This window comes from Mauremys mutica, chromosome 1, assembly GCF_020497125.1.
Source record: "Mauremys mutica isolate MM-2020 ecotype Southern chromosome 1, ASM2049712v1, whole genome shotgun sequence".
Classification (NCBI taxonomy): Eukaryota; Metazoa; Chordata; order Testudines; family Geoemydidae; genus Mauremys; species Mauremys mutica.
In genome coordinates this window covers 223,071,195-223,181,386 of record NC_059072.1, presented here as the reverse complement: position 1 = coordinate 223,181,386, position 110,192 = coordinate 223,071,195, and the positions used below count along the sequence as shown (strand labels likewise).

The following is a 110,192-nucleotide window of genomic DNA, read 5'->3' as shown; positions in this document are numbered from 1 at the left end:
CCAGTGCTGTATGCATGCCCTGATAACTGTGGTATCCTGTATTTGACCATTGATATGTTACTCTATTTTCTCAGTGTAGAAATGTGGAACACAAATGGTTTGCTATGAAAAATAAATTCTCCTTAGATAATGTGAGCAATAATGCACAGGTTGAAAGAACATGTTCATTTACTTGGCTTTTTGTTAGTTTGCTTGACATGTCGTAGGTACGTATATTTTGAATTTACCTCTTGCATTTTTCTCTGGTCTGTCTTCAGACGCACGTTGATTGGTACTGACCCAAACTCAGTAGAACTGATCAAATTTCTTATTTAATGGAACTATCTTCAGTAGTTTAAAATCAGATGATCACTTTGTATGTATTCGAGTTGCAGTACCGTTTTCTTCTCACATATAATCATTAATGCCATTATGGCAGTTTCAAAAATATTCTTTGGGTAAAGTTTTAAATATAATATTTTGTACATTAATATTTATCCTCACTGCAGATATTTGTGTGACAATCTGTGCAGGCACAGTACTCGTCTGAGTATGTGGAAAAAGGAGAGAGAGAAAAAAGGTGCTCTCCAGTAACCAGCTACAAGTCTACTATAACTGTTCTGCTAATATGCTGATGAATTGAGTCCCACTGCTCTAAAATTAATTGGTCACTTAATGTGTCACCTTTACATTTACTTTAAAAGAAAATAAATTGAATTAATTTTGTTGTGGTTAGTGTTTATGAAAGGATTAATTCTGGCACCCTTTAGGCTTGTCTGTACAGTGTGGCAAAGGGTGTGATTTGTGAAGTGCTCTAATATGTTGCAATCTTTTTGTCCCGGATAGACCCCACTGGTGCTCTCCAAAAGGTACCTAGTTCACGTTAACTTAGTCTTCTTGAGATCTTTTAGAGTGCGCCAGCAGGGTTTACATGGGGCAGGGAGAGTGCAGCCTGTTAGTGCGCTTTACAAATCACAGCCCTCTGGTGTGCTTTGCTGTGCCAAGTGGACAAGTCCTAACTCATATGGAGTCATACGTTATTCTGTAAAAAGCCCCATTAATTTCAGTGAGCCAGATTGAGCCATCACCTTTTAAATCCCCAGTTCAACAAAGCACTTAAGTACATGCTCATGCCCATCTCTGTTTAGGAAAGGACTTTTAAACATGAACTTAACTTTGCACATACTTAATTTCACTGAAGTCTAAGTTTTGCTGAATAGGGATAGATTTAAGTATGAGTTTACGTGCTTTGAAGTAGGGCCTACAGCCATTGATACTGAACTCAATGGGGAATTTTGCTTAAAAGCTAAGATAGAGCGGGACTATTTGTGCACTATGGTAGTACCCAGCTTGAACTGGCCCCTAAACAAATAGCTACTCAGACGGGTTCAGCCTCATTGTCATGGAATTCTCTCCTGGCAAGTAAATTACTATAAAGGAAAAGTGCTATTTTGACTGTACATGTTGCTCTCATTATTGGATTTTTGTTTTTTGTGTTTTGTTTGTTTCCTGGGAAAGAATGCAGTTCAAAGAAAATGGACTGGGATAACTGACGGTTGTGTGGGTTTTTTTTAAAACTTTTAGGTAATTTGTCTTGCATAAAGGAATTTAACATTGATTTTTCCTTTAATGTTTCACTGACATGAAAAGCTAAAATGAAAATGGAATCTTCTTTTTGTGTTGTCTCTATATTTCAGTGGACTGATTAGAAGGCAGTTGCTCCTCTAAAATAGATTGCAGCAATATATTTACAGGATATATTGAACTGAGGAGTGTAAAAGAAAAAATAAGTTGGATTTGGCTGGGTACCACTATTAACTTATATTTTTCTGTTTAAAAATCTGTATCAGATGGAAGAAGTACTGTCTAATGTTCAGAAACGTTGTAGGTACCTCTTAATTGAAAACTGGCATAACTGTATACTTGTACGCTGGCACGGAATTTAAAAACAGTTTTGTAACTAACACTTCAGAGAATGCTCCTGTTTTCCGTCCTTTGTCAAATCACACAGCATTTGAAGTTCAGACACTTTTTAAACGTTGTTTCCTTGATATATTGTCATAGATCAAATACTAAAAAATGATTTGGGAAGTCACAATTTATTTGGTGGGATTCATTTGGATATTGCCTAGTTCTAGATGTTCACTATTTTTTTCCCCTAGCAATATACTATGACTAACTTTCACAAGCACTTGGAGAAATTTTAGGCAGCAGTTTGAGGGTATAGAAGAGATTTCCAAATAATCACATCAGAAATCCAATGGTTTTTTTACAAAGCTGTTGTTTTATTCCCCTCTGATTTTTGCATGGTTTCTGTTAAGCTTTCAAGGTGCACAAAATGTCCTTACCTGAAACCCATAAGTGGAATTTGTACTGTTTTAAAAAATGTTAGTTTTCTCTATATATAGTCTGGTTTTTTTTTATACCGACTGACAGTAGTGGAATATCAGATTTCTAGATCAGTTGTTCCCACCATCATCGTGTTTAGGAAAATGATACACTCTGAAGATGTTCAAATCAAGCAGATTAATAAATGTATGGTGTATTTTTGTATTTGAATTATGTATCGTGTATGTTTTTCCCCACTACTTCATCAACCAAACAATAAATATTGTTTTCTGCTTGTGATAAATGAATGTTAATTGCAAATAAATGTATTGTTTAATGGTTAACACATTTTATATTTGAAATCAGACTGAAAGTGTGTAATGCCTTATTTGTCACAAATGTGTTGTTGGTATATGTTTTCTAAAGTTAGAAATTTTAAGTTTATTAACTGTTCAAATCAGATTAAAAGTAGTTTTCCATATTCTTAAAGTGATTTGGCATTAGCTACCTAGGCATTTGCATGGCTCCCACCATCAATATAGTATTCGAGCATCTACTAATAGTTGTCACAGTTCCAGGGTAAACTACCTTTTGCCTCCTCTATGGTTGCCCCTTTAGGTCTCAGGTCTTCATCCCGCATAGATTCATAGATTCTAGGACTGGAAGGGACCTCGAGAGGTCATCGAGTCCAGTCCCCTGCCCTCATGGCGGACCAAATACTGTCTAGACCATCCCTGATAGACGTTTATCTAACGTACTCTTAAATATCTCCAGAGATAGAGATTCCACAACCTCCCTAGGCAATTTATTCCAGTGTTTAACCACCCTGACAGGAAGTTTTTCCTAATGTCCAACCTAAACCTCCCTTGCTGCAGTTTAAGCCCATTGCTTCTTGTTCTATCCTTAGAGGCTAAAGTGAACAAGTTTTCTCCCTCCTCCTTATGACACCCTTTTAGATACCTGAAAACTGCTATCATGTCCCCTCTCAGTCTTCTCTTTTACAAACTAAACAAACCCAGTTCTTTCAGCCTTCCTTCATAGGTCATGTTCTCTAGACCTTTAATCATTCTTGCTGCTCTTCTCTGGACCCTCTCCAATTTCTCCACATCTTTCTTGAAATGCGGTGCCCAGAACTGGACACGATACTCCAGTTGAGGCCTAACCAGTGCAGAGTAGAGCGGAAGAATGACTTCTCGTGTCTTGTTCACAACACACCTGTTAATGCATCCCAGAATCAGGTTTGCTTTTTTTGCAACAGCATCACACTGTTGACTCGTATTTAGCTTGTGGTCCACTATAACCCCTAGATCCCTTTCTGCCATACTCCTTCCTAGACAGTCTCTTCCCATTCTGTATGTGTGAAACTGATTGTTCCTTCCTAAGTGGAGCACTTTGCATTTGTCTTTGTTAAAGTTCATCCTCTTTACCTCAGACCATTTCTCCAATTTGTCCAGATCATTTTGAATTATGACCCTGTCCTCCAAAGCAATTGCAATCCCTCTCAGTTTGGTATAATCTGCAAACTTAATAAGCGAACTTTCTATGCCAATATCTAAGTCATTGATGAAGATATTGAACAGAGCCGGTCCCAAAACAGACCCTACAGAACCCCACTTATTATACCTTTCCAGCAGGATTGGGAACCATTAATAACTACTCTCTGAGTACGGTTATCCAGCCAATTGTGCACCCATCTTATAGTAGCCCCATCTAAATTGTATTTGCCTAGTTTATTGATAAGAATATCATGCGAGACCATATCAAATGCCTTACTAAAGTCTAGGTATATCATCACATCCACCGCTTCTCCCTTATCCACAAGACTCGTTATCCTATCAAAGAAAGCTATCAGATTGGTTTGACACGATTTGTTCTTTACAAATCCATGCTGGCTATTCCCTATCACCGTACCACCTTCCAAGTGTTTGCAGATGATTTCCTTAATTACTTGCTCCATTATCTTCCCTGGCACAGAAGTTAAACTAACTGGTCTGTGGTTTCCTGGGTTGTTTTTATTTCCCTTTTTATAGATGGGCACTATGTTTGCCCTTTTCCAGTCTTCTGGAATCTCTTCTGTCTCCCATGATTTTCCAAAGATAGTAGCTAGCGGCTCAGATACCTCCTCTATTAGCTCCTTGAGTATTTTAGGATGCATTTCATCAGGCCCTGGTGACTTGCAGGCATCTAACTTTTCTAAGTGATTTTTAACTTGTTCTTTTTTTATTTTATTTTCTAAACCTACTCCCTTCCCATTAGCATTCACTATGTTAGGTATTCGTTCAGACTTCTCGGAGAAGACCGAAACAAAGAAGTCATTAAGCATCTCTGCCATTTCCAAGTTTCCTGTTACTGTTTCTCCCTCCTCACTGAGCAGTGGGCCTACCCTGTCCTTGGTCTTCCTCTTGCTTCTAATGTATTGATAAAAAGTCTTCTTGTTTCCCTTTATTCCTGTAGCTAGTTTGAGCTCCTTTTGTGCCTTTGCCTTTCTAATCTTGCCCCTACATTCCTATGTTGTTTGCCTATATTCATCCTTTGTAATCTGTCCTAGTTTCCATTTTTTATATGATTCCTTTTTAATTTTTAGATCATGCAAGATCTTGTGGTTAAGCCAAGGTGGTCTTTTGCCACATTTTCTATCTTTCCTACCCAGCAGAATAGCTTGTTTTTGGGCTCTTAATAGTGTCCCTTTGAAAAACTGCCAACTCTCCTCAGTTGTTTTTCCCCCTCAGTCTTGATTCCCATGGGACCTTAACTATCCGCTCTCTGAGCTTACCAAAATCTGCCTTCCTGAAATCCATTGTCTCTATTTTGCTATACTCCCGTCTACCTTTCCTTAGAATTGTGAACTCTGTGATTTTCATGATCACTTTCACCCAAGCTGCCTTCCACTTTCAAATTCTCAACGAGTTCCTCCCTATTTGTTAAAATCAAGTCTAGAATGGCTTCCCCCCAGTAGCTTTTTCAAACTTCTGAAATAAAAAGTTGTCTGCAATGCAGTCCAAGAACTTATTGGATAGTCTGTGCCCCGCTATGTTATTTTCCCAACATATATCTGGATAGTTGAAGTCCCCCATCACCACCAAATCTTGGGCTTTGGATCATTTTGTTAGTTGTTTAAAAAAAGTCTCATCCACCTTTTCCACCTGGTTAGATGGCCTGTAGTAGACTCCTAGCATGTCATCACCCTTGGTTTTTACCCCTTTTAGCCTAACCCAGAGACTCTCAACACTTCTGTCTCATATGTCCATCTCCACCTCAGTCCAAGTGTGTACATTTTTAATATATAAGGCAACGCCTCCTCCCTTTTTCCCCTGTCTGTCCTTCCTGAGCAAGTTGTACCCATCCACACCAACATTCCAATTGTGTATTATCCCACCAAGTTTCGGTGATGCCAACAATGTCATAGTTGTATTTACTAGCACTTCCAGTTCTTCCTGCTTATTAGTCATACTTCTTGCATTTGTATATAGGCATCTAAGATACTGATCTTTTTATGGATGTGTACCTCTCTCTTTAGACCAGGAATTTAGGCTTGCAGTCTCCCTGAAGTTCACTGTGTTTATCCCATCAGATGTGACCTTAGTCCAGTGTTTGCTCTTCTGTCTCCCAGGGGCTCTGACAGAGTTACCAGTAACTAGCCAGCTTTTACAAAACACATTACATTTATTTAGGACAAAAGTATTACACATGCATGCTAAAATTATTGGATGCCACACATCTTCCACACAGAGACCCTGGCAGATTTCCACTCCTTCAAACCTTTCCAGCAAGGTTTGCCCTCTTGGTCACAATCTCATGTCAATTTGAGGATCCAGTAAGGGTCCCAGAGACGGTTCAGCCTCCCCATTTTATAAAAAAGGTGATTCTTTATCTGCTGTGATTCTTGACCCCAGAGTGAACCAGTGTATGCAGTTTCCCCAGGGGATAGTACTTTTCCAGAGCTGTTTGCTAATCCTGGGATTTGCAGTAATTACCCCCTACTGATTTTAGTTCCTGCAGGAAGGCCTGTAACTCTCATCCAGGGAGGCAGAATACAATCCCTAACTCACAAAGATACATATAACATATATACCTGGCACATCTCAGTATAATAGTCTTTTGGAGTTTCCATACTTCCAAGGACTCGCATCTATCATAACAATCCCCCTCTCTCTCATCTTTAGCAGAAGTACCTTGATTCAGAGTGAAGGCAGGATGTTGTATGTCTGCACATAAGAGAGCGTGTGTGTGTGAGACAGAGAGAGAGAGAGAGAAAAAAAATTTACTTGGGGAAAGCTAAATTGCAAATGAGTTTTGCATTTATTTCTGAATGTGATGAGTCCTGTGATTATTCTCATCTCTTGCAGAAGTCCGTTCCATAGTCGGGGTTCAGTTCCTGTCTCCTGGACTCATGAGCTTCTCTAAATTGGTTGACCATTCTCTTCCTCTAATGGAGTGAACCTGACATGGGATATATATAGTCATGGAGGAAGAGGTGAACTTGCTTAGGTTGAGCCAATTGTGTGTAGGACGTTGAACTGTACTCTGAGGACTGGGTGATGTGCTGACCACAACCTTTGTTGCTAAGCAGACAGGCTGCTCCTTTTTATTCCAGTCAGATTTTTCAGGGGGTGTGACTTCATTCCCATCCAGCCTAGAGCCCATGAATGTATAGATCACCATCAGGGCCGGTGCAACCTTTTAGGCGACCTAGGCGGTCGCCTAGGGCACTGGCATTTGGGGGGCACCATTTTCTTCAGCAGCGACCGCGGCGGCCAGATCTTCAGCCACCCCGGTCGCCGCCGGCATTTAGGCGGAGGGAGCTGGGGCAGGGGAGCACGGGGAGAGCTGCCTGCAGCAAGTAAGGGGGGGGAGCCAGCACGCAGGGGAACTCCCCGCCCCGCCTCCTCCCCAAGCACGCCGTGGCTGCTTCACTTCTCCTGCCTCCCAAGCTTGCGGCACCAATCAGCTTAGGCACCGCAAGCCTGGGAGGCGGGAGAAGTGAAGCGGCGACAGCATGCTTGGGGTGCTCGTGCACGGAGCAGGGGTGAGCTGAGGCTGGGGGAGGGGTGCCTCAGAGCGGAGGGTGGAGAGCTGCCGCAAGGGGGGGCGCCTCAGGGCGGAGGGGGGGAGCTGCCGCGGGGGGTGGGGCGCCTCAGGGTGAGGGGTGCGGGGGGGGGAGGGCGCAAGGTGGAAGTTTCGCCTAGGGCGCGAAACATCCTTGCACCGGCCCTGATCACCCTGATTGTGCGTGATAGGATGGGGGTACAATCTTCTGGCCAGTAGTATATGGAGATGACATCTGTGATATTCCTGTGTTACACTCGAGATCATAGATAAGCACCTAAAAGACTTAGGCTTTGAATGCCATTTTCAAAAGTGACTTAGGTGCTTACAAGCCTAAATATCATCAGCAGTCAGTGGGATTTAAGGCATTTCTTCACTGCAGTCATAATCCCGTGGCCCCTAGTCTCAGAGCCTGGGTCAATTAACTCAGGCTTACGGGACTTGGGACTGTGGAGCTAAAAATTGCAGAGTAGACCTTCCAGCTAGGTCTGGAGCCTGAGCTCTGAGACCTCCCCCCTCACAGGGTCTCAGAGCCCAGACCCGAATATCTACATCACAATTTTTAGCCTTGCAGCTCAAGCCCTACAAGCCTGAGTCGGCTGACCCCGGCTCTGAGACTTCGTGCCTGCACTGTAGACTTATCCTATTCCTAAGGCTCCTAAGTCTCAAGTGCTTTTGATGATTTTTACCCTGGATTGTCACTGCCATATAGAGTTCTATATTCTGTGTGTTCTGTAATCTAATGTGAAACTAATGCTATAAAACCCACATGTCCTGAAGATTGGTGCCTTTTTTCCAAACGTTATAGTTACAAATAAATACATGTTCTTTCTGAATGTAATCAGTCCTGAAACGAGTGGTGTGTCAATGCAGCCATGTTAGCCATTAGTTTATGTAATAGGGGTTACGTTAATTCTATCCTGACCATGCAACCGTGTCTGCACCACCAAAAATAAGTGTTCCCCAGCATCTGTATTAGATTTTTGTGTCTGTTTGTACTCACATTCCTATTTAACCCATTAGTTATACATAAATATCCATTGATAATCTGCACATTTTAATGTTTAATTCTCACACATCTTTATTTGAGCTGAGATTTCCAAAGGGTTCCGCAGAGTTAGATTCCTGATTCTAACTGAAACTCAGTGCGGCTTGGATGCCCAGCTGCTTTAGGCTTCTTGGAACACCTTGTCTTATTTTATATGAGAACTGCTCTATTCAGCATAGCATGCTAGTTTCCAAAAAGTGATTTAAAATACAATAGTGTGCGAAGGTCAAAGTTCTGCATAAAAATGCCCCAGGAGAATGTTGTGTGGTTTTGTTACCCCCACAGGAAAAGGAGCTCTTAAAGTCTGCTGCTGATCTTGCCATGGTATAAATCCGGAGTAACTCCACTGCATTCAGTTGAGAGAAACTAATACAGTTAAACCCTGTTATCTCGACGGCCTAGGGGTTTGCCAAAAGCCATCGAGATAACCAATGATCGAGATAAACCCCTATCCACCCCCCCCACCCCCTCCCTGCCCCCTTACCGCGCTGCCTGCACGTGGCTGGATCCGGCAAAGCGGAGCCGGGCGGACGGGCGGACGGGCAAGCGGAGCCGGCGGGCGGGCGGCAGGCGAAGCCGGGACCAGGTATGTGGGGCGGGGACGGGCAGGGACCAGGTATGCGGGCCGGGCGGGTGGGCGGGGACAGGCAGGGACCGGGTATGCGGGGCGGGGAAGCGGGGACCGGCGGGCGGGGAAGCGGAGCCGGCGGGCGGGCGGCAGGAGAAGCCGGGACCAGGTATGTGGGGCGGGGACGGGCGGGGACGGGCAGGGACCAGGTATGCGGGCCGGGCGGGCGGGCGGGGACAGGCAGGGACCGGGTATGCGGGGCGGGGAAGCGGGGACCGGCGGGCGGGGAAGCGGAGCCGGCGGGCGGGCGGCAGGAGAAGCCGGGACCAGGTATGTGGGGCGGGGACGGGCGGGGACGGGCAGGGACCAGGTATGCGGGCCGGGCGGGCGGGCGGGGACAGGCAGGGACCGGGTATGCGGGGGCGGGCAGGCGGGGAAGCGGAGCTGGGCGGGCGGGTACGCGGGGAACCGCCGGGCTGGGGAGCCGGGCGGCCGGGGAACCGCGTGGCTGGGCGGCTGGTAGGGGACAGGCAGGGACCGGGCGGGAGGCGAGGCGGAGCCGGGCGGGCGGGCGGCAGGCGAGCCGGGACCAGGTATGCGGGTCCGGGCGGGCAGGCGGAGACAGGCAGGGACCGGGTATGCGGGGGCGGGCAGGCGGGGAAGCGGAGCTGGGCGGGCGGGTACGCGGGGAACCGCCGGGCTGGGGAGCCGGGCGGCCGGGGAACCGCGTGGCTGGGCGGCTGGTAGGGGACAGGCAGGGACCGGGCGGGAGGCGAGGCGGAGCCGGGCGGGCGGGCGGCAGGCGAGCCGGGACCAGGTATGCGGGTCCGGGCGGGCAGGCGGAGACAGGCAGGGACCGGGTATGCGGGGGCGGGCAGGCGGGGAAGCGGAGCTGGGCGGGCGGGTACGCGGGGAACCGCCGGGCTGGGGAGCCGGGCGGCCGGGGAACCGCGTGGCTGGGCGGCTGGTAGGGGACAGGCAGGGACCGGGCGGGAGGCGAGGCGGAGCCGGGCGGGCGGGCGGCAGGCGAGCCGGGACCAGGTATGCGGGTCCGGGCGGGCAGGCGGAGACAGGCAGGGACCGGGTATGCGGGGGCGGGCAGGCGGGGAAGCGGAGCTGGGCGGGCGGGTACGCGGGGAACCGCCGGGCTGGGGAGCCGGGCGGCCGGGGAACAGCGTGGCTGGGCGGCTGGGGACACGGTGGGTCGGGGACGGGCTCGAGATATTAGGGTTCTGCAAATCGACATAACAGATGAGAAACCCATAAGGCAAACAGGGCGTTTGGCGGTTCCTCTTGTAAACCGTCCACTTAATAGGGTTGGCAAGTTAACCGAGGTCGACATAAATGGGTTCCACTGTATAAGCAACAACACAATCAGCCAGGCCCAGGAAGGGTGGTGGGAGAGGTGGTGGTTGTTGTCATCTCCAATCAGTTATATATTGTGGTGCTTTGCTTTGAGGGGCTGTTTTTTGTTGTTGTTTTATTTTGGGCGGGGGGAGGGGGGGGAATGACGGATGGTCGGGGGAACTACAGCATTCCTAAAATGATAATACATGACCTTAACAATTAGGCATTCATTTGCCTAGCATTCTGACTAAATGTTTCTGGTGTCTTGCTTTGTGAAATTTGATCCTCTGCAATTGCTTTTTCCAAAATTTAATGCTGGTTCAGTAATCAATGTTTCTGTGTCATTTGGACAGTGCTGAGACCAGATGGCTACAATATCCTTTCCATTTGTCCTTAATCTTTTCCTTTGGGTTTGCTGATATCTTTATCATCTGAAATTGTTTGCATTGGTTTTGATGTGACTTAGTCCCTCTCACCTTCTTTTGTATTTATATATGTTGCTTGATTGTATACTTTCATAACTCACAGACCTCTGCTGGAAGGTTCCATATTAGAAACATGAACTGCAGTACCAGGTATGTAAAGTGCTAGTTCATCTAGGCACCCGCTGTCTTGTTTTCTTTCCTTGATGACTTTTTCTGATGACGACTTGAAAAGGTGGACTGGGAGGATTTTGGCCTCATTTCTTTGCAATTTTTTTTTTTTTAAAGCTAAGCGTTGACTTTCTTTTAGCACATGATGGAAGTATTGCAGGTCGGTCTATTCAAGATGCACCAGCAGGAGACTTGCACTATCGACCTCCCAACTATCTGCACCCATGTCTGTAAGTAGCAGAGAATGACCTCCCAGGCCCTGCCGAAATTAGGAAAATGGGGGGGTATTTTATAATGGTGTCACCGTGCCTCAGTGGGTCACAACTGAGAATAACAAATTAAAGACAAACTGCTGAGAAATAGGGCAGACACACCCCAAAACTGGTGGTTATTCTTCCATAAGATATACCAAACCAGCAACAAAAGTAAACGTCTGTCTCACCACACTGGCTAACAAGAAGTCAGAAATGCAGCCTCAGGCATTCCAGTCCTGTATTCAACACCCAGACACTAGACTTTATGATGAGTGGTTACTGAAAACCAATTTCATCAAACAAAGGGTTCTTCTGATCCCAAAAATATAATAGGTTATTAGAAAAATGTTCTCATTTAAGTTTACTCCATCATGAAAGTTCCCATTCTAGATCTAAAACATATTTAGAAGTCCAAATAAAACACAGGAAGTATATATCACACTTGAATCCACTGTGCATTTGATTAACTACCATCAAATATGACCTGTGTTATGCAGTTGGTTATAATGATCCCTTGTAGACTTAAAAAAACCCTTCTGTGTCTGCAATAAGAGATGTTGAAATGGCACCATAGGGTTATACTGGTACAGCTTTGAGTTATCAGAGGAAGGATGGTCCGGGGGGAACTAACCTAGAACTTGGGAGAACTAGGTTAATTCACTGCTCTGCCATAAACTTCCTGGGTGACCTTTGGCAAGTCCCTTAGCCTCACTGGACCTCATTCCTCATCTGTAAAAAGAGGAATAACAGCTCTTCCCCTACCTCACAGGGATTTTGTGAGGATCAGTCCATTTAATATTTTGAGGCATACTCAGTTACTGAAGGGGTCACATAGGTACCTGGGTGGATAAATCAGTATATTTTTTGCATTTCCACTACCAGTTTACCCTAAATACTGTTACTGCAATAGTAGTGGTGGGGAAATGCCTTTTGGAAACAAGCCAGGGGCATGGGTGTCCAGATTGCTTAGACAATATGCTAAGTGAAATTGAAGTCTTAGAATGTGCAATAGTCTCCAGGTCAGATTAGAGGCATACTGTTAGGGACCCTTAAACTTGTGTTCTCATCTCTGCTGTGTCTGTTTTGGAATATAGAGAGCTTCAGTCTCCAGGACTCTCAATCCAATAATATTCACAAACGTGTGTGCATGCACGCGTGCTCGCGCTCTCTCTCTCTCTCTCTTATAAAATAAGAATATGGTATTTCTTGTTTGTGAAATGTGTTTTAAAAGACATAAGTTTGAAATCTAATCAGTTTTTTTAAGAGCTAAAATCTTAATTTAAAAATAGTACTTTAATTTTTAATGAGTGTTTTCTTCATCTGTAACAATTGATGGAAATCACCACCTTCTTCCCACAAAACAATTAACTTAACTTCATGGTTTGCACATGGCTCTTTTTGGAGATAAGAGCTTACAAACAAAGGAACTTGGAAATTCTCTCTCCAACTCCTGCAGTACTCCAGATGTTTGATCTTGTTGTATCTCACAAAAGAAACTTTGCCTAGCCGGCTGCTAAGATAGCTATTCTCCTGCCCTATAGCAGTCAACTATTTCTACCAAGAACTTCAATAATTAACCAGTTGAATTAGGCATTTGAATAATAGGTTTTGATTTTTGCACATTAGTAACCTATATTTCAGGCATTAAAACACAGTATTCTTAAATCTACCATTAAACATGGTATTTTTGTGTTAAGACTGAGATAACTATACCAGCTATCAGAAAATCATAGGTCAACCATAAATTAAGCTGATGAAATAAACAGGAAAATGTCCAAACTGAAGACATACCATTCCTAATATTCATGCATTTTTGGGCTATCAATCTGTGAACACAGGGGGCCCGAATCTTCTACCCTTATTCACTACAGGCTTGAATCCTGCACCATTAAAGACAATGAGTGTTATGCCATTGATGCCAATGAGTATGGGATCAAGCCTTTAGTTAGTTCCTTAGCCCACAAGTAGTCAACTGAACTCATTGAGACTGCTCTTGGAGTGAAGTAACAGCAGAAGTAAAAGTGGCAGAACTGTGCCTGCAGTGTAGATCTGAACCAGTGTGTGTGTGTTTCATCCTTTTCAAATTGACAACATACCTCTCAAAGTTAACTATTTTTACAATTTACTGTGTGTTTCAAGACGTTGACAGAGAATACTTGACCTGAAAAAGTAAAGATATGTGGGGAGTTGGGAAGCAAGTTTTTCTTTTCTTTTGATTGTAATAATTTTTTCAAGACCTTGCCATCCCTCTGATTATCTTTTGTGACACATCCACCTCCAGAAGTCATGAGCAACAGTTTGAAAATACTCATCTAGTGGTTAGGACAGCAGGAGACCAGCATTTCATTCCCAGTATGATCTTGGGTAAGTCACCTAATCTACCATGTGCTATCTGTAAAATGGGAATAATACTTTCCTACTTCCAAGGGATGTTGTGAGGATAAAATCCATAGCACCTCAATAAATAGCTATTTTATAGCTGATAAATGAAACCAATGGAAGGAATTAAAAGCACATCATATAAATATGAAATTGAACAGTTTGTGACTGAGATTTAATATATAATAATTTAAAATTTTAGACTCCCTTATTCCTTCTTTCTGTACATATCACATGAATAAATACATAGTTTGGCTTACCTTAGGGCTATTTCAATGTTGGATTCTAACTGATTGCCTTACTCAAAAGGCACACTTACTCATCTGATGGAGGGTTCACATTGATTGCATTTCTATAAGGAGTACTGTCTCTAGTTATAAAGATTGTTGAGTGAACCTGAACCATTCTTGTATTGAAAATATTTTAGTCTAATGACGTCAAAACAGAAGATCACTTTTTTATGCGATAATGTTCATTGAAACATTAGCAAGGAATGGTATAATAAATGGAGTCTATGCCAATGAGTTGGCATGGTGATGGCTGGCACTATTAACCTATACATGTTTTTAATCAATTTCACTCAAAAGTTACATTTTTATTACTAATATAATGTTTAAAAATGCTCATGAATAAATTGGTCTTCAATTAGCTGCAGAATGCAAATCTCTCTGTAAATCAGTCTCATGAATGAAAACCATAAAAAGCAAGGAAATAAGCAGGTAAGTCATTCAACATCCCAATTACCTCCCTTCTGCCTCCCTTAAAACTGTCTTATCTTAACTGTCAGTTAACAAAGCTTTTTAGGAAGAATTTCCCAATTTTGGGGGTGGAAGGGAGACAGTAAATGGTGGCTGTGTGGATGGAGAGGTGAGAGAAGTCAGGGGCATCTGTGACCAAATGCACCCCAGGCATTTGCACCCTACATGCTACTGTAATAATCGTTGTATAAGATGTGTGTTGTGAGGTATCACTTGAAAACTAATAACTCACTGGTCAATAATACCATGATGAAATGTGTATAGTAACATAATATGTTAAGTTATAAGCTGAAATTAGGTTTGAAATGTGTTTACCAGACTGGTCTGGGTAAGCCAGTTTCTCAAAGAGAAAGGACAAGCTGACACCTCTACCCAGGTGTCATCAAAGTTGATGGGCAATCTCTGTCAAGTGGTCATTCTTGGGCAAGGAAGGGCGGCAGGGACAAACAGTTCTGCATCTTAGCAAACAACAGCATGGAACTGTTTCACCACCAGACTCCTTGTCTCTCTCCTCACAGTGAGAATGAATTTTATCAAGGGATAACCTTCCGGAAAATGCATTTCAAAGAGTGACTGAACTGTGAAAGTGAAGGGCAAAAGCACACCAACTTCTCTTTCCCTATCCATCTCTCTTTCACCTAAGAAGACAATAGAAACCGCCTTTGGGAGAAAATCTTGGCCTGAGAAATTGGTCAGCAGTGTTACCGGGAACATGTGGTAGGGGATTTCATCTTGAACCAAGTCTAGCCTGTTAAATTTTGTATTAGGAAGTGTTTCTATCTTTATTTCTCTTGTAACCATTTCTGACTATAATGCCTTATACTTGTTCTCACTAAAAATTTCTTCTGGTAGTTAAATAAATTTGTTTTATTATTTAATCAGAACTAATCCAGTGTTGTGTTTAAACTGAATTGTGTGGGTAACTCCAATTAAAGTAGCAAACTCTTGGACATTGATTCCCTTAAAGGACAACAAACCTAAAATATCTGAATGTCCAGGAGAGGGCTGGACAGTGCAGAACACATGTTTTGGGGGAAAATTTGGGACTAGGGGTGTGTTGGGTCACCCTGCAAGTGATAACAAGACTAGTGGAAACCAGTGTGAGACTAAAGTGTGCTGGCGGGCTGAAGCTATACACAGAAACTCAGGGTGTGTGGCCAGCGTGCTGTTTGTGAGGGGCCCAGGTTGGGAGCTACATCAACAAAGCATTGTTGCAGAGCAGGGCAAAGCATTGTTACACAGCACCTCACTGGTTAGGAGAACCCAGAAAGTCACAGCATCAAAGACAGAGGTCTTGAGTTGGAGGAGATGGAAAATGAAGGTCCTGTGGTGGAAGAGAGGAAAGATGAACTGCAATGTGTGGAGCTCAGAGAAGTGGGAGGGAAGAGGGATGATAAGGGCTACATGCTGCAGAAGGGAGATAAATAAGAACCATGTTGCTAGTAAACATATACTAAAGGAGTTATAACTAACCACTACTTTCCTTTCATTTTCGTGCGTCTTTTGTTTTTTTCTCGCAGTTCTATGAGGTAAACGTAGCATTTTTGAATTTACACCAATGTTGTACAATCTGCTTTTAACGTGCCATGTTACTTCTGCAACCTCAAACGTAGCCCATGGAAAGGACTGGTTTTACAGCAACCTTTCACCGTTCCCGCCACAAAATTCCACCTCTGCTTGGATGCCTCCCTAACACAGGCTTTCCAACTCATTTCTCTCATGACTGAAATGCTGAGTGATACCATCTTTATACGTCCTACAGGAGCAGGCCAGGGCACATACCAAATATGTACGTTTTTAGCTTCTTCTCGTCACATTTTAAAAAGTCAGTTTAAGCCTACAATGTTAGTTTTGTGAAACAGAGGTTTTGCATAATTAAATATCAATGGGAATTTCCCCATGATATTTGTAAAGTGCCCATGGCAACAGATTTTTGTTTGTAGTTAAACATTTCCTGCAGTGTTTGCAAACAAACACTCCGCCCCTGTGTTCCTGCCTGAGAGTCAAAAGGAAAGGGAGGATGGGCCTGATCCAAAGCCCACTGAAGCTGATGGAAGTCTTTCTTTCATTGATTGAATTGTGCTTTAGAAAAGGTCATATTAGAGCTGGTAAAATGGTATAGAAAGTGATTTCTGAATAAATGTGGAGATTTCACTTTATGGTTACTTTTGAGAGGCTCGTGAGCATTCTGCTGGCAGGAGACATGTCTGAGGATATTTGTGACTCTTGTACGTTATGAAATTTTAGCCTGATGATTTTTCTGGAAATTTGTTATTTGCTAATCACCATTTTAAACAGATTGGCAATCAGAAAACAGAAGAAAATACCATATGACTCAGGTGACCCAGTGCATATAAATACCAACAAGCAAAAGTGAAGGTCAAAGAGAATAGTTTTCAACTAACCTACAAATTGACACTTATTGCCACAAACTATTCAGTGGATACCCTGGAAACCAGAATATGCAGATTATTAAAGTATCAGAAATCTGATTCCGTTCATGAATGATTTGTAAACTAAAAAGGGCTAAAATTACAACTACTATTAGTTGCAACAGATAATTTGATTAGCTTTACTGTCTACAAGCAATGAAATTAAACTGGCTAATCTATTTTCACTGTCAGTAAATAAATGTATATTTTAAAAGTTCTTTGTTTTAACAATCTATATAAGGACATATAGAAAGGTTAAAATCATACTTAAAAAATCTAACATTTTTCCTTGAATTACAAAAACACACCAACATAAACAAACCACACTCTCATTGGCAAATTCCCTTAGCTTTCAGAATTGCCACCAGTCTTCTGAATGCTTAATCACTCGATTGTTAAGAAAAATTGAGAGTGAGGGGGAAAAAGTCTCTCTGGAAAAATTATATTCATGTGGTCTCACTACATGAAGTAAAGACCCAAGTGTAGGAATACTGCCAGAATGACATTTTTAGAGACGCAGAATTACAAAAGAGTAATGTTGTCTTCTAACGTTCCCTTTACTGCCCTCTTGGCTCACACCCTTCTGAGAGTGGTTTTATGCAGCTTGTTGCTATGAAATTACAAATTGTTCCTGTAAATAATGTTTCTATACATCTGATACATACTGGCCGGGCATAAAAGCTCAGCACAAGATTGTAGGTGGGGAGGCAAAGTGTTAGGAGATTTGCCAGTCCCGTCCCTTGTGCAAGTTAGGCTACTCCAGGCTGTCCACCACTCAAGGGCAATTTGGGCCTTTTCCCCTGGGAGCACTCTGCCCTGGAGTTAGGAATATCAGTGGCAAAGAAGCTGCTACAGTGGCTTTGTGCCACCCAAAGCTTCCACAGAGAAGGGAGAATCCCCAGGGGTCTGAATCCACGGGCTGGTTTGTGCCACTGGAAAGAAGCAACCATTGCTGGGTTGAAACTCTAGACACTAATATTTTTGCACTTTTTAGACACTGTTTGAAGTAGGAGCCACAACTAATTAATTTGAACTCGCACTTTAACATTTATTTTTATTTTTGAGTGCTATGAAAGTTTAGTTTGAGGCATCAGGAATAATTTAGTCTGGACTTAGAAGTATGTGAAAATGTTTGCTGCCATTTGATGCTTGTGCCTGTCACTCAAATAGATCCAAGCAGAAATACTGGGTTAGATCCTCAGCTGGTGTAAATCAGCATCGTTCCCCTGGCTATGATACAGCTACACTGCTTTATATCAGCTGAAAGTCTGGCCCCTCAGGTAAAAATTCTGCATTTCTGCAACAAACAGCATTGTGATTTATGTTGCTGGTCTTTTTGAAGGGGCAGCAGGTGAGGGATGCATCTGGGAGCCATTTGCCTTCGCCCATCCTTCCAGAAGGGCTGCATGCAATTCCCTTTGGCCCCAGTGAGCGCCATTCCTGCAGTTGGCTAGAATGGGCCACTTGAAAGCAATAGGAAGCACTTCCTCGGTACGCAGACGCTGTTGAAAGCTTTGCTTTTGCAATACTCCCTTCCCTTACCAGCTTTGGGAGCTTGTGGCCTGAACTTGTTTTCCCCACATGTTAACACTTTATGATTCCTCGTCCCCTACAGCACCAGGGTGGTTGATCTACAGTGCTTTCGGTATGTCCTGTGTTCAGATTAACTAGTTTACCAGACAGAAGGCTACATGTACAGGATTCCTAGCCCCAGAGGCTTAACATACTTTCTTAGGCTCAGAACCCCTTATTTACATGAGCAGTCTTTATGCTCACATTGACAAAATTATCTCCTTTAAAAATATGTAAATAGATAATAATCCTAAATTTTGGAGAGGAGTGATTTATTTGGCCTGTAAAGAAGCTAACAATAAACAAAACAAAAATACAGTGAAGTCAGTTAGGGCTATGTGAAAAGATTATTAGTGAAAGGTGACTATTAAAGACATAGCCTATGCACAGTGCTTATTATGGATGCCATTGAACATATGATTACAACTGTGCTTAGACTTTCACAGATGATGCTCAGTGTGCTTAAAAATACTGCGTAAAACCCAGTTATCACTTCTTTTTATTTCACTTATGTAGTAGAGAGAGCTTGGGGCCTGGTGCAAGACCTGAGGCCTGAACCACAGTCACCAAAATCAGGGCCTGTCATAAAGTAGACACTTGCTTACAAGTTCACTGTCCGGTACACAAACTTGGCAAAAACACAGCTAGTGTTGCAAAAACACAAGCACTCCTAAGAAGTACTAGGTATTCACATAAACACATTCCAGAAGGCTAGTACAGGTACAGGCCACCACAGAGTTATGGCATAAACACAATTGTGAGAGATGGTACAGGAACACACCAACCCCAAGCAAGACAAGGACAGGACAGAAGGGAGGACGGGACAGGACAATGGATAGAGATGTTTTGTTTGAACCAACAGGTACAAGGGCTAGGGTTGGTAACTGTCAGGAATGTTATACATAACTTGTTTGTAACAATGTATAAAAGTGAAATGAGAGGAGGGGCACCTTTGTCCAGCCAAGGGGCCAACAGTTAGTACCATTGTTATGGCCATACATGTGTTAATGTATCTGAAGATGAGCCAGGGAGCTAGTACCATGTTTTGTCAACAATAAACCTGGCCAAGTGCCACCATCACTGAACCAAGTCTGTGGGTGGAGGTCTGCTGAGCCAGTTATCCGTGCAGAGCTGGGACAGCACACAGAACACACACACACACACACACACACACACACACACACACACACGCCAACTGACAACTTTATATCTTCATCATTCAAAAATAAAATTTTACATATTCAGGAAAATTGTAGAGGTTAGACGCACATAATTAGTGTTGCTAACAGTTAAACACCAGTCACGTGAATAGCATTGTGCTTATGTGTAAACGGTGTCTTAATTAATTACTTTACTTTTGTTAGTGCATCCAATATGAACACTGGATGAGGTGTGTAAGGTTGATGTATCTTTCTTTTTAGTTTATCAGTACATACATTAGCTTGTTTAGATGGCATCACACAACTATATATTTCAGGCAACTTTAAAAAGGATTCACATGTTTACATATTTTTAAGGAAGACAGTTTTCTAAAATCATTGAAGAACATAATTGTTGGTACAGTTTATTGTAAATGATGAAGAAATAAATCTAAAGTGGCAGGACTTCTAATACTTGTAATATTTGTCCAGAAAAATCAACAAGCAAAGACCCAATGTTTTATTGCAGAGCAGAGAAAGATTGTTTACTCTCTGAAGCCCCCTTATTACAGTAGAACCTCAGAGTTACAAACACCTCAGAAATGGAGGTTGTTCATAACTCTGAAATGTTGGTAACTCTGGTGGTAACATTGTGGTTGTTCTTTTCTAAATTTACAACTGAACATGGACTTAATACAGCTTTGAAACTTTACTATGAAGAAGAAAAATTCTGCTTTCCCTTTATTTTTTTTAGTAGTTTACGTTAACACAGTACAGTACTGTATTTGCTTTTTTTTTTTTTTGGTCTCTGCTGCTGCCTGATTGTGTACTTTCAGTTCCAAATTAAGTATGTGGTTGACTGATAAGTTCCTAACTCTGGTGTTCGTAACTCTGAAATTCTCCTGTAACAGATTTAGAGCATATGCATACAGCATAATAAAAGGATTGGCCACAGGCTGGTTGGGTCCTAGAATAAAAAAATCTAGGAAAAAGGTAGTTTAGAATATATGAAGTCATGCTAGTGCATAATCTTGCTACACAAAATCTATAACATGACATTGATTGGGTCCAGGTAATGGCACTATTTTGCACAATCAATCTTGTTCAATACATAATTTACCATACCTTCCTCTGCCCTCATCCCATTTTTCAGCCCCCAAATCTGTAATTCTCCATACACGTGATTTAAAAAAATACATATTGCTTTTTCAATTCACAAGCAAAAAGAGTAAAAGTTGAAGGCCAATGGTCCAGTACTTATGTTTATTATTGTAGGGTTGCTTTTATGTATGCCTATGACAGGAAAATACAATAACATGTGCGGAGAAATCTGACTTCAGTTTTAATCTCTCAATGGTTTATTCTGCATAGTGAATTCTTAAAAATAAGGATAGAAAAAACAGACTGTCACTTTAATGCTTTCAGGAGTCTATTCTAATCCATGTCACTTGGTGCTTCATGGATTCAGTGAGCTGTTCCACTCTTGGTCTTTTGGCACACTGTGCATCACAACAGTGTGGTCTGTGATAGAGACGGGCCTACAACAAGCAAAACAGAATATAAAATAATTAAACATTCTGCACTTACAGCCTTAGATTAATGTCCATAGGCATGCCACTGCATGCCTTGCTGAGTTATAAGGTGTATCCCTGGCCTTCTCTCAATGGATCAATTGTATAACTCATGTCCCTTGATGGGCCGTCAAGCAGGCTAGCTAGTGCTGATGCCAAATTGTCTGGGGATGTCACCCGGATGCACAGCACAAGTTTGGAACTACAGACATACCATACATATAATTTATAATACAAAGGTGATACAAACACACAAACGAGATTATCACACCTGGAAAATTATAAGATTTTTGCAGATACCTTACACAGCATATCTGGCATTACTCATTGCACTTTTACAATATTCATAATATCCTAAAGTGTCCCCCCAGATTCCATACAGTGTCACACATGCAGACATCTGAAAAGCAGATAGCAGTACAGAGTTACTTGTCCAAAACCCAGCCATCCAACACTGTTTTGTTTTTTATTGCAGTTGTCCATGCTAGAGTAATAATCTTCCTTACTCAAAAGAAAAATGTTTCCATCATTAATTTCATGCTACAGAAACCCCACATAGCATGCAGTTGTTTTAATAAATCTATGCAGTTGCGCTAGTAAATAAATATTTGTTTATAAAGTGCACTGTAACTGAAGACCATTGTTAGCTTAACACTATATGATGCAGAATTTTTTTTTTCCTTTTAAAATTTGGTAATTCTGCATGGCAACATTGTGAGTATATTTCATGGATATTTTCCTTCCAATGAGAAAATAAGTTCATGGGTTTCCCTCATTACCAAAATGAAACCAAAGGTTACAAATATCCGTACATGGAAAATTCTCTTGGGAGTTAATTGTGTACACAAATCTTAACTTTTCAAGTATATTTCATATGGCAGTTTTTTGTAATCTAAAGTAAATGGTAGATACTAGAAAGAAATTATCTTTAGCGGTCTGTAATCTTTTTTCACCATACTTTGCTGGGATACTATGCAGTTTTAGAAATCTAAGAAGCACTGGCAAAGCATGCTATCAGATGAAACATATGTAGTAGAAGTCAAGATGAGATTAGATAGTCAGTTTATGGTCTAAGCACTGCTGCAGTGGTTTGTTCTTTGCTTCTTGATAACCAGCATGGGGGGATCAGAAGCACAGTTTGGGACTGGTTGGAGAGTTTAACCTCAGTGTTACCCACCAGTCTTGGGAGTATCTGCTCTCCCTTTTGCAGCCTGCCCTGACCTTGGCATTTCCAGTGAGGGCTGCTCTAGGCACACAGGGTCACACAGCATGTTTCTCAGTATTTTGAGCCTACTTGTTTGTCTAATTGTCTGCTTCCCGAACCTCCATTGAACTGCTGTTAATGCAGTATTCTTGCAATTTCTATCAGGAATCCTGTATACTACTTGAAAAATCTTGCTAGCTTCTCACTTCTTTTGAGGAAAACCTTCCAGATCCTGGGTGCTATCAGAAAGTAAAGCATGTTGCACACTGGGTTTTGTATATCTTAAACATTTCTCTTTGGTGTGGCTCTTGATATTATCCTAGAATCCATAAAACAACAATAACCTCTGATAGATTTTTTGAATGTTTTGGCAACCTCCTATTCAGTAGATATTCCATACATTTTGCATCTATAGCCTTGAAGAAACCTTGTCTTTGTCAGTGGGTAAAGACAGCGTTTGAAGCACTGCTTAATCATTAAGGATAGCTATGTACACAAAAATGTCACTTTGCATTTAGCAGCAGTACCTCTAGTTTGCACTTGCCTGTCGGAGTTAGGAGGAAAGACTAAAAATATGAAATATTTGTCTATTGGCTAAGTGACAATTCAGAAGGTATAACAGTTTACAAGTATTTGAAAGATGGAGGAGGAGGGAGAAGAATTATTTGGGATAGACAAGGGATGGAATTCAGAATAAGGAGATGTCAATAAGGAAAATTTGGGCTGAATAGATGGAAAATCACCTAGTAGAGAGAGGCACTGAACTGTTGAATTCCCTTCAGAAGGAAGTGGAAGACTTGCTATTGTCATTATTTATACTACAGTACTGCCTAGAGGCCCCAACAAGCTTTGAGACCCATTGTACTAGGCACTGTAAGTACACAACGTGGTACCTGTCCTGAAGAACTTATAATCAGAGTAGACAAGACAGCAGTGAGAAAAAGGAGGTGGGGTTTCCATCGTTTTCACACTGAGACACAGACTGTGGTTTGCCCAAGGAGAGAGAGAAAATCTGTGGCAGAGCCAGGAATTAAACACAGATCTCCTAACTCCCAGGCAAGCACTCTAACCGCATGACCACCCGTGTCTTTAAGGGACACTGACCCATGTTAAACAAAGCACTAGCGCGTTGGCTGGGGAATGGACTGGATGACCAAACAGGTGTTTTTGCCCTGGCTCCTGTGATGCTATCACTGATGTGGCTTCTGAATTTTGAAATAACTGAAATTTTACTTTGTTGACTGCTAAAGGCTCATGCCAAAATCATTCCACCTTTGATAAAGACGATCATTAGAAGAAAGCCACTGCTTTCTCAATGACTGGCACAGTTTTGATACCTGACTATAAAAGCTTTTTTGCTCATTTATTGCCCCTCAGATTGCAAAAGAGTTTCTTATAAAAGCTCAGTGGCCATTTCTTTGCTCCAATCTATTTCTGAAAATTTGCTCTAGTTACTGTTGCACTAACGGTGAAGTTGAGGAATTGAGAAGGTGAGTCACTCAGGTTGAATGTATTTCTGTATAGCCCATTAAACACTCTGCTCAGCTACTCTTTATCCCATCACTTAATCACTTTGGTTTTAGCTGTGCTGCACTACTGTTTTTACATAATCCATTTCTGTTTCGGAAATGTCAAGTGTTATTTTACTGTACCACATGTTGTATGATAGCATACACAAAATAGCTGTGATATGAATATTCAGACTATGTACCAGAACGGGTTTCCATATGAATGGGTCATGTAATGGTGATATTTCTGATAGCAGGATCACAGGACTGAAAAGCTGGGAAATTCTATCATAATCTGTATTATGCAGTGGATTTTGTACCCCTTTGGTGAAAATACTGACCCATTGAAGTCTATGGCAAAACTCCTATAGACTTCAGTGGAATCAGGATTTTACCCTTATTTGCAGTGCTAGTGGTGATGGTGTATAATTAGAATTTTATTCCATCTGTCCATTATACATTCACCTGGTTTGCTGGGCAGATGTGCATAAGCTTACATACAAGTTCACTAAAATTATACCAGCTAGAATTAAACCATGTGCAAATAATAATAGGAGATATACCAATCTCCTAGAACTAGAAAGGACCTTGAAAGGTCATTGAGTCCAGCCCCCTGCCTTCACTAGCAGGACCAAGTACTGATTTTGCCCCAGATCCCTAAGTGGCCCCCTCAAGGATTGAACTAACAACCCTGGGTTTAGCAGGCCAATGCTCAAACCAGTGAGCTATCCCTCCCCCAATATAATAACCTTACACGAGGGTGTGATTTCCAGGTCACGCAGGTTAGTTTTAAATATAGTCATGTTACTTAGTATTTGTATCATCATAGCACCTAGGATCCCTAGTCATGGACCTGGACCCCATTGTGCTAGGTGCTGTCAAAATACAGGATGAGAGAGTCCTTGCCCCAAAGAATTTACAATCTAAGTGCAAGACAAGAGACAACAGATGGATACAGACAAATAGATGGGAGAGTACAAGGAAACAATAGGAAAATATTGATCAACTAAGCACCTGGAACCAGAATTTGTTGAAGGGCTAAGTCAGTTTTTGACAGCAGTAGCCCTTTCTGCAGGCATGAAGAGACTATTTTCTTCATTTGGACTAATTCATTCAATGTTGAAAAATCAATTGGGAGTTGAAAAAGTAGGAGAACTTGTCTTTTTCTTCTAGTATATGATTAAAAACAAGAAGGGAGTAAAAGAGATCTACTAGCTGTAAAAGTTTGAAGGACAGCCTAAGTAACTGAGGAAACTCTTGTCTTATTTTCAAGACACTTAGGTGAGTAGAAACTTAAGGGATAGAAACTTTGTTTGGCATATTTGAAAATCCCAGGCTGACCTGAAATAATCAGTTTAATTCACTGACTACAATGAATCCCTCTGTTCCTTTAATAAATCATTTAGTTGTAAATGTGAAACATAAGAGAAATTTATGTATCCAGATTTAAGATTGTTTTATTCAATAAAAATAAATTGTATATAATATTTTGTTTGTTGAAATTCCAGTTATCATTCTAATGCAGCTTGATACAAACCATGAGCAAACAGTGAATTATCTAGTAAACAAGAAATATATCACTCACCATTTTCTAACATACTAAAAATGTAAAATTAATAGGATTGAAAATATAAAATGATATATAATTGCTTAAATAAATGTATACAGGAATAGCGTACCCTCCAAGGTAGCAAAAAGATGTATCAATTCCATCAAGGCTCTATTTAGTTGTAAATCCACATATTTTAATGGTTATATCAACCTATGAGAATGGACCTTTCTTTAGAAAATAAGTGAAGTACAAAAGTCAATTAAAACTCATGATTTAAATCAAGGTTTTCTATTTGGTGATTTAAATCACTTTGATTTAAATTAATCCATCCTGACTTCTGGGAGACAGGGATCAAGTTCCCAGCATGCAACTTTCTCTGTTCCATAATACCGCCACATCCTATAATTTTCACACTGTTTGGGTCTCTACCATCTCTGAGAGAAGCATGGAGCCCACAGAGTTCAGCACTAGTCTCATTAATGTTTCAAATACAGGACACACAATTCCCCAGCATTTGCAAGCCTTCAGGGAATACTACAACAACTGGGATCACAACGAGGAGAGTTTGTTGATGGACATAGTGAAAAAAATTCCAGATTATTTGTGGCATTGATGGAGCAGATGGCAGAGGGGCCACTTCTGGGTCTGAGAAGCATTGACTGGTGGGATTGCAGATTTGGGATGAAGAGAAGTGGCTACAGAACTTTTGGATGTGAAAGGCCACATTCCTGCATCTATACTGGGTTCACTCCAGCCTTCCAATTCAGGGACACTAGAATGAGAGCTGCATTGACAGCGGAGGAGTGGTGATCATGCTCTGGAAGCTTGTAACACTAGATTGCTACTAGTCAGTGGGAAATCATTTTGGATGTGGAGAATCTACAGTGGAAGCCATTGTCTTGTAAGTGTGTAGGGCCATTAATTATCTCCTGCTAAGAAGGACTCTTGGCAGTGTGCAAGAAACAGTGGATGGGTTTCCAAACAGTGTTGGGACATTAGACGGCGTACACATCCCTATTTTAGCACCAGCCCACCGTGCTACTGACTACATCAATAGAAAGGGGTATTTTCCCATGGTTATGTAAGCACTAGTGGATCACCAGAGGTGCTTTGCTAAAAGTTGCATGACACTTGCACCTTTAAGAACACAGGACTCTGCCGAAAGTTGCATGCAGGAATATTCTTTCCTGATTGACAGATTTACCACTGGTGATGTGAAAATGTCAACCGTAATTCTGACGCCTTGCTCCCCTGGCTCACGAAGCCATACACTGGCCACCTGGACAGCCCCAAGGAAAGAGTCAACTAATGGCTCAGTAGGTGCAGAATGACAGTGGAATGTGCTTTTAGTAGACTGATGGGTCACTAGCATTATTTACTCATTAGATTAGATCTCAGTGAGTAAAACATCCCAATGGTTATAGCTGTATGTTGTGTACTGCATAATATATGGGAAGCAAAGGGGGAAGAGCTGCTGCCAGGGTAGAGGGGAATGGTGGAGCAGATGGCTGCTGAATTTGAGACGCCAGATGGCAGTATTATTAGAAGATCCCCACGTGGAGCTATGTGTTTGAGGGAGGCTTTTTCACAGTCAGCCACCATAGTGTACTCTTGTGCTATCTTGAGATACTGTTTGTCTTGTGTACTTTAAATTATGTATATTTTGCTTTGTGCCTGCTGCAGATTATTAATACTGCTGGGCTGGGGGCTTTGCCTGCCGCTATGAACAGTGTGGTGCTTGTTGTATAAATATGGCTGGGTGTTCTCCTGATGCTACAAATTCTGTGGTGCCTTTTAAACATCCTCCATATAAGGGGGAGTAGAAAAATAAAGTAATTAAGAAGAAAAGAGCCATCTTACTGAGCAACAGTATTGCATAATTAATAACTTAGCAGTATTGGTTTCTGAACTGTGTCCTTTCCCTATCTTCTCTATTACGTTCCTTTCCCTCTGTGGACTCTGTATAGTCACTCTGCTTCCCTTGCTGTCTGAATGATTTTTATTTTTATTTCCTTTCTATTTCCCACCAGCCCCTCCCCACATGGTGCCTCCTTCTGCATGAACATTTTGATCAGTAGTACTATTATTTTACTATTATTTTCTTCACATAATTCTAAGTGAGATTCACTGATTAAGTAGATATTCTTTTTTCTGGTTTATAAAATTTTTAAAAGGCTGAGCCGGCATGCAACCCAGCTAGAACTAGAGGGAAACCAAGAAAATAAATGGGGCAAGACCCACTGCTTGGGAACCACTTTTTTAATAACAGCATAGGCTTCATTCCACTTTCACACCACTACAATCCCAGTATGAACCTTAATTGAGTCACTCTTGATTTAAACAAGTGCACCATGTGTACAGAACTAGGGTACCAGATAATTGGTTGTAATTTACAATATTATTTATTTAAGCAATTAAATTTTTTCTCAGTTTGCCAAAATTTTCCAGAATTGTCGTGTTGTTTAAGAACCCTTAGAAATTAAGATATAATTTGACTTTCTAGGTCTCTTGTTACAGAATTGAAATAAGTAAAGACAGGTCAAACTTCGTTGTACTTTCCTAGAATCGTAAGGATGTATTTAATTATTCAACCCAACACCCAGATTTGTAAAGGTATTTAGGTGTTTCCCAAAATGAGAATTGGAGTCCTAAGTGCCTAAATCACTTTTGAAGATGGGACTTGGATGGTGAAGTCACTTGGGCCCAGATCCTCACTTCCTATGAAATCACTTAGGTTAGATGCCTAAGCACCTTTGAGGATCTGGATCTAAGGCTTTTCTAATTGAGTGGAACAATGCCTAAATACTGTTCAAAATCTGTGTCTAAGTCCCTAAATGAGGGGAGGGCAAGGGAGAGATCTTGTGTTTGCTTTAACAAATTGTAATATATTCAGATATACCAGGGGGGGTGGTATCAGAACCTAGACAGATAATTAATACATTAAAGCCCCAGTTTTGTCAGAGTAGTGAATTCCATTCTTCTTTGACAAGTTTGATCTAAACAGATGACACATTTAGAAAATACATTCTACTTAAATTCTCTCTCGCATTACAAGACATAATATATGTAAATACTTATAAATTCTCTGTAAGCTTTACCTTCAATTCCCCACAAAATACTGTCTGAGATCCTGCCTTTTCCACATCCTTCTATTCCAAAACAGGACCTGAAAAATTTAGTGGACTTCTATGAACCAGAAGCAAATACTAAAGACTTGGAAAGCCAGAGGCATATCACTGGTGAAAAGCCAAGCCAATGTCTACATCTGAAGGGAAGTGTAAAGCGGATGGGATTTCTATCAGGGCACTGCACCACAATTTTGTCATATATGTTTTCCAAGCCCAGGTAATGACCACTAACCAGTACTCATTTTAGTGTGATCTTAAAGGGACGAACCGTGGCCAGTGGGACCCATAATTGGCCGAACCAGCAGGTAAAACAAATCGGCCTGGCCCATCAGGGTGCTTATCCTGGTGGGCCGCATGCCAAAGGTTGGCATGATCCCTGGTCTAAAGTCAGGCACCAGAAAATGAGGAATACACTACATGTGAAAATGTCATGTCTTGACTAGCATCACATCAGAATTCTGTGGCACAGGCAGGAATAGAATCGAGTTCTCTAGGGCAGCACTGAACTACTTCAACCATAGACCATCTCTTCTCTTTCTGCAGTCCCCTACCTCATTCACTACACCAGAGATCGGCAACCTTTTGCCTGGAACGGCGAACCACGGCCAGTGGGAGTTGTGATCAGCTGAACCTGCGGACGCTGCAGGTAAACAAACCGTCTCGGCCCACCAGCAGATTTCCCTGATGGACTGCGTGCCAAAGGTTGCCGATCCCTGCACTACACACTTAATTTCTGCAACAAATGGAGCAGGGGTCCCATAGACAGTAGTCTCCTTAACTTACATACCCCTGATTCATCCCCAAAGCAGGTCCAGTCTGTGCACTGAAAGAGGCAGGCAACCTTAATTCTGGCATTTGCTAGCTTTCAAGTGCTTGACTTTACAACCTTAATAATGTCTTTTAATGTGAGTAGTATTGTGTGTGTGTAATATAACGAAAGAAATTGAGAAGCTTGCAGCATTCTGAATGCATACACAGCCTTCCAACTTCAGAGTGGAATATAGTTTATGTATATTGCATAACCCTCCCTCCCCCTCTAAAAATATAAAACCAAACCCACAACACTGTTAAAACACCTGTCATGGAAAATTTCAGCCCACACAGTTAAAGTCTGGCTAAATTACAATGAACAGCAGGATTTATAATGGGAAGTGTCAAATAGCCTTCATAGTAGGCAGTGCTACGAGCCCCACCTATAATTAAATTCAAAATGTTTTTAATTGTACCATATACAAATCTTCCTAGGAAGACAATGAATGTATATTTATAAATGCCAAATGGGAAAGAGTTGTTCTGGAAAGTCCTAATCAGCTCTTATTCTTGGGCAAACTCTAGCCAGAGATAACTTTATACTTTGGATCCCAGTGCTGGGGTAAGGCCTCTCTTACCTTGTGCCCAATTACCTTCTGGAATCTGGAAAGAGTTACGGTGTTCCAGTCACACCCTCATTCCCTAGCCAGCCACTCCTACTCCTAGGGCTCTTTGGGATGGTGGTTATGCCAGCTCCATGCCACAGGCACTCTTGTGCCACAGCAGTTCCATGGGGGCCGTCACCTAAAAAGAATGTCTCAGGTGTGGGAATCTCCTTCACATTCTCTGCACTGAAGACTGATACAAAGACTTCATTTAGCTTTTTTGGAATGACCTTATCTTCCTTGAGTGTTCATCTAGCACCTTGATTGTCACTGTTTGGCAGGCTTCCTGCTTCTGATTTACTTATTTAATTTTGCTGTTCGTTTGTGTCTTTTGCTAGTTGCTCTTCAAATTATTTTTTAGCCTGCCTAATTATACTTTTACTCTTAACTTGTCAGAGTTTATTCTCCTTTCTATTTTCCTCAGTAAGATTTGACTTCCAGTTTTAAAAGGTCGCCTCCAACCGCCTCTTTGACACTATTGTTAAGCCATGGTGGAGTTTTTTTTTGGTTTTATTTATTTATTTGGGGTATACATTTAGTTTGAGTTTCTGTTATGGTTTTTTAAAATAGTTTCCAAGCAGCTTAAAGGCATTTCACTCTTGTGACTGTTCTTTTTGATTTCTGTTTAACTAGCTTCCTTGTTTTTGTGTAGTTCCCCTTTTGGAAGTTAAATACTACTGTGGTGGGTTTCTCTGGTATTTTCCCCCCTACAAGAATGTTAAATTTAGTCTCTTTATGGTCACTAGTATCAAGCAGTTCAGCTACATTTTCTTGGGCCGGGTCCTGTGTTCCACTTAAGCCTAAATCAGGAATTGCCTCTCCCCTTGTGGGTTGCAGGACCAACTGCTCCAAGCAGTCATTAATAGTGTCCAGAAATTTTCTCTGCATCCCATCCTGAGGTGACATGAACCCAATCAATATGGAGATAGTTGAAATCCCCCAATATTACTGGGCTTTCTGGTTTTGTAGCCTCTCCAACCTCCCTGAGCATATCACAATCACCATCACCATCCTGATCAGTAGTATATTCCTACTGCTATATTCTTATTGTTCAAGCATGGAATTTCTATTCAGAGATTTCATGGTACTGTTTGATTAATTTCAGTTTTTTACTATATTTGACTCTGTGCTTTGTCACATATCATGCCACTCCCCCACTAGCACAACCTACTTTGTCATTCCTATATATTTTTATACTCTAGTATTACTGTGTCCCATTGATTAACATCATTCCACCAAGTTTCTGTGATGCCTATTATATCAAGATCCTCATTTAATACCAAGTATCAGAGGGGTAGCCGTGTTAGTCTGGTTCTGTAGAAGCAGCAAAGAATCCTGTGGCACCTTATAGACTAACAGACGTTTTGCAGCATGAGCTTTCGTGGGTGAATACCCACTTCTTCGGATGCAAGCAGTGGGTATTCACCCACGAAAGCTCATGCTGCAAAACATCTGTTAGTCTATAAGGTGCCACAGGATTCTTTGCTGCTTCATTTAATACCAGGCACTCAAGTTCATCAATCGTAACATTTAGACTTCTAGTATTTGTATATAAATAAGCACTTACAAAATTTGTCAACATTTAATTGTCTGCTTTCACGAGATATAATTGAATGGGACTCTTATTTGACTTTCTCTCCAGTTCCTATGTGTACTTTATCTACTTCTATCTTCTCCTTTTTTACTAGAATAGAGTATCCCTTTTAATAAATCCTCACCTAAAGAATGTCTGTGTCTGACCTGTGTGCTCCTCTGCACTTTTTGGCTTTCCCACAGCCATTAGTTTAAGAACTCTTCTACAACCTTTTTAATTTTACATGCCAGCAATCTGGTTCCATTTCGGTTTAGGTGGAGCCCATCTCTGCTGCAAAGGATCCTTCTTTCCTAAAAGATTCCCAGTAAGCCTTAATCCCTCCTCCTAACACCATTATCTCATCCAGTGAGACCGTGCAGAGCCAGTTAGACAGGCAGAACTGCATGTGGAATTGAAAGCATTTCAGAGAATGCTATCATAGACTTTAATCTCTTACCTAGTAACCTACATTTGACCTCCAGGACCTCTCTTCTACCTTTCCCTATGTCACTGGTACCTACATGTAGTACAATCACCACTCTTCTGCGGCTCAGCCCTCCGGCCAAGTCATGTAATAATTCACTCTCCTTCTAGGGTAACTAAAGGTCCGGTTTAAAGTTCAAAATGTCCAAACTTCTGCTCATCTCAAATGCTCATGAAATCCTTTGCTTATTGGCCCCTGTAGAGACACTCTTGAACAGCTTCTTCCCCAGCAGGGTTACCCCCATTTCCCTTTGCTAGGGACTCTTAGCAGTTTACCTCTGAGGAACTCCCTGCTACTTTTAGGCCCTAACTCATTGCTCTTCCTCGCCTCTCTGGGTGATTCAGCTTGACTGCCTCAGGGCTTGGCTACACTTACAAGTTGCAGCGCTGGGAGTTACAGCGCTGGTCATGCAGCTGTGTAGGGCCAGCGCTGGAGTGTGGCCACACTTGCAGCACTTTCCAGCGCTGTATTGAGAGGTGCATTGTGGGCAGCTATCCCACAGAGCACCTCGTCCCATTTTGGCGCTGAGTATTGTGGGAAGGGGAAGGAAGTGTGCGGGTCATTCCGCTTCCTGTGCCAACGCCCCGTGATGCATCGCTTCACATCCCAGCATTCACTCTTTCCAGCAACGTTTGGCGCCATTGTGAGTGTCTTTCTGTTTTACTCTCTGTGTGTGAATCGCGATTTCTGTGGCAAATGGAGCCCGAGCTGCTGAGGACTGTGCTGATGAGTGTCGCCAGCACAACACGTTTGGCAGTCGAGCTATTCCTTCAGCTCCAAAGTGATAGTGAGGAGTCTGACGATGATATCGATATCGATTCTCCTGCCGCGTGTGACACTAAAGTGCTTGTGGCATTCACGGAAATGCTCAGCACCGTTGAACGCCGCTTTTGGGCTCGGGAAACAAGCACTGACTGGTGGGATCACATCGTCATGGAAGTCTGGGATGACGAGCAGTGGCTGCAGAACTTTCGTATGAGAAAAGCCACTTTCATGGGACTGTGTGCTGAGCTCGCCCCCACTCTGCGGCGCAAGGACACAAGATTGAGAGCTGCCCTGACGGTGGAAAAGCGGGTGGCTATTGCAATCTGGAAGCTGGCAACTCCAGACAGCTACCGGTCGGTCGGGAACCAGTTTGGAGTGGGAAAGTCGACCGTTGGAATCGTTTTGATGCAAGTTTGCAAGGCAATTAATCGCATCCTGCTAAGAAAGACCGTGACTCTGGGGAGCGTGCAGGACATTGTGGATGGCTTTGCACAAATGGGTTTCCCTAACTGTGGAGGGGCGATAGATGGGACGCATATTCCTATTCTGGCCCCCCCCCACCTGGCATCAGAGTACGTTAATCGTAAGGGGTATTTCTCTATGGTTCTCCAGGCGCTTGTGGATCACCGCGGGCGTTTCATTGACATTTACACAGGCTGGCCTGGAAAGGTGCATGATGCACGCATCTTTCGGAACAGTGGCCTGTTCAGGAAGATGCAGGCAGGGACTTTTTTCCCAGACAGGAAGATCACAGTAGGGGACGTCGAAATGCCCATTGTGATCCTTGGAGACCCCGCTTACCCGTTACTGCCTTGGCTCATGAAACCCTATACAGGGAAGCTTGACAGGAGCAAGGACCGGTTCAACTACAGGCTGAGCCGGTGCCGAATGACTGTGGAGTGTGCTTTTGGCCGTTTAAAAGCTCGCTGGAGATCTCTGTATGGGAAGCTAGACTTGGGGGAAAGCAGCATCCCCGCGGTTATATCCACTTGCTGTACCCTCCATAATATTTGTGAAGGGAAGGGTGAAACATTCAGTCAGGCATGGACCACCGAGGTTCAAGTCCTGGAGGCTGAATATGCACAGCCAGAGAGCAAGGCTAATAGAGAGGCCCAGCACAGGGCTACAAGGATTAGGGATGCCTTGAGGGAAGAATTTGAGGCTGAAACCCAACAGTAATGTTTGCTGCCTTGCATGGGAGTGAATTGCACTGTTTACACTGTTATTCTATTACCCCTAAAATGATTTGCAGTGCCTCTTTCTTTACTGGGCTAAGGTATCTTTCACTATCTGCTATAATAAAGACTGTTTTCAAAGCCAAGAATTGTTTTATTGAAAAGAAAAAACCTTCCTTGACAGACAGACACACAACATTTCATGAACACAAGAGGGCAGGGGTGTGGGTTGGTGAACTGTACAGTCACAAGTTTGCATATGTCCTGTCTGGAGTGCTGTTTAATGAATCCTGCACTTCAGGGTGCATATACTGCATGGTGATGGGGGTTGAGTGCAGAGGGTAAGGGTGGTGGTAGGTATCAGGGCTGGTTGGGGAACGTACAGGTGTTGGAGGCAGCTGGTGGTGGTAAGAACCTGAATGCTGGGGAAAGGTGGTTTGAGCTGACATTGGGGCACAAGGCAAAAAGCTTTGGGACGGGGCGGGTGGGGGAGTAGCACGGTAGTGCTCTGCTTGCATGGCAACGAGTGACTCGATAGAGTCCGCTTGGCGCGACAGGATGCTTAGCAGCCGCTCTGTGCTTTTCCTCTTGGCCACTGCATTTCTCTTGCGGATCCTGCTTTCCTTCTCTCTCCACTCCTTCAATTCTTTACTCTCTCTAGCAGAGTGATGAAGAACAGTTTTCAGCATGTCCTCTTTGCTCTTTCGGGGATTTTTTCTCAAATTTTGAAGCCTCTGTGATGTGGAACATCTGCTCAGTCCAGTAGTCAAGGTCACTGTAGAAACCCAGAAATGACAACATTTAACAGGGGCAGCATTGTATCCACTATCTCCAGACATGAATTGTTACACTGAGGGAGTTCTCACTTTAGCATTCTTTTCCCACACACATAACACAACAGAAGCCACGAAATGGTGAGTGAGGGGTGCTTATAGAGGGAGAAGTGGGGCTTGATTGATAGAGGGGAGCTGGTTGCTTCGGGTAATCTGGAGTGATAGAGGGGTTGAGTGAAGATGCAGCTGCAGGGGTGATCTTCACTATCTCCCTATCTCTTCACTAAAGAGTCTCCCAACATTTTTCACAGGAGTTAATCCTGGAAGATGTCTCCCTGCTGCGAGTCACTAGGGAACAGCGGGAGGCTCTTTTACAGCAATGTGGATTCCGCCCAGGACCCTATGCGGCTTGCCTGTGTTCAGAAATGGTCCCCCCCGCACTCGCAGCACAGTGGCGCGGACGCGTCAGCGTGACTGGGACAAGGAACACAGTGGCTCTGCCTATAAACCTGCGCAGGCATATTGCCCACGCTGTGGCTGAAACTTTTGCTGAGATAACTGAAGCAGATTACCGCGACGTGATAGACCACATCAACGGGCTATTCTAGTCTGGCATGCATGCAGCCATAACCCCCCTTCCTCTCCAGAAACATTTCCACCCAGAAAATAAAAGCCGCTTACCGGTAACCCGCTCCTCTGCTTGTCCTTCTGCAACTGCTGGCTGCTGCGATTGGGTACTTTCCTCCTGGCTTGAGAAGAGCTCCTGGCTGCATGCCCACTCTGGGGTGTCTTCCCCCATCCCAGGAGCTTCACTCGCGGTTTCCTCCCCCCCCCCCCGCCGCCTCCGCCTCCTCCTCCTCCTGTCCCCCAGCCTGCTCAGAAGTGTCCATCGTTGTCCTGGGATTGGCAGTGGGGTCACCCCCAAGTATCGCGTCCATCTCCCTGTAAAAACAGCAGGTCGTGGGGGCAGCTCCGGATCGGCGATTGCCCTCGCGGGCTTTGTAATAGGCACTCCGCAGCTCTTTAACTTTCACCCTGCATTGCAGCGCGTCCCGATCATGGCCCCTATCCAGCAAGGACCTTGATACCTGCTCAAAGATATCGTAATTCCTACGGCTGGAGCGCAGCTGTGCCTGCACAGATTCCTCCCCCCAAACACTGATGAGGTCCATCAGCTCGCCATTGCTCCATGCTGGGGCTCGTTTGCCGCGTGGAGGCATGGTCACCTGGAAAGATTAACTGATTGCACTCCACACACACCTGGCTGCAGCAAACAGGAAGGAGATTTTTAAAATTCCCAGGGCATTTAAAGGGCGGGTCACCTGAGGCAAGAGCAGTAGAGTGCAAACTGATGAGCAGAGTGGCTGAACAGGAATTCTGGGATAACTCCTTATTCCCTGGAGGACACTTAAAGCGCTGGTGAGTGTCCACACCTGCTGAGCAGCGCTGGATCACCAGCGCTGCACTCCTTATACCCCTGCCGGGATGGGTTTTCAGCCAGCGCTGCAGCCAGGGAGTTGCAGCGCTGGTTGTGCCCTGCAAGTGTGGACGGGGTGTAATTGCAGCGCTGGAAAGCCTCCACCAGCGCTGCAACTTGTAAGTGTAGCCAAGCCCTCAGACTCTTCCTTGAGGGGAACTCCCCTTATTTCTTTCTCTAGGGTCCACCTTTCTTCTGAGTTCCCAGCTCTATTTGAATAGTACACACCCTGCTCCACCACAGCTGGGGTCAGTCTTTCTAATTACACCCAGTGGGATCAGTAATGAACTAATGGCAGCTTCTCAGTAAAGCTAGGGATAGCTGCTAAATGATAGGCAGAGCTTGCCTCAAAGGACTAGCTAGTCTATGACACACGTCTTATTGGCCGCTATGGTCTGGTTGCATGTTCCAGTGGAGTTTTTGGTAACCATGATGCCACAAAATGATACATTTCTGGATGTCACACCAGCCTCAGCTGCTTGAACTAAAATTTTTACTACCACCCATTGTTTACATGTTGCCTCTTTCATCTGCTGTTTGTGGTATGCAGCATCTCATCTTGCCATTCTCCTTTTATTCAAAGATTTTAAGTTTCCTTACAGCAGCCTTTCTTAAATGTTTTGAAGGAGAGTGACAGCAGCCTTTCTGCTAGGCAACAAAGTTAGTACTGGGAGAACACAGGGCACTCTGTGGTACTTCTGTGAAACAAGGCCCTGGGAGAACTCTAGGGGTGGGGGGTGTATTTCTGTTGTGGCAGCACAGGGAGCATCTATCTGCTCCAAAGGGCCCAATTCTAGAATCCACTGAGTTCCAAAGAGAGGCTCAGGGTGGCAACAGAGGCACCTATAACTATTACAAGTATTTGTTTTGCAGTGCTGTTGCACATAGGAGCCCGTCATGGGCTGGGCACTGAACAAGCACAACAAAAAGATGGTTATAGGTTCTTACGGTGTCCCTAAACCTCTGACTGCCTGATGCTAGGGCAGGGACTGGCTCCCCTGCTGATTACCTGTTCTGGTCATTGCCTCTGAGGCGCCTGGCATTGGAAGACAGGCCACTGGGCTAGCTGGACCTTTGCTCTGACCCAATATGGCCGTTCTTTCGTTCCCTGCTGGGCTCACAACCCAAGGAACCAAAGTGTTGCGCTGGCTGGTCCCCTCTCCTGGTGCTGGCACAGTGTGGGCGCTCCAGGGGCCAGGAACTGCCGGCTGAGGGGCTATTGCCTGGGCCCCAAGGTTTGTTTGCTGTTTAATTACTGCCCAGCGTCCCCTGACCTGTGGGCGGCAGCGAAGGGAGGCGGGGACCCCCCCCCGCCCAGGTTTGGCCTCTGCGGCCCGCCTGCAGCACTGCCTCGCCGCCCCCGGAGGCCGCCGCGGTTGCTCCCCCCAGGGTGGGGTGGGCTGGGCTGGGCGGCGCTGGCGGGTCCCTCCCCCTGCGCTCCCACAGCCCGCCGCACACGCGGCAACGCAGCAGCCTCACACCGCGCACACAGGCTCGGGCAGCAGCAGCAGCCGCCGCCACCAGGCATGGCACAGGGCTCCGCCTCGCCATGGCAGCAGCAGCAGCGCGGCACAGCACCCTGGACTTCCTACTCAGCGCCCCAGGTCAGCGCCCCGGCCCGCCGCGCTCCCCCCTGCTAGCGCCCCGAGCGGCGGCTGGTGCTCCGCCTCTGGCCGGTCAGACAGCCGGCCCCGGCCCGCTCCTGGCTGCAGGCCCTCCGGCAGCTCCCGCCGCCCATGCGAGCGCTTCCCTGCCCAAATCCTTGCGCAGCTTCCCTCCAGAGCTCCCCCACCCCTGCGCCCCCCTCCTTCCCGGCGCGCAGCTGATTCCCCCCGTGCAGGCATCCGGCTGCTACCCCCCCCCCCGGCAAGTCTCCCGTGGGCTCCCCTCCCCCATGTTGTAGGGCCCCCTGCGGTAACCCCCCTCAGGCATGCAGCTCTCCCGGCCCTTGCTGGATGCAGTTGCCCTCTCCCTTCAGGCGTGCGGGTTCCCCCTGCCCTGCGTCTCCCCGGACGTGCGGAGCTCCCCCGCCTCCCCCGCCAGGCATGCAGATGCGTCCGCCACTCCGGGCGCGCGGCTCCCCTCGTGCCTCGCCATGCAGCCCCTTTCCTGCCCGTCTCCGCACAATTCACCTCTCCGACCCGTAGGGGAAAAAAAATACAAAGTCCGCTCGGCATCGGCGGCCAGCCTAGCAACGCACCTAGTGCATCAACCCTCTAGCCTGGTGAAGCAGAGCTGCAAGTGTTAGTGCAAATAAGTGGATTGTCGCTTAAAATTGTGTGCGTCTGGGGGAAGGACGTTGCTGCTATTAAGCATTTCTTTGCCGCGTGCATGACCTTTTTCGGTCCCTCGGCTGGGTGACTGTCTCTTGGCGAGGTTATTTTAATTTTTCTGCATTTATCCTGGAGGGAAATGGGATCTGGCCAAGGTAATGCTTGGCCTAGTGTGGAAATAGAGCGAGGCAAAATGAAGTATTTGTGTTTGGGAGGGTTGGAGGGAAATACAACAATATGATATGGAGAGAGGAAACAAGGAAATGCCCGGATTTCGGAGACCTGGTTTGGAAATGTGCATTGTCGGCCTCTTGCAAATGACACGGGTAGCTAAGCTAGAAAAGATTCAAGTTTTGTTTTTAATTGTTTATCCCTTTGTTACGGTGCTACAGGAAGGGAGTTGGTAGGGGTGTGCATTCATGGCTTACATGCTGTGATTTATCATGAAGACTTCAGTCTGTGGGGTTGATTTATGCATGTACTTGTCTGTTGGACCATATGAACTGGAGCCGTAAACTCACTGAACATTAAATCAATCCATCCTCATTGTATCTACTCACGATACTCCACACCTGAATGTAGCCATTATATAAACAACATACTCTCATATATCAATATCTGTACTTTGACCCATTAACCTTTTACACCTCCAATTGGGGATATTGCAGATTATGCATTCCTTATGCCATCAGATCTTAACCCAAATTTTGCACCCCTTGATAATCTGTACGTTATTCCCAGATAACCAGAAACTTCTACACTTAAACTCTGTACCGTTCACTTTTTTTAAACATCTTAATAAAATTTTTAAATCTGTTCATATTAAAAACTAGATATTTTTGTTAAAAACCTCCTATCCATATTAGGCTTTCTGAGGTTGCCTTGGGGAGGAGACATTACTGTAAAATGGGATGTCCTGAAAATCTGACCTGTGGCATTTCATTATGTAGTCTATTATGACTTGTCAGCGAAATGCTAAAAGTAGCATTTTTCTCTTATTTAAAATGGGGCAACAGGAATTTTTGAGGTAACATGCTGATTTTTTTCTGGGTCAACACAAAGTAGAGGGACACATATCCAACATAATTTATTATAATTTTGTAAGCTATCCCGGAATTTCTTGTCAGATGATGGTGTGCAGAATTTCTGGCAGTAAGAAGTGATAAAAGTGAGTTGGGATCAGATTTTAACTACTGACTACAGCCACAGACTGGTCAGTTGCGTGATGGGGAGGCAGGTTTGAGCCAAAACTCAATAAAAGTATTAATTTTATTTGGTAAGTTAGGTGGGTGATACATTTCACTTTTGGAGAGCATTGTAGTAAACTTTGAGTGCCAATCAAAGTCTGTAGATTGAAATTGATAGCTTCGTAAGGAGGCAAGTAAACACTTGATTACTTTGCTAGTTATTAATTACTCTGACAATATTTATTTTAAATAATTTTTTTTAGTTGTTGTTGAATGCACCCATTTTTTACTCCTGGGGGAATTCTGCGCCACTGCACATGCACATAATTTATGTCCCTTGCAGTTTTCTTTGCTTCCCCGCAGAAAAATGACTTTCTGACGGGAAAGCAAAGGGAAGCCACAAGAGCGGTCATGCGACCCTCCCCAGAAGTATGTTGCAGGGCAGCCGTCAGAGAGGTAGGAGTAGGGGATGGGGATGGGGATGGGGAAGACCTGGCTGGTGGCTCCTATCCTGCGCCGGGCTCAGCTGCTAATCCTAGCTGGGCTGGGGAGGATGGGACTCCCTCTTCCCCTGCACTGCGTCCAGGGCTGGGTAAGACCCACCCCCAGATGCAGGAAGCTCTGCACACTTCCTGCTTCCCACCCCCTACTTCCTGCATCCATCGCTAGGGGAGGAGGGATCCATGTACAGGGAGCTGCTCCCCCATCCACCCAACCCCTGTGCATCCAGATCCCGATCCCCTCGTATCCTCAGACCCTCCCGCTGAGCCTCATTCCCTGACTTGAAACCCTACCGATGAGCCCCACTCCCTCTGCACCTGGACCACCCCAACGAGCCACCCACATCCAGATCCCCACCTCACTGATCCCCAGCCAGTTGCACCTGAATCCCCACTCCAATGAGCCCCACTCCCCCCAGCATCTGGAGCCCTCACTGAACCCCCCACGTCCAGATGCCCCTGCCGAGCTCTATACCCCCCACACACCCAGACCCCCAACCACATTCAGCTGGACCTCCCCACAGAGTCCCATTACCATTGCTCCCACAACCCCCTCCACCCACCAACAAGCCCCTGTGCATCCAGCTCCCCCCCACACCTGGATCCCTGAGCTGCCCGCACCCAGATTGCACCACACAGAACCCTCTCAACCCACACCTGGATCCCCCCCCCCCCCACTAAGCCTCTCCATGCTTGGATCCTGCCTGCCCCACACGTCATGGTGCACCTGGCGCACCTGGCTTGGAGGGGCAGGGCCCTGGGGTGTTTCTGCTGGCCCAGTCCTTGAGCTGTGTGTGGATTGGATGCAGCCTCACTGCTGAGTCTGTGTCTGAGGGGGTGCTGCACAGTGATTTCCCACCTCTGTGCAGTTAGTGGCCTGTGCTCCCCAGTGCCATGCTGGAGTCTCCACATTTATTTAACAAATATAATTTGCAGAATTTTGCATGGAGTTTTTATTTTTTTGGTGCAGAATGCCCCCAGGAGTACTTTTTCCAGGCTGTTTGGGTTGGGGACAGGCATTCCCCTGTGTTAAACAAATCCTTTTTAGGAATTCTGTTTCAGTGACGATAACATCGATTCTAGAAGCTTCAGTGCAGGATGATACATTTTTTAGTGAACCATCAAGGACCAAAAGGATATCACAGAAGGGAAAATAATTGTAAAAGTTTGTGTACTTAACAACATATTCTGTCCTTAATACTTTTCTATGCCCCCCCCCTTTAGTTAATGGGGGCAATGTTTTCAGGTGTTACATCTGCCTTATTGTGTCTTTAAAATCCTACCTTCCTATTGTTTTTACAACACTTTTCTCTTTCTAGTTAGTGTGTGTGAAGTACTCACCTTAACAACAAAAGGGGAAGTTGACTAAACAGGGAAGAGTTATCCAATAAATAAGTGAATGAGGAAAACTACTTTTACTCTTGTGTGTTTCTGTAACAACAGGAGGTAAACAGTCTTTGGAGAGGAGTGAGTCTCTTTTCCCCAGATGACTGTGTCCTCAACTCAAGTTGTGGGGTTTTTTATATTGAATTTCACCTCTAATATAGTAGTGGCCCAAAACAAAATATTGGTATGATTTCTGTAATGAAACCAGTATATATAATCTATAGAAATAAGTTTTGGATATAAAGGCTGAATCAAAGGTTATTAACTAGCTTGTTTGTTTTATCTCCTATATGGGCAAAACAATTTTTTAACAGAAAAATAACAGCTGCAGCTAGCAGTGTTGCAGGGTGATGGTAAAGTGCTCTGGAATGTTATGAAACTACTAACAAATTGTTGATGTATCTTTGAACTGTTCTTGTTTGTTAGAGTAATGTGTGTTATCTGTATGCCTTCCATTTCTCTGCCATGGGACAGCAACTGAAGAGTCTTGTTTTTAGTATATATCTTTTCAAGTGTCTCCTACTCCCAAATACCAACTATATCATTCCAGGCTATTGAATGATATTGTGGTTTAGGAAACGTTAATGTATGGTAATATATTTAGTCTTTAAAATCATGACTCTCTGTGAATGGACAGTTTATATAAAAGTAAGAAGACCGTGTGATACCTAATTATATCTAGTACTTGTAGTAGGTGAAATATAGACAATATAAAGCAGATGATAAAAAGTATACTTAGGCCTGGTCTACACTACACGTTTAAACCAAATTTAGCAGCGTTAAACCGATTTAACCCTGCACCCGTCCACACAGTGAGGCCCTTTATAGATATATAAAGGGCTCTTTAAACTGGTTTCTGTACTCCTCCCCGACGAGAGGAGTAGCGCTGAAATCAGTATTGCCATGTCGGATTAGGGTTAGTGTGGCCGCAAATCGACGGTATTGGCCTCCGGGAGCTATCCCACAGTGCACCATTGTGACCGCTCTGGAAAGCCATCTGAACTCAGATGCACTGGCCAGGTAGATAGGAAAAGCTCCGCGAACTTTTGAATTTCATTTCCTGTTTGGCCAGCGTGGAGAGCTCATCAGCACAGGTGGCCACGCAGAGCTCATCAGCACAGGTAACAATGCAGTCTCCTGAGAATTGAAAAAGAGCTCCAGCATGGACTGCACGGGAGGTACTGGATCTGATCGCTGTATGGGGAGAGGATTCCGTGCTAACAGAACTCCGTTCCAAAAGATTAAATGAAAAAACATTTGAAAAAATTTCCAAGGCCATGATGCAGAGAGGCCACACCAGGGACTCAGTACAGTGCTGTGTGAAAGTTAAAGAGCTCAGACAAGCCTACCAGAAAACCAAAGAAGCAAATGGAAGGTCCAGGGCAGAGCCGAAAACATGCCGCTTCTACGCTGAGCTGCATGCAATTCTAGGGGGGTCCGCCACCACTACCCCACCCCTGTCCGTGGATTCCGAGGTGGGGGTGGTAATCGCAGCCATGGCTGAGGATTCTGCGGACGGGCAAGATGAGGAGGAGGAAGAGGAGGACGAGCTTGTAGAGAGCACACAGCACCCCGTTCTTCCCAACAGCCAGGAGCTTTTTCTCACCCTGACGGAATTACCCTCCCAGCCCTCCCAAGCAACTATCCCAGACAATGAAGCCATGGAAGGGACCTCTGGTGAGTGTACCTTGTAAATATAAGACATGGTTTAAAAGCAAGCGTTTTTTAATGATTAATTTGGCCTGAGGACTTGGGATGCATTTGCGGCCAGTACAGTTACTGGACAAGTCTGTTAACATGTCTGGGGATGGAGCGGAAATCCTCCAGGGACATCTCCATGAAGCTCTTCTGGAGGTACTCCAAAAGCCTTTGCAGAAGGTTTCTGGGCAGCGCTGCTTTATTCCGTCCTCCATGGTAGGACACTTGACCACGCAAGTAATCTGGTATCATTGCATGACAAAGCCTAACTGTGTATGGTCCCGGTGATTGCTGGCATTCAAGCAACATCCGTTCTTTATCTCGCTGTGTTATCCTCAGGAGAGTGATATTGTTCATGGTAACCTGGTTGAAATTCAGGAATTTAAGTAAGGGGACAGAGATGGCCATTCCTACTGGGCTGTTTGCCTGTTGCTTAAAAGAAATCCTTCCCTGCAGGTAGCCAAGCTGGGGGGGGGGTGCAATTGGTGCTGCGCTTTTCCGCGTTTGGCTAGCAGGGATCTTTCCTGCTACCAGCCACGCGGTTGTGGGGGGTGATGGAAAGGGGGGTGTTTAGCAGTGATCTTCCATGATACCAGCCACGGGGTGGTTTCTGCTGCTGCACGTTAACAGGAAAGAAGCAGTACTCAACAGGCTTTGCTTGCTATTTGGGAAAGGAGGGCGCTGGATAGATGAAGGGTGCAGAAGACGAAAGACAATGGCTTACCATGGCCGCATGCAAGCAGAATTCTGATGCCCGGACCTGCGTCTGTGATCTGTAACACCAAAGCCGCAGACACTCAATATTAAGAAGTAAAATGCGACCTTGTAGTGAAAACACACGTGCTATGTAAGGTGAATAGTGTTGTTCACCGTGAAAGAGTATGACCATTGTTCTCTAAAATGTATCTTTTTAAATACTTCTCTCCCTTTTTTCCTTCCCTCATGCAGCTGCAAATTTTTCAAGCATCCCTACTCCGTCCTGAAGGCTATCAGGGATAAGGCGGCGGAAAAAAAGACGTGAGAAGAAATGTTTTCGGAAATCATGGAAGTGACCCGCAATGAAAGAGCTCATCTGAATGAGTGGAAGGACGTGGTAGCAAAGTACAGGAAAGATGCCAGTGACCGTGAGGATAGGAGGGACCAACGTGAGGACAGGAGGGACGCTCGAGATGAGAGGAGAGATGCTCGAGATGAGAGGTGGCGGCAGGAAGATCATCGGTGGCGGGATGCAACTCTGGGGCTGTTGCGTGATGAAACTGACATGCTCCGACGTATGGTGGAGCTTCAGGAACGGCAGCAGGATCACAGAGTGCCGCTGCAGCCCCTGTATAACCACCCTCCCCCCTCACTATGTTCCTTAGCCTCCTCACCCGCTAGATGAGTAAGAACTCGGTGGGGGCGGGGGGTAGGTTCCGTGCACCCGCCCACTCCACCCCAGTGGACAGCCCAACCAAAAGGCTCTCATTATTATGAAATTATGAAATTTTTATAGTGGCCTTTTACTTCCCTTCTATTCTCCTCTGAAACCCCACCCAGACTACCTTGTCAGTTCTCTCCCTCTTTTTATAGTTAAGTAATAAAGAATACATGATTTTTAAACGAGAGTAACTTTATTTCCTTAGAAAGCAAGCTGTGATCGAAGGGGGGGTGGGTGTCTTACAGTGAATGAGTCAATCAAGAGGGGGAGGGTTTCATCAAGGAGAAACAAACACAACAGTCAGACTGTACCCTGGCCAGTGATGAAACTGGTTTTCAAAGCTTCTCTAATGCGCACCGCTTCCTGGTGTGCTCTTCTAATCTCCCTGGTGTCTGGCTGTGCGTAATCAGCGGCCAGGTGATTTGCCTCAGCCTCCCACCCTGCCATAAAGGTCTCCCCCTTACTCTCACAGAGATTGTGGAGCACACAGTAAGCAGCAATAACAATGGGGACATTGGTTTGGCTGAGGTCTGAGCGAGTCAGGAATGTGCGCCAGCGCACCTTTAAACGGCCAAATGCATATTCTACCACCATTCTGCACTTGCTCAGCCTGTAGTTGAACAGCTCCTGACCACTGTCCAGGCTGCCTGTGTATGGCTTCATGAGCCATGGCATCAAGGGGTAGGCTGGGTCCCCCAGGATAACGACATCCCCAACTGTTATTTTCTGGTCTGGGAAGTAATTCCCTTGCTGCAGCTGTTTAAACAGAGTAGTGTTCCTGAAGACGCGAGCGTCATGAACCCTTCCCGGCCATCCCACGTGGATGTTGGCGAAACGTCCCTTGTGATCCACCAGTGCTTGCAGCACCATGGAAAAGTACCCCTTGCGGTTTATGTAGTGGGTGCCCTGGTGCTCCGGTGCCAAGATAGGGATATGGGTTCCATCTATCGCCCCACCACAGTTAGGGAATCCCATTTCAGCAAAGCCATCCACTATGACCTGCACATTTCCCAGAGTCACTACCTTTCGTAGCAGCAGCTTAGTGATTGCTTTGGCTACTTGCATCACAGCAGCCCCTACAGTAGATTTGCCCACTCCAAATTGATTCCCGACTGACCGGTAGCTGTCTGGCGTTGCAAGCTTCCAGAGGGCTATCGCCACTCGCTTCTCAACTGTGAGGGCTGCTCTCATCTTGGTATTCTGGTGCTTCAGGGCAGGGGAAAGCAAGTCACAAAGTTCCATGAAAGTGCCCTTCCGCATGCGAAAGTTTCGCAGCCACTGCGAATCGTCCCACACCTGCAACACTATGCGGTCCCACCAGTCTGTGCTTGTTTCCCGGGCCCAAAATCGTCATTCAATGGCTAGAACCTGCCCCATTACCAGCAGGATCTCCAAAGCGCAGGTTTCCGCAGTTTGACAGAATTCTGTGTCCATGTCCTCATCGCTCTCGTCGCCGCGCTGCCGTAGCCGCCGCCTCCTCGCCTGGCTTTGCAGGTCCCGGTTCAGCATTGACTGCACGAGAATGCGCGAGGTTTTTGAAACGTCCATGACTGCTGTCTTGAGCTCAGCAGGGTCCGTGCTTGCTGTGCTATGGCGTCTGCACAGTTCACCCAGGAAAAAAGGCGCGAAACGGTTGGCTGCTGCTGCTTTCACGGAGGGAGGGGTGAGGCTGTACCCAGAAGCACCCGCGACAATGTTTTTTGCCCCATCAGGCACTGGGATCTCAACCCAGCATTCCAATGGGCAGGGGAGACTGCGGGAACTATGGGATAGCTATGGGATAGCTACCCACAGTGCAACGCTCCGGAAATTGACGCTAGCCTCGGTACATGGATGCACACTGCCGAATTAATGTGCTTAGTGTGGCTGCGTGCACTCGACTTTATACAATCTGTTTTAAAAAAACAGTTTCTGTAAAATCGGAATAATCCTGTAGTGTAGACGTACCCTTAGGCTTCTTTCCTCTGGATACAAGCTAGACTGGGCTTTTTTATAGCAGCCTATGGGGGATTTAGGCATTGCAGCACCTACTGGAAGTCCTAATCCTGAGTTAGGCACCCAGGCCCGCTATGCAATGTATGGGGAGAGAGGGCCTAAGAAAGGGATTAATAAAAGCCAACATGCTCAGTGGGGAGCTACCTAAACTCACCATTTCCTATTGGCTAGGAGAGGAGGAGTATTGTGTAAGCTCTTCCCCCTCAAAGAGAGTTAGGCAACTAACTCCAGGCCAGAGGGAGACATCTCCCTCCACTCAAGGTTCACAGCTGTGAATCCTCTCATAGAGTTAGGTGCCTGAACGGGGTTAGCCCTCTCTGCTTAGTGATCTCAGGACTTGGGCGACTGTGCATGTGCCTAGCTGCTGAAATGTAGGTGCCTCAGGGACTCTTGGCTATGGAAACTTTGGTGCCTAAAGTGCCTGTGTGCCTACAGGATTAAGCAGTAGCCAAGAGGATTTTTATGAATTCCAATGGTATCTAAATGTTGGTATGTAAAAGGTGGCATTTACAAAATTCCTGTCAGCTACTGTAGGCACCAAAGTTTCCCCCCTGTGAATCCCACCCTTAATATTTGGGAACCTAACTCCCTTAGGCATTTGTGAAAATCTGATTGTGTAAGCGTATGCATAACTTTACACACTATGTAAAGCTCATGTATAGCTCTTCATAGGATTGGGGTCATAGAGATTTAAACAATAAAGTACTAGCTACCTGTTGAACCAGCAGTTCATAAACTCTCTGTTGAATGAACACTTGCATTTATTTGGCAGACCAGTGCTTCCTCCATCTAGCTTCTCCTGTAGCTCACACATTGCAAAAGACAAACCTAATCTCCATCTTTCCCAGCCTTAATTTGAAATGGGAGGGATATGATTTTGTGTTTAAAACTCTTGAGTGAGAGGGGAGAGGAGGGGAGGGATGGATCGTTCAGTTGAAATACCTGTCAAGCCCTGTCAACAAGAACATGCAAAGTCTCCATCCTTCTCCCACCAGCCTGTGGGATCATGACATAACAATTAGCTAGTCCTCCAGAGCCTCATCTAGGAAAAACAAGGAATTCAAGACTTTATGGTTATCTAGGCTGACTTCCTGTATAATATAAGTCTGGTAAGTCCTGGATCACAAAAATATCCAGGCTCCCAAGTGGCAGAAAACATACCACATCCCTTGGTAAAGGGTTGGCAAGAGCCATACTGTACTTTAGAGCTTTGGTAGAGAACCTGGCTGTAGACTAGGTTAACTAATACAAGAACTGTGAAGTTAAATATGGTGGTGTTTGAAGCTTGTTAGGTTGAGGGCCAGGTGAAGTATTTTCATTTTCTTCTCGTCCCTCTATTTGGCACATCGTGGATTCTTTTCTGTACACAAATCTGTGTTTATTGGGTGCTTTTTATGGACTTGTTCTCTGCCACACTGACCTGTATTAGTTACTTTAAACAATTTTGGGTGGGGGGAAGGTACTGTATTAGCATCTTCATTGCCTTTGAGGTTTTATAATTTCCTCTTCCTGTTCTTTTAATGGGTTTTTTTTTCCTTCTTGCTGGGTGAAAGACCCACAGAAACAGGACTGAGTGTCTGTGGGGGAGGAAGAGTGAAACTAACTCCACATAGTCAAATTATCACAGTAAACAAAAGGGACTTTGCCCTCTACTCTTTTGGTTATTATAATAATGGTAGTGGTTTTTAGTGTTGTGTGGATTTTTAAGTTGATATCCCTTTAATGCTTCCTCCTGTGAGATATTTCTATTACATATTGTAGAAATAGATAACATTTCTTGTCTCTAAAGAAACCATGATAAACTGCTCAGGGTGGTTGTGACAGGGTGCTGCGTGAGAAGCACTTGATCATCCCCTGCCACTCCAGCCTCAATCAAGGGGAATGGCTTGTTGCCAGTGTCTGCCTGCTAAAGAGCAGCACCTGCCAGCCTCATTAGCCAGGGCTATAAAGGCAGGGAGGGAGGCCAGCCAGGCACACAGGGAGGTGGGAGCCAGGAGCCTTCTGGTCTGTTGCTGCTCAGGCCTGCACTTGGCAAAGCTGGCTGTGAAACTTCTATGTAGGTGGAAAGTGGTGGTGGGAAAACAACTGTAAATAAAGAACACGGGTGTTGCATCAAGCTGAGGCATTCCTGACTGATTGAAGAGGGCAACAGGGGCCAAAACCAGAGGGGCCCAGCATGCGCCCTGCTACAGTGGTAAACTGCTTCATCAGTCCAGATTTTCTGCAATTAGCAGCGGAGCTGAGCCCCAACTGCTGTGAAGAACTATGGTCCTACCTAGTGCATCTTCCCGCCCCCAATTGCTCTCATTCAGGAAATCTAGTCAGGTGTCATTGGTCCATTCCTCTTCTGCAGTCCAACAAACAGCCTGCCTGATTTGTAAGTAACATTCCAGGCATGTGTACATCAGTACGTTCTCCAATGTTGGTATTGGAGAACTTGAAATACTAAGTGGACTCGAAATGTTCAGTTTGTAGGCTTTCCTTACCATCTGCTGTTTGGTCCTTTTGCAGTAGGAGTTCATTAAATATCTCCTTTCTTCCCACAGCAAGATGTTAATTGAACCAAACACAAACACCATCCATATGGTCCTAAATGGGGAAATGCCCATTATAAGGCTAGATGTGTAAAGCATATAAGGATAATGTCACTCACTGGGTTAGCCCAAAATGTGACCTATCTTTTCCTTAACTGTTTGCAAAGTCTATACAAAGTTCTCTCTGTAGTTAAAAAGGCAGCCAGGTAAGAATTGAGAACCCTATAATAATGAGTGTGTGTGTGCACATGACTTTTGGGGTGGGGGAGAAATGATAAAAACATTCATACTTCAGTTTTAAAGTGTTAGTGAGCCTGTTAATGCTAAACAAGCAGAGAAGGGGAAATGATACCTACTGTTATGATTGGAAGCCCATAAGCAGTACTTGCTACTCCGTTGGTTCTGCAACATCCATTAGCCGCTATTCCCAGAGCATTGCTGGCATTATGAAGCTGTTGTACAAACAATAATGGCTAGCTGTAATAGGGTGCTATGTAAATTGAAGTCCATTTTTTAAATGGTATACTTCAGCTGCACTCAAATTGTAGGAGAAACAATTTTTCTTTCTTTTACAAGCCATCCTCTTTTTTATACTTTTTAGACTGTAAGTCTAAGACTAATTTAAATAAAATAAAAAATTAAATAAAATAAAAACCAAACTTGCCCAATAGTCTACTGTATTGTCTACTGTAAAAATAATTGACGACAATAATAATCTCTTGTGTTTGTATGTAAAGAGCCTATTTCCACTACAGGCAAGTCTTATCTTAGGCGGGGGTTCCGTTCCCGCCGCCCTTTAAATGCGCCCCCCCCCCCCGCCCGGCCGCTGGAGCTGTGGGCGGGATTTAAAGGGCTCTGCTGGGCTTCCCACCGCGGCGGGGAGCCCGGAGGAGCCCTTTAAATCCCGCCCGCAGCTTTGGCAGCCAGGCTGGGGCTGGCATTTAAAGGGCCCGGAGCTCCACGGTGGCTGGAGCCTCGGGTCCTTTAGTTTGCCACAGCGGTTACCAGCCACCTCTGCAGCTGGGAGCCCCCTGCGTGATTTAAAGGCCCTGGGACTCCCAGCCACAGCTGGTGCCCCAGGATCTTTAAATCTTGAGGCCACGCCCCCCACTCTGGCCGTACTTGTAAAGTTGAAATCACGCATGTTAAATGCGCGTAAGTTGCGAGAGACCTGTATTATGATAATGATGTACTACTTGGTGATTACTCCCTCTATAGCCAAGCTAATGATTCGAAAGTATCTGATGGCAGCAAAACAGACTTCTTTGAGGAAAAAACTTGATCTCAAAAGTTCTGAGACTGGTTATTTCCTTAAAGTACTACCACTAATTAGAACAGTAATTGAAAGAAATTAAAATATAATCTCCAGTCTCAAAACTCAGGATGACTTGTGTTTATTCCCCCCACCAGGGTTTGTTCGTCTCTCCTCTTCCCCACCCCAAGACTACATTTGCAGAGCACCAGTTGTGTGGGACTGCTAGTGTAGACAGAACAGGAGTAGAAGGTGATTGCATCCGAAGAATTGCACTATGGAGCTAAAAATAACAGTGTAGACATTCCTGTCCTATAGTGATCACCTCCCTCCATGAATCCGAAGAAGGTGATGCATCCGAAGAAGTGAGCTGCAGCTCGCGAAAGCTCATGCTAAAATAAATTTGTTAGTCTTTAAGGTGCCACAAGTACTCCTGTTCTTTTTGCGGATACAGACTAACACGGCTGCTACTCTGAAACCTAGTGTAGACAGTTGGTCATTGGCATTTTAACCACCATGTTGCGTATTCCTGCTCTGAGGAGTTTTGGATGACGCAGTGGACAAAGGGCTAGTGGGTGCCTAGGTCTAAGTATGCTAGTGCTAGGAGTCGCAGAGCTGAACCACTGGAAGAACTTTGCCAAAACAGCCTAGCGTAGATACTGCTGAAGTGACTTTGGAACTGCTGATGTTTTTCCATGGCATCTGCAGTCTGTGTCAGGACTGTGGAGAAGATGTTACAATCTACAGTCACTTGGATGGAGTGCTGCCTGTTGACTCATAAGTACTGCTTGCTTACAACAGGTTGGCTAATGGTAGTAGGGTGGGGGGGAAGGGAGGATGGGAAGGATGCACTGTTGCAGCTTGCCTAGGTTCAGTCATCCCAGTGTAAACTACAGTAGTGGCAATTCTCTGGTGTAGATGCAGCTAGAGAGAAACTGAGTTGTAGTCAGTTTCACTGATTGCAGGGATAACTTCCTGTGGTGCAATAGAGCACGAGTGAATTCTCCTACAGCCTTGGGATCCAGTGTTTTAGTCTGCTGTTTCCATACTCTCCTCCAAGATTTGCCTTCCAAGGAGTTGCTGAAAGTATGTGTGAAACTTGATTTCAGATTACAGGCACTCTGTTTTTGTCTTGACTTGTTTTTGTTTTCTAACTATGAGTATATGTTTACACTGCAACTTCCCTCTGCCCCTCAAGTAGCAAGTCTCAGAGACTGAATCAACTGCTTCTGGCTTGCACTATGGAGCTAAAAACAACAGTGTAGACATTCCTGTCCTATAGTGAATCACCTCCCTCCATGAAGGTTTCAGATAACAAGATGTCTTTCTCCTCATATTTCCCAAGTTTATTGTCTTAGTTTCCAGAATCAGGATGACATCCTGGGGTTCAGATTCCTCCCTGTTGGTTTCACATCCCTCTGTCAACCTGTTTTTCCTGTTGACTTCATATGCAAATAAAACTTCCTTTGTGTTGTTCCACAATGCTTACTTTGCATTAGAGGCAACTATCCTCCTTCCAGTCTGGAATAAAACCTCTCTCTCTTTTAAGCATAATATTAGTAAGTATCCATAATTCCCCATAGAGTTCACAACGATATTAATGACCAGTTTGTCACTGGCTTTCATTTGATCTCACACAACATTTTTTATAGATAGAAACTGTGACAGCAATATGTTAAGTATAATGAGTTTGTCAGGCCTGATAGGAGTAGCTGATACAGAGTAGTGAACCACCAATGGTGCTCTGTATGTTGTACCTCTTCCCTGCCATTGACGCAGTAGGATTAGTCATCGGTTCTAAGTCCCCATAACCTGTAGACTAAGGGGCACCTGTGCCCCTCCTTAATATCCATACTTCCCCAGGCGTTGCTTCACACCTGTCTGGGTCACCCTGAACAGCAAAGAGTTCTGTCACCCCTGAAGGCATGAAACCATACCCTTTATCTCCCAGAGTCTTCCGCGCTCCTAGTGGAGTTCTGGGTCCCAGCTATTTCCTAGTTGTACTAGTGACTCACTGCTCCTAGCAGATCTTGGGCTACAGCACTTTCTAGCTGTGCCTCAGTTTCCTGTTCTCAGTGGAGCTCTGGACTACAGCATCTCCTAGCTATACCAGAGTCTTGCCCCTCCCTCCGGTCTTCCTGCTCTCAGTGGAATACTGGCCAACAGCATTTCCTTTCTTTTTTTTTTTAAGCACATGTCTTCGCTCAGCCTGCCTCTTCTGCTGCTTTCTTCTTTATACTTTCTTTTATTTCCTTTACCCTAAATAAACAGGAACAAATGAAAACTCTAACCTTGTGCTTTGCTCCCTCACTTCTGAATCTGTTATAGTCTGCTTAGCAAGTGTTTGGCATGTGAACCTCAGCTCGCTGATATAGGCATGCAACTCCTGACTAGGCCATGATGTTTTCTCGAGGCATCCAAAACTGTAGGTTGCAGCGTAACCCCTCTGCCTCAGTGTGAAAGAGAGATGCTGGTGCTAAACTCAGCAGGCCATGTTATGCTCCTTATTTATACCTGTGCAACCCTCTTGTGTACAGTGGGGTTGTACCAGGGTAGCTGGGTGGCAAACAGAATGACAATCTTTCTGTTCAAAGTACAAAAAGGATTAGAATCCAGCTCCCCTTTTTGCTGTGTTGGCATTGCAATACAAAGAATACTAGAAATGAATAAAAACTTATTTTATTTTAAATCAAGTGTAGACACGTAGTAGATATGCTGAATGAGGTGCCTTTTCACATGTTACATTCTGAAAAGTGACGACTGCTTTAAGCAGAGTGGATACAAATCAGTTAACAGATTTTGTATTTAAATACATTTTTCTTTTTAAAAATAAACCTGTCAAATTAAACTTGAAATTATGACTACTTACATTAATGCCTACAACATTTAGTATAATCTTTTAACCCTTTAAATAAATATGCATTGGATATTGAAGAGGGGAAAAGTACTTTCAATTTCTGTTGGACAGAAGATCTTTTGCCTCTGGTCGCACAAGCACCACTTTCTAGGCTTCCGCAGTCCTCGTTCTCTCTGTACAGGTAGTGATAGGCACCACCAATGCCGGAATCCTTGGCGCGATCTCTGCCATGTCCAGTCCCATATCCACTGGACACTCTACACAGTTACCAGATCTGCCAATCACAAAGGAACAGCACTTGCCAGGTTGTTAGTTTCAGCTCAGGATTGGCATTTTGCTTAACATCACAATTAGATAGATGTATATTCTTGAAAACAAGAATAAGTTTATTATCGAAGATTCAAGTAATAGTGAGTAAGAATGGTGGAAAGAAATGCCTTCATCTTAAACAAAATCATTAGATGCTTTCTAGAATCTAAATTCAACTAAAAGGTTAACCTCCTGTCAAAGATGCTTATCTCTCCCAAAATCTTCTGCAGCCAAGCTTGGCTGAGACCCCTACTTTTATGAACACAAACATGCTGACTAAGAAAAAAGAACAGGAGTACTCGTGGCACCTTAGAGACTAACAAATTTATTTGAGCATAAGCTTTCATGGGCTACAGCCCACTTCATGCTGACTGTTTATTTCATAGGTGCTGGATACCAGGTTATCTTCTTTGCCTTCTAGAAATACCCTCCCCAAGATTTCATTGTCTTTACTCCTAGACAGGATACTCTCCATGGCTTGCTTTTTTCCTGCAGGCTCCTTTCCTGTTGAAATCACATCTCTTTGTTAACATTTGACTTTGTATGTAAATTGGCAACCATTGTGTTAGCTAGCAATGCTTAATTTATATTCCCACAGAGAGATGCACATTTCTTACCTCCTGTCTGGAGGAACTCGTGTCTGAGGCATGTCACCTTTTGATGACCTACTTTTTACCTTATGTGCTTAAGAACATAATTTTCTGGTACAGATACATAACTCCTTGCATAGTACATGTACATACATTTCACAATGACATTTATGACCAGTGTGATACTGGCTTTTGTTTGAAACCTCACATGACATGCTTTGATCAGCTAGAATGTGCACACCAGATTTGAGATTGTGTAACCCTCCTCTACACCCATTTCAACCCATTTCAGTTGGCTTTAAGAGGTTGTTAGGTCACATGCATATTCCAACAGTAATAAAAAAAATCTGAATAAATGTATACTTAAACTATATAACTACTTAAATAAATGTGTATAGATAGTGCATCCTCTTAGTAAAAAAAAAAAAAAAAAAGTACCGAATTTTGGTACTTGCTTGCATATCAATGAGTTTTAATTGTTATATCAGCCAATGAGAATGAACCAGTACTTATTTCCCTAAACAAAATACGATTGCAGAGTGAGATTAAAATCGAAGTGCCTTAAATCATTATTAAAATCAGCAAGCAGGAAACCTTGCTTTCATCACTGATTTTAATCAATTTATCCTGGCTTTAAGTAATTATGTAATAAGTCCTTGGTCTTGCCCTTAGGTACACTGTATCTTGGAAAAGGAATTAAGTAGTTAATATCTTGCAGTATTTTATTTTCCAAGACACAGAGGATGACAGCACAGTGGCATGACTTGAATACTCAACTACCAGTGCTTGAAAAAGTTATTGGATGCCTACTAGCAGAAGGCCTGAATCTGATAGTCAAAGGTAGATATGAAAGATGAGGGAAGCCTAACGGCCATATATGGAGGATCAATAACATTCGAACAAGGCCAGAACCCCTGCTACCTTGGATTCTGGGAAGGGGGAGGTGCTTGAGGCTTCATCTCTCAGCATCTGGGTAATAGGTGTTTGAAACTCAATCCTTCCCTAGCTGCTGGAGGAAAGCAGCTTTCTGTTTCTGTTTTGCATTGCCTCATAGCTGCTGAAAGAATGAATGGAGGGTTTCTGTTATTGAATCCCTCCCTCAGACCTGTTAGTTGCAAGTGAGAGATTGTGGGTCTCTGCTAGTGTATTATTTTCTCCTCCCTCCCTTGTGAAGGGATAAGTCTGCACCAAGCTATTCTTTCTTCCCCTGCTTCTCTTTTATTGGGGCATATCCAGTGTCTGCCTATGATGCTGCTGGATTGCTTTCCCAAAGATCAGTAGCTTGAAACTGATGTGATTCTTGATAATGTCACAGGTGTCAGTAGGGTGCTGAATAGCAGCAGGGAAACTGGTCAGTCTCATTTAATTTCACTCTGCTGCTACTTGGCAAACTTAAGGATGGCAAAAGGGACTGGAGCCATCTGCGAACCCAGAAAACACATTGCTTTGTCTTACATTTGAATGACAAATGGACTGAAAGCCAGAAGGACTAATAAACTTTTTTTTAATGAAATATTAGATTCTGTAGAAATGGCTGGCCTAAGAACTCATGCTTGCTGGGAAAAGCTTTCCATTTACCATTGCTGAGTAGTTTTTGCATAGTGGTGTGGTGTGTTCAACCCAGGCCGTACTTGAAGAACTGGTCTACATGCAAACTGTTGCTGAAAAAGCAATCAGCTGTTCTAATTACAGCTGGTTGGGTGGCAAAACAGCCCTTTCTTTATTTCTGTCAACATTAAACTTTTGGAAAATCTCTATTTTTATTTGCACCCTTTTGTTTTGGTGCAAGTCTCTATGAGCATTGTCTGTGAAAGAAGTGGTATGTCACTGTGCCACTGCGCGCTCTCTCTGTCTTTCAGCTATCTTGCAAGGAGTATGCCTTTTATGGAATTAGCATGCCAAATTCTGACAGGCATGATTAGTGTCTTTAAGCCTCTTTTCCCTCCTGGGGAAGGTTGTTTTGGGACTCATCTTGGCTTAATTGAAAAATATTCTTTGATTATTTGGAAGTGGTTCCTAAAATGGTCCCAGCTCCCCAGCAGTGCTGAAGGGATCTAAAAGTTGCTTGGCTAAACTAAGCAAAACCATAAAATACTTAACACAATAAGAAACAACTTGTATGTGTGTGTGTTAATTGCATTAGGGCAACTATTAAGTAGGAGTCGTCAAAAATAGAAAAGGGATGGAGCGGGGTCATTGAATTCCAATGAGCAAGGAATATTATTTGTGCTGTACACAAGCCAGGAAAAGTGCTTCTCATATTGAGGAAATGTAGTTAGGCTCTGTGAGTCAAGCAACTGTTTTGGAGATTGATTTATCATCTCTGACAAGTGAGGCTAATGCATGTTTATGCAACTAAAAATCAAAGCAGATACTGAAGTGTGACCTTTGTTTGTGTTTCAAACTTTGAAACAAATGGCCCGCCCTTCCCAAATAGCTTAAATCTCAACCACCCTGAAAGTATTTTAAATCTGGCTTTGTTAGATCCTTAACTGGCTGTAGGACAGATAGACTTTATATTGGAATGAAGATTTTTCTAGTGATGACCAGTTACAAAAAACATCCTGTGGGCTGGTGACTCTTGGGTCTGATTTGATTTGTCTGTCTGCGCTGGCCCTGATCCTTCAAGGAGCACTGTGATGGTGAACTCTAATGCCCACTCAGAGCACCCTTGCGGGATCATGGCTTTAGATGGTTAAACTCCTCAAGCCAGGGAGTATGTCTTCCTTGTGTCCTCCTGAGCTCCCAGTGCCTAGCAAATAAAAACATGGGTGTGACTTCAGATGAGCAGGAGTCCAGAGGCCAATAAATACACCTCATACAAAAGGAAGAGGTTTTTTTAGTATTTAATGCCAAATTTGAGACATTTTGTAGCCAAATAGACCAACTCAAAGCAAGGTTTAGGCAGTTCATGTCCAAGCAACATGGTAGTAAAAACACCAGCACCTTGTCTAAGCGAGTGTTCCCACTGTTAGAGGTGCACCCGTGGTCTCAACAATAGGTCCCTACCCCCACCTCCCGTAGACAAAATGCCTAGATTTAGGTACATTATTTGGGCACTGCACTACTATTTCCCATGTTTTAAATAATACCAATAGTACACTAGATTCTTTGACTTGGTATTCCGTCGACCTAGCACTGTCTACGTGGGGACTTAGGTTAGCATAGCTACACCGCTCATGGGCATGCATTTTTCACACCCCAGAGTGATTTAGGCTATGCAGACCTAACTTTCTAGTGTAGATCAGGCCTAAGTCTCCTCACCTTTATTTGCAACCCTGGCTTTCTCTGTCCTACGTTATCCATTTTAGCTTCTAAACTTGTTGGGGGAGTGACCATATTTCTCATCTGTAAAGAGCCATGCAAACTATGGTACTATATAACAGGGGTTCTCAAACTAGGGGTCGGGACCCTTCAGGGGGTCGCAAGGTTATTACGTGGGGGGTCGTGAGCTGTCAACTGTTGTAGGAGCAGCAGTGATATGTATGCTCTGTATAACCTGTATGCTCAAAAGGTCTGGTTCACTCTTCTCCCCCCCCCCCCCCTTGTCTCCTCTCCCTCTTTAAATACCTGTGAAGTGGCTTTCCCCCCACCCCTCCCTCCTGGAATGCTTGTGGGATGAATGGGCAGGTTGAACAGCTGGAAGATCAGAAGCGCTCCTAGATAGACAAGATGTCTGGGACTCTAATTAGGCAACACTCACACACCCAATGCATGGACACTGGCTGAGGTGGAGTGTGACCAACCAGATGCAGCCAAGTCATCTCTAGTCGCAGGCCATGAGGAGCAGGTCTTTAAAAGGGGAAGGGGCCATGTGCTCAGGAGTGCACTCACAAGCTTGTACCTCCCGTGGAGGTCCTTCGCGGGACCCACTGTTGCATTCCATCCTGCCTCGGGAAGACTTACCTTCGTTGCACCATCCATCACTGTGCTGTGGGACACTTACCTTGAAGGATCCTGACATCTCCAGTGCCATGCCTGTCCTGGGAGCGTGAGTATGCGAGTGTGAGTGTGATATCCTCCCCCCGCCTTCTTTTGAGCTTAGCTATCAATTTAATAAACATGCTGCTTTCTGCCAAACTCTGGTGGGTCATTAGTCCTCCCTAAGCTTACTAGCTGACCCAATTTCAGGTAACATCAACCTCCACCCCAAATCCCGCTTTGCCTCCAGCATTTATAATGGTGTTAAATATATAAAAAAGTGTTTTTAATTTATAAGGGGGGTTGCAGTCAGAGGCTTGCCATGTGAAAGGGGTCACCAGTAAAAAAGTTTGAGATCCACTGCTGTATAACCAATGCTTATACAGCTATGCAGTTGTTAAGAATGGGAAGTAAAAAATGGGCTATCCAATTGAAACTTCATGGGGGATTTAGATAGAATGGAATTTCCTCAGGATACTGGGATTATGGTTTCTAACAGACTTCACATTCTGCTTTTACTGTGTTTAATTATAGGCTATGGTGTGGGGGGCTGGCTACCAGTTTCTCAGTACACAGTCATACTCATATAGGTTTGAAACATTTTAATCCACGATAACTGTTCTTATGGCAGAAGTTTGCCATTCATTTTGTTTAAAATGAAGTTTTTGTCTTTGAAGCCAAACAGAAATGTGTCCTTTTTAAAGACTGAGTAAATACATCCTGCCATGTCAATTTATCAATTTTCTCACAGCTGAAGTTGTCAGGCACAGTTGGTGCAGAACTTCAAGCGATTAGTTGTCTCACAAAACTAATGCCACTGTGAACATACACATTTTTAGTTATTATCAAGACTTTCACTCATGTTTTAGAGCAATGTCCTCTATCTTTTGTGTCTAGCACGATGGGACTCTGGATGCTACTCTGATACCAGTAATTATTAACAGTTTTTTAATTCTGTAACCTGAGAATTGAGACTATAAATGTGCTTTAAAGGGACATCAATTTATACATCACATTGGATTTTTTAACTGACCTTTTACAGTTCATTTCATGCATCTGACAACCCCTTAAGGTATTTGCAATGTGAGCACAGGCAGAGTGTAGCAACTAGACAGTCGTGCTTTGTTTTGTTTTACATGTATTGATGTCTGAATTTTCACAACTGTCCACTCATTTGTATATTTTGAAGGGAAGGGAGGGGAGGGAGAGACTTTTTTTTTTTAATGTTATTTCAGTTGACAAAAATTATCAGGGAATTCAGGCGCACAGTTGCTTCAGATCTCCTGACAATTTGCGTGACTTGCAATCACATTTTTAAAAAGAGACAAGGTTTCTCTTATACTCCCCTTCCTGTGTGAATACAAAGAGAAAAGTGAACATCTTCCTTACTAGGATTCAAGAAAAAAAGACAACTACTTGAGTATCTGTAATATAATGGAATGCAAATAGACTAGATCCGTGACTATGGTGAATCTTGTCCATGTGCATTGTGTTGAATTGATGGCAATGGTCCCAGTCCTGTAGCTCCTACTCATTTGTATCATATTGGCCTTGTAGCTGGAACTCAAAGCATTTTTGTTTCAATACACATGAAAGAATAGAATCATGCTTGCGTCTCATAACTATATTCAGTTTGCACTGCTTGTCCAGAATTAAACGTAGCAAAAACTTTAGTCACTAAGGCCTTGTCTACAATGCCACTTTACAGCTCTGCAACTTTCTTGCGCAGGGGTGAAGCATCCCCATGAGCGCAGCAAGTTTCAGCGCTGTAAAGTGGCAGTGTAGACGGTGCACTAACGCTGGGAGCTACTCCCCTCGTGGGGGGTGGGTTTTTTACAGCACTGGGAGAGCTCTCTCCCAGCGCTGGTGCCGCGACTACACAGCCAAGTTAAAGCACTTCCGTGGCAGCGCGTTAATGTTGCTAATGAAGACATACCCTTAGGAAAGCTGATGTTGCTCTGAATTCCCACAGGTAGCAAAAGTTTCAGAACTAAGGTATAGTTTTTACACAGGCCTGGTCTGCACTAAAAAGTTAGGTTGACCCAGCTACATCACTCGTGCGGGGAAAAAAAAAATCCATGTCCCTGAGCCGTTTAGTTAAGCCAACCTAACCCCTGGTATAGGCAGTGCTAGGTTGATGAAAGAATTATTTCATTGACCCAGCTACTGTGCCTCAGGGAGGTGGATTACCTATGCTCACAGGGGAATCCCTCTTGTTGGGGTAGGTAGTGTCTGCAATGAAGCACTCTCTAGTAGCGCAGCTGTGCCGCTGTAGCATTTCAAGTTCACACAAGCCTTTAGTCCAGTGTTTCCCAAACTTGGGACGCCGCTTGTGCAGGGAAAGACCCTGGCGGGCCAGGCCGGTTTGTTTACCTGCCGTGTCCGCAGGTCCGGCTGAGCGCAGCTCCCACTGGTGGATGTGGCATCCTAAGTTTGGGAAACACTGCTTTAGTCACTTTTCAAAATAGAATAGCAGTTCAAAGTTAACCTGCAAAAAGTAAAAGTTCTCTCTTCTTGGCTTATGATATGTAAATAAAATCTGACCCAAATTATAATCCTCCCCATGCCCCAAAATAATTAATTTATTTTTCAGTGACTTGGTTGGCGATATGGATAGGTAGGACTGGAGTAGAAAATTTCTCAGTTTGAAAAGTAATCTTCTGAAAGCAGTTCTCCCAACTGCAATGGCTTTATCAATTTTTTTTTTTAAAACTCAATTTCAAACAGCCTAGATAAAAATTCCTTCCTTTCTGGGTTGCTCTTGTTTTCACTGTCTTATCACATCACTCCCTAGTGGGGTGTGGTATTTTGTTTTGTTTTTTACTCCCCCCCCCCCATTCCACCAAGGAGTACGTCAGCAAAAACAGTGAAGTCAAGACATGCAAACATAAAAAGCAAATAACTCCTTTTACATCTTCTCCATGCAAAATTTCCCTTTTTCTAGCAGTCACCTTACTTTTATTACACTATCTCCTAGAAGCTCCAAGTGGGCTAAGCATTATGAGTATTAAAGAAATTCATTTTTACTCTTGGTCTGTGTACATTGTGTAGTTTCTACATTCCTATTTTGATAGCGTAATTTTAGAACTTCACTACTACTGTGACCATCTATTAAGGAAAAGTAGCCCTCTGAACCCATCTCCCATATTATAGACATGAGGAACCTAATAAAACAGAGCAGGTGCACAGGAAAATCCAGTGTTGATCCACTTTCCCATGTACAATTGAATAATAGGTGGGTCATTTCCACCCAGCTTCATGAATATTCTGCTTATTCAGAGATATAAATCAACTTGAAATATTGGTGGCTGCTCACATGTGGAAAGTTATTAAAAATTCAGTTCCCAAATGCCCTGATAGTCTTGGTACAGAGCTGTGCTTCCTGCATTCTGTGTCTGCATGGATCTAGTGTGCCTAAAACAAAGGATTTTCCTATGGTGTTTTTCTTACAGAGAACAGAATGCTTCTAAACTTAGTACTGGGGGAGGTGTTTGTTGCCATGGCCAATTGTTTTTAGTGCACATATTTTCACCAACTTGAAGCAAAAAGTAGCTCAGTTGTTTGAAAGCTCATGTTAGAATGGGGTTTGCTATGCTCTTCAGTTTCTTCTTAAAAACATCCCTTCAACAAAAGCTACAATTAAAAGCTATTAATACAAGAACAAACAGCCTCCCTAAACTTTAGAAAACCTGGAAGCCTAAGACTCTGCTCAAAATAAGTAAATGTGAGAAACATAGTTATAAATTGTTTTGCTGCTCTGAGAACCATCACATTTAGCAATGAAGTCTCTTCGGAGGTCGCTGAGCTCCCAAATTTCCACCTCTTCCTAAGAGTATATACATTCTTAGTTTTATAAGCTCCACTCCTGTAAGCTGCTCAAGTGGGTGAATTTGCCCTTCCCTCCCCCCACAACAGCACTAAATTACCTTTGGGATGGGGCCAGAAATATTGCATGCTATCAGTTAAATGAAAATGTATTTCTTAATTATATGACTAATGCACTTGATTTCTGCCATTTCTACAGCCGTACATAATCCACAGATTTATTTGCCACTTCCTAAATCAAAAGAGTGCAGTGGGGGGGCCTCTGCCCTTCCCCCTCAACCCCAATACCAGTTCATGTGCTGACAAATTCACATGTTGATAATACACATAGCTAGTGTCTCTATAGATATAAATTTCATAGGGCCATACTGTTATATCATGGGATATATACACAGTCAGAGCAAATGATAGTGTGTGGTAAAGGATCAGACTTGCTGCTATTGAAGCCATGTAACTATGGACTACAGAGCCCTGGTTTTATATATTTGCAAGTTCAAACTCATGCATCCAGTGCCTTGAACTGCCACAAGTTGTCACACACTCAGATTGCTCTTTTCCCAGGCCACTTATATATTTTCACATTGTGTGGAGGGTGAATACATACTAACACCCATTGGCATAAATATGTGAGCTATACAGAAGTATTTGCATAGGTACGCTGTTTCAAACTATGCATATTCAGTGTCATATCTTACATTAGGTTTATGAGTTTTGCTTTGTGACTTAGTCCATGGATTTATTTAGGAAAAAAGCAGTCTTCAAAACTGGAGAGGTATTCAACAGTGGGGTCTTTGTGATACTCTGTACCTCAGGGATGGGGGAGGCGCCTTGTAAGCCCCATATTCATAATTTTTATATAATTGTGATATTTCATATAAAGCATGCCAGGTAAGGACTCGTGGGAAGGGCTGTGATCTGCTGAAAGCCATTGTTCTATCTAAATGTGTATATAATTAGTGCATATGAAGTTATGAGATTGTGTTGTATTGTGGTTACTAAAATACGCTGTGAGTTGGAGGAACGCCCAGATATTAGATCCCCAGGAACAATAACAAGGGAGCTAACCAATGCCCGGGCAGGTGTCGAACAACCATCAGGAGCCGTTGTCCAGCAAGGGAGTTACAATTCAGTGATTCACCTGCACAGGGCCACACCAAGGGAATTTCTCAATTTTGCCTGGTGACTTTGCCCATCAGACATACCTGGACTTGTGTTCTCCAGGCACATGGAATGAGGATGTAAAATAGAGGACAGAGGCCTCAGGGTTTGTCCTGTATCTTCCCCCAACTACGCTGAAGGCAACAAGAACGCTGGAGCTGAGGAGACTAGTCCCCAGACTAACAGGAAGAGCCTGCATGTGAAAGATTGTAACCAACCTGCAGTATCCAGTGGGGTGAGAAAAACTGCTTAGTCCAGAGTGCCTAGTCTAACAAGGTTGAGAATTTAGACTGCGTGTTTATCTTTTATTTTCCTTTGGTAACTACACTGAGTTTTGCCTATCACTTAACACTTAAAATCCATCTTTTGTAATCAGTTATCTTATTCTAATGTTTGTCCTTATCAGTGAATTTGACTGAACTGCTTGGTAAATCTGCTCAGGTTATAAAGGCTTGTGTGTGTCTACTTCCCTTTGATGAAGTAGTGAACCAATTAATAAACTTGCATTGCTCAAGAAAGGATCTTGAGCAGTTCAAGATGGTATATTCCCTAGGTTTCAAGGCTAGGAGCCGGGGCGGGGTGGGCAAGAGATTTGGCTGGTGCCTTTCTCTGTGTGATTCATGAGTGGCTCTGGGAGCATTCATGCAACCTAGCTGGGTGTGGGGCTCCACATGCAATTGTACTGAGTGGTAACAGCACATGGAGGGGTTTGCTGCTTGTCACCAGTAAGTAGGGTGACCAGACAGCAAATGTGAAAAATCGGGACAGGGGTAGGGGGTAATAGGAGCCTATATTAGAAAAAATAGGGACTGTCCCTATAAAATCAGGACATCTGGTCACCCCTACCAGGAAGACATTGTGAGAGACAACCCAAATTAATGAGTTAAGGGGGCACAGCGGTCGCACTGTCCCTGGTTGCACCCCATCACAGTCTTATTTAATTTGTTTTATCTGACTAGCAAGAACTAAACAGATAGAAGTTCATGTTGTATTTTTGGAACCATCACATTAATTGTGTTCATACTTGCCATGAGTTTTAAGGAGCTCAGTCTGTTTATCTTACAGAGAAGTTTAAGAAGCAACTTAATTGTGGTGTAGGAGTACCTACAGGGAGAGAACAAACCAGAAATGTAGAGGGTTTTTTTAATCCAGGGGATAAAGACATAAGATCAAATGGCTCAAAATTAAAACTGGAACAACTCAAACTGGAAAAAAGATGTGTAATAAACAAGAGGGTAATAAACTATTGGAACAGATTGCCAAGGGATGTTGTTGGAAACTCTCTCTTACATGGAGACTTTAAATCAAAGTTGGATGTCTTACTAAAAGAGATGGTTTGGTTCAGCTGCAAATTATGGGGCTGAATGCTGGAATTACAGAGTGAAATTCTATGGCTTGTATTGTGCAAGGGGTCAGACTAGCAGATCATAATGGCTCTTCCCCCCTTCCCCATTTTGGCCTTAAGACAGCATTTAAATTCATTGATTTTTATCAGTGAGCAGCCTTTTGGCAACTGTAACTTCAGAGGAATGTCTGTAGCTATTCCAAACTGCCTCTTCTAGGAGCACATTGTTATGCACAGACTGGATGCGTAAAACTTATGCAGATGTGACGTCATTGTACATAATATTAATTCTTGTTTTGTATTCTTTGATATCTAATCCCTTGCAGCTCCTTTCCTTTCAATGCATAAATGCCAAATACTTAGATAATTATCAATTCTGTACTTGACATTTTAAATAAATGCAGTCTGTTAAATTTCCATGTGAACTGTAAAGAAATTTCTCTGGCCTGAACTTGCATCAAAATTTGAGCGGAATGGAAAGGCTTTCTTTCACTTGAGTTGTTGTTATGGTCAGAGGATACACTTTGCCTGGCCTGGGGTTGCTCACTATATTGATCCTCCTGCTCTGAACTGGGGTAGGGGGGCAAGTTCACTTATTTTTAAAAGTGGGGAGTGGGGGGGGACGACGAACGGACGGACGAGGTGGTGGGTGTCGGTATTCCAAATACTTCCTGGCTACCCAGTGGTTATGATGATGCAGCTGCTGCAGCAGCATCCAAGTGAAGGTCTGGAATTCATTTAGGGCATGTCTACACTTAGCTTCAATGTAAACACTGCCTACTCTGACAGGAGGAGTTGCTCAGTTGGCATAAGTAATCCACTTCCCTGAGAGTGATAAATAGGTCAGCGGAAGAATTCTACCATCAACCTTGTGCTCTCTACACAGAACTTAGGCTGCCTTAACTATGCTTCTCGGGGTGGGGGTGGGGGGTTGGATTTTTCACATCCCTGAGCGATGTAGTTATGCCGACCTAATTTTCAAATGTCGACCAGGCCTTTGTGGTTTTCACTCTAATCTGCTCGCCTGGAAAGTGTTGTGTGTATAATTAAACTAACTAGGCACCCGTCAGTTTCGTTTTCATGCTTCTGTTTCATTTCCTGATTCTTATGATCTTGTAGGAGAAAGCAAGAAGGAAAGGAAAGAAAGTGGGAGGGAGAATCTGACGGGAGGGGGTAGTAGTGGGGAGGATGTGTTGGGGGTGGGATGGACAACACAAGAGACAGCACCAAGGGCAGAGTCTAAATTAAAAAATGCGGAACCAGTTTTCTTGCCAGGGAGTGGTTGTACCAGTACTAGCAGTGCAGACAACAGGAGCAGGGGAGGGTGTTCGACACCTATTCATGAAAACCTTCCTTCATGACACCGCTATAAACACCTGAGTGTAGTCTGTGCTAGTGCTTACATCAATGGTGTATCTATACTGCTGCTGGACAGGAAGTATAAAAATTGCTAGTGGATATGGAGCCAGGGAGAGGGTCTAAAACTTCCTAGAAAATGAGGAGTATGAAAGAAGGCAAAAAAAAAAAGTTGTGGTTTTTTGAGGCGGGAGGGTAGAGATTGCATTTGATTATGTTTCAGCTATCATTATAATGGGAATAGTTAATTGAGCTAATTTGCCAAAGAAACTTGGAAATAAAATCTCCCCAGTAAAGTGTTTGAATTTACACCAGCGCTTAACACTGCATGCATATTGTGGAGGCTTGGAAGGAGAGTCCAATTACACTTGTGCATGTGTGGACACTACACAGGAGTAAAATTAATAGCCATGTCAGCACACACATTTTTCAGTAGATCTTGTTTTTTCTTAATTCTAATTAAGCATAAATTGGAAGCCGGGGAGTGTAATGAATGAGATGTAGAAACGGTAAATGTGAACTCTTGCTTTGTTAGCTCTAACATTATTTGATCTCTATCTAAAAGGCAGTGCAGTGCCTTCCCAGCTTAATACATTTGGCAAGAGAGATGAATCACATCATTTTTGTGACCTAGTTGACAGAGAAAAATAAGGGAAATACTTTTTTGTTCCTCTCTAGTATTTCAGTTGGTTTGGTAAAATTATATGGATGATAGCCCACATGTCTGAGTCCAGCTTTTACATAATGTCAATCAATAATCAGGTTGGCAGTTTAGTCTAGTAGTCTCTGTACATGGTGGAAGATAGAGGTTCCTAAGTTTTAGGGCTTGTCTGCCTGGGGAAACTGACCATCTAAAGCAGAGTAATTGTTGAATAAAGCCATTTTAACACTGGAATAGTGTCTGCATATAGCTATATTGGCATAGTTATAATTATTCCACTATAGCTAAACAATATGTTTCCCTGTGTACTAGACTAGCTGCTTGTTTTGCTATGCCTGTCTTGCTGGATGGTCTTAGGGCAACAGAGGTTTAATTGGGGCTTAGTGTCTTTTTTTTATTTTTATTTTTTTAAACTTGTCTCAGAGGGTTATGCTTTGAAGCTTAATGCAATGTACATCAAAACCTGAGTTGTATGACACTTTTCTGCCAGTTTTGCACTGAGTCCCGTGTAATTTTACCAGATTCACTATTTTAGCATGGAAAACTAATTCCAAGGTCAACTAACTTAAGTCACAATTTAGTTTTAGCATTTCACTCTGATGCAGCTTCTAAAATACCATAATGAGGAAGCAAAAGATGCAGTCTCTTTATTTTATGCACACCAGACTTTTGTGCTGTAACTTGATTGTTTTATCTATAAAGGGATGATTACTGATTTACAAAAGTAGGTTTATCTCTTTTTTTGGAGATAACAGAGCAAATGAGTCTCAGATGTTACTTGCATTAAACTCAGCGCGATCAAACTAGGGTTGACTTTGGACAAATGTTTATGTATATTGGATATGAACTCTAGCAGAATAACTGGATTATAGTTGGCAGGTTATAATAGCCTCTTAAATAAGAGAATGACAATTCTGCTCCTCCATCTTTTGGGATTGTCTAATTAATGTAAGTAAATAACTGAGGGAACAGGCTCTAAGCAATTCCATTTTAGTTTAGATTTGGCCTGTGAAAGTCTACTAAACTCTGGAACATCTCTAGTTTGATGACTAAGGCCTTGAGCCTTTATTGAGTTCTGTGCAAACAGACTTCTCTGTACCACAGACCGGGATCAGTGCATAAATTAGTATTTTCTTGATTGAAAAGTGATGCCAACAGAGAGTACCTGCAGATTGAAGTCTCTGTTGGAGGGCTTCTTGACAGTCAATTTAAAAATATAACTCACTGTTGGTATTGGTGGTGGTGGTGGTGAGTAACGTGCATTAGCACTTACTATCGCTTTGTATCCCTTAGCTACAAACTCTCACCTTAGAGTTTCCCTCTTCACCTGAGGAAAATCATCTTATTGCTCCAAAAAGGAATCAGGAAAAGCTTGGCTTGTGTCTTGAGTAGAATTGGTTGGCTCATCTTGCCCAGTCAGTCATTGTTATTGGAGAGAATGTTAAAAGTCCTAACCTGGGGAGAATACTAAATTGCGAGGTCATCGAGTACAGTAGCTTCTCTATTATCAGGTCTCATCATAATTAAAATAGTACAAGTCTGGAGTCTTCCTTTCATGGTAGAAGTGGTTGAGTAATGTTAATCCTGTTAAACTACACTTTGTCCTATGATCACCCAAATCATAAAAAAAAGCATGTGTCTGATGGAACTTCCTTGACCAGAAAGATGTCATAAAGGAGGGAGGGGACAAGGCACCCCCATAGGGTACAGTTGCAGACTCAAAAGCCGCTGCCTCAGTGGGGGAACAAGGGCGGTCCAGAATATAGCTGCCAGACTGCAGCCAAGAACTATAGAACCGTTTTAAAATATAAATAAAGCAGCAGGTGTGTGTAGTAAACTTAACCTTTGTCTGAGAATGTCTTAACTGACTGTATTTTCCCTCCCTTCCCTTCATCTTGCAGCTGATTGCAATGCCGTTCTTAAAGGTCTACAGCCTGTTTTTCAAGAGCAGGGAATGACAGAAACAATTCATAACTGGGAGGATCATGGTTACTTAGCAACTTACATCAACAAAAATGGAAGGTGAGTTGGATATTGGAGCCTGGGTTCATATTCTGATCAGATGAGTGAAGGCATCTATGAGCATAGTTATAACTGTGTAAGAAAAGCAACGTTAACACCATCTGAGCTTCTGAAAGCAATCTATAAAAGGAACTGTATATCTGAAAACCTCTGCCCAACCCTTCATCCCCTAACAAAACAACACAACACAAACAAAGCAACCCCAAAGGAACAAAACAGTTGGGTACTGGCTGGGACTTAGTTTAAATACTGTATCTAACTAAAACTCTTTTGTACATATTAAATTTAAAAGGTGTCTTGCTGTGTCCTAGTTGTTTTCATTTTACCTTCTTCCCTATCTTTATTTGTTTTTTTCCTTATTCTAGATCATGGTGTGTCTCGTACTGTTTTTCAGCCTTATTTTTCTCCCCTGTCCACGCAGTACTTGCTTTACTTCCTTCCCTATATATTTTTTCTCTTATTTTATTTCTCCCTTGTGGCTCCCGAAAGGATCATGGAGTCTCCTCAGCTGAGCTGATCCACTGTTCCTTTGTGTGTGTGTGTGTGTGTGCGCGCGTGTAGGTGTAGGTGGGGGGGGGGGGTGTCCTCCTGTTGTAGCAGAATGAAATTAACCCAAACTTTATCCAGTTCCATTGCTGCCCAAAACTCTGAACAGTAGCAGTGAAAACTGACCACTCTAATCAGTTTACCCTCTGTTGCAGCATAGGAAACATCTCAGAAACAGACAGCCAGGAACTGTTTCTCTTCAGACTTAGGACAACCCGCATTAAATCACTTAACATTCCCAATGTGAACTGAATTCCATCTTTGCAGTCAAAATGGCTAGTTTTGTTTTTTTTTAACGAGATGATAAATTCTGCAGAAATCCAAAGTTACACTTCTTCCAACTCCCTTTGAGAGAACTCCCTACTTGTCAGGGATTTCTGTGTTTGAAGCCCTGCCATCATTTATCACTGCTGCTTTAGCCTCAGGATTCTCATATTTCCAACAATAAGATTGTTATATGTAACCACGTTTTAGCTTTAGAAAATTGCAGCATGTGAATGGTACATGTACTAACTGAAGTGCATTCTCTGGAGAGAAGAAAAATGAAGTCCCCAGGGCTTCTGTTTTTCCCAGATCTGAAGAAGAGTTCTGTGTAGTTTGAAAGCTTGTCTCTCTCACCAACAGAAGTTGGTCCAATAAGGTCACCCCCCCCCCCCCCCCCAGTCTCTGTAGATGTATTAACTTGGTATTTTTACCCCTTTATTGCCATTGCTTTTGGCTATTTTACAAACCCACTGTTAAGCTCCAAAAAAATTGATTATGGTGTGCGTGGGACACACTTTCATATAAGCAGATCTAATTGAGACAAACTAATAAAACCAGGCTCAATTTATTCTCCTTAGCTGTTTTACCATGCAGAAATAGATTTTGTTTTGAAGGACTGCATATTTAAGTATAATTGGCCTATTTGACGCTTCACATCACCAATTAGATTAGCTTTACTGCATTCATGCTTGACCATTTTGTAACTTTGGCTCATCCTTGAGGGCAGAAACCAAAAGCAGTGCAGCTTGACATGGGTTTTATGCTTTGTGAGTTTTGTTGACTTTTTCATTTTTGTTTGTTTGCACTGGCATAGCAATGCTAATCTAAATGCAGTGGTGCAAGCTCAGAGTATAGAGATGTTGCAGTTTATCCTAGTTTGCAAAGTGAGAAGTGTCACCATGGCTGTATGGGGTTTTCTTGTGGGACTTCTTTTCTTTCTCTCTTTCTTACCCAATTTTGAGCTGTACCAGTGCAAAATCATGGTTTACACTATGGCTGGGGTTTGTGATAGGAGCTTACACATACACTGTTATATCAGTTTAGCTACGCAGGCACAGAAATACTCAGTGCCTTATATCTTCCACTAAAAAAGATGCTTCTTGAATCTTCTGCTATCTAGAGGCTTGCAAGACTGCAGCACTCTCTCTCTCATGTGCTCTCTTTCTCTCTCTCTTTTTTTGTTTTTGTTTTTAAACGGAACTCTCTTTACTAAAAAGGTTAAAAGGAAACTCCAAATTCTGTAACTTTTGTTACAGCCCATTAAAACATTCGTGGACATAGTTATACATTTAGTCAAACGTTAGCTGGACTTAAGAAAACCCTGAGGCCTTGTATATACTAGAATGTACTGCTGTAATTATATATGTAGAATTTATATGTTAATAAAACAATGTCTTTAGATTTACAGTTAGTAACTTCGTACATTGTTCTGTCATGCAGCTGTAGTTTGGCCTTTGTCAAAAGACCTTCATATTATTCCATAGGCAGTGGCTGGAGTTAGTTACCTAACTATTTTGGCTTTGGCAGGAAATCTTGTAACTCTGATATTAAGGCCTCAGCGGAGGGTGCTGTAATTGGACCCATCTTGCAGCACAATGTCTCTTCTTTGTGGGCCTGAACATGGGGCTCTCATACTGGATTGCTGAGTCTTGTCAGGCACAAACGCTCCACTCTGAGTGGGAGGTGAAGCCCAGGAGGGAGAATAGCCATGTCAAAGTACTTGCTTTGGGTAGTTTCAGTACTTATCTATGCCCTGAACCAGGCAAAGAAAGCTGAGCCAATGCTGCGCCACATGCAAAAGTGCTAAACCTAGAAAAACAAAAATGTTTTGAACAACTCACAAAAATATTGTTAAACGCTGTGTATGTAATACAAACTCTAAAATGAGCATGCTACTCTTTAGTTGTAGATTCAGAGTATTATCGTTGCTGTCGACAAAAATTTGTCTGACAAAGACATTATTTGAACGGCCCTTTGGAAAGCTGCAGCTGTTAAATGAATCAGAGCTGATTTGCGGATTAAGCCGCACTTTTCTGTTGTCATTGCCAAAATAACAGAGCCCTGTCCTTCTTTGTCTGAAGTTAAGCTAGCAAAAGTCACATTTGGCAACTCTACCTGGTCCATTTAATTCATGATTTACTCTGACAAAGAACCTAATTGAAGAAGGCTCACTTGAAAAACATTCACTAATCATTTTGTCAACACAAACGTAGGGGAAATAACCATTCACACCCCACACAGAGGCAAGACACTGCCCACTTTAACCAATCAAATCATTGCCAGTAGTGGTGTGAATGAATATTTTCTTTGCTGTACCAGCCTCATTGACCAAACACTGAGCTGGCAAATACACCAAAGCTCTCACAAGTGCATTGTGGGACCGCAGCACTTTTTGTTTCTGATCAATACCTTTAAAGTCACTTATGTAAATTGCATTAGCTTTTAGAAGGGTGCCTTGTGTTAAGCAGCACATTTCTACCTGAAATAATGTTACTGACTCTCATTACATGTAGTACATGACATCGTAGGGAAAATCATTACTGCACTTTCTGTGTATTTTTACTTTGTGCATATGTGCTGGCACCTTCCATACAGCAAATGAACAAGAAAATAATGATGAAAAGAAAATGTAAAACTTCAAAAATTGGCAACGGAGTTCAGGGTGAAGGGGGCACTAAAGGTAGTATCTGTAACTGTTTGAGTTTTATTTTTTTTAATTGATGGCGCCATATAAACGAATGCTGTATCTTACTGTGTTCTAGTGGCAGCTTTGATAGTGTGTGGGGGTAAACTTGAGAGTTGCATGTGGTGCCTGGGCAGGCAGTGTATGTGGGGAGAGGGGGAGGACCTGCTTCAAATCCACACTCATGGTCTGCCTACACAACTGCTTTAAAAGCAAAATCCCTCTTTCTCATGGGAAAAAAAAATAGATGAGATACTTCTCTGAGTAGCTGTGACCTTCACTGTTTTTTAAACCTCTGTTCAGCCTTGGAACAGAGTAGAGCACTGTGATTTATTGGCATTTTGTCAACCACGCTGGTGGTTTTGTAGATTATGATTCTGTGTTGTCCTACAGCAGGAGGTTGAAGGATTTTTTTATCTCATGTTAACATCTCTTTAAAAAAAGCTAGTCTGGACACTCTCCAACCCTTTGTTTCAGGGCTTCTCTTCACATACAGCGCTATAGCAGCGCAGCTGCAGCACTTTAGTGGAGATGCTCCTACGCTGACGGGAGAGCTTCTCCTGTCTGTGTAGTTAATCCACCTCCGTGAGAGGCGTTAGCTATGTCGTGGGAAGAAGCCCTTCCATTGACAAAGCACTGGCTACACTGGGGGTTAGGTGGGTTTAACTTCGGCGCTCAGGGGTGTGGATTTTTCACATCCCTGAGCAACTTAGTTTATACTGCGGTAGGTCTGTAGCGAAGACCTGGCCTCAGGCTATAAATTGTGTGGTTTACCCTCGGAATCATCCTAAGGTCAGAAGGCATAATCAGATCTGTAGTCACTTGCTAGCCCTGTCACTGTCTCTTGTAACATTGGGTATTTCTTAAATGCCTTAATTTTCCCATCTGTATAACTAAAATAACTACTATGCAGGAGTGATGTAGCGATGGCTTTCATTCATGTCTGTTAAATGCTCTGAGATCCGGTGGGAAATGCTAATAGATGTGCAAAGTTTGATTTATTAAAATAATACCATTGAAATGTCTCAATCAGGATTGGCTTCTATTCCCTCCCCTATTATGAGGAATACCTAAGTGACAGAAGACAACATTTTAAAAGTGACCTGTCTAGGAAAATATTTAGGTTGCTGTATGATATGCAAAGAAGGCCTGAAATGGGAGTGTGATGTGTTGTCTCCCTCCTCTCGCCCCCATAGTCCTCTCTCAACCCTTAATTGAAGGGGGGAGGGTGCTGAATCCTTCACAAGGTGGACTTCTCTTTCATTTTTTTTTTTTAATTTAACAGGAGTTAACTAAATTCTTGACCCCAAATCTCCATCCCACAGCTTCAAGCGGTATAAATAAGTCACTTCCTAGTTCACAAGTGTAAAGGAAATGAAACCTGATGAACTGATGTCCTCTAATTGATCTCCAACCACCCCTAGCAGAAGGCTGGACAAGACAACCAATGTGGGCGAGACCTGAATGTCAAATGTTAGAAACAAATAAAACAAGCAAACCCTGCTCCCATGGCGTATGCTTGCTTTCACCCCATCTCCTATCCCCAACCCCCTCCAAAAAAGGCAGCTCTGTGATTCCTTCAACCTGTGTAGAGAGAAGGGTGGCTGGCAGCATCCAGGCCCACAGCTGGAGCAGCACCAAGCCCCCTACCTCCACTACCCCTTATAGGAGGGAAAGATTTGCTTGACTTGGGCTGCATCTCATCTCTTTTCACTTTCCCTCTACACTGCCACCCCCCACCACCAAAACTGAATGTTAATAACAGAAGTCAGGTGTAGGAAAGGAGAGTAAAGCAGTTTTCTTCATAATCTTGTAGATGAAAAATGTGTTGCCTCTGTTAAAATATGAACAGTATAATTTGGCATTTAAACAGGCTAGACTATTTTATATATGCAGCATTCTGCCAAGTGGACTCTTCTTGCATAGTAAATAGTTGAAGTACCATCTAAACAGGCCAAAAACTGCTTGCATCTGGAATTACTGGAAAACAAAATCTTTGTATATATTTTCCTGTGGGCAGGGAGTGTCACTTCAGGAGCCTCAACCTGATAGACCTCTTAAGTGCTACCATAATAAATGTTTGAATATTTCTATCTTACAGACTACATTGACTATTTTCAACTAGCCTCGTTATTAATGTAAAAATTAGTCTTGTTTTAGAACTTACAACATTTAAACTCCAGTATTAATCTACTTTTCAGTCTTAAAAATTGCTGATTTTAGAAGTGACACCTTAAAAATTCTCTAATAATGTAAGTAACTACAGGTCTGATGCAATACCATTTCAAGTTTCTGAAACGTCTCCCTTTGATTTCAGTGAGCTTTAGATCTGGCTCCAAACAGGAGGACTGAGTTGGTGGGATGTGGTAACAAGATACTTTGTTTGATTCTGCTCTCATTTGCTTCCCGATAATTTTGTGACTTCAGTGGGGTTAAACTAGTGAGTGTGTCTTATTAAAACACACACCCCAAAACCTTTATGTGAGAAGACTCTAGCCCATTGAGTCAATTATCCCCTTCTGGTTGCCTGACCAACTCAAAGTTAGGTCTAACTTAATAGTGACAAAAATTTGTTTCCTTCTCTATAGTCTCTTTTTTTTATATATATAAGAAATACTGAGGCAATGCTAGCAATTCAAGAAAACTGAACAGCTTTTGATGGCAGCCACCCTATGGTTACTTAGGCCTGGTCTACACTAAGAAGGGGGGTCGAACTAGGGTACGCAAATTCAGCTACATGAATAGCGTAGCTGAATTCGAAGTACCCTAGTTCGACCTACTCACCCGTCCAGACGCGGCGGGGTCGAACTCCGCGGCTCCCCCGTCGACTCCGCCACCGCCGTTTGCAGTGGTGGAGTACCGGAGTCGACCGCAGCACTTCCGGAGTTCGAACTATCGCGTCTAGATCAGACGTGATAGTTCGAACTCCGAGAAGTTGAACTCACCGCGTCGACCCGGAAGGTAAGTGTAAACCTACCCTTACAGTGTGATCTCTCACTGGTCAATCCAATATGTCATATGCATTTTCAAATTCCCTGTGCAAGCTGTATGAAGCATTCTCATTGGATGTTTGGTGAGCCTGTGATCATTGGCAACTTGGGGAAACTGACTGGTAGGAAAGAGGATGAACTTTGAACAGAGCGTAGTAACTGTTGGTGATTTTGCTGAGTCTTATTTACTGAGGAAGCTAACAAGTCTCCTGGCCGCACCCTTAGACTGTTGCTGCCCTACTGTTGTTAATGGCTGTTTTTCTAAACCTATGATTGCAGTCATTTGACTATATCTGTTTTTAAACCTGCTTAGTTAGTGGACACACTTAAATCAGTTTTAGCTTAACTAGGTAAACAAGTAAATCAGTAACCAGCAGGGATTTCCATCAGTTTAGCTAAGCAGTTTTAAAAACTGACTTTAGTTAAACTGGTGCAACTTGCCTTTAGAAAAAGGCTAAGAATGTCTTCTGTTTAGAGGCAGGAAGTATGGGCTAGATTTACAATTTGAATTAGGGACCCTATGAACCACTCAGATGCAGTTTGGGGAAGAAAGGAGGCCTGACAGCAATCTTCCACTCATGTAAAGCCTAAAAGATCCTGTGGTAAAAGTTAAAATAAAATATAGATAAAATCCACGTAGGTCTAGAAAACCCTCTGCTTTATATTCTAATACTTGCAATAAAATAGCCTTGCCTTTATATTGTGTCTTTATTTTAAAATGTTTACAAAGTATGTATGTATTGAGGAAGCAGCTCCCACAGCTCTGAAATGAGCCACATTGGAGGTGAAACATGGCAGTTGTTAAACCATAATAGTAATACCTCACTTTAGGACAAGAAATTGAAATTACTGGGGGGAATTTGGGTAGAGGAGATGACTACCCAAATTAATGACTGGCCAATGGGAGGTGAAATACCTCCAATTGTTACAGTATGGGGATAAACTTCTGAATGGCACATTTGATAGTGCAGTATTCTCTGGAACCATGTCAGAGCATGAGTTTAGTACAGAATAGTAAGAGTGCCACCTAGCTATATGCTCTAGTACTGCGGGTGGTGGTTAGGGATTAGTCTGACTCAATTGACTTAAAAAGTCAATAGGAGTACTTCCATTTAAGTATTTGATCAAAAACCATGTAGTCTCCTGGACTGAAGGCATTGTACATACCTATAGGGCTAGTCTATAGCATGCTTGGGCAAGCACACTTCATTAAAATCCCTTTCTGTAGTGGAGGGTGTCCAGCTGTTGGAAAAAGTTGTCATGTAGGCTTCTGCATCCATGCTTGACTACTGCTTTCCAGCAGGATTGTTGCCAGCCAGGGTTTCTTTTATAATGTGCCCAGAGAGCCTTAAGAAACAGACCAAGAGAAAGGGCTAAAAATGCTTTTAGGGATACACATGCATAAAGGCTAGAGGACAGTAATGGCAGCTCTTTATAGAACTGGTTTTTGGGAAAAAAAGAGGAAAAGATCACAAATGTTTTCAGTCTTTTATGTTTCTCCCCTGATATGTGGCCTGAAATCTTGAATGTCAAAAGATTTTGACCATCTCTAGGTTCTTAACTTAATAACTTCTATATATGACTGGGGAGTTATCCTTTTCTGGTAGCTGAAGACTTGCTTATACTATAGCAAATCTTGCTTTGCTGGAGCCAATCTCCTGCTAACTTTTACCAGATCCTAGACATCCCACTCACGAAACAAAAAACACTGGCTTTGATGTTGCTTCTGTAGCATTTGTGTACGAGGCAATGCAATAGTGTGCAGAATCTTGCAAAAACACCAGCTCTTACACCCAAGCATTGATGCTGGTGGAGTGTTCAGGGCTGTCAAAGTAAATTTGGGGAACATTCTGACAGGCTGGCTCTGCCATATAAGAATGGATGGGGGGAAAGATGGTGAATCTGAAGAATAGATGGGGACTGCAGTTGCAGTCCCCATGATTGTTTTAAAAATAAATGGCATAACCTGATTGGTTTTTACTGTTGTATGTATTTCTGAAAAGCTGGAGAAAGTCTCACTGTGCATGTATTGTTATTGCTTATGTCCATCAATGCACTGAACATGCTTATAACTAAGTTGCTCTATTGAAGATTGTCACTATAGTAACATTGTTGATATGGAAGAAAGAACCAAACCATTATTATTAGAACAAAGTACCTGAGAGTGCTTTCTCCGAAGAGTGGTAATATCCCAATGTTTCTAAAGTGATGGAACAGCATCCTAGTGACTAAGCTGATCTTATAATTACAAGACAAACATGAGTCTGTCACAGGAGTGGCCAAACTTACTGACCTTCCGAGCCACATACAATAATCTTCAGAAGTTTGAGAGCTGCAAGATGTGCACAACCTGCCCTGTGGGACGGCTCCTGCCAAGGTGCGGCGCTTCTGGCCCACTGCCCCTTCGTGGGGCTAAAGCCCTTAGATTCCCTCCCTGCAGGGCAGAAGCCCCTAATCTTCCCACCTTGCTGCAGGGCAGATACACCGAGCTCTTCCCTCCCTCCCCTTCCCCTCCCCCCCAGTCTGATAGGCAGAGAATGGAGGGTGCATGGGGGGGTCCGTTAGCCGCACTTTAACTGTCAGAGGGCTGCATGTGGCTCACAAGCCATAGTTTGGCCATGGCTGATCTATCACATCACTGTCCATCTACTTTCCTCCATCAAACTGAACCCGCAGGTTGCTTTTTATGCAGAAGTTATTTACTAGATAGTAGGAAGAATTAGACTGGTCCTGTGGCTTTGGTGAACCATGGTTTTAATGGTGTTAGTTTACAGATGTCTCATAGATAGTCTTAAATATTAGTGGGAAAGGCCTTGGGTGGACTGTTTCTGATACCACCTGGTTCAGAGGGAAAACTATAAATCTGCATATTTTTAAAAGTACTTTATAGATGTTACTGAAGATTTAAAAAAAAAATTACTCCAAAGGGGTTATGCTGCATATCCTTCTCCTAAGTGAGGTCCTGTATAGAGACTTTGGTGAACTGAGACATTGTAGGCTATCTCTTGAAGGGACTGGAGTTCTATCTTAAAGGCCTTCTCTTCTTTGCTTAAAAGACGCCAACAAACCAAACCAAACCTCACTGATATCCAAAGCAAATGGCCGATTGATGGCCTCTAGAATAGAGCAAAGAGTTTTGTTGTTGTTGGTTCAGTTCATGTCATGCATGGCCTCTCCCTTTTTAGTTTTTAGGGTAATCGCTTTAAAGCTAAAATTACTGGAAACTTTTAATCACTTTAAAAATTTCCAGTAATTAAACTTGCAGAAACTAGTTACCCGCTCTTACTTAGTACTCGTTTTTGTCACTTAATTGTGTATGGTCATCATCTCTCCCCGCGGGCCCCCCCCCCCCCCCCCCCCCGTAAAATACGCTTTTTATTTCTTATAAATAGTCATTAATCTATTAACATGAAAGCTGTCTGCAAGAGGTGTCTCCAATACTTTTAAGTTCTCTTGAAGTGAAAGGGAAGGGAATAGCTAATTGTTTTCTGAAACTTGTTTTGTTTTTAAATATCTAACTCTTAACTCTCCCAACAAATTATCATATTCAAAGAATAGAGACTGATGTGCAGTGCATTTTCCCTCTTGTTATGTCTGTGTTGGTTTTTATGCACTGCTGCAGTTTTGTTTGTTTGTTTTAAGATTAGTTGTATGATTAGTTTAAGATTATGGGGTGGCTGGTATGCCCCTGTCAACTCTGTTGTTCAGTTACTTTTTGAAAGAAACAGAGAGAGAAAATCATTTGTTGACTGTGGAGCTGGAAAAATTACCAGACTTCTGAATTGCATTGTATTAAGAAACAGTTTTTCCTCTTGGTAAACCACAATGTTGTTGTTAAATGAAATCCTAATCACTATAATTTTTGCTTTGTAGTTTTTCCAATCTGAGAATTTACCCTCATGGATTAGTATTGGTGGATCTGCAGAGTCACAGCGATGATATGAAAGGAAGAGATGAAATTGATCATGTAAGTATACCATTAGCCCATCTCTAAGCACATCAAAGAAGCTGCTAGGATTTCTTCTAATATGTCAGTGTGGATCCCGCTATAGGTTCATGTGTCCACAAGATGAGTCTTTTGAATAGCAGTGTTTGTTGGGGCTGGCCATGCATCCTGTACCTCCCTTGTGCTCTCATGCAAGAGTAAAAGTGGCTGCCACCCTCCCCTCGCCTCTTACCACCCGTGGCAACAAAATAAAACTGTGGTGTCCAACCCAGTACCTCTTAGTGTTGGCTAAATTTTCTGCCTGACTCTGTCTACCTGATTTAGACTCAAGAACTAACACACACACTCTCTCTCTCTCTGTATATGTGTGTGTATATATGTACATACTTGCTTTAGTATATTAATAGAACTAAATCTTTCAGGATGTCTTTTTGTGGCCATATGAGGCTGCTTAGGACATTTTATCTAGATAGGTCACCAGATGGCTGGTGTACCTCTCCCTCCAGATATGAAGGCCCACTCCACCAGGGCACAAACAGTGTCTTCTGCCAGTTTCAGGAATATCTGCAAGGCAGCAGTGTGGAGTAACCCATTGACTTTTGTCAAGCTTCATGCCCTAAACTTAGAAGCCAGGTCAGATGCCCAGTTTGGGAGAGCTGTACTGCAACTGCTGTTCAACTGAAGCACCTTATTCCCACCATCCGGAGGTGACACTGCTTAGTGGTAGTGCAACCTTCCACACACTGCTGTGTCTTAATGCCATGTTGGAGAGTCAGCTACCTTTTTACTTAGAGAGAGAGCCTCTGTATGCCCATTTGATCCTCGGCCTGCAGACTGATATTGTCAATAAATGTGCCAATTGTGATAGTAATTGCTGTAATGTGGAGACTGTTCACTAGGAATTGGGCTAAGACTGCTAACTTCACATTGGCTTCAGAGCAGTTGACCAGATCTGTATTGGTAACTTGCAAGTGAAAGGCTGAGAGTCATTACTTTCATCTTAAAATACCCAGTGTAACAGGGTGTGTAAACACCGCACTGAAAGGGCCAGGGCCAGTGTGGGCTCTGTGTGCTAAGGTAGCTATGCCAGTTATGCATGGTAAAAAGGAAGCTGCCATCAGCAAGGAGGAGGCCCTGAGAAGGAAGTGGCTGCTGAAGCCAGAGATTCTACACCTCCCTTTCCTCTCCCTCCTCCCCCCCAAGCTCTGCAAGGAGTCAGGTGAACCCTAGGGAAGCCCAGGAGGGAGAGACTGGCTTGGCTACTTGGCCAAGAGTCCATAAAGCTGCTACCCAGGCACCCCCAAAGTAAGGGGGTGCTACTGACCTCTTTCAAACTCAGCCTCAACTCCTTCCTTCCATCTAAACACAAATTATGTTAACCCAGAGCTTGGACCCAGGCTCTCAGGACTCCACGAGTCTGAGTCAAGCCAGGATCCAGGGTTCGAGACCTGTTGCTTTACAGGGTAGACGTAGCCCCACTGGACTTGTGCTTTGGGAGTCCACCAAAGGCATTCCACGCTCCCACGTGCTGACTTTCTTTGTCCTCTTGACAGTCATGTGTGGTGGTCAGTCAAGGTTTCCCACACTACACCATGAACCAAGGGTTAGAGGGGCCATGTGTTCGGAGGGTACTAGGAAAGTTGGGTGGCTGGACTCAAGCCCACATAATGCAGTGTAGATGCAGGTTGGGACCCAGGGTTCAACAGTTCCTAACCTGGGGTTACAAATGAGTGTAGACACTCAAGCCGTAAATTAACAAACTTATGGACTGTTAACAGGAGTTCTGTTGGCTCTGGGCTTTTACCTGTTGGATATGTCTACACAGCAATTAAACATCGGTGGCTGGCTGGGTCAGCTGACTTGGACTTGTGGGGCTGTAAAATTTCTGTGCAGATGTTCAGGCCCAAGCAAGTTTTCAGCTCTTCAAGGCTGACTCAGGCCATCTGACTTGGGCTTGTGTGGCTCGGGTTGCGGAGCTGATAAATTGTGGTGTAGGTGCTCTAGCTCGGGCTGCAGCTCGAGTCCTGGGACCCTCCCACCTCACAGGGTCCTAGAGCCCCACATCCAGCCCGAGCCGGAAGTCTGCACTACTGTCGAACAGCCCCATAGCCTGAGCCTGGCGAGCCCAAGTCATCTGGCACGGGGCAGCCGCGGGTGTCTAACTGAAGTGTAGATGTACCCTAAAAGTCTGGGGGCTGGGCTGACCTCGGGGTGATAACTGGGTGTGGCCCGGGGCCCCAACCCAGCTGTATAAGGTGCCACAGGGAGACTCTCTTTTTACACCTTATTTAATACAATTTCAAATTACTGTATCGTGGGTGGGGAAGTGTATTTCTGACCTTTGTAAACTCAACATCTTTCATGTTTCTTACAGCTACTAAATAAGATAGAAGAAAAAATGAAAGAGTTGTTTCACAGCAGTATCAAAAGGGTAAAGCGGTATGTTATTTTTAATGTATCATCACCTTTTAACTTGATTTACATTAACATTGAAAGTGAGTAAAATCCTGTTTTGTTACACAGGTGTAAGTAGGGCCCAATTCTTCAGAAGCCAGGGAATCACTCTGGATTGACACAGAATTTGGTTTTGATCCTGTAGTGTAGTGGACAGGTCTGTGGACATACCTTTTGATTTACTGTTAATTTTTGTTTCTAATCCTCAGATTTATTCAAACGGATGCATATATGTAAATATATTTTTGTATACTCATTTGAAAATTTCATATGGCAGTTAATTTCTACAGTAAATACCTGTTCAAAGAAATACTGTCAAGATTGGTAGGTGCAAAATTGACTTTTTTGTAGCTAGCAAATTCCACATGACTTTTTTTTTTAAACGAGAGATTTTTGGTTCCCAGACACATTCTATAGTGCTGTGGTGGAGTTTGTAAGAGGCTATTAAAATCACCAATAATAAATTATTGCCTTTTAAAAAAAACTATAAATAGTGTGTGTATGTAATATATATATATATTTTAGTGAGAGCATGTCTAATTTTCCAATACCTATAAATGTGTTGGTTTTATTTCAGAATTGATAAATATCGCCACTAAGCTTGTTAAATTTGTGCATAGCATAAGCCATTGTGTAATACTAATCCTTTGTATACTATGTAATAATTATGGTGCATGAAGAGAGAAAGGGACTCCAAAATAAAGAAAAAGTAGTCTGAAATATTTTCATAACAATTGAGTTGAATAAATAAAAAATTGGAGAAAACAGCATTTTCATTTCAGTTTGATATTTTGATGTGCACAGATGGTGAGGCTATCTTGTCCATGTGTGTTTATTTTATAAGGACAGCAAAGGTCTTTCACTCTGGAAGCAGACCAGCCAGAAATTGCAGTTCCTGATTTTTTTTTTTTGCCTTCTCATATTTGTGTGTGTGTGTGTGTGTGAGAGAGAGAGAATCTTTTTCCCACCGTGTATTGCCATCTAGTGTCTCTCAGAAGGTATAATTTTGATTCTTGTCCTTTAGAATCACTGGAAATTAAAAAGATGAATTTATTTATTTTTTTCAAAAAGCTTAATTCTCCTCAATAGGAAACAAATTAAATCAGTGTTTATGCACAGAAGCATAACAAAAGCATTTTGATCTGTTGGTGTCACCTTAACATGAACATTGAATGTGAATTTGTCTTTTTAAAGCTAACTCATTTTTTAAAACTGAACGTATACTCGATTAAGAAATTATAAAATGAATTACTAGATTCATCTAACTTTGAGGCTACATATATGAACCAGACTTTCAGAAATTAATGTAAATTCTGGTGAAAAGATCCAAATGTGTTTCACATCTATGTTAAGAATAAAGGCAGACAGTGCTTAAACTTGTTTGGTGTCTTTTTGCCAGTGTTCTGCATTTTTCATTAATTTCATTTTCTAGTTTCAAATTAAGTGTCTAGTGTTACACAAATCCTCTTCCCCACTATAAAAGACTGATTCACACACAGGTTGCTAGAATAGTGCTAAATTAAAGTATCAACACCCAGATTCTCCTATAGACACTAGCAATCCTTGTATATTTGACTGCTAACTAAAATATTTTAAATAACCTTCTTGAGCATTACACACAAATTGGAATAACTTTGTATACAGTGCAATCTTACTGAATACAAGAAAAATGTAAAAATCACATTTGCAGATTTTAATTCTTTTGTATGAATACTTTTTGGATAGTATTTTCTTGCAAAATCATAGATTAAACATGTATTTGAGTAGGTGTCCACTACATTCAGTTATGATATAAGAAATGATAAGTCAATGATAAGTTATGATGTAAGTCAATGATGATAAGAAAATGTTAAGTACTATGGGGATGGCAGAGCATCTCTCATGTACTGCATTTATGCTAAATTAAAGGAGAATGAGGAATGTTTGTTAACTTTCAGATTGAATTGTGAATAGTTTTTGTTTTTCCCTTCTTTAGATTGCCAGCAATTGTGAGAGGAGAAGCCATTGATAGATACTGGCCCACGGCTGATGGGCGTTTGGTAGAGTATGACATAGATGAGGTTGTTTATGATGAAGAATCGCCTTATCAGAATATTAAAATTCTACATTCGAAACAGTTTGGGAATATTCTTATCCTCAGTGGGGATGTTAGTAAGTATGGTCTCTTTACAATGTGCTGTTGATCTGAAGCTGTAGGTTATTTGGATTCTATCTTGTCAGAACACACCTTTGTTAGTTTCCCATGGATGTTGTGTGGAGTTTTTGGAGTGCGTGTGTGTATGTGTGTGTGTGTGTTTTAAAGGCATTTTTTCAAAGTATCAAACAGAAAGTTTCAGAGAATAGTGAAGAGATCTCTCTTATATTTATTTAACCCTTTCCCAGGCTGTGCAACCTCTGACAGTTACTTTAAGGGACAGGAAAGCAAACTCAGTCATCCATCTTCTAAACAACTGCCCATTATTTTAAAGGACAAATGAAATGATTTTCCCTAGTCCGCCTTAGGGTTTCATAACCTTGTTAGATGGCTTATTTTCCCCTTTAAAATATTTGGGCTGTTGGCCACTTGCTTTCTCTTTTGTTAACTGATTTTCTTTGTTTGAGGCCAGCTAGGGGCAGCCAATTAGCGGTCTCAACCTCCCCATCAATACTACTACTTCTTCGAGTGCTTGTACATGTCCATTTGGATTTAGGTGTGTGCATGCCCCGAGCACAGCTGTTGGAAATTTTTCCCCTAGTGGTATTCGTTGGCTTGGCTCTGGCGCCTCCTGGTGCTGCATGATCATAGAACTGATCATGCAGCGAGGGGCCTCGCTGAGCCTGCACTCTTCAGTTCCTTCTTACCGCCCATGACAGCTGTTGGAACTGCTCTCTTTGCCTTTGCAAAGTGCCTTTAGTGGTTCTCTCTGTAGTTGTCCTGTACATAGTTTCTTAGTCTAGTTTTTAGTTGTTTTACTGTAGTAGGGGTAGGGCTCCTCTCAATGCCCGGAGAGGCTGTCCGTTCCTTCCCCAGTACCGGGACATGCCTTGGTCACTGGGGCTTAAACAGTGTGCTTCTGGTGGCAAGCCTAGGCCTACCAGTGACCCTCACTTGAGTTGTCTCAAGTGTCTGGAGGAGGGCCACAGGAAAGGACACTGCCAGATCTGCCGTGATTTCAAACCTCTCTGGTGCTCTTCGCAGGCATTGTGTAGACAAATATCTATCTATCTATCTATCTAATAAAATGATAGCCCAGGGAACTGTTCAATTAACTGAGGTGTAAGAAAAAGTCAATGAATTAGCAGAGAGTATGCAGTAATGCCCCCACCTGCAATTGGCTGCTTGTGGTCACATCAGCACAGAGTTCATTGTCTGTAATAGGGGTCATTATGCAGATCTACCCATGCAGAGTAAATGGTGGGATGAGGGTGGAAGTAGCCATAAAAATTCCATGCAGGGAAAGCCCTTAGTTATGGCATGTCCTCACTTTGGAGAGCTGGATTTTGTAACATTAACACTTGTAAGCATGTTGGGTTTTTTTTGTTCTGGAAGAATATAAAATCCATGCTGGTTTTCACACTGACGTTACACAGCATTGCTTTAAGATGCATCTGGTCTACTGTATTTAGTGATTAATGACTTCAAAATGCAAAGCTTCTGACCAACTTTCTCTTTGTTCCTTCCAGATCTGGCAGAGAGTGACCTGGCATATACGCAAGCCATAATGGGCAGTGGGAAAGAAGACTACACTGGGAAAGAAGTGCTGATCCTAGGAGGTGGTGATGGGGGTATACTATATGAAATAGTCAAACTGAAACCAAAGATGGTCACCATGGTGGAGATATCCTTTCAACAAATGACCATTCATGTTAATAATACAGCATACTCTTCCTTATGTATCTTGAGACTTCAAGTTAAATGTCTCTTATATGAACTTGTGTTGGGAGACTGGCTCTCTCTAAGCCAAAAAATAGGAATGGTTTTAGACCCAATCACTGCAGCATGCAGGCGCTGACTGTGAGATCTGATCCTGGCCATGGAATATATATTTCCAAGTTCCTAATCCAAACCATAGCTCTCGGACAGCATTTTCTGCACTTAGAGCTGAATCCCGATTTTCTTATTTAGGTAACTTAAAGCCATTGATGTCAATGGGAATGTCACTTGATTAAAGACTTCAGGATTTGGTTCTTAATGATGATGGCACATGTGTCAACCGTATCCTCTTTCTCAGATATCAGTTAAAGAAAATGATCCAAAGGTGGCTTCATAAATAAGATTTCAAAGTTCCATTTTCCAGATATGATTTGCTGTTAGTCACTGTACATAGGAAATTTCATTAGCTATAAACCAAAATAATTACCATCGTCATTGTACTAAAACATTACACTTTTAAAATGTATGGTAAATTATGGTGCCAACAGTGCTGGTTGGAAAGAATTTTTTTTAATATAAATAATATCTTAAACCTCTAATTGAGGTTGGGAATTAATTCCTAAGCCTAGATGTTGCAGGAAATTATATTACTATTCCTATTCCTCCATAAGTTTGACTGTATCTTTTCGATAAAAGGGACACCCCCCCTCAAACTTTGGTTAATAAAAGGTGAACAGAATTTAATGCTCCTTAACTAACATCAAACATTGACCAAATGGTGATCGACGGGTGTAAAAAATACATGCGTAAAACATGTGGAGATGTCTTAGACAATCTTAAAGGAGAATGCTATCAGGTAATCTATCTGTTACCTTCATTGCAAGTAACATCTAGATTTAGATCTGGCATGTATTGTTTTGGGAAGTTTTTTGTATGCCATCTGACTTCTTCTTAACATTTTCTTTCCTACTATTTTAGGTTTAATCCATATCTGCATTTCTAAATCATAGTATAGTTTGTACCAGGGTTTAGATTTCAAAACACTGATCCATTAATTTTGAGATATTTAACTCTCCCTCTCCCCAACCGACTCTGCTTTTTTAATATTTACAACTCACACTTGGAATAATAAAGAAGCTTGAAGGATAATAATGCATATTGCCATCACCAAACCTTGTTAGTAGCTGAGTGAAAATAGGTAATATTAATATAAGAACAGGGTATTGTATCTAATATCTCCCAGTATAAACTGGCTGAGAAGTAATGCAAATCATAAACTTAATTCAATGCTAGTGCATCATTCAGAATCTTAGGTATAGTTCACATGCTTGGGGGGTTAATTTGGTTTTATCTGTGCCATTATTTGCTTGAAATCTGTTGGCAAATTCTGTTCATATGAGTAAATATTCTACACCCCCTCCCCATTGGAAAAAAGAAGAAACTGGGTTACTGAGAAGGGTATGTGACATACCATGTCTGTCAGAGCAGGTAAACTAGCCCAGATCTACTGGATCATAGTTTGTTATCTTAACTGCAAGGTTATTCTTCTTAAGGACATATCCTTGAACACTAGCTAGTTTTCTTGGAGAAAAACTAGCAAAAATTGCATGATATTTTGCATGCGTCAAGTGCCGTTCATCCAAGGATCTCAAAACTTGCCATTATCTTGTGAGGCTATTAACTACTTCCCCATCTACAAAATGGGGAAAGCAGAGGCACAAATGATCTAAGTGGTCACCCAGCAGTCGGTGACAGAGCTTGGGAATGGAAATTCTGGTTGGCTGCTGCATCACTCTGCTGCCCGATCCCCCCAGCATTGCCTTCTATACGGAGATATAAAAAGCTAAGATTAGAACCTTATGTTAAAGTCTGGCTTAATTCTGACCTCTTTCCCTGTTTTAATTCCTATACATCATATCAGTCTAGTCAGTTTAAGAGGATTTTGAACACTTATTAAAACAATAATTTTTTAGGTTCTAATAGAAGACTGTGTTCCAGTACTGAAGAGGTATGCCAAAGAAGGAAGGATGTTTGATTATGTAATTAATGATCTGACAGCTGTTCCAATCTCCACATCTCCTGAAGAAGGTTAATTCTTTGTTTATACTAACTGTTTTTAACACTTTTTTTGCTTTCTTGACAGTTCACAGCAAAATATTATTTTGGAGTTAAAATGAGGGGAATTTTTTTACCTTACGTGATGCTTCTTGGGGGTACCCTGGGTTGTGAGGAACCTTGCTAGCCCTTCTGCCCCACCCCCCGCCCCTCCTGGCTTCACCTTGAGGAAACCTTGTCTGTACCTGCCATGGGTCAGCTCCCCAACTCCACGGGCAGCACAAGCACACTCCTCTAGGCCTACTTAGTCCTGCTGACATTCTGCAGGTTAGTGAAAGGCACACTGCAACTCTGGAGCATCTGCCTGGATTGTCTAGCCCCGTGGGGCTCTTTGGTCACAACTAGTTGTATCAAAAGCTAAATAGCAGACTGCAACGATAGGGTACATCTACGCTGCAAAAAAAAATGCCAAAACAAAACCTGTGGCAGTGAATCTCAGCCTGGGTCATTTGATGCAGGGCTAAAAATAGCAGTGCAGATGTTCCCACTTGGGCGGGAGCTCAGGCTCTCAGAAACCGACCGACCACCACCATCAGCTTGCTGTGGGTTTCAGAGCCTGAGCTCCAGCCCAAGTGGGAACATCTGCACTGCTATTTTTACTCCTGTAGTGTGAGCCGGAGTCGGTTGATGTGGGCTCTAAGACTCTGCCATGGCTTTTTTCCCCTGCAGTAGTGTAGACATATATCCACAAGTACGTCATTCCTCCTCTCCTCTCCCCCGCCCCCCACTTTCTGGATGTTGGTGGTGACAGGGACCTAGTCACTGCACAGCAGTGAAGCCAACTGTACACTTACTAAGTAACATGCTCTTTTGAGACCAGAGATGTTCTCATAATTAGGAGCACTAGGAAGAAAAGTAAGGGGCGAGGGGAAAGGAGTGCACATGCATGCAGATGGAGAGAAGAATTGTGACTATCAGGACTTCGAAATTTTAGCATTCAGTTCCTGAATTGGGAGAAGGAGGAATTGAGGAGTACTTTCCTTGCAAATTTTGAAGTAAATGTCATAGCAGGATCTTTATTTTCCCCCATCTCCACTTCTTGAGTTGAATTTAAACAGTACAGCTAGTTTATAAACTATGGAAGACTTTGGAAACACAAATTTGTTTTTTACAGCTTGCCATAGATTTGTGACCTACAGAACCTGAATGTACATTTTCTTTAATTGGGTCTTATGAAATTGGGGGACACACTATTTTATCCTCTCAGGAAGGGAGATATGTTTTATGTTTTTGAAAATAAATATAATAGTATCACACTATATTTGATGCATCTGACGAAGTGGGTATTCACCCACAGAAGCTCATGCTCCAAAACGTCTGTTAGTCTATAAGGTGCCACAGGACTCTTTGCTGCTTTTACACTATATTTGAGTTGCTGCTCTAGCATGTACACTTTTGGAGCATTTTTTGCCCAGATTTCTTTTCTCTTTGGAGCATTTCTTCCCCCTCCACCCTCCCGCCCCCCAGGAATTTACTTCCTCTCTGGGTGATGATACAATATAAACTACTGTAGTCATATGTAAGTCTTGGGAATAATTTTATACAGAACCCGGAAGTATGCTGAGCTCTGCTTGAAGACAGCCACTGCCCTAAATAGGTCCAAGACTCAGACCTTGATCTTGTAGTTTACCCCATCAGGCACATCCCTGAATCCATGCACAGTGAACTGCATGATTGGGGCCTATATTTAGATATGATGCAGTGAATGATTACAACAATGTCCTTCCTCATTTCAGTCCCTTTCTACTTTCTGCTAGCTTCCAGTGTCACACATTTAACATGTTTTAGACATAATCATTATATTTACCTCTGTTATGCAAGTATTATACTCACACTTGAACTTGAGCCTTTAGAGCAGGGGTCGGCAACCTTTCAGAAGTGCTGTGCCGAGTCTTCATTTATTCACTCTAATTTAAGGTTTTGCGTGCCAGTAATACATTTTAACATTTTTAGACGGTCTCTTTCTATAAGTCTATAATATATAACTAAACTATTGTTGTATGTAAAATAAATACGTTTTTAAAAATGTTTAAGAAACTTCATTTAAAATTTAATTAAAATGCAGAGCTCCCCCTGGACCGGTGGCCAGGATCTGAGTAGTGTGAGTGCCACTGAAAATTAGTGTGCCATAAGCTGCCTACCCCTGCTTTAGAATAATAATTTTTTGGCTTTTGTATATTAGAATACATTTCTAAAAGGTCAGTGTTTAAGCTTCTGATTTTTATGTTTAAAATACTGCTTTTGTTTCATATCAGGCCAGATATCACTTAGAGAAAATTGTGAGAGACAGGATTTTTATAGATTGTTTAGAAAGCATTTTTGAGAATGCAAACGTTTGATATGTTTAGATTCAGTATTATTAGTACCAACTCAGGGTATTTTTTGGCTGTATTTGGATTACAGTCCAGATGACTCATTACACTGAGTAGGGATACAGTATGCAGGCAGAATAGGGAAATACCCTTTTGTTAGTAATATGGAATAACTGCAAAAGACCCTGCCTTTCAGTGCATATTAGAGAAAGATGGGTTGATTTCATAGCACAGCATGAAAAAACTGCCTCCAAACATTCTATAATGGCTCCTGGTCCTAATTCTACTGTTTTTTTAACTCCCATGCTGTTGCTTATTCCTTGATTGACATTTGGGGGGGGCGGGGCGGAGAAATCCAATAGCAGCCCCCAAACAAGACAGACAAAAAGAAAATCTGGAAGGTTGCTGAGCAAGTCTGAAAGTTGAGGTCCTTTTTCAAAAGAGTTGAGGACTTCAGAATTATTATGTGCTATATCACTATTCTATTAAAATATGGATATGGAACACTTTAGGGAACATAAGCTACCTTATCTATGGAGAATAGAATTTTCCTTGCAGAAGACACAGTGTGGATGGAATGGCTAGAAGAAGTTGAAGTCTTATTGTGCTGTATGTTGCAGGACAGCAAGATCTCAATATTTTCATTAGGCGGCACTATTTTAGATTCCTCTCCAGTAATGCCTTCAAGATGACAGATAACTGGTAGCTTGAGTTGCCGATTGCAGTTATGCTTGCGAAACAAGTTAAGTCTTCACGAGGGTTAATTTAATGCATGCATCCAGTGACTTAAAGAATCACCATTACATTCTTTCTCCTGTGTATTTTTCTTATTTTCAGGACTCTGGAGCTTTTCATCCTGAACTGCTTACCAATATGCACCTTGCAATGTGAAAAATTAGAGCTGGTGGGGGAATGTCACTTATGCATCTAACCTCCATAGTTTAGGATTGCATGCTTGCTTCCTCTGTGCCCTTGGCTGGGTGGAAACTGCCTTACCTTATTGGTAATGAAATACTTTTCTATTGGCATTCTGGGCTTAAAAAGCCCAGTTACTGGCATTGAAGACTTGATTTTTTTTTTCCCCCTGAAATTTTCTTTGTTTACCACTTTTAGTTTGACTTTAAGCACAGTCAGCTGAATAGTGGGAACTCATGAAAATAAGTGTGGGAATTCACACTACAGGCTATGCAAAGTCTCTCAGAAATTCTAAAAAAACCTGACAAAAATCCCAGGAGCCCAAGTGCTGGTAATCAACACTTTATTTAAACTAATGATAGAGAAAAATAATCATCCTGCTGAAATACTCAGTAGCAGTGCTTAAATATTAGTTATGTAATGCTTAGCAAGCCACTAGTACTTGAAGATTCTAATTCATTCTTTATATCCAGATTCTACGTGGGAGTTTCTACGACTGATTCTTGACCTTTCAATGAAAGTCCTGAAACATGATGGAAAATATTTCACGCAGGTATGACACTGTGATTAAAAGTAATAATTCTACATTCCTTCTCTATATATAGTGACTTACATTTTCAGATCCTGAAAAAATACTGGCTGACTTTTTCTTTAATATATTGCTAGGGATATATGTATGAAACATGGTCTTTGCTGCTGCTGACTCATTTGTTTCTGGTGGTGCATGTTCTCAGCTGAGGTCATAGTGTATTTGTCTTGACATTTATAAACAATTCTTCAGGAACTAGTTGGCTTGTCACAGAGGATTATGGCTTCAAGTGGTGTTTAAAAAAGTAAGAACTGGTGAATTGTTAAACAAAGAACCAGTTTTCATGCCAGTGGCTCTAGTAATATAAACAAAAGATGAAAACTTATGTTGTCCATAAGGCATGAGTGAGTTGAGAACTGACCTACTGGATGCTCAACCAGCAATAAATGGAGAGTTAATAATAAAGAACACCTCCCCATAGTAATGTTTAGATTGCTAGCTCCAACTTCAAGGACCAGATTTGCAAATATAAATTTTTGCCTGCATTTTCCCACAAAATTAGAGGCAACTTTTGAAAACCTGCTCTAATTTTGGCACTGTAAAAACACTTCAGGTGAAGACAGTGGCAAAACTCTGATTTCCAAGTGCCCACTAATATTGAAACCTCTGGACTAATATTCATTAATTTAAAGTTTTAAAAAAAATATAAAAGCCTTTTACTATATTAACTGACGTAAAACCACTTCAAGTGTAATTCTAATCAAACTCTCACTGGAAGAGACTTTTTAAATATTGTGATGCTTTCTCGGGGTGCCCAAAACCATAAGCCACTGTTACCCCTCTGCCTCAGCAAGAGAGAGCTTTGCTGGAGCTTAAAGTGTGTGTCAGCTACCTGCCACACCAGTGTGTCCACCTCACCAGCAAACTTCTCGAGATTCTGTCAGTCTTAACCTAGCTTTGCAGGTAACATTCAGTGAACCCCAGTTCCTGAAACCCCTAGGAGAGCGCTCCTCTGCAGTAACCAGCTCCTATCATTGGACGTTCACCAAAATTACCAAGTTTACTCCTCTAAAGAGACAGTGCATGCACCAGCCTGTTAATTTAGCTGAGGATCCACACTTTAATGCACAGCACTGGGATGATTTTATGATAAAACCAAAAGTAAGTCTATTAATAAGAATAGCGATGTAAGTGAGAGTAAGCAAGGATAATAGAAACAGAAAATGATGACAAAACAAAAATTAAACACATTTTCCAGTGTCTAAAATTTAACCGATTACAATCTTGGTCTCAGGAAATTTCACTGTTACAGTCAGATCAGTGTCTTTAACCCACGTGGCTGAGGGATCCACCTTTCACAGATTTCTGTGTCCTCTGACGAAGTGGGTATTCGCTCACAAAAGTTTATGCTCCAATACATCTGTTAATCTATAAGATGTGTGACAGACCCAGACCAGTGGGGTACAGGAGTCTGGTAGAGGGCAAAGATACTGGTCACTGGATGAGTAGTTTTCTGTTCCCTGAGTGACCAGAGCAGGGGCTGCACTAGAGTAATCAGGAACCTGCTAGAACCAATTAAGGCAGACAGGCTGATGAGATCACCTGCAGCCAATCAAGGCAGGCTAATCAGGGCACCTGAGTTTAAAAAGGAGCTCACTCCAGTCAGGCGAGGGAGAGCCAGAGGAGAGGAAGTGCGTGTGAGGAGCTGGGAGCAAGAGACACAAGGAGCTGGGAGTGAGAGGGAGTGCTGCTGGACGACTAAGGAGTACAGGAGTTATCAGACACCAGGAGGAAGGTCCTGTGGTGAGGATAAAGAAGGTGTTTGGAGGAGGCCATGGGGAAGTAGCCCAGGGAGTTGTAGCTGTCATGCAGCTGTTACAGGAGGCACTATAGACAGCTGCGATCCACAGGGCTCTGGGCTGGAACCCGGAGTAGAGGGCGGGCCCGGGTTCCCCCCAAACCTCCCAACTCCTGATCAGACACAGGAGAAGTTGACCCAGACTGTGGGGAAGATCACTGAGGTGAGCAAATCTGCCAAATAAGCGCAGGACCCACCAAGGTAGAGGAGGAACTGTATCACAGATGCTACAGGACTTGTCGTTGCTTTTTACAGATCCAGACTACCCCTCTGATATCTGTGTCCTCTGTGTCCATTAAGTGATGGTTTCTTGCTTCTCTTTATACTTCTCCAAACTCATTGTTTTGTCTCCAGAGCAGGATGACCCCCTGCTGTTCATCCCATCCCCCGTTGACTCATATGTAAATGGAGCTTCCATTGTTTTGGTTCCATATTGCCTAATTTACATTAGGGAGAGGGAGAGAAACCCTGTTTCTCCCTTTCTCTGATCAGCCTTGAATGCATAATATCAATGAGTATCCATGCTTCCTCACAGTGTTAATACATACATTTCACAATGATATTCATGACCCATGTGTTGCTGGCTTTCATAAAAGACGTTACTTAATACATTTATACAGTAACTCCTCACTTAAAGTTGTTCCAGTTAACGTTGTTTCGTTGTTATGTTGCTGATCAATTAGGGAACATGCTCATTTAAAGTTGCGCAATGTTACCTTAGAACGTTGTTTGGCAGCTGCCTACTTTGTCCACTGCTTGCAGAAAGAGCAGCCCGTTGGAGCTAGCTGGTGGGGGCTTGGAACCAGGGTGGACCGGCAGCCCCCCATCAGCTCCCTGCTCCCTTAAGTTCCCTGTGCAGCAGGTGTCCAGCAGGCTATCAACTGACCACAGTTCACCATGTACTGCTCCTGCCCTCTGCCTTGGAGCTGCTCCTGGGAGCCTCCTGCTTGCTGGCGGGGGATGGGAGGGATAATATCAGGGTGCCCCCCTCCCCCTGCTCCTGCCACCCACTTATCCTATCTCCATAGAGTGGGGAACGGGGGGACCACAAGACGGCTCAGGACGGAGGGAGCGTGCAGGCAGCAGCTGCTGTCTCAACTTCCTGATCTAAAAAGGCAGTGTCCTTAGAGTTGGGTCAGCGTACTTAAAGGGGCAATGTGCATTTTTCAGGAACATAACTACAAGGTTAAGCGAGGAGTTAATGTAGTATAATAGTATTGTATACAGTATTCAGTTGCTTATTTTGGAGGTTTCAGGCCCCTGTTCTTCCTCTGGGATGTCTGGACTCTCCTTATCACAGATATGTAGTCATAACTGCACGTATAAGTTTTGTATCATTGTTTTAAACATAAAATGTTTGTTGCTATTTTCTGTTCTCCAGCACATATCTGAACTGTAACTCTGAAGGTATTTTTTCCTCTCTATGCACTCAGAATAACTTGTCTTTTAATATATCTATCATGCAGGTGTAGTATGTTGAAATATTTGCTTTCACTTAGTACTCTACAATAATTCTTGAATGGCGAACAAACCATTTGTTGGTCTATCTGTGAACTTAATGTCTGTCTAAGCTAGGAGTTTGTAAAGGAAATGGCTTTTATCCTAGACTGCAGTGCATAAATTCACAAAAAAATGTTTGCCTACAAACCCCCCATTAACCACCCCCACCACGACTTATTTTGTATTGTTTTCATTATTGCCCACCTTAATGTCATCAGAGTTTAACTCATTTCACTTGTAAAATATAGTAAAATCAGCCTTCTGTAACTGTAAACTTAAAATTGTATCCATGGTTTTAGGTATTCATGAGGAATCTGCCAAATTTAATTATTTTAGTAAAAGTTAACATTAGCAACATTAACCACTGTGGTATTGGAGCCTTGTTTAAGCATATGTTGAAAACTGCAGCGTGTTGAATGCTATGATGTGTTGATAAGTGCTGACTCTTGAATTGGTCTCTGTATTGCAGTTTGCCAGTCTGTGTGGTTTGGTAGTAGAGGGTTGTTTAGTTTATAGATTCTGTTACATAGTGTTACTCCAATTTGCTATGTCTCAGACTGCTGTCTGGGTCTGTATGGTGTAGCTTGTATTTACTTAGCAAAACAACTTCATTTTCTCAAAGAAGGCATTTGTAAAAACTGAGATTGCCTTCCCCAGGGAGCTGAAAACTATGGGTTAGCCTAAAAATAATGTATTAAGTGGCACCAGAAAAATTAATGGTTTATTTGCCCATCTATTCATTCTGGTTTGTCGCGTCTCCCTGTGTTACATCTTGGCTTTTCCCGTGATGAGCAGACGCTTCTCAGCAGAAACCAAGGTGTCTAATAATGGAGTAGACCTTATTACTGGTCAGCTGCCACATAGTAGCTGACTCTACAGGGCTCCAGCTGAAATCTGTTGTGCTTTGTGCTGTAGTGCTGGTGTTTGAACACTGGCTGTAGGGGTCGCCAAGCATGCAGTGGAGTCAGCCCTTCAGGTTGGAAAGCTGTCAGATTAAGGGCTGTCGGTTTAGAATATTGTTTCTTCCCAGTGTCTGGGCAAACTTTCTTCCACAACATAGCTTCATTTACAAACCCAAACCTTCCATCTACTTTGGATGTGACTTTCTCAATGACTAGCTTGTGTTACAGACTCAGATTACTTGTTAGCAATGATTTGTACATACTTCACTATGCTAAAGTTTACCCTTTTAGTATCTTAATTCTTTTTAAAGCAAATATACTTGGAGGTGGATTGATTTTTTTTTTTTTAAATCAGCAAGCTGGAAACCTTAATTTAAATAATCACTGGTTCTTAATTTTGTTTTGCATATGTACCTTTTGAGTTATTCTCCTAAAGAAAGATTGATTCTCATGGGATAGTAATAAGTAAAACATGTTGATTTGCAAACAAATATAGTCTTTTTCACTAAACTAGGAACTTTTTGCTACCCAGGTGGGTACACTATATCTGTACATGTTAATTTAAGCAATTGTATAGCTTAACATGTGTTTAGGAAGATTCTGAGCTCTTACATTTTTTGTGTTAGAAAATGGTGAAAGACACATTTCTTATTAACTAATTCATTTTTTACTTTGTGTTTTGTGTTTATGCTGAATTTGGACGGAAATTTGCATTTAATTAAAAAGGCACAAAAACAGCATTTAAAAATTTTGTTTTTATTAGTTAAATAAAAACTACCTTACATGTAATGGATATAGAAGAAAAAAAAGTTTATACACACGGATTGTACTGTACCACAACTGTGTCACTATAAGCTAACAGTACAATTACATGTATTGCACTACTTTAGGCTCTGCAGATTGCACCTGCAGATAGAGTTTTATGTAGTGCAAATGCACAGGATGTAGAGCCCAGGAGTCTCAGATGGATAGCTCCTTGACAGTAGCTAGGGAAGTTCAAGAAATATCAGCAGTTACTAGCAGGTAAATAAATACAGAAGCGCTAGCGGGAGGGAGGTGGTAATAATTGTAGGCTGCAGGATGAAAGTCTGAAAGAGTAGTAATTGAGTGTACCTTGCTATTGCTTAATGATTTTTATCCTCCACATCTGGCTGTGTAATCTGCTCCTTTTCCTCTTCCAATATTCTAGTTACTGTTCCCAGGCTAATTCAGTCTAATGAATTTGTTTATGTGCTGTGCATATGTGGTGCTTTGGTTTGTTCTGAAATCAAAACTTGGTGTTTTTCCCTTATTTCGTAGGGTTTTTGTTTTTATTTTTTGAGAGTATAACATGCATTAAGGGGAAAAAAGTCACCAATCCCCCAAACTGGTCATATGCTCCTATTCCTAATTAAATAACTTAAGTTCCAAATTCATGAAAGTTTCACTGGCACACCAACATCCTTGTTTTTGCATGACTGTGTTGAGCAGATAATACATCTGTATACTCCTCATGAGCAAGAGGGCACGAAATAAATGGAACTGTAGGTGTAACTGGCTAGGGGTTTGTCCATCAGTGTTCTTCAGGAAAGCTGTGAAATATGTGCAGAGGCAGTCTACTGTTTATCTCTCAGGTCTTCATTGCCAACTGGAGCTACATCTGGGGCCTGATCCAAAGCCCACTGAAATCAATGGGAGGCTTTTGGTTGATTTCAGTGGGCTTTGGATCAGATTCTTGCAGAGAAGAATTATCCAGACAAGATGTATGTCTCTTGGAGGATGGGTGCAATGAAGGTAGTAAAATGGAGTGAGGCTTCATTTGTTTGTCTTTTTTTCCTCTCCTGCAAAATTAGCACATTATTCTCAACAGAAATTGCATAATAGTGAGGGTTTGGGGGAACATTTAGCCAGGTTCTGTGATGTAAGATTTGTTCATTATGTTTTTAAACAAGGCAGGTTTCGTGTTTTTCTAGGATTGGCAGGAGGCTCTGTTGAACCAGGAATACATCATGAAAAGGGGTAGAAATTAGATTGTATCTTACATTCTTCTTATAGCTGTGATTTACATTGTTATACTGCCCTCTCAAGATTCTCAAAGTATACTTGTTCTTTCGCATGCATTCCATTCCACAGCTTGGTCATTCCTTAGACATTGAGACTGAATACAGCAGTGGCTCTCAACCTTTCCAGAATCCTTTCACTTAAAAATTACTTGCTTACAAAATCAGACATAAAAATACAAGTATCACAGCACACTCACTGAAAAATTGCTTACGTTCTCATTTTTACCATATATTATAAAATAAATTAATTGGAATGTAAATATTGTACTTACATTTCAGTGTATAGTGTATAGAGAAGTATAAACAAGTCACTGTCTGTATGAAATGTTAGTTTGCACCGACTTCACTAGTGCTTTTTATGTATCCTGTTGTAAAACTAAGCAACTGTCTAGTGCCCTCTGGAAGGCCTTTGAGTACCCCCAGGAGTACATCTACCCCTGGTTGAGAACCAGTGACTTAAGAGAATCTATGAGTATTGTGCAGTATGATCTTGTACCACTAGGTGGAGACAAAAGACTAATATTGGCTAGCAACTTTTCAGCACACCAGAGTCCATGGAAAAGTTTTGTGTGAGAGAATTTTGAGGATTTATTTGCATTAACAAGAGTGCTAGGACAGACTTGGCTAGTTGTAGGATTTGTTTTTATATTGTAGACAGTTATGGAAGACAGTTTGAAAAGAGAGGATTAGATTTTTAACGTGGCTAATAGTTGTGGTAGTATAGTAGTAACCATGTGACTTTTTATCGCCGAATATGCTTGACACGTGGACAACACATAAAAACTGTTCAGTTTCCTCTCAGTTGTTCAGCTTGCACTCTTGGCTCTTACAACATCACTCTTTCAGTAGTTCCTCAGGCATCATAGTTCTGCAGCCATACACAAGACCTGAATCTCCAATGCAAAAAAGCAAGCCAGCAACTTCCCCCAGCATGATGTGAGGTGGGGAGAGACCCTTTCAGTCCTTTATATATCATAAAGAAGCAAAAAGGTCCTGAAGACATACTACTGAACATAGTCCCATTGATTTGAATAGGAATGCATGAGGTACTAAGGGTTTAAAAGGTTGTCCCATGGTGTAATTACTTTTTCTTTCATCGTTTCCTCTCCCTGTGAAGCAGAGAAGTGAAGTGATTTGCCAAAGGCTACATGGTGAGGGTTTGATCCTATGAGGTGCTGAGTACCCGTCTCTCTTATTGGAGATAGTGGGAGTTGAGGGTGCTCAGGATCTTGAAGGATAGAGCCCTGAGTCATTGATCAATCTTAGAACTTGGGACCTCCTGACTGAGTCCCATATGGTCATTCTTTCCAGACCTCACTACTTAAAATGCTGTTTGGGCCATGTTTCTGTTTCATGCAGGGTAAAATATCCTTTTCTTAAAGGAATAGGGTTGGATTTTCAAAATTGCGTAAGTCAGTCGGTTTTAACTTGTGATCTGTGGACCCCTGGGGGTGCGCAGACTATGTGTAAGATTTCCAAAGGGGTCTGCACCTCTATTTGAAAAAATTTAGGGGTCTGCAAGATTGAAAACCACTGACCTAAGTGACAGGAGCATAAGTCCCACTCCTAAATCACTTATGTGCTTTTGAAGATCCCACTCAAGAGTTGTCCTAACTGCCTCAAAACTACCTTTTTGCATGCTGTCCAAACCTATTGGAAGGTTCTCTAACAGATGATGTATGATGGCTGTTTTATTATCAGTCATTGTCTGTTTTGTATAACCCAACGATTTTAACTGATAGGCACTATTCTTGATGCCAGATACTTGCCCAGCCAATCTAACCTTCAATAGCTGTCATCTTGAGCCTGTTTATGAAACGAAAACTTAAAAAATATTTTTGTATGGGAACTGCACTTCCTTGTCTGGGTCATCTTTCCCGTCCAGATAAAAATGTTCTCAGAATGTTTATGGTGGGTTTTTGTGCATTCCACTAACTACTGTTGTGAGGATCAGATTTCTTCCTCCCCCCCCCCCCCCCCCGGTCGCCATTTGTCATACTTCTCCTTCCCAACCACTCTCCAATATAATAGAAGTCTGCCCTTTTAGATTCTTCAAACCCGTTGGGCCATTGCCTCATAGCTGCTCATGTGTGTGTGTGTAATTTCTTGTCAGTTTCTTCTTTCAAAATTCTTCTGACCAACACAACTACTTTTGAGGCATGGTTCCTAGGTGTGTGTATATTCCACACATGGGTACGCATGTGTACCATGCACACCCACATATGGAATATGGATAGGGATAACCTCCAGTTATAGGTATTTCTTTGTTATCCTAAAATGAACTGTTTTCATAAAACAGTGCAGAGTCCTCCTTTGAACCCATTCAGCTCCATTATCTCTTGATAACTGCCCCATCTCCCACGACACACATATACTTACTTAGCCAAAATGATTTTCTGTCTTGCTGTAGAATAGATATCTTCTGGCCCTTAGTCACGCTGAAATAAAAGAGAAAGGGAATATTGGCCGAATTCAACTGCTTCCTTTGTCCTAGTCCCATGTAAGAAAAGAGCTTTTGATATTACCCTTCCTTTTTCCTTCTAGTAGGAAAGCTGGATGCTACCAGACAAAGCATGGTGGTAGTGTGTGCGCTCATGTGGCAGAGGAAAGAAAAAATGTTGCAAGGGATAGGTTTATCTTAAAATATGAGGTGGGGAATTGTTGACACTAATATTGTGTATGTGGTGGGGATTTAACTGGAGCTGGTTGAAGGTTTTTGAGGAACTTCCTGGAGGCGGGGTGGGGTAGGGTATGGTGCATAAGAAAGGGACAAACTTTTCACGAAAAGTTTTGACCCTCTCTGTATTCACTATTCATATTGCAATAGTGCTTTGAGGTCAGCCTGGCTGGTTCTTCACTGTGCATGTGATAAATGATAGCCTCTGTCCCAAAGAGCTTCTGGTCTCTAAAAGGTGAGACAATTTACATTTGGGGAAAGGCACGGACAGTGAAAGGTGTAAATATTCTAATCCATGTAAGAATGCATGGGGTGTTTAAATCTTTCTGTATAGAAATATGTAGTTTTTTTATAATGCAAGTAAGCTTACTTAAAATTCCCCATGTCTAATAATCATGGTGCGTACTCTCCTGTTCAGAAAGCTGCAGAGCTATCTCATTGTGGCACCTATAAAGAAAAAGCCAAAACCAAAATAAATTGGGAAAACTTCCCTCAAGACGGTTACAGTACAAAATAGAAAAGACTTCTCCAACTCTGTGGTGTGCTGAAAGCTTTTGCTGAACAAAAAGGGGGAAAATTAAGGGCCTGATTCTGATCTCATGTATTACCGTATAAAACAGGAGTAATTCCATTAGTCAACCTGTTTAAACTGCATTAAACTCAGTATAAGTGAGATGGAATGAAGCCTCTCGCTTTGTCTAATATTGCACATTACTGAATACAAAATGGCTAGGTGGAAGAAAAAGTGTATTGCTACACCCTTGAATTGTGTTCCTTAAACCTACACTCATTTTTTAACTGTTTCCCCTATCTGACTGAAGATGGTCATTTGGGTGTTAGTCTTGATCCCTGTCTGAATAATTTCAGTGGTGCAGGAATGTCTCCTAAATTTGCTCTAACTTGGCATCATAACTGCAACCTAGAAGTAATCTAAGTGAAACCTTTTGCTACAATTCATTAAACTATTCTGGTTGCCTGTCAACTGTTAGTGAGGGGGGATGTTTTTGGATAATTTGTTTGATAATTGGAATAACCATATCTACATTTTCTAGGTAGTGTTTTTTGTTTTGTTTTTGGCTTGTTAAATAAAAGTAGACAACTATTTTGAAACAAAAGCAATATAAAACCTACATTTCTATATGTCAATTCAAAGAGGGTGTTAAAAATACTGTAAAATGGAATGTGTCTGACCACTCTTAGGGCAAGTCTTGATTTGAGGAGTGGGAGTTTGTGGGTTTGACAAAATGTAGAAATTACACACTGAAGTGTTTTGTTCTTTCCTGTAATTTGTTTGCCACATTGGCTATAGTGATTCCTCTGTCATATATGAAGACAGGAAAAGGGATAGGATACTAAGATGACAGTCTGGGAAACTAGTCTATAGATATATATATATTTTTTTTTTGTGTCATTGTGTGCCTTATTGGTCTCACCATTAAACTTCCTCCGTAATGGTGGTATGTTCCATAAATTACCAAGTGCTATTTTCTATTTGTGAATCTTAAATTACACACACAAGCTGTTTTGGTACTCTCATTCAATTTGATGTCAAAACAAAATTATATGTTGGTAAAGGACAGCTGAACCAAATAACCACTGCAGTCCTCTGCATAATAATAGGTTACTAAACGAGTAGTACAGTAGTCTCTTCAGTGTATTGCTTTATACAGTTGTGCTAAGTTAAAGTTCCCAACTCTTACCTTTTATAAATCTCTTCTTTTCCATTTCCTGATACCTATAGTATTCGTAAACCTGTTCAGAAATAAGTATGAAATATTGCAATGTGACGTGTGCAATCTTGGGTCATGTAATCAAGAGTGCGTTTGTAAATGAAATATCATATCAGTTTTAATGATCACTGTTTTACCCAACTCTCTTTGGCATTCCAGCAAACTGAACGTGAGCACCTTAAGGATAAAAGACGATGTTTAAAAAAATACTTTTTAAGCCAGAAAGCTTTCTTTATTCCATCCATGGAACTTACAGTATAATGCAAAAAGTCAAGGTACAATAAAATAAAAGTGGGATGGCATCTCTCCCTATCTCCTTCCAAACTCCTCTGAACACTTTCAGATTTGTTTCAAATACACCACAGTGGAGAGGATCCTTGTAACAGTCGGAAGCAAAGAAACTGGTTTATACCTTTTCATTCCCAAAGTTAAAACAGACAAGGTTGGGCTTACTTTATAGTTATTATCTGAGGCTGCCACATAGAAGAAACAGTTTTGAAAGAAACTGCTCAACTATACTAGATTAAATATAAGATCTGCTTGGTTCAGTCTGTTCTCATTATGTATGTCTGTTGTTCGGGCTGACTTTTTTGTGTCTGTGTCCAAAAATAAGCTTATATTAAGTTAGGGCTATTTTTTAACAAATTCAAAGCTGTCTTGGAAGAAGAATCACAGTAGTAAAATCTATTCTCAAAAAACAAAACTCTGTAATGCTTTAGCAAAACATATGAATATTGTATGTGAAAGATCATTTGAAAGTGCTAGGTTCGTTAATTCTGTGTTTTTATCATCAAAGTCATTAAAAGAGCTTGATCTGCACCTTCAGATGAGAGGACTTTGAGAATACCCAATAAAGGGTGACATTTAAGTCTTTAGAATGAGAACCAGATATATAGCAGTGGTAGTATTTCATGTCTTTCCAGTCAGGTACAAAGCATGCAAGTAGTCTGGAAGGAAAAAAAGATACCTTAATATTTTTAAAAATCTCTTTAAATCTCAGACTATTCCAAAAGTTTCTCAGAACAGGTGAAAAAAATTGCTTTTGCTTAGGCAGAGTTTGTTACTTTAGGCTTTCTGCCTTTGCCTTTGTCTCTTTTCCATGCAAATTTAAGATTTAAAGGTCTTCTAGGGTTATGATGGGTAGGTTTTGGGGCATGTAAGGAGAAGGTCATTCTAGAAACTGTGAAGCTGGTACTGATGGTTGAATTATCCAATTCTTAAAAATGTTTGAAAGATTAGAAAACAGCTTAGTGTCTGTTTAATTAAGAGTAATGGTCTATTCTTATGAGCTCTATAGTAAATAGTGACAGTGTTGAGGCTTAGTTCTTCTCAGGAACATGTTTTTAGGGACTTTTGTTCAGACCATACGTCAGTAAGATTTGATGATACTGTTACATATAAGTTCCTTTGTTTTTTATCTGCTATGATAAATGGGACATATCCATTGGAAATTATAAAAGGGTAAAAAAGCTATTGTTGCTACTGAAAGTAGAGTTGAAGATCTCTTAGTTCATGCTTCTGCTTCTAGTGACTGGAGGTCTGCAAAATATAAGCTCTTTTCCTGCCACACGAAGTTAAGCAGCATTGCCTTTTGTTTAAGTGACAGAGGTAAGTAGCTTTTCTCTCTTAGATGGAAGGTTGGCTGTTCCAGTCCTCATCAAGATAGCTGATAACCATATGTACTTACCTGTGTGGACCTGGGCTCCCTGTGCCTCACTGCGGAGTCGGCAGAATCCAGACGAGGAGCAAATAAGGGAGCTGAGTCTGCAACTGTATAGATCACCTGCCATTATGATGGGGGGGAAGGAGTGGCGTGGCTGAGGATGCAGTAGTGATTCCTTGTGCAGGTCTGCAGATCTGGAGAAAGGATCCATCCATTTCTTCTGACCCGTCTTGGAAATCTCCAGTACAGGCTCAGTGTGTGTGTGTGTGTTTGTGTGTAATGTTGTTGATTTATATGTATTTATATACACTCCTCCCCCCCCCCCCAATACATATATATATATTATGTGTGTGTATAGATGTATAAATATATATAATGCCAGCTCAGGTTTTATTGTTCATTGTTTTCTCACTTGGACCATCTGGATTTTTTTGTATTTCATACAAGTCTAAGTCCTATGTAGCTATGTTTGTTCCTTGAAGAAGAAACACCTTTTCAAGTGCCCCCCCATGTTGTCCCCCCCCAACACACACACACACACACACACACACACACACACACACACACACACACACACACACACACACACACACACACAGAGCTAATATTTATTTTACAGGTTTAGTTTATTGCAGCAGGGATAAAATCTTACTAAGCTGACCCCAAAGATTAGAGATCTCAAATTTACCTTTAGCAAGAATGTGCCAATAAAGATTTCTTGTATTAATCTATTGAGGAGAAAACTGAATAAAACAAAAACCTTGCATTTACCCTCTATCTAACTCCTAACAAAAGGGAATTTCCTTAACCAAGGGCTGTAATGCTGAGAGACCTCAGCAGACCAGCCAAAGCTAACTTCATATTTTTTTTTTTTGGTTTAGCATTCTTAGTGTGTCAGCAGATGACATCTAAAGCAATGTTTAGTGTCTTCCAATTAAGAGTATTTTTGAAGTATAAGGTGCACTCAGATACTCTGCTGAATGCTAACATAAGAGTCCAGACATAAAATAGATTTGAGAAATAAAGGGAGTGTTTTCGAGTGTGGAATAACAACATTCTACTTGGGCATAAGACTGTAAAGAACTAATAGACTTTTTGTTATAGACCATTTTCTTAGATGTTCCTTTAAAATAGAATATATGCATGTTGTGGAGGAAATTGTTGATTGTTTGAGACAGTAAAGATCCTGAATTAGTTCCCCAGTTGACTTTCATCTAACAGGGATGTGCTGAATGGGACTCCTGGAAACCTTTTGGTAAATCTCCAGCACAACCAAATTGAAATGAAGACTTTCTTGTTTCTGATGGAATTTTGGGGGCTGCTAAACTATCCCTGTCAGATGACTTATCTTTGGGAATCATAAAAATACTTCTGAAGAACCCTTTAAAAATAAATAAAAGGAAAAAACCCTAGAACTTTAGAATGAGCAGATTGCACCAAATGTATCAGTCTCTTGAAAGAGGAAATGCCTCTGCTGAATCTTCATCCCATGTCCCTTCAATGGGTACAAGCCTGGGTTGGACTGTCAATATGCTCAATATATCTTTCAGGAATAAAATATAAACATTTCCAGCAAATGTCACTGAATAAATTTGTTTATCTAGCAACATTACAGCTTTTCCTGGTTAAAGTGATGAGAGAGCATGTTTTTGTTCAGCTGGGAAAACAAATGAACTGCAAGTATGTGCTTAAATGAGGAATTTTTATTGGAGCACTTTGTTAAAATATTGGCAGAGCAGAGCATCTACACTGCTTCAAAATTGGTTGTATTGCTTTCAGTTCTAGAACTGGTACCAAAATCCACAAGTGGGATAGATACCATGGAACAAATGACAAACATTTTTTATATGGAACTCTTTCTTAGACTTGCAGTTACCACCTAAAATAATAGCCTACACTATGGACTTACCTTCTTTTCCTGAGATGTTCAGAAGGGATTGACTTATCCCTAATTTTTTCCAAACTAGGTACACAGAAGTGGCTACATGCCTTCCACTTACCACCCTCTTTACGTGGTGACCTCATATCTCACTTTCTCAATTGCCTGTTGAAGAGTATGATTCTTAAACCATGGCTTTTCAGTTTTTCAAGTTAGTCTCATAAAAGGGTGTATACCCCAAGAACTGCCTGGCTTGTTGGGGTAGGTGGTTGTTGTGGAGTTTGTTACTTGGAATGGAAGAATATGATTTTTACTTTGTCCTTCTGTGGAGGTGGTGGTGTCTTGGCAATAGTCTTATGAGGGGAAATAATAGCAGGTCATTTAGATTTTACTTTCTTTTGATAAGCAAATAATTGCTAATATCTTTGGGGGGAGAAAACCGCTGTTGGTTGCTTAGATACCAAAAAAAGTATTTTTTGGGAAGCACCTGCATTTCAGTAGCATGACACAAAGGAACTGAAGGTAAGGCAGAAATTCCTCTGCCAAATCTCTGTTGTTTCAACATATTGTTTTATGGATGAGTAGATTAAATTGTTAAATGTAGATTGACTCATACAACATAGTCTGGTTAAGATATTAATTAAGAAAAACCTGACTTATAATGCTGTTTACTAATGTATGGAAGCAATAATAAAGAAAATGATTATGGAGTAGATGGTGTTCATATAAATATCATCAATGTCTACTGAAATTGGAAGCACTGATGCAGTGAATGCTCCTGCTAATGAGAAGGGAGTCAGACAATCCTCTAGTACTTACAAATTCATTACACATTGTGATTGGATAGGTGTCTTTACATGAAAAGGGTAAGTGAGATGGAAAAACAAGTTATTCAGACTTCATCTTGCATTTAACATTGGAAGCACTGTGTATTAAGAAGAGCTCAAACATATCTCGGTAGTGCAGAGCAGTCTAGAATTAATGTATGCATGTGTCTGTGCCTATGCACCTACAATTTTTCTTTACTTCATTGTAATTAGGACTTGAGATTTTTTTTGTTTTGTTTTTGTCCTCCTCTCAGGGAAACTGCATCAATCTGACTGAAGCCTTGACCCTCTATGAAGAACAGCTCGGCAGGCTTTATTGCCCTGTGGAGTTCTCAAAGGAAACTGTGTGTGTACCCTCATACATGGAATTGTATCCTTGACAAATATAAAAGGTTGAGCCTGCAAGATTAATAAATCAAACAACTCCAGTTCGTCAGGTTGGAGCGAACTAAATAGTTCTTTTCTTTAAATGAACAAGACAACACTTTTAAATGCCCTAATCTAAACACGTTTTGTAATTACTAAACAGGAAGTGAACTACTGTAGTGGTGGTTGGGGGGAGGGAGGGAACGGCTTAAAAGTGCCATGAAACCACAGTTCCCATTTGATGTCCTTGTGAGAGAGGCCTGGCACCTTTCAAAATTGGGCCACTTGTTCCTTAACTCTCCTATAAAGTTGTCAGTTGTGGGTTATACCTCCACAGGATAAATTCATAAACCTGTGGGAATGAAAAATCAAAGAGTCAGGTACTCAGCCAGGAGTTTCAAGGCCCAGGACAAGCTGCTCCTCCCTCCCCTCAAGTCTCATCCCTTCTACTTGTCTTTGTCTCTGTCCCTTCACCTTGATGATTATTTCCCCTCCTTGGTCTAAATAGCCACTTCCTGTGGAGAAACAGAGGTCTGAGGCATGAAAAGGCTGCCCAAGTCTTCAGCTCCATAGAGGCCTGCCCTGAAAGGGTTGTGCTTGCCTTGATTATTGCAGCTCCTCCTCTGTAATCTCCTAGAGTTTCTTTCTCCAGACTCTTGCTTGGTGTTGCCCACCTTTTCCTGTGTACCTAGGTCTGCTCTGTTTGGTTTTTAAAGGGTTGAATGGTTTCGCCACAGTCTACTTCTCTGTCTCTGTGTGTTTTCTCCCTGTACAGCTTCCTTTCTGTTCCTGTATCTTGGTACGGTTGTTTTCAGAGCCTTCTGTTCTGAAGCCCTGCCCTCTGGAACGATCTTCCTGTTTCTTTTGACCTTACCAACTATCCATCAATATTCAGATTGCATCTTTAAGACAAATAGAAAAGGCATAAATGCCATCTCTTTTGACTTTACCCTTATGATTAACAGCTTTAATTTATTCAGTAGATAATGTTTTTCACTGTCTATTATATACGCCATGCCTTGCTTAGTTTAACTCAGTAAATGGTTTGGGTGCATTTTGTATTAAAGACGTTTAAGTGTTTGTTGTGTTGTTTGTGCAGCAGTATTGCAAAATGCTTCTATGTGAACTATGGCAAGAAGTGCTACTGCATTCCTCTGGAGAGTATATTTAAATGTTTTTGGTGAGGTAATTGGCATGAAATGCCACTAAAGCTAATTCTGTTAATTCTGGCTACTAAGTAGTCATAAATAGGCTTCAAAGTGAACAGCTCTTATAAAGGTCAGGTTTTCATTCATTCTGTCTGTTGACATGACAAGATAACACCATATATTCAGAAATGCTAATAAGGGCAGCAGGAGTCATGCTGCCTGCAGACTAGCCTCCAGCATGTTTGCAGGACATTACTTTTGTTTGTTTAACTTAGACATCTGGTATTCATTAATGTTAATAGCATATATTTTATTCTAAAAAAAATGGAAAACTAGATATTAAAACTAATAAGTATTCCAGATAAGTTGACATAAGAATGGGAAGGAAATCCATCTGTTCTCTGTTTAGATCACTGTCATCTGTTAGTGCTGCAGAGCAGTGCATACTACTCTCATTCTAAAATTTGCCCTAGTCTTCACCTTACCTCCCTCCTTCCCATGCCACAGAGGGGCAAGTAGATTTACACAGAAGTGGATCTAATCTTCCTTATACCCCATGAATATCAGAAAACAGGGAGCTCAAACAGATCACTTCTCCTTGCCATTCAGGGGGAACACTGCCTCTTCACATATTCTGCACAGTGGAAGTGTGTTGGTTTTGCTGTATCTGGATCCTTCTGCACTCATGGAGAAGGGGCCAGAATCTGCTCCCAGCAGAATGAAAAGTGCTAACTGCATCCAGCCCAATTTACAACAAGAAGAGGGAAACATTAAGGGCAATACCCAAGATCAAAACTACGGTAAGAAAGTGTGATGGCAGTCAAAGTAAGAAAGGGACAAAAATGACAAACTATAAGTAGAAGTCATGGCATTTGTGGAACAAATCTTTTCATACAACTACAGGAAAAATCCATGACACTAAATTAAAAACATGAGTGTGAGGCAAAAAGAGGTACTTCACAAAAATGGCATCTAGCCCTAAGTGTCAAAGGGGTCCTACTTCCTGGAATCAGGAAGGAATGTTGGGGATGTTACCCATCCTATCTTTCTGAGATCGAATAAACAGGATATTTGGAGATTAATTTCACTTTAGTTCTAAAAGTGCTTCTTTGACAATATACTACACAGTTTGCTTTGTTCCTTGACTTTTTTTTTTCCAGATGGGTGTTCTACACTATTTGGAAGACAAGAACTGAAGTGTGAAGATATTCTAATTGTGTGCTGCATGGAGCATACAGGCTTGCCGCGTGCTGCGTATTGGCATCTTGAACCTTTAAATTATATGCTGTAGATGATCCTGAAACTTAGTCATGCTATTGATTGTGAATTCTTTAAATGTTTTTTATTATTATTTTAATTTAAAAGCAAATGGAAAATGTATATTTTGATGAGGTAGGGTGTTATTTTTGAAAGTCAACTTAAAGATGAATTAGCAGCAAAACTATAGCTGCTGAATGCACTGAACCTTTAGAATGTGATCCTTTTTATTTTTTTGTAGATCTTCACAAACTGATTAAAAAAAGACATCTTTAGCATTTCATTCCTGAGGGTAGTCCATGTATTTTTTTTCTCAAGATTTTAACTCCCGTATAGATTATGGTGCTTTTAAAGGATGTCGGGTTTCTCTTAAGTGAATACCACAGTGCTTCCATTACAGAAAATGTGAAGGGCATAACTTTTTTTAAAGAATACCCTATGTCCTTAGTTATAAAGGGAAGGAGTTAATTTGAGGTTTCATTTGTTTACGCCTTAGTTTCATTCATCATGCTACTGTAGTCTCCTCAGCAGACAAAGCTCTGACCTGTCACCACTTAGAATTACTTAGCTCTGTCACATTTATTAGTTTGATTTTAATATGGATTAAGAGTAGGTTATAGAGGCATTTTCAGCACCAGAACTTTGAAAATTAAAGCCTATTTTCATTCCCACCAGAATGTGGGATGTTGAAATGTGTAATGAGGCTTCTAGTAGACAGATACTCCTTACTTAGCTTTATGGCAGAACATTATGTCCATAGAGAATGAAAGTCGCGTAAAAGGGAAAGACAAGAGAATGTGGTTTAGGTCCTTGTGCATTCATATTTTGTGTGTGTTTAGTGTATTCACTTCACTAGGTTAAACTCTGATCATATGGATTCAGGTGTCCACAGTGACACTAATTCAGGATTAGGCCCAGACATAGTATTCACTGGTAAGTCAAAATTCCAATGGAAGGAAGATTGCATTATTTTTTGTGGGATTTTTTAAAGAAAAAAATTTCTTCCCTTCAATATTTCTGCACATTATGTGAAATTATATTTTTGTAAAAGCTTGCTATTTACCGATTGCCAACTTTATTGTAAGCAGAACATTAAAAAGATTCCACCTCAGAGGAGGTAAGAAGTCTAACCCTTTGGTATGTCTGAGAGAATAAAAAAATTCACTGTCCCTCCCTGAGTATCCAACATCGTGGACCAAAATGAGACTATCTTTAAACACCAGGTTTCCTATGTACTGTAGTTTGTCAAAGTGGTGTCCCCCATTAATAATGAATTAAGATTGTCAAAAAACTAGGTTTCCAATTATTACACTCTGAAGAAACAGTACAACCGATGTGTTCTATCATATCTGTCAAAACTACTAATGATCTGTAAGTAGCCT

At 42.2% G+C, this 110,192-nt stretch overlaps 1 protein-coding gene and 1 long non-coding RNA gene across 2 annotated transcripts; one reads left to right on the top strand and one right to left on the bottom strand.

Annotated features, from left to right (window-relative positions):
* Window positions 1-19,629: 19,629 nt before the first annotated feature.
* Window positions 19,630-37,467, bottom strand: LOC123367300. Its single transcript, XR_006578406.1, has 4 exons — window positions 37,078-37,467; window positions 29,795-29,960; window positions 28,377-28,444; window positions 19,630-20,981 (listed from the first exon to the last, which is right to left on the bottom strand). It is a non-coding gene; the product is annotated as an uncharacterized LOC123367300 (long non-coding RNA).
* A 23-nt stretch (window positions 37,468-37,490) lies between these two features.
* SMS (spermine synthase) lies at window positions 37,491-109,093 on the top strand. Its single transcript, XM_045011374.1, has 11 exons — window positions 37,491-37,672; window positions 68,234-68,354; window positions 78,711-78,804; window positions 81,158-81,222; window positions 83,213-83,388; window positions 84,901-85,055; window positions 85,857-85,946; window positions 87,064-87,178; window positions 90,906-90,985; window positions 106,294-106,409; window positions 108,714-109,093. The coding sequence occupies exons 1-11, from the start codon at window positions 37,618-37,620 to the stop codon at window positions 108,754-108,756; spliced, it is 1,110 nt and encodes a 369-aa protein (XP_044867309.1). The 5' UTR covers window positions 37,491-37,617; the 3' UTR covers window positions 108,757-109,093.
* The last annotated feature ends 1,099 nt before the right edge of the window (window positions 109,094-110,192 follow it).

What these genes read in the sequence shown, in the direction of transcription:
- SMS (XM_045011374.1), top strand. Translation starts at nt 37,618, where the DNA reads ATGGCAGCAGCAGCAGCGCGGCACAGCACCCTGGACTTCCTACTCAGC. An exon ending in TATCCTCAGTGGGGATGTTA is followed by an intron (nt 83,389 to 84,900) that starts GTAAGTATGGTC and finishes TGTTCCTTCCAG; the next exon opens with ATCTGGCAGAGAGTGACCTG. An exon ending in TTAAAGGAGAATGCTATCAG is followed by an intron (nt 85,947 to 87,063) that starts GTAATCTATCTG and finishes ATAATTTTTTAG; the next exon opens with GTTCTAATAGAAGACTGTGT.